Source organism: Cynocephalus volans, chromosome 10 (assembly GCF_027409185.1).
Source record: "Cynocephalus volans isolate mCynVol1 chromosome 10, mCynVol1.pri, whole genome shotgun sequence".
Taxonomy (NCBI): domain Eukaryota; kingdom Metazoa; phylum Chordata; class Mammalia; order Dermoptera; family Cynocephalidae; genus Cynocephalus; species Cynocephalus volans.
Genome location: NC_084469.1, coordinates 8,716,801 through 8,827,431, shown reverse-complemented (window position 1 = coordinate 8,827,431; position 110,631 = coordinate 8,716,801). Strand labels below are relative to the sequence as shown.

The following is a 110,631-nucleotide window of genomic DNA, read 5'->3' as shown; positions in this document are numbered from 1 at the left end:
ACCCTACAAGCCCCAAGAAAGAAAGGATTTTCACCCTTTGTGGTAGGAGTAGGGAGTTCAGGAATTAGACTCTTGAACTGAAGGAGAAGAAATCTGGGCCTTGCTGGGGGACACTTGATATAGCCTGGAGGCCAGGAAATTAAGGAGAGCAACAGTGTGGGTCTGTGAATCCTCACAGGAGGGGCTGCAAAGGAGGAGGTCATCCACATGTTGTATTAAAGTGCTAGAGGTTGGGGGCGTGGAGTTCAGATAAGTCTTGAGCTAATGCCTGGCCGGAAAGGTGGGGGCTATCCCAAAACCCCTGAGGTAGTACTGCCCAAGTAAGTTGTTGGGAATGGTGCATGTCGGGATTAGTCCTGTACTAAATGGTATGAATGATGCGTGTCAGTATTAGTCCTGTGCCAAATGGTATGAGCTGTTAGGCTTTATATCTGGAAGGATGGGTGTATTGAAAGGCGAGTGGGTAGGCTGTGAGAGATGAGAAGGAAGGAGTCTGTGTATGATGGGTTTTAAGCCTATTAGGTGTTTGTTAGCGATGGGGTATTGTGGGGCATTAGGGAACAAAGAGGGGTTCCACAATTTAACAAGGATAGGGGAATGGTGCATAGCAATGGAGGGAGAAGAAGCATCCCATACTAGGGATTAACCTTGTCTGAGGTGAAGGGGAAGGTGGAAGCCTCAGGGGCCAGGTCTGGGGCGGCCTATAACAGGAGTATTGTAGCTGGAGTTAAAGTGTTTAGGGTAAGAGTAGCTTTGAATTTGAAATGAATGTCCCATCCCAGTAAGGGAGCTGGGCATTGAGGCATTATTAAAAATTTGTGTGTGAACTGGGTGTGTTGTAGGGTGTGGGAAAGGGGTTGAGTAATCTGTGGATGGTATTCTGATTCTGTAACCCCTACTATTGTGATAGAGGATGGGGTTGTTGGTCCTGCATATTCAGGAAGGGTGGAGTAAATGGCCCCTGTATTGATGACAAAAGAGATCAGCTTACCTGCCTCAAGGCGAGTTACCCTGGGCTCACATGTGGTGATCTCCGTGGGGGCCTCCTTAATCCTCCTCTTGGGCAAAGCTGGCTGTAGGTTGGGGACTGGGCCACTCCCTCTCTGGTGAGTGGCACAGTCAATCCCCCAGTGACCTGGCCATTTGCAGTGAGGACATGTTATGACAGGCCCATGCCGAGTGGCCTGGTTGACCGCATTTGAAGCAGTTCCCAGGTGGCTTGCCTCTTAAGGCAGCCAGCTTTGGAGTATGTGAGCCATGGATGGCATTAGCCAGGAGCTGGTATTTGGCCCAATCTCTTTTATAGTTTTTGGAATATCAGGGGCTGATTGGGTAATGAAATGAGAGTGTAAGAGAGCCATGCCTGCAGGGGAGTTTGGGTCTATACGTGTGTATTCATGTAAAGCCTCAGAGAGGCGGGTTAGGAACTCATTGGAAATTTCAGTGGATCTCTGTGTGATCTCTCTAAGCTTGTCATAATTGACTGACTTGTGAGTAGCCTTTTGGAGGCCATGAAGTAGGTGTGTGATCATGTTATCCCAGAGATCTCAATCCTTGTGGCCAGCCTGGTAGTTCCAATTTGGGTCTGTGCAAGGAACAGCAACGGCTCCCACAGGCTGCCTATTATTTTGAGCATGTACCAGAGCTGCCATCCAGACCTGCTCCCTGTACATGGACTCAGACAATTCCTTCCTTCCCAGCCACTTGACAGAAGGGTTATAAAAAGCCGGAGCTGAGGCAGGGTTGTTACCTGATGAAGGGGGAGAAGGGGAGGAGTTGGGCTGAGGACGAGCATCTGGAGGCCAGGTGTGGGGAAGAGAGAGAAATGCAGGGTACTGATGGATCAGAAGATTCATCCAAATCTGGAAGGAGAGGTTGAGCATGAGCTAGGGGAATTTGAGACATGGGACAGTTCTGACAGAGAGAATAACATGTTCAGAGATAGGAGAAGGCCTGAACAAGGAATCTCTACAGCTTTTGCTGTTTCGGTCAGTGTCTAAATCGAGTGCCATCTTGTGGCCACTGGGATCCATTGTAATGAGACATTTGAGTTTTAATGTCTCCTGGAGGCCAAGAAATTGGCCAGGAGACAGCCCAGAGGCATAGAGCAGCCCAGAGGCATAGAGTGCAGAGTACAGTAGAAATGAGACGTTTAGGTTCAATGTCTCCCTGGAGGCCAAGAGATTGGCCAGGAGATGGCATAGAGCATAGAGCACGGAGGTTTGAATCATGAGGATCCTGTGTAGAGGGTGAGAAAGGGCAGTCAGTCCTGGTAGAAGAGTGCCAGCAAAGGGCATCCCCTTTGGTGCCCACCTTCTTTTTAAGAGAAAAGCCACTGACAGGCTAGAGGAGCATCCTCCAATAGCTGGGGGGGACACGAGAAGAGTTCTCTCGGCCAGGAGCCTGGGCTTCGAGAACGAGAGCAGAGCGAGTTGGGGGAACCTGAGACAAGACAGGACAGACCCACTGACTCACCCTGAATTGAGGCTGGTGTTGGATGCGCTGGTCTGAAACGGCAAAAGTAGAGAGTCCTGGAGGCATCTGGTTTCAGCAGGTCTGGGAAGGGCGGCCGGGAGCCAATCAACCCAAGAGAGGGGATTGGCCAACGGTCCAGCCAAGACCCTTCCCAGGTTTCGGCACCATAATGAAAGAAAGTGAGCCAAGATGCTGGGTACCATTCAAGCTTTATTAAAGAAAGAAATCTGCTGGGATGTGCTCAAAATGGAGGACAGCCCGGGGCTGCCCTGAAAATGGACAGCACCAGGAGTGGGGGTGGTAGCGCTTATATAGGTATGTTGGTGCCAAGAGCTGGGTGATGTAATTCCCAGGGTGGGGATTGAGTTAGGTGATGAGAATGGAGAGTTCTGCACATATGGAAATGCAGAAAGCTTCATTTTCTCTGAAACCATGAGGCTTCCTGTAAAAGAGAACAGGGGAGGGGAGGAACTGGACAGCCAGCGCCATTTTGTACTTGGGCTTGTCTAAAATGGTGCTGGTTATGTTGCAGATTTATTAGTCACCTGACATAGTTTGAATGTGGTTTTCCCAAGGCCAGGGCTCTTTGGACCCTGTCACCTGAGCCATTTCTGAGCTTTACAACAGTTTGTCTCAGACCAGAGGAGGAGATAGGGAGGATGCCAGCAAAGCTGGTCAATACCTGGCTTCCCTGTGTGTTCCCCACTACTGGTCCCTCCCCAGGGCCATGGTCCCTTCTCTATGCCCCTCCAGACCTCACTCCCCTTGTAACTGAGACATCCTCCAGAGGCAGCCCCTCCTCTCCTGTTCCCTGAGGCCCAGGCACCAGCCTCCGTCTACCCTCTAAGGAGTCCCCAATTCAGTTCACTCCACGAGTGTTGACTGAGTGCTTATGACCCTCCAGGCTAGGTACTGTGTCATCGGGGCCCTCCTGGAAACAGACACTGAGATGGAGATGGGAGTGCAAGAGGTTTATTGTGGGGAGGGGTGGTGGTGGTGGTCAGGGCTATGAAAGATGAAGGGGGAAGAAGCAGAACTGGGCTGGGAGAGTCTCAGACCATGTTGCAGATCTGACAAAGTCTTGGCCAACCCAGTGTCCTCTGGGCAAAGAATGTTCATTAGAGACTGTCAGCTGACTGCACTCCTCACAGGTGAACAGCAAGTTCTTTTTTGAGGGCGCAGGGGGAATCCAGCCAGTATAGGGATTGAACCCTGGACCTTGGTGTTATCAGCACCACACTCCAACCAACAGAGCTAACCTGCAAACCTAAGAGTCTTCTTCCCAGAAATGTGCATCTGATTTTTTTTTTTACTTAGTAGGATGTACATAATATAAAATTCCCCATTTTAACATGTTCAGTTAAGTGGCATTTAGTACATTCACAATCTTGTGCAACCATCACCACTAGCTAGATCCAGAATGTTTTCATCACCCCAAAAGGAAACCCTATATCCTCATCCTTGCTGTAACACATATCAGTACTTCCTTCCTTTTTATGGCTGAATAATATTCCATTGTATGGGTATACCACATTTTGTTGATCCATTCATCTGTAAATTTGATTTTGCATATGATTTTGCATTCAATTCCAGGGATTCCTTGAAGCTCATTCATGTGCCCCTGGGGTGGGGGTGGGACAGGTCAGTGTGCTTTAGATACAGAGTTAGGTCATCTGAAGTAGATTTCCAGCTCTACTGTATGAGCTCAGGGGCTAGTGATTAACTACAAGTTGGGAAACACAGAATGGTTATTAGGAAGACTTCTTAGAGGAGGTAGCATTTGAGGTGGGTCACTAAATAAGATTTCGGCAGGCAGGGCGGGTGGCAGGCATTGCAGGTGAGGACACAGTGGGTACAAAGGCCCGGAGGGGGTAAAGTTCAGGGAGCAGTATTATTTAGCCAACACAGCTCTAGCCGTCTCCTCCCAGCACAGCAACTCTGAGTAACTTCCTCAAGCCCAGGGAGGAGGAGGTGGCTGGGTTGACAGAGGACATGACATAAAGTATTGCTTCATGTCTCTGTTTATTTCCACTCAGCCAGGTGCCAGGCAAGTCATCAGCTACACTTTCCAGAGGCTAAAGAGCCTTCCTAAATAGAAAGCCTGTTTCCTCCACAGACCACATCATCCACTTCACGGGGACAGCCCCCCTCCCAAAGCCTGAGGCTGGGGGTCATCTGTTCTCAAGCCCCTCACATCTGGCTCTCCCTCCCAGTTCATCCGCCACTTCTGTCTCACCTCCATATACACAGTTGGCCCCCTCCCCTATCATCTCCATGGCCCCCCTTACATCCGGCCATCCCCACACGCAGCTGTCTCAGCCCTGCCTTAAACAAAGCATCACACCACTCCCCTCCTTACTACAGCCTTGGTCAGCTTACACTCAGCAGGAATCTCATGTTCCTTTTAGCTCTGAAGACAGGCACAGCTGGACAGTGTTCCAGAATGGACTGACCGCAGACTCAGGGGTGATGCACAGGCTCTGGGCACCATCCCCAGCCCCAAGTAACTCTCACTCCCTTCTTGAAAAGGTTACAAGGGGAGATTTTTCAGAGGCCACACAGAGTAGGGGCAAGGGGGGGCTTTGGAGGAAAATGTTTTTTCGCATCTCAACTTTGTCCCTGCCTGGGCCATCTTTGTTCCCTTTAGAGTGGAGACAATGCCTGTCTCGCAGCATTGCCATCACCCTCTGTTGTCTTATTCTGTTTTGTTATCCTCAGAATCCTTGTCCCACACACTTCTGAAGGATCTGTCTGCCCTGCTAAAGCATAAGCTCCAGGGGAGCAGGGACCTTGCCTGTCAAATTCATAGCTCTGTCCCCAATCCCTGGAATTGAAGTAATGCCCTCTTTCCGAGAGCAGGACAGAGGCCACTTAAGATAGCCCCTCCACTGTGTGAAAGTTAGGCGGGAAATTGGGGATGGGATGGGAGGAGCTCCGCTAACTGCAAATTAGCTGACGTGCTGTTAGCTTGCTTGCACTGGTTACTAACTCCCAGCCGGGGGTCGGGACAGAGTTGCCGCGCTTGCAGCTTTAAAAACCGAGAACAAAGGCGACCCCCCCGCCGCACCCTGAATTGGCTGGTGTGGCCCGGCTGCTGGAAATAAAAATCTTTTTCTCTTTTTTCTGTATCAGTCTCCAAGGGTGATTTTCTTCCGACGTCTATAACAGAATCATGTCTGGTGCATTAGGCCGTCATAATGGCTGAGTGGGGAGAAGCCTGGAGGGCACCAGTGAGCTAACTGTGGCTGCCTTCCAGCATCTGTGAGGCAGGGAGAGAGCCCAGCTCCCCCGCGCAGCAGCCCTAACCATGGGGACACGTTCTTGGGGGGATTGCTATAGGAAGACTTTTCCGAGACTCAGAGCTTCCTCCCAGGCATGCAGGAGTTCCAGCATGGTCCAGTCTGCCTGGGCTGCTGTCGAGGACAGGCTGGTGATGGACAGGGCTCTGTGCTGAGGCTGTCCACCAAAAGGAAGACTCTCTGCCCACAGAGAGTCCTGGTCAGAAAGCTACTTGCTGAGGGCAGAATCAGAGCAGAGGGAGCTGGCTCACCTTGAAGCCTTCCTCCTCGATTGTGGTGCTACCTGAGGAATTGTCCTGTTCTACCAGTGAGGATAGTGTTCTACTGATGCATGGCCAGGAACTGTGGGGGTGGAAGGGAGATGCTGAATTAAAAGCCTTGGGCCTGAGTCTTTCTAGCTGTGTGACGCAGCACGGTGCCTCCCGTCTGAGCATCATCTACCTCCCTTACAGAATGAGCTCAGTACTGCCTGCCTCAGCTTTCCAGGATCAATGCAAGGAGCAAAGAAAAACAAATTGTGTGTTTGTTTTTCAACCACACAATTGTATGGATGAGGGATTATAGTTAAGGCCCAGAACACTCAAATCCACTACACGATTTCTCTCTTAGATGGTGTGGTAGGCAGAATAATGGCTCCCCAGAGATGTCCACATCCAAGTCACCGGAAGCTGTGCATATGTTACCCTACAAGGCAAAAAGGACTTTGCAGATGTGATTAAGGATTCTGAGATTTGGAGATCATCCTGGATTATCTGGTGAGCCCCATGTAATCACAAAGGTCATTAAAAGAGAGAGACAGAAGGATCAGAGTCAGAGAGGGAGATGTGGTGACAGAAGCAGAGATCAGATTGTTGTGGTCATGAGCCAAGAAATGAGGCAGCCTTTAGAAACTGGAAAAGGCAGAAGGATTCTTTCCTAGAGCTGCTCCCAGGAGGAACATAGCTCTGCAGACACCTTGATTCCAGCCATTTCAAACTTCTGACCTGCACAGCTGTGGGATAATAAATTTGTGTTATTTTAAGCCACTAAATTTGTGGTCATTTATTATGACAGCAATAGGAACCGAATATAGACAGGGTCATAGAAATACTGTTTCAAATCTGATTCTCCAACTCTCTTTTTCAATATTTCTTCTCAATGAGGCTTCTATTCTTACCAAGTTCATGAAGTAGGTCACTGTATATTTGTCTTGAATTCCATTCTAGCAGCACATGCTACACTCAATATACCCAAGTTCAAATACCAGCTCAATAATTTCCTAGCTGGATGACCCTGGACCGGGTCACTTAACCTCTCTGCGTCAGTCTCTTCCATGGCAAATTGGGAAGGTTGTGAGAATTACATATGATTCCCTCAAAAATTCCTTTCACAGAAATTAAGAGTTGTGTCTAGGGTTGCCAAATAAAATAGAGATTTCCCAGTTAAATTTTAATTTCAGGTAAAACAAATAATTTTATTTTGAAATCTAAATTTCAGATAAAACTAATTTTTTAGTAAAAACATGTCCCACACAAAATTTGGAATATACACTAAAAGCATAGTCGTTGTTTATCTTAAATTCAAATGTAACTGGGTATCTGTATTCTTATTTGCTACATCTGGCAACCTTAATCTGTCACAGTTCATGTAACTTGTAAGCAACGGAGTAAGCCTCAATCTCGGGCCTTTCAACCCCAAGGTCAATGGACATCCTGCTGTATCACAGGCCTGAACTTGAATAGATTCCCTGAGCCACATGGCAGCCCTGGACGCAATCCAGTTAAGGCTTAAAAACCAAATGTAATTTGAGCCTCAGAAATCCATTTCAGACCTGAAAATATCAAAAGTGATTATGAAAATAAAATTTAAAAACAACACACAAATAAATGCTTGTATATGTATACATATACATACATATAAAGTATGTAAAAATCAAGACTGAGTATGAAAATAGAAGAAGAAAATACATGCAAATAAACGCTTTAACATATGTTAAGTATGTGAATTCAATCCCTAAAGGCAATGTTTCTTTTTTTTTTTTTAAAGATGACCTGCAAGGGGATCTTAACCCTTGACTTGGTGTTGTCAGCGCCACACTCTCCCAAGTGAGCGAACCAGCCATCCCTACATGGGATCCGAACCTGTGGCCTTGGTGTTAGCACCACACTGTCCCAAGTGAGCCACGGGCCGGCCCTTAAAGGTAATGTTTCTTATTTTCTTCTTCTGCCTGATCTGGGCCAACCCACAAATCTAGTGGAGTTTAAATTAACTAACTTTACTGAAGTCTTATCATGGACTGAGTAGCCTTCAAAGCACTTTATGTGTACTGAAGTTTTGGGGTTTTTTGTTTTTTTTTTTTGAGATAATTCATATAACATAAAATTTACCTTTTTAAAATGTACACGTCAGTGTTTTTTAGTATATTCACAAGACTGTGCAACCATCACCACTATCCAATCCCAGAACATTTCCATCACCCCAAAAGAAACGCTGTACACATTAGTCAGTCCCCACTCTCCCTTGCCCCCAGTCCCTGGAAACCACTAATTTACTTTCTGTCTCTGTAGATTTGGACATTTTGTATAAACGAAACCATACAAAATTTGGCCTTTTGTGTCTGGTTTCTTTCACTTAGCATAATGTTTCAAGTTCATCCACAAAGTACGTATCAATTAGTACCTCGTCTTTTCTATTGCTGAATAATACTCTGTTGTATGGAAATACCACATTTTACTTATCCATTCATCATACCTACTTTGTGGCTATTATGAATAATGCTGCTATAAACATTCACGTACAAGGTTTTGTGTAACTATGTATTTTTATTTTGGGAGGCATACACTTAAGAACAAAGTTGCCGGGCCCTATGGTAACTCTAGGTTTAACTTTTGAGGAACCACAAGACCATTTTCCACATCAGCTGCACCATTTTATACTCCCACTAGTAGTGTATGAGGTTTCCAGTTTCTCTGACATACTCACTAACACTTCTTATTTTCCTTTTTTTTTTTTTTTTAAAAGATGACCGGTAAGGGGATCTTAACCCTTGACTTGGTGTTGTCAGCACCACGCTCAGCCAGTGAGCAACCGACCATCCCTATGTGGGATCCGAACCCGTGGCCTTGGTGTTATCAGCACCACACTCTCCCGAGTGAGCCACAGGCTGGCCCCTTATTTTCCTTTTTCAAAACATTGTAACCATACTAGCAGGTGTGTGGTGATATCTCATTGTGGTTTTGATTTCCTTTTCCTCAGTGTCTAATGATGTTGAGTTTATTTCATGTGCTTATTGGCCATTTGTGTTTTTTCTTTGGAGAAATGTCTATCCAAATCTTTTGTCCATTTTTTAACTGGGTTGGTTGAGTTGTAGTTTTTGTTGTTGAGTTGTAGTTTTTAATATATTGTGGGTATTAAACCCTTATCAGATAATATGATTTGCAAATTTTTTTTCCCATTCTGTGAGTTTTCTTTTTAGTTACTTCATGTGTCCTTTGATGCACAGAAGTTTTTAATTTTGATGAAATCCAATTTATCTATTTTTCTCTGATTGTTTTGGTTGTGAGTGCTAACTTCTTGAATGTTTACAACAACTGCATGAGAAAGAGGATACCATTAGCATCCCCATTTTACAGATGAGGACACTGAAGCATAGAAAGGCTAAGTACGTTGCCCAAGATTAAGCAGCTAATGGACACAGAGCTGGGGTCTGAACATAGCACTCACACGCCAGGGCCCCAGGTAGGAACCATTCAGAGCTCCTGTGCTCAAGCTGGGGTGCATGAGTAGGACCCTTAAACTGTCCCAGGACCTTCCTAATCCTCCAGGTTAGGATTTCAAGCTGGATGTTTTTCATAGCTCATTTTTTTTACTGCTTGTGAATTCATCCATAGGGTCTGTGCCGGGAAGGGACTGGGAAGAGGAGCATTTCCATAGCAACTTCCTCAATAATCTAAAGCAGCCTCCCTGAGCTAAGGCCACCTTGCCCCTCATCAGTGCTGCCAAGGCCCTCAGGAAGGGATTCAGGCCTCTCTCCCTGGGGTTTTAATTACAGTAAGAAAGCTCAACAAAGCACTTGACGCCTGTGTAAGTTGGTCAGGTCCTAGCAGGAAGCCCCAGGCTGAGTCAGGCACAGCAGGAAGAGAGGTAACGATGGCCTAGGTCTAGGGAAGGACACTAAGAGAGACCCAATCCAGAGGTGTGGCAATGGAAAGGCACATTCCGGGGTGTCCCAGGTAACAGGGGCTTGAGAGGCAGATGGGGGCAGTCCCTGCCTGCATTGATCAGGCACCTGAGGAATGGGGCCATTCCTGTCTGACCTGTTGGGGGAACGCAAGGAGCACAGGTGTGAGAAGTCACATAATGTCGGTGCCCACTGCCTGGAGGCTGCCAGTTGGCCCTGTGGCATGCACCCTCCCAGCTACCCAGAAAGCAATAAATTTTACACTGAACCAGAGGAAAAATTTTCCAGGAGCCCAGAGCTCCCTACTGACATGTTTTAGCATCACAGGGAAATAGCAGGTCTCTCTGTGACTTGTCAGGCACCAGGAATTCCTGTTCAGAACCTGCATTCCCCAGGGCCAGCATGCCCAGGGCACTGTGAAGGAGTGAAGAACACACCACCCCAAAATATGCTGCTCTAGCATATTGACTGTATTAGTCTGTTCCTTATAACATAAATACCTGGAACTAGGTAATTTATAAGAAAACCAGATTTAGTGCTTATGGTTTCAGAGGCTAGGAAGTCCAAAGTCCAGGGAACACATCTGGTAAGGGTCTTACTTGGTGATGGCTTCAGTGAAACAGTAATCTCATATGGCAGAAAATGGTGGAGGAGACAGAGAGACTCTCAAATCCTTGCCTTTTAAAGCCCTAAGAACCATGCCCATGACCACACTTATTAATCCAGTCATTAGGGCATGGTCTTCAGACTCTAATCACCTTTTCAAGGCCCCACCTTTCAGTGACCATAATGGGATTTCCCACTTTCTTTAACACTGTCACAGTGGGGAAAAAGACTCTAGTACATAAAACTTGGGGGACACAATTCAATCCATATCATTCTGCCCCTGGCCCCCAAAATTTATGTCCTTCTCACAGGTAAATTCATTCTTTCTAGTCCCTAAATCGTAACTTGTTTCCACTCAAAAGTCCAAAGTCCAAAGTCCCATTTGTGAAATCAAAACAAGTTAGCTACTGCCAAGATACAATGGTGGGACAAACACAGGATACATATTCCCATTCCAAAAGGGAGAAATAGGCCAAAAGAAACAGATAACAGGCTCTAAGCAAGTCTGAAACCCAGCAGAGCAGGCACTAAATCTCACAGCTGACAAATAATGTACCTTGACTCCATGTTCAATGTCCTCTGCAACCTGGTGTGGGGGTTGGGTCCCCAAGTCCTTGGACAGCTCTGCTCTTATTGCTTTCCTGGTCTCAGGCCAAACTTCAGCTCTCACGGGCTGGTATTGCACATTGGTAGTTCTACAGTTCTGGTTTCCATGGTGGTCTCACTCTCATGGTTCCATTCCACATGGCCTTGGTGGGGTTTTTCTGCTGCAACTCCAACCCCATGTTTCCTCTTGGTATCACTCTAGCAGACTCTATGTGGTGACTCTGCTCTCGTGACAGATTTCTTCCTAGGCCCCCAGGCTTTTCCATACATCCTTTGACATTGGGGTGGAGGCTTCCAAGTCTTCACAGCTCTGGCATTCTGCAAGCCTGCATACCTAACACCATGTGGATGCTGCCAAGACTTCTGCCTTGTGTTTTCCAAAGCTGTAGGTCCAGCCATACCTGGTGCCAATTTAACAACAGCTGAAGCAGTCAAAGCAGCTGGGTTACTAGTACAGCTTCCTGAAGTGGCCCTGGGCAGTGAGCCCATGAAGGGCACCTCAGTCCTCTTCCCTAAGACCATTCTGTCTCCCTAAGCCTCTGGGCCTGAAATGCCTTCAAGGTCTTTTTTCCCTTCTTTTGATAATCCCTTTCTTCTGTACTCATCTCCTTAGCTAAGGGTCCCTGGGTTACAGCCTTGCTTTTGTGGCCAGCCTGAAAGTTCCAATTTTTGGCCCTCTGCTTTCTTTTGAATTATAAATTCTATCTTTACCTCATGCCTTTTCTGCCATAACTCAATGTAGGGTGTTGCAAGAAGCCATGCAGCTTCCTTAATGCTTTGCTGCTTAGAAATTTCTTCTGCCAAATACCCTGGTTCAGCACCTTGAAGTTCCACATTCCATAAAACTTTTGAGCATGAACAGAATGTGACCAGGTTCCTTGCCCGTTCATAGCAAGGGTGATCTTTGCCCTAGTTTCCAAAAACTCCTTATTTCTATCTGAGATCACCTCAGTATGGCATTTACTGTCCATATTTCTATCAGTATTCTGGTCAACACCATTTAACCAGTCTCTAAGGAGTTCCAAACTTTCCCTGGTTTTCTTGTCTTCTAAACTTCCACAGCAGCTAGGCTTTTTCTAGCTTCCTCCTTCAAAATCTTCCAGCCTTTCCTCAACACCCAGTTCCAAAGCTGCTTTCACATTTTCAAGTATTTGTTATAAGAAACACCCCACTTCTCTGGTACCAATTTTTTGTATTAGTCTGTTTCGGTTGCTTATAACATAAATACCTGAAACTGGATAAGTTTATTTATTTATTATCTATTTTTTTTTAAAGATGACAGGTAAGGGAATCTTAACCTTTGACTTGGTGTTGCCAGCACCACACTCTCGCAAGTGAGCTAACCAGCCATCCCTATATAGGGATCTGAACCCATGGCCTTGGTGTTATCAGCACTACACTCTCCCAAGTGAGCCATGGGCCGGCCCTGAAACTGGATAATTTATAAGAAAAAAAAGTTGTTGCTTACAGTTGCAGAAGCTGGCAAGTCCAAAGTCTAGGGAACACATCTGGTGAGGGTCTTCCTTGAGAATGGCTCAGTGACTCAGGGTCTCACATTGCAGAAAATGGCAGAGCAGAGAGACTCTCCACATGCTCTCCTATTAAAGCTTTCAGAGACATGCCCATGACCACCATTATTAATCCATTCATTAGGGCATGGTCCTCAGAATACAATCACCTTTTCAAGGCCCCACCTTTCAATTACCTTAATAGGATTTCCCACTCTCTTAACACTAGCACAGTGGGGACCAAGCCTCTAATACATAAAACTTGGGGTGCTATGTCCAGACCTCTTTTATGTGATTCATCAATCAATCAATCCTTATCTTGTTTAAGCCTATGTTATTCTGGTGTTGTTAAATGCAATTGAACCTAAACTGAAACACACACCAAATCTCTGTGGAAAGTATAAAGGGGATATTCACACTTTACTTTCTATGCTATGGTGTTGCTTGCATTTATTTATATTGCTTTTTACAATAGGAATGTATTCATGTATTACTTGTATGAGCATGTGTTTTAGAGCCCCAGAGAACTCAGCTTGAGTGCCAGCCCGCCCCTTCTTAGATATGTAACCTTGGGCAATTGATTAATTTTTCTGAGCCTATTTCTTCTATAAAATGGGCATGATAATAATAGAACTTATCTCATTAGACTCTTGTGGAGCCTAAATGAGCTCATGCAGATAAACTTCATGGCACAGCACCTGGCTTTCAGCTATGGCTGTACTACATTATGCTACCACATAGGCATTGGTGGTGGCAAAACCAATTAGAAAAACCCAGGACATATTGTTGAGTAAAAAAACAGGTTGCAAAACTGGCACACAAGTATGATCACTTTTGTGAAAAATTATTTTTATTTCTATATCTATATGTATATCTATGCATCAAGAGATGTCTGGAGGGATGGTTGTCCAAATGTTAGTAATGCATTAGTAGAATTTTTACTATCTTCTATATGGTTGAAAAGGAGCATGTATTATTATTATTATTATTATTATTATTATTATATTATATATATATATATTTTTTGGTGGCTTGCTGGTACAGGGATCTGAACTCTTTGACCTTGGTACTATAACACCATACTCTAACCTATTATTTTTTAAGCAGAAAGAAAAACCTTTGGAAAACAACATAACAATTTATGCCAAGAATCACTAAAGCATTCCTAAACTTTGAAACAACAACCTCACTCTTGGGAATTGACCTCAGGAAATAATTCAAATGAAAGAAGTTATATCCATAAAAACATGCACTGCAGCATTATTTATAATAGGGAAAATCGAGTAACCAAGTAAGTGGCTTACATTAGGGTCATGATTATTAAATTATTCACTCACTGGAATATCGTGCGATGATTAAAATAAGATGACCATGTAGCAGCATGGAAAACTGCTTACCATAGAACGAGAAGTGAAAGGAGCACAATGCAAAATCACATCGGTGCCACGGTCGCAACTGGGCAAAAACAGCACGTGCATTTGGACAAGGATTGGAAGGAAACACAGGCAAATAAAAACAATTTAATTTGTTGGGGTCACTGATGGTGGGTGATTTTTTTTTTTTTTTCTTTTTCATTTAGAATTCCGTCTAATGTTGTTCTCCAGAAGCTTGAGTTTTCCGTGGGGTGTGTGGATTCCCAAAAAGGGAAAAGCAAAAAAAAAAAAAAAAAAAAAAAGAATTCTGTCTAATGTTTCTATTATGTTGTTTGTCTAATAATAATAATAATAAAATTGTTTTTAAAGATACTGTCAAGGAAAAGAAGGGGAAGCAGGGACAGGAAAATAGATGGGAGATCTGAGACTCTCCCAGAAGCAGGTCTGGATAAGAGAAATTCAGAGATAATTTATAAGATATAGGCAGAGTTTCAGCTTAGTCTTCTACCTGGGTGGTCCCAGAAGTTGCACCCCCTTGGCTTTCTGACTTGGCAGTGATCACATGGACCAAAACAGTTGCCACAATTAGGAAGACAGTATATTAGCTGATAATAATGCTACAGTTAAGAATACTCTTCAATACCAAGGTCAAGGGTTCGGATCCCCATACCAGCCAGAGACACCCCCCCCCCCCCCAAAAAAAGCTCAGAAGAAATGAGCACTACACACACACACACACACACACACACACACACACCAACACACACACACACACACACACACCAACACACACACACACACACACTCACACACACACACACACACACACTCACACACACTCTCTTCGGATTGGAATTATTTAGAAAAATTGACTGTGCTTGCTATTAATGAGATTATAGAGAAATGAGCACTACCCAGCTGGCAAGAGTGTGAACTGGACAGGCTTCCTGGAGGGTAGTTTGGCATTGTGTATCCAAATGAAGGTGTGCATAGCCTCAGTCAGCAATTCCACTTCTTGGGATTTATCCTAAACCTAAGGAAATGATAAAACCAGTGCATAAAAATGTTAACATAAGATGTTCACCATGGAGTTTATAATACTCAAAAATTAAGCCTTCAGTTTCATCAAAAAGGCATTGAAAAACTAAATTTTTCGGCATAACCAGGCAGTGGTATACTGTGAAGCCAACCTAAAAAATAGGATATAGGTATAAATTTGATATGGAAAGATGCCCACCACATATTAGATAAAACAAGAAGGCTCCAAAGCAAGATGCATATTACCTCACTTTTATAACATTGTCTAAGTATGTGCATTTGCCTATAAGAATTTCTGCTAAGATACCCACCAGAATCATAACAGTGGTTAATCTTCAGGTGATGTGATTACAAATTCTATCTGTCAGTTTAGTATCAATTATGCTGCAGTAACAAACAATCCAAAACAGGCTAGCAGGTGAGCTTAGTTAGTTAGAACATGCTATTGATAAAACCAAGGTCCAAGTTTCCAACCTTGTACCAGCCAGCTGCTAAGAACCCCCGGAAACATACTGGTTCACAACGGGAAATGTTAATTTCTCTCTCCTGTTCATGTCTATTGTGGTTGGCTAGCTGTTCCTCTGCCCAGCAACATATTTACTCTGGGACCCAGGCTGACAAAACAGTCTCTGTGTGAACACTGCAGGCCACCATGACAGAAGGACGAGACAGCATAGCACCCACTGCTTCTTACCTGTGCTGGGCAAGACTCGTGGTCCTCCCTAGGTTCAATAAGGCAAGGATCTAAAATCCTTCCATAGGCCCTCAGGGAGGGACACTACAAAGAGGAGGAGCAAACATTTTGAATAATACTATAATCTACCACACAAGTTATTTCATCCTATTATTTAAAGTTCTTTTCTTTGCAGAATGGGGTGGGAGGAGAATGCAGTTCTATCCGGGGAAATGGATGGTCTCACAGAGGTGGGGCCTGGGTGACATGGGTTCTCGTCGCTCGAGCCTCTCAGGGAGAGAAAACATGGACACTGAGTCCAAGTTGCCCAGCACCAGGCAGAGAAGGCAGCTTCAAGCCTGAGGCAGAGGCCAGAAAGAGGCCAGGATTTAGCCTAATTTAAGAGGCAGGCCAATTGGCCTGGACCCACAGTAAGTACAAGACAGTGATGGAACAGAAAGTTCGGAATCTAAAAGAAAGTTCTGGATGTCCAGAAGTGTTATGCCAGCTCTGCTACTTACTCCTTAGAGGACTTGAGTCAAGTTAGAGAATCTCTTTGAATGTCCCCATCTGTAAGATGGAAATTAAAGTAGCTGCCCTGCCTGCTTCACACGACTTGGGAGAGGGGAAAGGTGGCTCAATTACAGGGCATTAAAATTATCTGTGCTCTTGTTGCATGCAGAAGGTTTGGGCCTTTAACCTCTAACGACATACTCTCATGTACCACACGTCCCCATCTCATTACCAAAGTGTGTCGTTCAGCCCTTTTACTTACGTCCATGCAGGGCAAGTGAAAAGAGGACAAAGTTCCAGGATGGAGGAGGAGAACCCCTCAGATGGATGAGCCATGGAAGGGCTGGGATGTGGAGGGAAGGACCCCATTCCCACTGGAAGTGTCTGGAAGTAGCCGTATCCCCCTCTTTCCAACCTCTCGGGATGGAAGGCAGATGACAGCAATCAGGGTTTCCCAACCAGGACTGATCATGAGAGCCATTTAGGAAGCATTTAAAAACTAGATTCCTGGGCTCCACCTCTTAGAGATTCTGATTCATCTGGTGAGGGTGGAACCAGGCTGAGTCCTGAAATGTGATCTCTGTTACACCCTCTTGGCCATCCAGCTCCTCTGCACAGGCCTCGTGAGGTGCCCTGCAGGGAGGGCCTGGACATCTCAGGTGGCACGAGCCCTGGCACCTGGGAGAAACCTGAGTGGGCCCAGATTATATGATGGCATACCTGCTTCGGCCCTGTGCTCACTTCTTGAATATCAAGATCAGGGGAAGGCTCAGGAAGAGGCTCCCCTGGGCAGCATAAGTCATCCTGCAAGCTGCCCCAGGGCCAGGCTTTTCAGGGCACCAAGGGCAAAGGGGGGGGGGGGGGGAGAAAAATATATCCCCGCTTTCCTGCTCCCAGCCCCTCTGAATCAAACGCACTCCAGGCTTCCACAGCCTGCATACACACACACACCTTGACTGATGACTCTGGAATTTATCTTTTTACCCATCCATTGACATGGCGGTGAGTTCAAGGGCTGGGACAGGTCTTATTGCTCTCTGCACGCCCGGCGCAGTGCCTGGTACACCATTAGTGCTTGCTAAATATTTCATGAATAAAGGAGAGGTAGTAACTCTTATCACGTTACCACAGGGTCAAGGAAGGACTGATATTCACACCCACTGGGCACATAGGACATGCACGTGCTCACCCCTGAAAGGTGGGGGGAACCCCGTTGTTAGTTACCAAGCAGTAGGGTGAGCTTAGCATGACATGATTTACAGCAGTATTAAATTACTTGTGGCATCATGGTACCCCTTGACATAACAAGGTATGAAAGTTACGAAGCCTCTTCCTAGGGAGATGCTTCCTCTCTCTCTCAAACATCACACACACAATCTCTTTTCATACAATTTCTAGATTAAGAGTATCAGCTCTTCAAGAAGAGGCAAAGCCTTTTTTTTAATGGATAAATGCCAGTTAATGAATACAGAAAGAAAGATAGCCAGAAATTGACATTTTGGGGCTGGCCCTGTGGCTCACTCGGGAGACTGCTGCGCTGGTAGCGCCGTGGCCGTGGGTTCGTATCCTATATAGGGATGGCCGGTGCGCTCACTGGCTGAGCATGGTGCTGACCACACCGTGCCAAGGGTTGCGATCCCCTTACTGGTCAAAAAAAAAAAAAAAAAAGAAAGAAAGAAATTGACATTTTGCAAACCTCAGTTGAAAAATTGATTTGGGCAAAGATCACTGGCGGCTGTGGAAAACATTGGGCAAATGATTGATGGGAAACAGGACATTTTACTTGGTGTCAAGGTATCATGCCACAGGTGACAACCTACTTAATTTCAAGGAAAAAACCTACCTGTACTATGGAGAGATTGAGCATCCATACCCTTAACCAAGTGATCAAAATTAGCACTACTGGGCCGGCCCGTGGCTCACTCGGGAGAGTGTGGTGCTGATAACACCAAGGCCCCGGGTTCGGATCCCATATACGGATGGCCGGTTCGCTCACTGGCTGAGCGTGGTGCTGACAACACCAAGTCAAGGGTTAAGATCCCCTTACCGGTCATCTTTAAAAAAAAAAAAAAAAAAAAAAAAAAAAAAAAAAAAAAATTAGCACTACTGATAATGAGCTGACTGGCATTATGTATGTACCCTGAGGTATACATCTACGTGGTATTGCCAAAAATATTTAACCTGAATCCAATCATTAGGAAACAATCAGATACACACAGAATGTGGAATATTCTACAAGATAAGCGGCCTTGACTCTGAAAAATTCAGTGTCATTATTCCAAAACAAACAAAAAAGAAGAGGTCTGTTTTTAAAAAGACTAGAGAGACATGGTAACCAAAAGTAAAGCATAAAACTTCACTGGAATCTGTGTCCCTTCCAAAAAGCCAAAGGGTTTTAAGATGTTTTGGAGACATTTGGGGAAATCTGAAAATGGCTGGCATATTACTGCATTAATGTTAATTACCTTAGGTTGATAACAGTATTGTGCCTATATAAAAGTATGTTCTTTCTTCTAGGAGATAACAAGCCGAAATGTTTGATGTCTGCAACTTTCAAATGACTCAGCAAACACACACACATTACCTACCTATCTATCTAAAGATGAAGTGTAGCCAAAAATTAACAATTAATGAATTTATAGGGTGACCACAAAGTTTGGAAACACGGCTATTTTTTTTCAATAGGCTGAAGATGGCCTTGATGGCATTATGGATATTTGCCTATTTCCAGACTTTATGGATACACTGCAGATGAAGGATGTAGGAGTATGGTTTACATTCAACTACTCTTCCAACTTTCCCATAGGTTTAAAATCTTTCAAAATAAATGTGGAGAGTGGGGGAAGGAATCTCAGCCCTAGATTAAGCTTCTAGTCCCCAAATCAGGATACTATACTCAAAGAAGGAGCTGGACAAAGGAGAGGGCCACAGTCAAGGAAAGCTCCAAATGGGTTTATTAGGCTATTTAAGTGGGACCATGTGACCATTTCTGCAGATAAAAGGACAAAGGGGAATTACAAATGCTCTGGGTCTTTCCTGAATTCTTCTCCCCTCTCCATTCCCTGGTTAGCTCCACCCACCTCACTCACAGGTAGAAGGAACTCAGGAAAGTCTGTGTGGCTCCTGCCACCCCAAACATATCCTGATTGCCAGAAGAGAAGGGGCGAAGCTTGCTCTGTCTTTCTCACTGTTCTCAGAGTCCAGCAGGCCGCTTGCTGGGTACAAACGTAGCTCTACCAGTGTACATCAGTCCTTCTGTGTTCTCTCCTGTATTGCAGAGGCTGGAAGCCTGAGAACTATATTCCTCAGAATCTCCTGGCAGCTGGGATCTGCGTTAGGGTGCACTAATGAGAGGCACGAGCAGAAACCATCACTCCTCTAGCAGTGGTGCGCAGACTTGTGGACTTTGGCAAAACAGCAAGCAAGGTTTTGCAGTATCTTCTGGGCATTTTCCTGTAAATCATCTGCTTTTGTGCTGCTGGCAGCAGGAGTTTCCTGTGCCTCCTGCAACTTTCTGATTTCCTGAGAGTCGGTGGTGGCTTTCTCCAACTTTCACTGTTACCCCTTTCAATGGCTTTGTAAATATCTCATTCCTATATTAAATCCCTTCCTGCTTAAAACCTAGAGGGGATTTGGTTTTCCTGACTCATACAGCTGTCTCAGGACCTCACTGCAGAGTGAGGAAGGCTTCTCTTGGGGAGGTGATTCCCTTCCAAACACCGTTCATAAATTGGTACCAAAAAAGGCAAACAGTAGCTCATGTGCATGATGAGCAATCCCAGCCACAGAGCACACGCTGGTCTGAATCCTGAGATGCTGGATGGGAGGCCAGTTCCCAGACCAGAAATGTCCTCCCATTCACCTCACTGTCGCCATTCTCCTGGCGATGCCAGGGCTGGGCAATGACCACCTGGAGCAGAGACAGCACCTACCAGCAGAGATGTCTGCAGTACTGGCCCAGCCCTCAAAGCCCACCTGGCATTGCCCTGGGATACAGGAACATCTGATCATCCTCCTGGCACAAGGGAGGGAGTTCCCTGCTGCCAGGCCTCTTGAAGTCGAGGCAGGAGGGTCAGCAACAGAGAGTCCAGCACAGCCAGACCCTCCCAGGAACACCGGAGACCCCTGTAAAACCAAAAGACCTGGATGTGATGACTTTTTTTTTTTCCTCCCTGTGGCTGGTTGGGTAACCCAGAACAGAACCCTTGACCTTAGTGTTACAAGGCCACGCTCTAACCAACTGAGCTAACCAGCCAGCCCTGATGGCTTCATCTTACCAATTTCTCTTTTCTTAAAATCTCTATTTCAAAATATTTATTTTATAATAACTGTTCAAATAAATAACTGCAAGCTCTTGTACAAGAATGCTCTAACATAAATACTCGAATCAGAAAACTCTTCCATCTAATGAGAATTTGTGTCATGAAACCTCTGCCTCCGGGCTTTTAGTGATATCAGGCACAGGTTATTATCTAGCAAATATTTGAGAAATGCAAGCTCTTTGTTTTACAGAATTTACTGGAGTGAGATGTAACCTAAGAAAAAGACAATCTTATTCGAGCCTCTGATCTTAGAGGACAGCAGCAGACTCTGTGAATCCTGCCCTCTGTGGGGCTCTGTAATACAGTGCAGGAAAGTAGAGTCTGTTTCCCATTGGTTCCCCAAAAGCCATCGTTAATCTTACAGCAGCAGGGTCAGCCCTAGGAATAACTAGCCGTATACGTGATGTGACGTAAAGAACACTATACATTCCTTTCCAATCCGTGACCTAAATTACCTCCCCATCCCCAAGGCAGTCAAAATGTCTGCAATTCCTCCAGTTGAAGAATTCTTCTATTTTGTTAAAGCTCTTAGTTTCCTCCAGGTAGCTCCAGTTAAGATTCATCTTACCAATTTCAATCCCACCCCCACCAGTGCCAAGTCCCGGGCACCCACAGACCCCTCCTTGCCAGTCTTTCTCAGTTCTTCCAGGTCTGTGGATCTGTAATCAAGGCTCTACTAGATCCCTAAACCCCATCTGCCCACCAGCCCCAACACACCTGTCATCCAGCAGCAATAGGCCCTGCTCTAGCAGCAACTTCACCTCCTCGCTTGCTCCAAACACATCGTTCAAGGTCAGCTGGGGCTCAAACTGCTGCCAATGCTGGGGAAACCAGAGGGTCAGAGGTGGGGAGCCAGCCGGGGTGCCGTGAGGGGTGAGGGAGCGTCCAGTACAGCATGGGGATCTCAGCAGCTGATGTTCATACACAGCACGACCAGGTCAAAGGGCCAGCAGTGGAGTGGGCACCTTCACTCCTCCTGCACATTCAGGCTGAAACCCAGCTCCCAGCCAAGCCAGGTCTCCCTCTACTCCTCTCCTTTCTCCCCCTGACAGTCAGGGTATGGCCAGCCCCAGCCAGAGCTTGTGGCCCTGACTTCATCCAGGGCAGCTCTGAGTTTGATTGATCGTTATCTACCAGGCTTCCTATCTGAGGTTCCCGTGCTGCTTAAAAATGTTTGTAAACACTTTATCTAGTCTAGTCCCTCATGTAGCTGAGAAAACTGAAGTTCACAGTGGTGAGAGGATTTGTGTCCAAGGTTGCAGCAGAATGGGGACTAGAACCTAGGTCTCTGCAGCCCTAGTCTAGGGCTCTTACCATTGGACCACACTGCCCACTGCTTCTGCCCACCAGGCCTCAGTCGACCGACCGAGGCCCAACCTCCAGCTGTCAACCTCAGAGGAATGAGAGGGGGATATATGTGTGTGTGTTTATAGGTGGTGGTGGCGGTGGGGAGATTGATTCTGCAAGACTTAGGGGGAGGGAATGGTGTACAGAACCCTCTGACCCCTTACCTGGTGAGTGATCCCCACATCGGTACGTAGCCCCATGGCCAAAACTTCCTCTAGCCTGAAAGAAAAATCATTGAGGGGTCTTGGAGAGGAGACCCGTGCCTCTCCCATTCTTCAAACCCCAGGCTAGAATGTGTTTATGGGGGGCTAATGGGGACCATGCAGTATGGGGCAGGGTGGGGGGATGGGAAGGTGGGAAATGAAGATGTACACATGGAGGTGGTTCTGGAGGTGCGGGGGAAGCCCTTGGATGCTCACAGCTCCAGCTTGCCCAGAGGGACGCGCTTCCGGGTGCCGTGACCAGAAAGCATGACCTCCTTCATCCAGTTGTCAGGCTCCAGTGTCTGGATCCGAGCTTCCCGGGTGTGGCTCCCTGTCCCCTGGAGCATAAATCGCCCATGGGCCCCTGACAACATCAACAACCACCCATATTAATTAAGCAGCTAACACTGTGTGCTTACCAGATTTAAATTAGTAGTTCTCAAAGTGTGGTCCTTGGACCAACACCATCTAACATGCTAGAAATACAAATTCTTGGGCCCTACTCCAGCCCTGTCCAATCAGAAATTCTGTAGGTAGGGCCCAGTAGTCTGAGTTTTAACAAGCCTTCTAGAGGATTCTAATACATGCTAAAGACTGAGAACCACAGTGCCAGGCACTATATCAAGCATCTTAAAATACATACTCAACTTCTACAAGGTACAATAGTCCCCCTTTATCTGTGGTTTTGCTTTCTGGGGTTTCAGTTACCTGTGGTCAACTACGGTCCAAAGATAGGAGAGTACAGTACAATAAGATATTCTGAGAGAGAGAGACCACATACATATAACTTTTATTATAGTACAGTATTATAATTGTTCAATTTTATTATGTTATTGTTAACCTCTTACTGTGCCTAATTTCTAAATTAAACTTTGTTATAGGTATGTATGTGTAGGAAAAAACAGTATATTTAGGGTTTGGTACTACCCGAGGTTTCAGGCACCCACTAGGGGTCTTGGAACATATCCCCCGCAGAGGACAGACTTCCACTGCAGGTTTTATTTCTGCTGCACTTTACATATGAAAAAACAAAGCCTTGGTGAGGTTAAATAAGTGGCCCAAGTTCACGCAGCTCTGACTTTCCTCTCCTGACTCATTCATTCCTTCTGTAGTTCACAGGGGACTCACCAGGCCCAACACCAAGGTACTGACCGCACTGCCAATAAGTCCAATTGTGGGTACTCAGTGCCCCCTGTGGGGAGGGAGGGAATAGTCAGTAGAGAGTGAAGAGGGTGAGCCCTGTTTCTGCTCACCTGGTAAGGGGCACCTGGTTCGAACGTCCCACCATCTCAGGCCTGAGAGCACCCAGCAGGGACCCTTCTCAGCAGTGGGCCATGATTCCCTGGTCACACCTCAGTCTGCACATTCCCCACCTCCAGCCATCTGCCCCAGGACTTACATTCCGGGCAAAGTTGGAAACCTCATACTGGCGGAAGCCAGCCTCCCGAAGGACTGCCCGACCCTTTTGGTACATCTCAGCAGCAAGCTCCGGATCAGGGGCAGGAAGAGCACCCTGCTGCACCTGGGCGAAGAGTGCGGTACCCCGTTCCAGGGACAGCTGGTAGAGGGAGAGGTGGTCATCACAGTGGTGCAGCAGTTCCTGCAGCTGCCTGATCCATGGCCCCACCCGCTGTGCCGGCAGTCCCAGCATCAGGTCCACAGACACGCGCCCAGGGAAAAGGTGCCGGGCCTCTGCCAGGGTCCGCAGAGCATCATCAGCCGAGTGTGTCCGTCCCAGCAGCTGGAGCTCACTGTCATCTAGGGACTGCAGAGATAGGGTTGAGCGTAAGCATACAGCTCAGAGGGAGACAGAAATGTTCCACCTTATTGGAGACACAGATACTGGGAAAACACAGCATACGGCAGGGAGCGGGAAGGTGGGAGTGTGACAGTCCAGCAAGTACCAAGAGCTACTATTGACGGAAGGGTCACTATGTGCCACGCATTTTTACACGGTGTTTAATTTAATCCTTGTAACCCTCCAACGTTAGCTCCATTTTACAGATGAGAAAAACAGAGGTTCACAGATGTTAAGTAAGTCACCCACAGTCATACAACTGCAAAGTCAGACCTGGAATTTAGGACTGCCTTCAAAGCCAACAGTCTTTTTTTACTTTACCTTCTATTTTGGAACAACTCAAACCTATAGAAAAGTTGAAAGAAAAGCACAATAAACACCCTCATATAGATCCACCAACAATATTTGGCCACATTGTCTCTCTAAATATACATGTATGTTATTGTTATTTTATTGAATCATTTGAGAGTAAGTTACAGACCAGCACCGTCCAAAATAACTTTCCATGATGATGGAAATGTTCTTTACCTGCACTATCCAATGTGGTAGGTACTAGCCACATGTGGCTATTTAAATTTAAGTTAGTTAACCACATTTGAAGTGCTCACTAGCATGTGGCTAGTGGTTACAGTACTGAACAGCAGTTAACAGATAAGCCCTTAATCCCTACATACTTAAGTGTGTATGTCCTATGAACAGGACATTCTCTTACAACACAACCTAATTATAAGGCTCAGGAAATGTAACACTGATACAACTGATACAATATCATTATCTAATACATAGTTATATTCAAATGTGGCCACTTGTACCAACAACGACTACTGTGGTAATTTCCACCTTAAACCCCAATCAGGGGCCACACTGCATTCAGCTGCCATAGTCTCTCGTCTCCTTCAATCTACTCTAGGTTCTCAGCCTTTCTTTGTCTTTCATGACACTGACATTTTTGAAGAGTACATGCCAGTTTTAAAAATGTCTTTTAATGAATAAGTTCTAGAGATCAGCTGTACCACATTGTGCTTATAGTTAATAATACTGTACTGTACATGTAAAAATTTAAGAGGGTAGATTTCATGCTATTGTTCTTATCACAATAATAATAATAAAGTCTTTTAATTTAGGTTTTCCTGATGTTTCCTCACAGATTCAAGATATGCATCCTGGACAAGAATAACTCAGAAATAATGTGTCCCTTTCAGTATATCCCATCAGGACAAAGCCCATGACCCTAAACCCTATGATAAGTGATACACGTGTATGATAAGTGATACATGTATTGGAAGGCAGGGCAATACTGGATATGGAAATATCAGTTCAGGGTTGGAGCCCTGTACTGGCCAGCCTCCAAAAAAAAAAAAAAAAAAGAAAAAAAAGAAAAAGAAAAATAACAGAGGTCAACCTGAGAGGAACAGGTTTCTCCCTACTTAAAAACCTTCAGTGGCTCCCCTATCAATACTAGAAGAAAACCCAAACTCTTTAGTCGGTGCTGAACAGACATATGGGTCCTTCCTTGCAGCCTTGTCTCCTACCTCTCTAGTCACAAGGAATAACTCAAAGCTCCCGCAAAACATGCAAAGCTCTTCCATATCCTGTGTCTTTTCCTCCCACACCCTGTCACCTGGTGAACTCCTCCTCATCATTAAAACATCATCTCCTCCAGGAAGGCTTTCGTGATTTCATTGGACTGAGTTGCCCTTCAGGACATACTCAGAAAGCCTTTCACAGAGACCCCCTTTATAGGCAGCATTTACCGTGCTGCAATGATCTATGTGTCTGCCACTCCCTGTGTCTCCAGTCATGTAACAAATCTTTTTTGAGCATCTACTGTGTACCAGGCACTATGGTGGGTACTTGGAATACAAAAAGGCATGTCTGGGGCCGGCCCGTGGCTCACTCGGGAGAGTGCGGTGCTGATAACACCAAGGCCCCGGGTTCGGATCCCATATAGGGATGGCCGGTTCGCTCACTGGCTGAGCGTGGTGCTGACAACACCAAGTTAAGGGTTAAGATCCCCTTACTGGTCATCTTTAAAAAAAAAAAAAAAAAAAAGACAAAAAGGCATGTCTGATCCCTGCCTCATGGAGCTTACGGTCTAGTACAGCAGCAGAAAATTAAGTCGTTACAAAAGTGTCACTACAGGGCCTACTGTGTATTGGGCCTTGGCACTAAGAGCTCAATAAATGTTTGCCCAATGAATGAATGTGACCAGAGAAGAGAGGGCACCGAAGGTCTGGGTGCACTGGGATGGGGTGGGTGTGATGGGTTACCTGGAGGCCAATGGACAACCTGTTCACCCCCGCTGCCCCGAATGCTGCGAGCCTGGAGCCTGAGGCTGAAGTGGGATTAGCCTCCAGTGTGACTTCGGAGTCTGCAGGCAGGTGGGCTGTCCGGGCCACCGCCTCCAGGACAGCAGACACTGTGTGGGGACTGGCCAGACTGGGGGTGCCCCCACCAAAGAACACGGACTCCACCCTGAGAGAAGACAATGGAGAGAATGAGACCTGGGAGAGCCCTCTGGGATGCCTGCACCTGTCCTGTCCACTCCCCCAAATAATTCCCAACACCCTGCCTACAGCCCCCAGTACCCACCGCCGCACCCCGCTGAGCTGCAGCAGCGTCTGAGCCTCGGTCACCAGACAGTTCCGCATAGCAGCCTCCTGCACGCCGCGGGGGATGTACTTGTTGAAGTTGCAGTAACTGCAGCGCTTCTCGCAGTACGGCCACTGGGGGCGGGGGTGTATTGCGCGGCGTGAGGGACCTTCACCACTTCCAGGATTCAGCCGCACATATCCCCGTCCCCATTCCGAAGTCCGTCCACCATGGCTACGACATCTGAGCCACGCAACCCCACAAGGCAGGTCGCACTGGGATTATTATGCCTTCTTCAGTACAAGAAAACTGAGGCTCAGACGGGAAATCACTTGGTCAAGGTCACCGAGCTGGTGAGTACGAGATTTCAGGTCTCCGGACCAAGACCTTCCCCTACCAGGGCACCTGGTCCTCATCTAGGGGCGGGGAAAGACAGCAAGCAGCCCCTTGGATTTTGGACCCCCGAAGCCACGGCTGCCCCCCGCGGGCTTCCTCTCCTCCCCCACACTCACGTGCACGTAAAGGGCCGCGCGCCGGCTCGCCATCTCAGGACTCGGGGATGCTCCCGCGTCCTCCACACGGCGGCGCCTCTGGGCCGTCTTGGCCGCTGCCGCCCAGCCGCGGGCCCGGGCCCCAGGGACAGCCATGGCGCCCGACGCGGTGCTAGGTAAGGATCCGAGCCGGAGTCGAGCCCAGGGCGCCGAGTGTGAGCCAAGCCGAGCCGGGCCGGGCCGGGCGGGTCGCCCCGGCGGAAGGAAGAGGAGCTGTGACCGCGCGCCGCGCCGACCTCGCGCCTAGAGGGCCCGCGCCCCGGGTCTGCGGCGCCACCTGCTGGGCATCGAAGCGCTCACCGCAGCTGCCCGTCCGTCCTTTCCCAAAGACGTGGGGCGGCCTGCAGGACGAGGTCCTTGACCCGTCCAGGGGCTCTTAGTCCATGCAATCATTTCCTTCACGTTTATGTGCCTGGCTCCCCCGAGCTGGGCGCTGGAGACATCCAGCTGCACAAGACCAGGTCAGTCTGACAGATTAGAAAACCAACAAGCTATGACAGGCAACACAGTTCAATGCCCGCTGGACAATAGGCCAGTTTGCTCAGTGCTGTGAAGGTGGTCTGAGAGCCATGGGAGCCAGTGGGGCAGGAGAGAGGGCACTTGGGCTGGATCTAGAAGGAACAGAAAATCCCAGAAAGAATCGGCATGGCTGTCATCTCCCGGGTCAGGCCAACCTGGGCACCTGGGGCTGTACTTGCTGTGGGGAGAGTCAGAGACTGTGTATGTGGGAGTGACAGCATTCAGGTAAACAGCTGGAAAAGCAGGCACCTGAACTATCCCATGGAGTGGAAAAATCATGAGCTTTGGAGTCAGAGAGTGAAGGACAGTTCTCCTTGTGGCTTTGGGCCTAGCCGGTTCTCTTTCTAGCTTGTAGTTCTCAAGAATAACTGCAGAATGTGCTGAGAGTGCAGCTGAGCTCTGTTCCAGCCCCTCCTAGAAACAGGATGTCCTACAATGCTTTATCCCTACAGGTCACGTGGCCCCAGGGTATAAAACTCAAGAGCAGTCTGGTTTCCGGTGTCCCTCAGCTACAGTGCAAGTGGGGCATGTGCAGACGAGACTCCATCTGCCCGGGCAGCTTTTCTGAGACTTGGGGAAGCTGCTTGCAATGAATCCTAGGTTTCCTCCTTGCTGCCTAGCTGTTAAACAATAAACCCACTTCACGTAACTTTTTTTGTGTGGGTGTTCTGCCTTAACGGTCTCGGACAAGTTGGTAACCAGTGCACAGTGAATATGCTTCATGGATGGCTGTGTTCTAATCCTAGATATGTGACCTTGGGCAAGACCCTGAACCTCTCCAAGTTTCTGTTTCATCATTTGTGAAGTACAGCCAGTGCCTACTTGATTAGGGTTGTTGGGAAGATTTCAAGAGAAAATGAATGTGAAAGCACCTAAGTATAATGCCTGGCACTTAGAGTATCCTGAACATATGTTCATTTCTTTTTTTTTTTTTGTCTTTTTCATGACCGGCACTCAGCCAGTGAATGCACCGGCCAGTCCTATATAGGATCCGAACCTGCGGCGGGAGCGTCGCTGCACTCCCAGTGCCGCACTCTCCCGAGTGCGCCACTGGGCTCAGCCCCATATGTTCATTTCTTAAAAAGAAAAAAGGGGCAACAAATCAACAGAGTAACCATTACTCTTTCAGAGGGAGAGAAGAAATCTAAGGTTATCAGCGGTGGGAGAGGGTAGGGAGAGGGGGATGGGGAGAGATTGGACAAGGGGCATAAAGAATAAGTACAATTTAGGGGCTGGCCCATGGCTCACTTGGGAGAGTGCGGTGCTGACAACACCAAGTCAAGGGGTAAGATCCTCTTACCGGTCATCTTTAAAAAAAAAAAATAGAATAAGTACAATTTGTAACAACATACATACTAGTAATATTGATTTGATCAACATATGTCAACATTTAATCCCCAAAATATGTATAACCAATTATGATTCAATAAAAAAATAAAAAAAGAAAAGAGGGGCTGCTCCTCCTGGCAGGCATACTGGCAGGTAAGGGTTGCAGGCAGGAGGAAAGTTTCTGTCTCCAAGAACTGGGAACCTGTGTTCCTTTAAGAACCCAGCTGTTTTTTATTTCTTAGGTCAAGCTACAGCCTGCTTTTATCTGGCCCTGCCCATCAGGGAAGCTCCAGGTTCATCCATCAAAAAAATAAAAAATAAAAATTGGGTTGGTTGGGGAGGATGAGGGAATAAAGGAATAGGAGCTGATAAAGGGGAAGGGGTTTCTTTTTTGAGGTGATGAGAGTGTTTAAAATTGGTGATGGTTGCACATCTGTGAATATACCAAAAGCCATTGAATTGTACATTATTTTAAAAAGGCTGGCCAATTAGTTCAGTTGGTTAGAGTGCAGTGTTGATAACACTAAGGTCAAGGGTTTGGATCCCCATACTGGCCAGCCACCTAAAAAAAAAAACAAAATAAATGGGTGAACTGGATGATATGTGAATTATATCTTAATAGAGCTGTTACAAAAAAAAAAAAAAATACTTCTTGCTGGGCTAATCTGGCAACAATGTAAAAAAGAATTATAAGTGAGTATAGCCTAAAAAACCAAATTGGGTTGGTATCGCAAAGAGATGGGGTACGAAGGGCCGGCCCGTGGCTCACTCAGCAGAGTGTGGTGCTGACAACACCAAGGCCACGGGTTCAGATCCCGTATAGGGATGGCCGGTTAGCTCCCTTGGGAGAGCGTGGTGCTGACAACACCAGGTCAAGGGTTAAGATCCCCTTACCAGTCATCTTTTAAAAAAAAAGAGAGAGAGAGAGAGATGGGGTGCGAGTTAAATTTAGACATCAAAGAGCTTAGCACCATCATTGACAAGGACTAGGAGGTCTGAAAGTGCTCATTTCCCTTTAGTCTCTTCCCTTCTCCATCCTTTAATAGCTGCCAAGAAAGCACACCAGCAAGAGACCAGCCAAAGAAAACAGAGAAGCGCTTTATGCCAAATCACAAAGACAGACAAGGGGGGTATGGCGGAGGAGCAGGAGTGGGGCCTGGGCCCCTTTCATTCACAGATTTAGATGTTTTTCCATCTGCTCTCGAAGTTTGAATTTCTGGACCTAGAGGAAAGACAAAGGAGTAAGAGTCAGGCTTGGGGCCTCTGCCAACTAGGTTGACCAACCGTCTTGGTTTGCCTGGGACTGAGGGGTTTGGGTTTCTCAGGCTTCATTGCTGGGGGAGCATAGAAGGGGGACCCCTGGCTTCTGTACCTGGGCCCTCAAACCCTAGGCTGCCCTGCCCTCCTCAGCTTCCTCCACCTTACACACCTTTCCTGAGACGGTGAGAGGGTAGTCTGTGACAAACACGATGTAGCGGGGAATCTTGAAGTGGGAGATCTGCAGACCAGAGGCGGGTAAAACATGAGGCTGGGCAAGGTCACAGGGTTGGGGGTAGGGGACAGAGGGCTTTGCTGGGCAGAGCGGGTGGCCAGGTTCATCAAGGGAAGAGCAACCACCGGCCGTAGCTGAGTTGCAGGGAGAGGGGTGGAGAACCGAGCAACATCAGCTTGGGGTGGGCTGAGACTCCCACCTTCCCTTTGCAGAAAGCTTTGATCTCCTCTGCTGTGGTCTTCTCCCCATCCTTCAGCCGAATGCAGGCACAAATTTCCTCCCCCATCCGGTCATCCTTCACTCCCACCACCTTCCAGGGTCAGAGACAAATATTAGACATCACTGTCTTCATGCATGTTTTCTGCTTCTGGGCTCACCTGGGCTGGGTACCTCACCTGTACTTCCTGCACCTGCGGGTGTTTGTGAAAGAAGTCCTCGAGCTCTGCAGGGTAGATGTTCTCACCACCCCGGATGATCATATCCTTGGAGCGGCCCACGATCTTACAGAAGCCCTGCTTGTCCATTGTGGCAATGTCTCTGTAAGGAAAGCCCAGGAATGGCCTCTCACCTCTGCTTCACCCGGCTGGCTCGTTCACTCACTCATCAAGCATTTATCGAGCACCTATGTGTGTCTTCCACTGCTCTAGGCTTGGGAGACACAGCAGGAACATGACACGCTCCTTAGAACTTATAGTCTAGTGGGGAAGACAAACAAATAAACCAATACCTATGACATATTCTCTCTCTCTCTCTCTCTAAACATATGCTTTTCATGGCTGGCTTCTTTTTCATCATTCAGGTCTTAGCTTAAATAATTCCCAAAGTCTTCTTTAACCACCAATTTATTTTATTTTATTTTATTTTTATCTTTTGGTGGCTGGCCAGTATGGGGATCTGAACTCTTGACCTCGGTGTTATAACATGCACTCTAACCACCTGAGAACTAACTGGCCAGCCTTGACCACCCAATTTAAGGGAAGCTAATCTCCCCACCACACCACTTTCTCTCCTATAACCCTGTTTTATTTTCTTGGTGGTATTTATCGATGTCTGAAATTATCTGTCTTCCTCCACCAGAGGCATGGGAAGTAAAAGCAGAATCCTGATCTTACTCTCCGTTGCTCACCAGCGTCTAGAACAATGCTGGCGCATAGGAGGCGTGTGTTAAGAATTTGCTGGGCTAATGAATGAGTGACTGGATCTGGGCTCAGATCTTGCAGATGCTGGTGTGGTGCACTGAATTAGTAGCTTGCCTCCATGCTACTGATGATTATCCCCATTGTACACATTTTAGAAATTAAGTCTCCAGGATGTGAGGGGCATTTTGGTGCCCATGACCTCCCTGCACTAGTCTAATGTTCCCTGCTCACCCTCAGGACCCCCAGCCTCTCAGCAACCGGAGCCTGTCTTCTCACCCTGTGCGATACCACTTGTCAGGACTGACTGCCTCCTCTGTCTTCTGAGGCTCGTCCCAGTAGCCTAGCATGACGCAGTACCCTCGGATGTACAGCTCTCCGGGAGTGTTCAGCTCCAACAGTGTCCCCGTCTCCGTGTTCACAATCTGGGCCTGGGATAGGACAGCTTTGGGCAGGGGCCTCCTACCCTCTTGCTTCAGGATGTGTGGCCCGGGGGGATGGGGTCAGCTTTGCCCTCCCTCCACCCAATCATCAGGCCCCCTGGCTTTGCCCAGCCCAGTCCAGGGAAGGGACACGAAGGCGACAGTAGACCTATTACTAGTCAGAGACCAGAGCTGGCCATAAAAGAATAGTTGAGGCCCAGGTTGGGGGTGCTGCAGAGAAGGAGGCCTGTGAAGGGCCAGGCCAGCTGAAGAATTATCAACTACAGAAGAGAAGGGAGTCTCTTCTTTCTTGCCCTTAAGCAGCAATAGAGCCAAAGAGGGTGGCATGGCAGTGCCATGTGAACAGGAGAAGCAGAGTCTGAAAGCCTAGTAGAGAAATGAGCCACAACCAAGATGCCAAGGAAAGCTGAACCTCTGTGTGCCCTGGTGTCTGAATCTGTGAAATGGGGAGGATTATGCCTGCCCCTGTCTACCTTCCAGGCCGGCATCCCAGTGAGAGTGGCAGGGAAGCTGTCATCAGACACATGGGAGGGGGCTCACATCCCTGCACGCTCACTCTGTGCAGGACCACTCCAGGGGGGAGGAAAGGGGAATACCACACCAGGACAGCAGTAAGCCCTAGGGGAAGCAGCTGCTTCAGCACACTGGCAGTGACCCCACAGGGCATGAGCTAAGGGGACAGGAGAAACCAGGTGCCATTGGCACAAAACACCACTGTTGGGGCAGGAAAGGAGTCATGGCCGGGAATCTGAGATTGAGTTGTTCTCGGGAGTAGTCTTTGAGATGCAAGGGACCCCCAAAGGGACAGGCTCCATGGGAAATTAAGTGTTTACTCCAAGCAAAAAGAGGAACTCTGCGCAGCAAGAGGCAGGGGGCCTAGGGGGAGAAAGAGCTGTGTAGGAAAAATCTCTGTGTTCTGGCTGCTCTTTGAGGCTGCCCTGGCTGCCCCAAAACAGACAGTGGGCTTGGCAAAAACACACCTCAGACAGGAAGGGAGGCTGCGGAGAAGTTCAGCTGGCGGCTGCTCATGGCCGCAGTTCCAGATCTTCCCCTTTCATGCTCCAGCCCACAGAGAAAGCCCCACGAAGGCCCAGGCCCCTGCTGCTGGGGGTCTCTCGGCATCTTGAATGAGCTGCCTCAATCTCTAAATGAAGGCAATAAGTTTCCCGGGGGGGGGGTGCGCCCCAGTTGAGTGGTGGGAGCTGGGGTCTTGGTCAGGGGCTCACCTCTGTGTGAGGCATGATTCTGCCCACACTTTCTGCCTTCTGCTCCAGAGTGTCCTCAGGGAAGCTCATGAAGGTCACAGGGCTGTTCTCTGTGGTTCCATAAGCAACCTAGAAGGTTCAGAAAGGGTGTTCGGAGGGAGCTCAGCAACTGCAGAGGGATGGGGGGAGCTACTCTGGGGGAATGGGAAGGAATTCTTAAGAGAAAGGGAAAAGTGGAGGGCAGCTCAGTGGTGGCAACAGGGACACCATTGATAGGGGTCAGGGGTCAGGAGGCAGAGGCGCGGGGAGGTTGAGCAGATAGATCTCTGCAGGGGCCCCAGATCTGAAATAAAATCGACAGCAGGGAAGCCATTCTCTTCTAGCCAGGGCTCTCTCAGTCTCCTGTTTCCTAGAGCAGCTGCAAGTCCGTTCCTGTGGCTCCCCACATTACTAACACCCCAGCCTTCCCTCCCTCATCCCAGGCTGCCTTAGCTCCACCTTCCTGATTTTAGGCCACAGTATTCTCTGCCCTTCCCTTCCAAGCCTAAGGCCCAATAAACTTGATGAGAAAGCCAGCCTGCCTTGGCCTAACTGGGAGTGGCACAGACACAACCCCCCAACCCCACCCGAAACCTGGGACAAGTGCCTGGCCTTGGGATGGGTCCCCCCTCCCAAGTCCCCCAAGCTCTGGAGAGTTTCCAGTGAATTTATTTCCATCAAAACAAATATACAGCCAAAACAGAGATTTAAAAAGCCAGTGGCCCTCCCACCCCCCACTTTCAGTGGTTGGAAACATCCTGAGCAACAGACAAACCAGAAGCCAGACTTGGAGGGGCCTAAAAACCATCAGGGAAGGGCCGGCCCGTGGCTCACTCGGGAGAGTGTGGTGCTGATAACACCAAGGCTACGGGTTCAGATCCTATACAGGGATGGCTGGTTCACTCACTGGCTGAGCGTGGTGCTGACAACACCAAGTCAAGGGTTAAGATCCCCTTACCGGTCATCTTTGAGAAAAAACAAAAAACAAAAAACAACCCATCAGGGAAGGTTCTAGACCAAGTATGACCCCCATTCTAGAGTCAAGGGGCAGAAGGACTTGGTGGGCAGGCCCTGGAGAACAGGCCCCCCCACCTGAATACTGGGTGAGGGGAGAGGATCTTTGTCCGCCACCACACACAATTTGTCCTGTGTCAGCTGGTGTGGCTCTGGCACAGCTGAGATTTGGTCTGGTTTCTCTCCCCACCCCTGAACATGAATAATACCCTGTGCCAGGCAGCCGGGAGCTCACCCTGGGGCCAGAGCCGTGACCCTGCCTGCTCACCCTCTCCTTTCCACAGGAATCTGGGCACATTGGCCAGCAAGTGGGCACACAGAGGTTTAGCGGGCTGGGGTGGGGCTGCCCACAGAAAGTAGGATCTGGCAGCTGGAGCCATCTAGGGCTGGTCCCTTGTAGCCAGGACCAGCCCCCCTCACAGTCCTCACAGTCCTGGGGCCACTGCCCTAGTGTGGCCCATGCCGAGGACAATTCGGTGCCACTCGGCCACCACCCTAAGACCCCTCAGGGGCAGGCCCTGACCACGGGGGTGAGGAATTAGGGGATGAGGATATTTTGGGGAAATTAAGGAGGGGGGAGGGTAAGACTGTGTTTGTTCAGTGGCCGACAGTGTTCAGGTGTGTTTGCCAGTCCTGGAGTCACTTCCCCCACAGTTCCCACTGTTCTGCTTCGCCTTCAGCCGTGGAAAAAAGGGATGGGGGTGCAGGGACAGAAACGCAAGCCCAGGGTTGAGAGAAGGACCAAAGCCGAGCCCGAGGGTGCAGGAGCCCGCATCTCCCTAGGGTTGGCGCTGGCGCGTCTCGCCGGAAGGGGAGCCCGACGCCAGAGCGGCTCTCACGCTCGGCCGGCGCCGCACAAGAGCCCCATTAAAGCGCCGCGGGCTGGCCGACCGCGGCGAGACAAGCGTCCGGCTGTCCGGCTCCGCTTCCTCCCTCCGCGGGTCCAGGGCACCCAGCCGAGTGTGTCTGGGGGGAGGCGTGGAGGCTCAAACTTGGGCAAACAAGTAAATTCAGGGCATGTCTCCCTCTCTTAGAGCCGGTGTAAACTCGGGGCTCTAGACACACCCGTCACCCTTCACCCCAAGAAAAGCCCGGGAAAAGGCGGCAGGGAGAGAAGCAGCGTCGGCGAGCAGCCACGGTCCCGGGCCCCCGTGCATGGTCACCAGCTAGGGGAGGGCCCCCCTGCCCGTCGAGGGCGGGGGCGCATCTCTGGGTGCGAGGGAGTTAAGCCTGGTGGCCTCGATGCTCCACGTAGGAGCTGGCTCGGGTCGCCAGCTGCGGTCAGGGCCACTGCATAAATAGGGCGGGAGACCCGAGCGCCGAGGACTTGCCGCCGCCCGCGCCCCGCCGCCGTCGCCGCCGCTGCCCCAGCCGCGGCCCCAGGCGTCCCGGCCATGGCCCGCCCGATGCTCTTGCTCAGCCTCGGCCTCCTGGCCGGTCTGCTGCCGGCGCTGGCCGCCTGCCCCCAGAACTGCCATTGCCACAGCGACCTGCAGCACGTCATCTGCGACAAGGTGGGGCTGCAGAAGATCCCCAAGGTGTCAGAGAAGACCAAGCTGCTCAACCTACAGCGCAACAACTTCCCGGTGCTGGCGGCCAACTCGTTCCGGGCCATGCCCAACCTCGTGTCGCTGCACCTGCAGCACTGCCAGATCCGCGAGGTGGCCGCCGGAGCCTTCCGCGGCCTCAAGCAGCTCATCTACCTGTACCTGTCCCACAACGACATCCGCGTACTGCGCGCTGGCGCCTTCGACGACCTGACCGAGCTCACCTACCTCTACCTAGACCACAACAAGGTGACCGAGCTGCCCCGGGGGCTGCTCTCCCCGCTGGTTAACCTCTTCATCTTGCAGCTCAACAATAACAAGATCCGTGAGCTGCGCGCAGGCGCCTTCCAGGGCGCCAAGGACCTGCGCTGGCTCTACTTGTCCGAAAACACGCTCAGTTCCCTGCAGCCCGGTGCTCTGGACGACGTGGAGAACCTCGCCAAGTTCCACCTGGACAGGAACCAGCTGTCCAGCTACCCCTCCGCTGCTCTGAGCAAGCTGCGGGTGGTGGAGGAACTGAAGTTGTCTCACAACCCTCTGAAAAGCATCCCGGACAATGCCTTCCAGTCCTTCGGAAGATACCTGGAGACCCTCTGGCTGGACAACACCAACCTGGAAAAGGTGAGATCCTGGCTGCAGAGCTCTGCCCTGGCGCCTTCTCCCCTTCCTGGAGGCTCTGGGAGGCAGGACCACAGCTGGGCACCATCCCCTCCCCCCCAATTCCTTGTCCCTCTGGCTGTCTCCAAGGTGGGGAGCTCTGTCACCTCTGTTCATCTTGTCACATCCCTACACCTATCCCTGCCTGGCCGCCTGTCTCAGCCACTGCTCTCATAGGATTACGACTTATAAAAGAAGCAGGGGCTGTCCTGGCCCCACAAATGGCCCCTTAGGAGACATTTCCAGTGCTCCCAAATCCCCCACTGTGACAGCAGCCACCTCTTCATGTTGGGCCTTCTGCCCCTCCTCTGCTGTTTTTTCCGTCTCCAGTAAAACTACCATCCCATAAAGGAAGGTTTGTTTATTGAGGAGCCTTCCAGGAGCTGGGCAAATCAGGCCCACAAAGAGACCCTGTTTCTGGTGGGGGCTGTGCATGTGTGCTAAGGTGGAGTGGGGGGCTGGGAAGTGACAGGGAGCAAATACCTGAGGAACCTCCTCCGCACCCCACAGAGGCCCTGGAAGATGGCCTCACTCGGCCCCCACACACATACTAAGGCATTGCATTCCCAGGTCCACTTCAACTTTGTAGGTAAGTCAAGGCATGGGGACCAAGGGCTCCCCTAGGCTGCAGGCATGGTGCCCAGTGGTTCTGTGAAAAGGCACAGGCAAGAGCATCACTGTTGTCCCTTGGCCTAAGACCCCAGGTGTCTCCCCACAGGGCAGACTGGCTGTGCCTCACTGACTCCCAGGCTGCTGACTGCCCTTTGCACACCCCAGGCACCAGTCTGCATCCTCACTCAGTCCTCCTGGAAGCCAGTGTCTGGCCAGGTGGGGCTACCTTGGGCCTGAATGTGTTCCTTCTCTGGGCCTGGAAAATCACCCTGGTACAGAGGCTTCAGCCAGGAGGTTTGGGTGGGGACCCAGACAAGGTAGAAGACATTATGGTTAGAAGGGATAGTAGGGAACTTCAGACCCCAACCTGGGCCACAGGAGAGGGTGCTGGTATGGAGATGAGGGCAGAATCCTACCTGGGCAGCAGCCAACCTTTGTCTTAATGAATGGAGCCTGCCCTTCTTCAGCCCCAGCCCCTCCCTAGCTGAAGTCGGAGTCCCCTGGTACCCACAAGCACCAGAGTGGTCTTTCAGTGGGCAGCAGAGCAGCGTATCAGGGGCTGCTTTGGGGCAGGAGAGGACAGACAGGAACTGTGGCGCTGGGCCAAGATGTGGGCATCAATAGAACATTTCCTCTGGTGCCATCCAACCTGGCCAGCGTCTCCACCGAGGTGGCTCCACAAATAGGCAGGCAGTGAAGGAACAGTGAGGACAGAGCTGGGGGAAGTCCCAGGACCCTGGGGCTGTGGGGAGCCTGGGCCCACTGCCCACCCCGCTGAACACTGACCAAGCTCACCGTGTGCCAGCTTGGGCTGCTGGGGCCAAACTCTGGCTGCCTCCCCAATCCCAGTGTTTGTGCAGGGAGGGTGGTGCCAGGGGAAGAGGAGCTGGGTGTGGTCCTGCGGCTACTGTTTTACTCACTAGTGTGACCCTGGGCAAAGCACTGAACTTTTTCTATTTTCCCATCTTCATATTGGAAATAACACCACCTATCTCAAAAGATGTTGTGTGGATTAGATCAGGTGAAACAACTTGGTCACATAGCTTTGAAAACTGAAATTTCTCAAGGTGCCATTGCTCATGTCCAGGGAAGGACTCTGCCCTCTGGGGCGACTGAGCTGGGAGAGGCTAGACACTGGGGCTGGGGTGCTCACTCATGCTACTTTGCTCCCCAGTTCTCCGACAATGCCTTCCTGGGTGTGACCATGCTGAAACATGTCCATTTGGAGAACAACCGGCTGAACCAGTTGCCCTCCAACTTCCCCTTTGACAACCTGGAGACCCTCACCCTCACCAACAACTCCTGGAAGTGCACCTGCCAGCTCCGGGGCCTTCGACGGTGAGAACACCCCATGTCACCCCCTGAGTCCCCCTCATGTGATAGAGTGGAGACACACTGGCCCTGCACCAAAACATCCTGGACATACATTCTAGATCTGCTGTTTCACAGGCATAGGATCCTGGGAGCCTCAGTTTTCCCATTTGTAAAATGAAGATGACAGCTCCAGACTATCCTGGGGCCAAGTCAATCTTGGCTCCATAGTTTACTGTCCCTTACCCCAGCAGTCCCACATCTTGTCCCCAACACCAGCAACTCTCTGTCTCTCCAGGTGGCTGGAAGCCAAATCCTCCCGCCCAGATGCCATCTGCACCTCGCCTGCCAAGTTCAGGGGCCAGCACATCCGTGACACAGAAGCCTTCCGCAGCTGCAAGTTCCCCACCAAGAGGTCCAAGAAAGCTGGCCGCCATTAAACAGGTGGGGTCCGGATGGGTAGGTCTCCCATTCCCCTCTCTGGATATTCCAGCAAATGAGCTGGTATCTCCTGGGTTACCACCTCTACCTGGAGGGGCAGGCAGACCCTCCATTTCTGCAGGGAGTTGGAGGGAGAACTGGGTCCCCTGCCAAGGAAGGAAAAGATTCTGCCCAGGATTCCTATCATTGCCTGCAACCATCATCTGGGTCATTGGAGTCCTAACACTGATCCTTGCCTCACTGCAGGTCCTGACCCAGCCGGTCCTGGTGACTGGCCTTTGCCTTCTGCCGGAGAGACTACTGACCTTCCTGCCTCCACCCCCACCTTCTCCCCACAGCCTCTGCTGATGCACAGAGTTGCCCACCCCTAGATACGTCCTGGCAGGGGGCCTCGAGCACTCCACTACCCACCCAGCGCCACCTGATGGTGTTCACGGGAGGACACAGAGCCCAATCCCAGCCAGCGTGCCTGGCTCCCCCACCACAGTTCTCAGAGAAGCTGTTGCTGAGACTCCCAAGTCCATCAGAACCAGACCAGTCCAACAGGATGGCCACCCTTTCAGAACCATCCATCCTCTGCTCCTCTTTCCCTGCCATTTGGAAACAAACATCAGACCCTTGCCCTGCCATTGCTTCCAGAAAGGGTCTTAAGCCCAATCCCCGGTTCTGCCAGCTCCGCACCAGGACGTTCTAGCAGGACACCTGTGCTTTGCTGCACGTCCCCCATACTGCGTTTATCCCAGATTTCTATAAATATAAATTTATGGATGTATAATACTTACTCCCCTGCCACCTATCTCCCTGAGTCACCAGGTGCTGATTAGGTCAGACTGTCTTCTCTTACATTTGCTTTCTGGAAGGAGGGTTGGCCAAGAGGGTCTCCCTTGGAGATCAGACCTGGGCTCATCCCCATGCCCGTCAGTGTGCCCCCACTCACAGCCCTGGCCCCGGCCACCACTTACCACCAGCTCCTTCATATTCATCTTGTTGACAATGGCTCGGATCAGCTCTGGGGGTACAGGGGACCCAGCGATCACACCTGAATCAGAGAAAGGGCTGACATTCCCCCCTTCTCCAGGCCCAGTGGAGCCCTTCACCTATGGCTCATCAATGGGAAGAATGTTCCCTTCTCTCCCCTAACTCTGGGCTTTTCTTACACCTGCAGCTGGCCTCGGGCTGGTGTCCAGGGACACTGGGGACTTGCCTCCCTCCACCCATGTCTCTACAGTGTCCTTCTTGCCCCCTAAATAAAAGACTGGGTGCATATCTAGCTCACCCTGGCCATTCCTGGGAGAAAGCAGCCCCCTCCCCCACACCTATCTGTCCTTGGCCCCACCCCACCTCCACGCATGGTCGAGATGTCGTAACTGGAGAAGTCTGGCTGGTTCAGAATGTCCACGAACATTGTGGGGGTGCCATACAGGAAGGAGCCTCTGTGTAAGGGGGGGGTATCTCAAAATTAGGCTTGGAAGCGGAGGGAACTCCTTCTCACCCACCCTGCCAGAAGCTGCAGCAAGAGTCATGGCTAAAGCTGTGGGTAACAGGCAGGAGAAGATCTTGAGGTCCTCTCCTGGGGGTTCCCACTATCCCCATCCCCAGGTCTCCTGGCTGGGGGGAGGAGACATCTTGGAAAGGGATCAGAGCTCAGGGTCTCACAGCTCTTGGGTAGCCTGTCCCCCAATGCCCACCTCTCTCTGCTGATGGCCTCCAGCGCATTCTTGCCATTGAAGACCGGGGAGGACAGGATGAGGGTGGAACCATACATCACAGACACCATTGTGCCCCCCACGGAACCCAGGCAGTGGTACAGGGGGCAGGGCAGCACCAATCGTGACTCTTCTGGCTTCTGGAGATGGGGACCAGAGGCTGTTTCTGTCATGGAGCCAGAAGCCCCAGAAGCCAGTTCCTCTAGCCAGTAGGGGCAGCCCATCAAACCCTACCTCCACCCCTGCCCAGGGGCCCAGCACCATCTCACCTTCTGATGCAGTCTCAGGCGCTCGCCTATCATGTTGGAGTTGTTGACAATGTTGTAGTGGGAGAGGGTGGCCCCTTTGGGGCTGCCTGTGGTGCCCTGTCAAGACAAGCAGGTAATGGCTGGGCCTCCTTCTCATCTCCTTCCTACCTGGGACCACTGCCTGGAGGAGCACTGGACTGGGAGTCAGGAGGCCAGAACTGTGGCCCCAGATCTTTGTGTTCATTTAGTATATTTACAAAATGGTGCCAGGTGTTAGGATCCAGAAATGCAAAGACAAGGTCTCTGTCCTCATGTCACTCATAATTTGGCTTAGAGAACTCTGCCACCCATGAGCTGCATGGGCTTGGGCAGATTCCCTCTTTGGGCTTCAGACTCCCTGTTGACTAATGAGGGACAGGCTCTACCAGTTCTGACCCTTGGCTCAGTGACTGTGCCACTGCCCAGGGAACAAGGGGGCTGAGGAGGGGGCGCATGACAAGGACACCAGTTGCAGATGTTTTCCAGGGCAGAGAAGACAGCTGGAGGCTGGCCTCAGGGGTGAGTGCTTGCTCTCCTGACCTCCTGTGCTGTCTCCCCATCCCTGGAGAAATGTCACAGGGGCAGGGGGCATGTGTCAGCTAGGCTTGGGGCCTGGAGGTTTCTACCCTACCGAGGTGAACTGGATGTTGATGGGGTCATGGCAGGACAGGAACTGCTGGGTGTGCCGGAGCTGGGCCAGTTGCTGCTCTGTACTGCCGGCTGCCACCACTTCATCCAGGAGCAGGGTCCCCGGCAAAGGGGCATCCACTGAGATGAGTATGGTCAGCTCCGGGAGCCTGGGGGGAAGGAGGATGGTGAGAGGTTGGGCTAGGTTGGGGCTGAGAGAGTCAGGGATGCTACATGATACACCCCCAGCCCAGGACACACCCACCTCTGACTCTTCAAGGCCCCTGGCTGGGCTGTCTCCAGCTCTGGACAGATCTGCTTGAGGATGCTGTAGTATTGCTGGGTCTTGAATTGCTTGGGGAACACCAGGGCTTTGCAGCCCACCTGTGGAAGGATAGCCCCCAACCTGTGATCAGGAGGAAGCCATAGACAGATGGGGGCCCTGGGTGGGTCCTCACTAATCAGTTGCTCTCGCATACACATGTACCACACTCCAAGACAAGTACCCACATGTACCAGCCCAGGACATCCACACACCACACCCTGAGACATACATGCAACACTCTGCATGTTACCCACCCATGCATGCCCTCCCATATCCCCTGTCAACCTCTGTGACGACTGGAAATTCCTATGCCAAGCACCAGCTGGGCCCCTCCCCTAGGAATGGGTCCTACCTTCTTGAGGACATACTCTAGTTCCATAGACTGGTAGGCTGGGTTCACAGACACCTGGTGGATGTGGAGAGGGTACGTCAGTGTCTTGGGCAGACCCTGCCCTTCCTGCTGCCCCACCCCCCTCATGAGGCACCGAGGCAGCACCCTCCCCCCTCCTCCCAGGCCTCCTTGGTGGGCCTAAGGAGAAAGCACTACCTGGCCTGAAACCAGCCAGGCACTGGTTTGGTTCTGGGGCCAAGGGGCTGGGGGGGCTCCCCTTGAATGATGCCCCCTTCACATGCGCAGCTTGCCAGGCAAGCCTCTCCTTACCAGAATGATGCCCGCCTGGGCGGTGGCCAACTGTATGAGCACCCATGCATAGGAGTTGGGTCCCCACATGCCCAGCCGGTCACCCTTGCGGAGGCCAATGCTCAGGAGGCCAGAAGCGGCTTTGTCCACCTGGTGTAAATACATGGGGCACAAAGGGTGAGATGGGCAAGCAGGAAGGGGCCCGAGACTCCCACCCTCAGCCGTCTGCTCAGGGTTCACATTCACATCAGAATCACTGGGAACAAAGGGACGGGCAGATTTCCAGGCCTCAGTGGCTCTACAGGGGAGACTGTGCACAGTTAACAAGGGCCCCAGGAACTAATGATGCAGAAGGAATGTAGGCCACCTCTGCCTCAGTCCCGTCCCCATCTCTGGCCATCCCCTGGGGTTCTCAGGCAGCCCCAACACTCTGCCCCATAGCCAAGTGCCCAAGCTCCTGGATTCACCGAGCCAGGGCAGCCTGGAGGCTAGCACCCTCTCCATGTTGAGGGTTCAAGGTCAGAACTTACCTCCTCCTTGAGCTGAGCAAAGGTCAACCTGACGTTTTCATGGAGGACAATCAAGGCCTCTTGGTCCGGGACCCTCTGTGCTATGGCATCCAGGCATCGGCCCACAGTCTTGCTGACAAGATGCCTTCTGGTGCGGCCCTGAATGTAGCTGAGGCCTCCAATTGGCAGAGGGGCAGTGCGATCCGCCTCTTCTGAACTGTGGGGAGAGGGGCTGTGGGCTCGACTGTACTAGGCTAGGCCTCCTTGGCACCAAGGGCTGGCAGGTACTGCTTACAAAGCGTTGAGGACCACTAGGACCTTCTTGTAAGCCTAGAACACCCCTCCCCTTGACCCTTTTCCTAACTTCAAGTTCCTAACTTCAAGCCTAACCCTAAGGCAACAGTTCAGGGGCAAGGTTACCCCAAGCAAGGGGGGCCCTCCCTCACCTTTCTGGGAAAGACGAAGTGCCCCACAGAAGCCTAGGAGATCCCACCTACACAGACAGACAGATCTTACAAAGCGTGACCATAGCTACACCTCCATCCTCTGCCTCCTGGGTTCCTTCCTGAGGAATCAATGAAGCCCATGCTTGGACTCAGAGCTGAAATCCAAGGCCTTAGGTTTCTGGGCTCCTTGGTGGGCCAGTTTCTCCTCTCTGGGCCAGAATATCAAAGACAGAATAAGAAAGAAGTTTAGAAGGGCAGATGGAGGCCCTAGGAGATGCTGGGCACCTGCAGATGAAGAAGAAAGCCCCTGTGCTCTGAATGACACCAAATGGCTTGGACTCCCACTCTCAGATGATGTTGCAAACAGGCAGGTTCTGTTTCCAGGCATATAAGAGGTTGGTGCATGGCAGCCAGACAGAGAAGGCAGCCCACTTGGTAGCTGGCTCAGGTTCCAGTTTGGGGCCAGGACTTCTCACCTCTCACCTGGGGCTGCCCATCCACCTCAGGATACAGGTGGAAACAGGTCTGGGCAGATGCCTGGACAGAAGCCTCGGCAGTCCTAGGAGCAGCAATCTTCTCTCTAGTTTTCTCCACTGGCCTTCCAGGAACTTCTGATCTCGTCCTAGCCCTACCAGGTGAGAGTGCAACTCCCCAGAGAGGGTGTGTCAAGCTGGAGGAGAACCTGTGGCTTCCATTCCTGCTGCACTGAGCTCCTCCCCACCTCTTGTTAACTGCAGAAGCCTGCGCAAGTTCCCTTTTTACTCGTTGGCTAAATGGGGATGAATACACTGCCTTGCCTATTCCATGGGGGGCATGAGGTTCAAATGTGAACAGGCTTGCAAAGGTGCTTTGGGAACGGTGCAGTGCTCTGTAACCGACAGGCATTTTAGCATCTATTCATGCATTTACTGACCATTCAGTCAACACACACTCACTGAGCATCCATGTGTGCCAAGAACTGTGCTAGGACAAGAGAGAGAACAAGCCAGTCATTCTCTGAAGGGGCTCAGTGTTCCTGGGGGGAATTAGACATATCAGCTCCTTGTGGGTGAGGGCAGCCTGGTAAATCAGGAAATGGTAATGGAGGAGCAGACTGTGGGGTGAACCCTGTGCCCCACCCCACCCCATCTGAGGCAGAAGCTCAGGATCCCAGGCTCTGCCCAAATGAGATAGGATAGAGTAGCTTCTCTTGGACCTGGACCCTGGGCCACACACACTATGGTCTGCTCTGCCCTACAGAATAATTAGCCAACATTTACTTCCCCAGCAAATATTTAGAAAACACCCCCTAAAAAATGAACAAAACCAAATACAGTCCCTGTCCTTGCAGAGCTGAGTTTGGTAGGAAAGAGGGAGAGTTCAATCAAATTTAGTAATGGTGAATGTATATTTATAAAGCTGAGATAGGGGGCTGGCCAGTTAGCTCAGCTGGTTAGAGAGTGGTGTTATAACACAAAGGTCAAGGGTTCAGCCAGCCACCAAAAATAAGTAAAATGAAATAAATAAAAATGTAAAGCTGAGATAAGGAAGGGACCAGGGTCCTATAAGGTCCTATAAGGAGTCTGAGATACCTTGGGATGTTCAAGAAAATCTCCCTTAAGGAAGTTATGCCTAAGCTGAGAGCTGAAAGTTGAGGAAAACACAAAGTCCTGGGGTTAGGGGCTTTCTCTACCCATGGGCCCAAGTGGATCCACATCATTCATGAATGGAAGAGGGATGGATGGATGTTAATACCAGGATCCGTGTTTATGGACTGATCCCTCCCTCCACCCTCCAGGGGCATCAGAGGGAACTTTCTCAATCAGTGTCACTGCCCCCTCCAGGTGACAGTTTTTCAAGATGAAGTCCATGAATAGCTGTATCAAAATCATCTCACGAGCTTACAAAGAATGCATATTCCTGGGTTCCCCCAATGTCTATTCATTCAGAACTTCTGGAGGTTGGATGGGTAAATCTAAATGTTTAACAGACTCCCCATGGGATTCTGATGTGAGAGTGGATGAGAAGGGTTCCGTAGACCACACTTTGACAACCACCCTCCTGGCAATCCAAGCTATTCCAACCTGCCTTTGATCCACTTATTCAAGCAAGCTTTAGTGAGCACTTACTATGTGCCAGCACTGTGCAGGTACTAGGGGTTCAGGGCTGGATAAGGCACCAACCCCTCTAAGTGGTCACAGTGTGGTAGGAAGAGGAAGGTACATAAACAAATCATTACAACTTACTGGGCAAGGAGGAGAACAGAAGGAAGATAATTTACTCCCTCTTAGGGGTATGTGGGACAGATACCAGGTTTCTTTCCCCCACACTTTCCCCTTCAACAACTACTAACCTGAGCCCCACCTGCTTCTCCCCCTGTAGTGTCTCTCAGTTTCACACGCCTCTGAAATCTGTGGACCTTTGGGGCCACCCACTACTGAGATCTGCCAAGGTCTCAAGGAGAAAACTGGTTTTCTTCTCAACCCCCTCCTGCTGAAGGGAGGTCCTGTGTGTCCCTCCAAACACTCACACCCTCCCTCCAGCCAGGGATTGGACACCAAGGGAGTTGTCCTCAACCCAGCTGTTCCCTGGAGCTTCTACCTGGAGTCCAGCCAGGGACTGGCCTAGCACACATCCAGTGATGGCCTGGAAGGCTTCAGCTTGAAGCACACACCTTCTCTGATTGGAGCAGAATTTGAGACATGATCATGTTCCCACCTAGGTCTGGGTAGGAGTTCAGCAACCATCACTTAGGGCAGGCAAGTGAGGACATGCAGTCTGTAGTCCTAAGCAGACCGTGTGTGTGTGTGTGCGTGTGTGTGTGTGTGTGTGTGTGTGTAAGAGACACAGACTTCCCAGGAAAATTGTTTCTGTTTTTTAAAAACAGTAAACTTGGTTTGGCCTGTGGCTCACTCAGGAGAGTGTGGTGCTGATAACACCAGGGCCACGAGTTCGGATCCCATAAAGGGATGGCCAGTTAGCTCACTTGGGAGAGCGTGGTGCTGACAACACCAAGTCAAGGGTTAAGATCCCCCTACCGGTCATCTTTAAAAAAAAAATAATAATAATAAAATTTTAAAAAATAAAAAAATAAAAATAAAAACAATAAACTTTTTTAAAAAGTAGTTTTATTTTTTATTTATTTATTTATTTTTGTCTTTTTTGTGGCCGACCGCACCTCGCTCAGCCAGTGAGTGCACCAGCCATCCCTATATAGGATCCGAACCCGCGGCGGGAGCGCTGCTGCGCTCCCAGCGCCACACTCTCCTGAGTGCGCCACGGGGTCGGCCCAAAAAAGTAGTTTTAGAGTTACTTAATAACTGAGCAGATGGTACATAGAATTCCATGTACCCATCCTAGCCCATCCCAACCCCAAGCAGTTTCCCCTCTCATCAATATCTCACATTAGTATGGTAGTTAGTGAAACAGTACAGATACACTGACTATTGTCCATAGTTTGCATTAAAGTTTACTCCCTGTGTTGTGCTATTCTATGGATTTTGACAAACAGGCAGCCTCTTCATCAGGAGGGAGCAAGGTGACCACTGTTCGTAGGTCACCTCTCTACTTAGTCAAAGCTGTGTGATTTGCTTCCGTTTCCCTTTCCAGTGTTTCTGCACCAGGGCCCTAGGCTGCTGGCACCGAGTGGAAACTGGGGAGTGGACTGGGGAAAAGAGCATTCTCTCTGATTAAGGACAGAGGATCCTTGGGTTTGGATCTCCCAAGGGTGAAGCAACCCCTAAATTAATTGGGCAATGGTTCCTGGGGATGGGGCGGTGTCCGTTTCTAGAGAGGAGAAGTTCAAAGCTGTTCAGGACTCCTGATGATTAGATGGAGTAGGGCACTGACAGCCCACTCTGCAGCTGTTGTGCTGGAATGACCATGTGTTATCTTTTGTTGGTTGACCACGCATGCCTTGGGGACAGTTTCTGGGAAGAACAAGGTGTGCAGGGCAGGGGGAAGCAAAACTGGGTTCCCCTATAATTGGGAGAGGTTTTAGCCAATGAGGTTTAAGGAGAAGTAGAACATGTAACTTTCAAGAAGAATCCTTAAAGGGAAGGGACATCTTCCTTTTTCCCTTCCTCAGGCTGGAATGCTACCTGGGACAGGAAAAAAAAAAAAAAAAGGGTAGCATTTTGGACCACGTGGTAATCTTGGGAACCACAGAGCAATGAGGCAAAGGGAGTCTGGCACCTGGACGGCAGGACATCTCCTTTAAGCCACTCTTACTTTGGGTTTTTTTGATACCCATTAATCTAATTCTAAAAAAACACAGGTGAGAATTATGAACTCCCATTCCACAGGTAAGAAAGCTGAAGTGCAAAGAGGTCAGGTGGCCCGGCTGGCTGGCAAATAGCTGAGCTGGAAGCAGAGGTCCCAGTGCAAGTGCCTCTACGTGATAGTGATGCCTGCCCACGCCCTACTCCTAGCAGAGAAGAGTGGGTGGGTAGTTCCTGTTCTGGCCTTCTACTATCTAACCTCGATTTTATCTCCTACACAATTTCTACTAACTGGTCCCAAGAAACTGGGACTGGGGAAGGGCAAGAGTGAGGTGGAAACAGGAAGCTCTTCCAAAGAGTTAAAAAGAGTTCTAGAAACTCTTATCAATGCAATTTGCTCATAAACTTAGGAACCACCCACCATTTTGAAAGCCCAGCACAAACAGACTGGTTCTTCTTCCCACCCACACCCCAAATGCCTGGGGAAAAAAGGGCGGCCACTTCTTTTTCCATAAAGAAATTTGGTTTTAAGAAAAGTTGTTTTTGTTTTTATGTGGGTGCGGGAAGCTGAAAGAGTTGGAAGAGGAGGGCAAGCAGTCCCAACTGCTCTCAGTAGCTACTTACATGGCGTACTGTAAAACCCAAGGCCCTCAGGGGCCAGCGGGACTGAGGTCAGGTGGGAGATCTGAGAAGAGGAGAGAAAACAGAGACCCACCTAAAGCTGCCCTCAGAGAGTTCGCCTGTGAGAATTCAGGCCCAGATCTGATTTTGTAAGAGAAGTCAGGAACAAGGATTTTTTTTAAAAAAGAATTCTCTTTTCAGGGTTGGCAACTAATGTGCTCACTGCTTTATCCCCAATGCCCAAGTGCCTGGGACACAAGAGGTGGTCAAATGAAGGACCAAATGAATGAATTAAAAAGAATGCACGTCTCAATTTAAAAAAAGGTGAAGTGGGGCCCCACCAGGGCCCTGAGGCATGGAGCTGGGGGAAGCTGAACCCCTTGCAACCGGGTAAAGAGCACACCAAAAACACCATTTCACGTGGGTAGCCCACCATAGCCACTGCAATTGCCGTGGCTGCTGCAAAAGTGTCTAGTCTCTGTAGTAGCAGTCACAGCCACCATACAGATGGCACGCCAGACTCTCAACTGCACTGACCCAAGGAGAGGCACCAGCAAAGACAAAAAAAAAAAAAAAAAATTCTCTCCACAAAGCACACTCCAGAGTCATAGAAGAAGCATCTGATTTACGGTTATAGGGGAGGACTTAATCACACCTGTCTCAGTACTGGACAGATCATCTAGGCAACAAACCAACAGAGGAACAGTTAATCAGATGGAGAGAACAAATCTATGGTTATTAGAGGGGGGAGGGGTGGAGGAAGGGGAAAGATTGGATAAGGAGCATAAAGAATAAGTATGATTTGTAACAAGGAATATACTCATAAAAATTTTTTTAAAAATAAAAAATAAATAAAATAAAAAATAGGCAAAGGCCTTAAGTAGACATTTTCCCAAAGAAGATATATGAATAGCCAACAAGCAGATGAAATGCAAATAAAAACCACAATGAGGGCCGACCCCATGGCGCACTCGGGAGAGTGTGGCGCTGGGAGTGCAGTAGTGCTCCCGCCACGGGTTCGGATCCTATATAGGGATGGCTGGTGCGCTCACTGGCCGAGTGCGGTGCGGCCGGTCACAAAAAGACAAAAAAAAAAACCAAACAAACAAACAAAAAAAAACCACAATGAGGTACCACTTCATATCCACTAGGAAGGCAAAAAAAGCAAGTGCTGGCAATGTTTTTTTTTTTTTTTTTTTTTTTTTTTTTTTAAAGATGACCGGTAAGGGGATCTTAACCCTTGACTTGGTGTTGTCAGCACCACGCTCAGCCAGTGAGCGAACCGGCCATCCGTATATGGGATCCGAACCCGTGGCCTTGGTGTTATCAGCACCGCACTCACCCGAGTGAGCCACGGCCCGGCCCTGGCAATGTTAAAAATACAAATTGTAGACCTCTCTTCGTTCAACTTCCAGTCAAGATGGCGGAAGAGATGGTCCCTAGCATCACTCTCTCCCACAAATCAACCAATTTACAGCTATAAAAAAGCAACGACAGCCAAGCTGGGGCCGCTAGAGCTCAGGGGAAGAGGAGGAGAGACCTATGGAGTGCATGAAGGTGGGAGAAGCCACGATGAGAGAAAAAAAATCCAACCATTACAAGCCCTGGCAGCTTCCAGGCTGGAGCTGTTGAGTGCAAGGAGCAGGAACCGGCAGAAGCCACAGCTGTGCCCTTGGGATGAAGTTGCTTGGAAGTGGCAGGGAAAAGAAGGACTTGGTGGCCCCCAGGACAGCAAGACCACTAATAGAGTTCCCATGGACCCACGTAGGAGCCAGGAACCACAACAACTGAAAGAAAAGAGCCACTTAGAGGCCGGTGAGTCATTGCAAAGGACCAGCAGGCGGCCTGTCCCATGGGAAGTGTTTGGAGCATGGGTGGTGGGGGAGACGGGCCCACTGGGAGAACACTGGAACACAGCAAGGTCAGCTGATCTGCCCCCCAATCAGTGAAGGACCACTCAGAGGAGAGTGGTCAGGAATATAGAATTGCATGGGGTGCAGTTTGATGAAAAGACTCAGGGCCAGACCAGTTTCTACACAACCCAGGTGCACTGGATTTCACTAGACCTGGAAATGCCTATTAAGTCAACCATTAAGCCCTGAGCTGCACAAAAAGCCTTCCCTAGGGAAACAGCAGCAAAGCAGCAGTCTAGCTCAACCACAGAGCTCAAGTGCTGGTTCCCACAGGAAGTTCCCCCATTTTAGAAGTAAGCAAAGGTCAACAAATTAGTTCCAGTGCCGAGTTTAAGTGGTGGGAACAGCAAATAATCCAACACAGAACTTAAAGAAAAAACAAAGTACGTGCAACCAGAGACAAAGTGTCATATTAACTAGTAAAGATCTCATTTCACCAAAGAACACCCATAACACCTAGAAGGTCTGGAAGTCCCCTGGGCTACCTAGCTAGAAAGGGGGGAGGGTTGAGGGCCTCAGCAATGCCCCCAGAAACTGTGGACCTGAACCCCTTCCCCCACCCTTAAATATTAATTGACTAGCTTTTCTGCTTCTGTAATTAGCTTGCACAAGATTTTACAAGCCCCTGCGGGTGGGACTTTCTGGTAAGGGCAGATAAAGGACTTCCCAAACCGCCCAAAGTTCACCCAGTTCTGGGAAGGGCCTAACCACACAAGGGGTGGCCTGTTGGGCAATTCCCCAGTTCCTCGTCTGTATACCACCCCACTGAAAGCCACCAATGAATTTAAAAGTCACCTCAGGTAACCAACAAGCTGTATACAACTCATCCTGTTGCCAAAGTCTGCCTACCAAACTGTATAAAAAGTGCTCGTGTTAAGAGCTCGGGGCTGCTTCTGTCCTGAAGACGGAGCAACTCCAGCATGCTGGAATAACAAAACCTCTTGCTTGATTGCAGCAATCTCTGTCTCCTGGTCTTTGTGAGATGAGCCTTCCCAACAAGTAAGATTCGTGCTTTCAGGCCAGTCTTACAAAACCTGCAACCAGTCCCAAGGGTGGGGGACAAGGGTTTCAGCCACACCTCCCTGACATGCGCAACTGCCACAGTGATGACCACCAAGCCACCACAGGAAGCACCTCGGGCTCTCCCAACTTGGGGTGGTAGGGGGCTTCGGGCCTTGGCCATACCCCCCCACACACCTGCAGCCAGCACAGTGAAGACCACCGAGCTGTCATAGGAAGCACCCTGGGGCTCTGCCAAGCTGGGGCAGTGCAGGGCTGAGGGCCTCAGCCACACACCCCCACATGTGCAACCAGCCCAGTGATGACCACCAAGCCACAGCAAGAAGGGCCCTGGGTTCACAAGCTGGGGTGTTGGGGGGCGAGGGCTTTTGCCACACACCCCTGACATGGGCATCCAGCCCAGCAATGACCAAGCCACCGCTGGAAGCCCCCCAGTCTCCCCTGCGGGAATGAGGGGGTGCCACAGGCCTCAATCCCACCCCTCCTCCTTCTTCCATCCCATTTCCTTCCCATTTCCCCTCTCCTACTCACTCCCAACTGCTCTGTAACAGCATCATAGAATGTAAAAAATAATACTAATAAAATTACTTTAAAATAAATAAATTAAATAAAAAAGTAAAAATTGTAGGAGACTGTTGATTTGGACTAAGTTTCTGCACTAGGCCACAACAGACCAGACTAAGAATCAAAACGGAGTCATCCCAGCTGAAGTTCACATCACCAAACCTAAACTAAACGGTTGTCTGACCACCTGAGAAATCAGGAGAGAGCCAATCTCTCAAACAAGCCAGTTTAAATCTTCAGTAGGAATGATAATGAAGTTCCCTCTGCTTTAATTTTATTTTTATAAATAAGTTTTAGCAGTTTATTTCATAATTGGTCTTAATAGGGAGGTGTTCTATACTGATATTTTATTCTAAATCTTATGCCAAACATATATGACCCAGTACTTGATAGATAGAAAGGATGGGGATGAGGGGCCGGCCCGTGGCTCACTCGGGAGAGTGTGGTGCTGACAACACCAAGGCCACGGGTTCGGATCCCATATAGGGATGGCCGGTTGGCTCACTTGGGAGAGCGTGGTGCTGACAACACCAGGTCAAGGGTTGAGATCCTCTTACCGGTCATCTTTAAAAAAAAAAAAAGAAAGGGTGGGGATGGCAGAGGCAATAAAAAAAAAAAAAAAAATAGAAAGGTTTACTTTAAGTAAAATTGATTTAGAACTGTTCAAGTTTACACAATGTAGAAGTGATAAGGTTATCAGCACCGCACTCTCCCGAGTGAGCCACGGGCTGGCCCTTAGAAGTGATAAGGTTATAATTTGCTAACAAAGGTCATTAAAGCAAATTCCAATAATTCATTTAAGATATTTAGTTTATAAAATTTCAACTTACACTTTTTTTTGTGGCTGGCTGTCAACTTATACTTTTGAGGAACATGTCTATAGTGTAAAATAAGACACAAATATATTAACTATGTTTCCTTTTGTCAAAACTTGAATACATAATAAATAGAAAAGAAGGAAACTAACATTTGCTACACAATTTCTATGTGTTAAATGCACACATGAAAAAGATTCTTAATCCAGTTTTATAAATACATTTTTAGTTCTCATCCACCTTGCCCTGAATTCACACTTGACTTTTTCACTTTTAACCATTTCTTGGTTTTTCTTTCTACCTTTTTAAAAAATATTTATTTTTATGGGGTACACTGTGTTGTTTAACACATGCATGTATATGGTTGTACTAGCCAGTGGAAAAGAAACAAGGGTTCGCCGGTCAGCTCAGTTGGTTAGAGTGGGGTGTTGTAACACCAAGGTCCAAGGTTCAAATCCCTCTGCTTTAATCTTCACATAGAAAGGACAGTCGGAGTAACCTGATGTTAAATAATCAGTTATTTTTCCATTGTTCTGTCTCCCTGTCCCCACCTAACAAAGAAAGTAACTTTGAAATGACTGATCTGACTTCTCTTGTTTTTGTTTTCTTCAGCACTTTTTCTGTCTATAAAGTCAACCTCTTTTGCTCAGCTCATCAGAACACTTATTCCATTTAATGAAATGAAGTATTGCCTGATTCTAGAATCACAATAAAGCCAATTGAGATATTTAAATTTGTTGTAATTGTGTCCTTTCACAGCAAGCATGTGGAGAAATTGGAATCTTAGGCCGGCCTGTGGCTCACTCGGGAGAGTGCGGTGCTGATAACACCAAGGCCACGGGTTCGGATCCCATATAGGGATGGCCGGTTTGCTCACTGGCTGAGCGTGGTGCTGACAACACCAAGTCAAGGGTTAAGATCCCCTTACCGGTCATTTTTAAAAAAAAAAAAAAAAAAAAAAAAGAAATTGGAATCTTAGTATGTTGCTGGTGGGAATGCGAAATGGTTTGGCCACTGTGAAAAACAGCGTGGTGGTTCTTCAAAACGTTAAACACAGAATTACCATGACCCAGCAACTCCACTCCTAGGTATATACCCAAAAGAACGGAAAGATGTTCAAACAAAACCTTGTACATGAATGTTTACAACAGCACTACTTGAAATAGCCAAAAGGTAGAAAAAACCCAAATGTCCAGCAACAGATGAATGGATAAACGAAATGTGGTATATCCATCCATACAATGGAATATGTTGTTTGACCATAAAAAGAAATGACACCAAGTTCAAGAGTTTGTATCCCTGTACTGGCCAGCCACAAAAAAAAAAAAAAAAAAAGAAGAAAAAAAGAAATGAAATACTGATACATATTACAACATTGCTGAATCTTGAAAACATTATGCTAAGTGAGAGAAGCCAGTGACAAAAGACCACCTATTTAAAATGATTCCAAATACTTACACAGTTTGTGTAAAAGTTGTCAGAATCAAAATGGAGTCACTTGTGTCAATCCCTAACAAAATGGAGCTTGGGAAGGCCATGAAGGGAGGGTTCTCATGCATGATTGCCTGATAACAAGAACTATTACAAAAGACTCCCAAAAGCACAAACTTGCACAAAGGCCTCCATGACATTGTACAAAAAAATACTTCTGCAAGAACATCAGCCCAGCAACTCCCTGTCCAAACTTGGACTCACAGCACTCTTATTGATCCTTGTAGGAAAGGATAATTGTTTCAAAACAATTTATGTAATTCTCCTCATTTTACCTCTAAAAACCCTTGTCTTCCTCTGCCACCCTGCATACACCCTTTGTTTCCTATGGCATGCGTATTCCACACTGCAGAGCTCATTCCCCATTAAACTCATTGTTTTTGGAGAGATTTTCACATTTGTTTATATTTTTACATTTTTTATATTTTGCTGTGATAAGAACATGGAATGTACTCCCCTCCCCTCCAGAACATTATGCCACACTTATCAGACCCCATTTGTGAGTTATTGACTTCAACTACTGGACTCCAAAATGCATATAAACCCAGGAGTTTGACAGACACTTTAAGACCTTAGGCCATGGCAGAGCTCCACTGTCGGCTGTTTCTTTGAAGACTGAGAGCTTACGCTGAGACAGGGCCACATCCTGTCAGCCTTTGAGCTAATTTCTGAAACCTCACCCCCCCTAACACCGGTACTGCCCTCTAGCGTCAGGAGATCTTAGAGTCTGTCCTCAGGGATCACTGATGTGCTTGCTGGTCACATATCCACCCCGAGAATCTCTCCTATAAAGGTACACCTCAAACTTCAGTTAGACTTGACTTTTCCACAGAGGACTGCTTGCATCCTAATTGAGCAACTAGACTTTAACAATTAGACTCTGGGCCGGCCCGTGGCTCACTCGGGAGAGTGCGGTGCTAATAACACCAAGGCCCGGGGTTCGGATCCCATATACGGATGGTCGGTTCGCTCACTGGGTGAGCGTGGTGCTGACCACACCAAGTCAAGGGTTAAGATCCCCTTACCGGTCATCTTTAAAAAAAAAAAAAAAAAAAAAACAATTAGACTCTAACAAAATTGGAACCCACTCACTATGTGGCTAAGGTGCCCCCTCTATTGAGTGTACCTGTGAGATTTATTCTCATTTTCTCCCCCTCTTATTTGTTCCTCCTCTTAATCCCCCCACTACTTGTTCTTCATTATTGTCCCCTCTCTTTAAGCACTGTGAACAAAAAAGAAGAAAATCTCTTTGTATGGTAATAAACCATGTGATTTATAAAATCATACTTTGGACATCTCATTTTTTTTTTTTAGAATGGCTATTATCAAAAAAGACAGATCCTTACTTTTATTTGTTTATTTTTTTTGGCATCTGGCTGGTATAGGGATTGAACCCTTGACCTTGGTGTCATCAGCACCATGCTCTAACCAACTGAGCTAACCTGCTAGCTCTGGTCATGTCTTTATTTTAACCATACAAACAGTATGATTCCATTTATACGAAATGTCCAGAATCATCAAATCTATAGAGTCAAAAAAGTAGATTAAGTGGGCCGGCCCGTGGCTCACTCGGGAGAGTGCGGTGCTGATAACACCAAGGCCCCGGGTTCGGATCCCATATATGGATGGCCGGTTCGCTCACTGGCTGAGCGTGGTGCTGACAACACCAAGTTAAGGGTTAAGATCCCCTTACCGGTCATCTTTAAAAAAAAAAAAAAAAAAACAAAAAGTAGATTAAGTGATTGCTTAAGGCTGGAGGTGGTGCGGGGTGGGATGGGAGAATTGAGAGGTGATAGCTAAAGGGTAGGGGGTTTCTCTGTGAGGTGATGAAAATGCTCTAAAATTGACTATGGTGATGGTTGCATATTTCTGTGAATATATAAAAACCAGTGAATGTACACTTTTTAAAAATGTGCATAATTCACGGGCCGGCCCGTGGCTCACTCGGGAGAGTGCGGTGCTGATAACACCAAGGCCACGGGTTCGGATCCTATATAGGGATGGCCGGTTGGCTCACTGGCTGAGCGTGGTGCTGACAACACCAAGCCAAGGGTTGAGATCCCCTTACCGGTCATCTTTTAAAAAAAAATAAATAATAAATAAATAAATAAATAAAATGTGCATAATTCTACTCCTAGGTATTTTACACAATAGAAATCATACATGTGCTCACCAAAAGACAAGTATTAGATATTTGTATCATCTCCAATACACAAAGTACCAAAATGTCCATGAAAGGTCTAATAGCTAAGTAAATGGTGACATTATTTGTAATTTTATACAGGAATGAAAGCAAAGAAACTATGACTACACCCAACAGTATGAATGAATCTCATAAAAATGTTAAATGGAAGAAGACAGAAAAAGATTTATTGTCTGGTTCCATTTATATGTACTGTTAGAAGTCATGAGAGTGTCAGTTGGTGGGGGTTAGTGACCTTAAAGAGATCATGAGGGAGCTCCTGGGGTCTGGTCATGTTCTGTGTCTTGATCCAAGTGCTGGTTACATGGGTGTGTTCAGTTTAACAAAAATTTGTCAAGAAAGCCCTTAAAATATGTGTACTTTTCTGAATCTGTGGTATAATTCAATGCAAAGTTAAAAAAAAAAAAAAACCTAAGGGCTTAAGGTAGTGTTGATATAGTTGTAATTAATAAATGAAATTGAGCAACAAATTATAGTATCTATTTACCATTCTGCCAGAAAAATAAAAGCAGCATATCACTTCTGTGTGAAATACGTACATACATTCATAAATAATGCTGGGCAAGCCAAGAAAACACATCTGTTTGTGATTTCTGTTTTAGAAACGACTCAAGAAAAGTAATAATCTCGATTTTGAACATAGTTAAGATTTTTCCTTCCCAAGAGTTCCAATAAGTGATAAAGTAGTTTGTGTGCTCTCTGTACCGTTCTTGGCACACTGTTAGCCCTACCAACCGGTTTCATACATGCACGTACATGTAAACATGTTCTCCAGGTTCAGGAGCACAGAATAGCCAGCTCCACAGGCTTACCGGATGCGAGGCTTTGGTTCAGAAGGCAGCCCCCCAGTGGAACTCTGCTCCAGCGGGAAACAAGACCCACCTGATAACTAAATACCCGCTTTACAATGTAATTCCCAGGGATATCCTAGAGACTTTTAATGACGAGTCAAGAGTATAATGATTCTGCTTTATGAAAAAAAAAAAAATCGCACTGTCAGCGGGGAGGCAGAGATGGCTAAATCTGCAGGTACACGAACAGAAGAGAGATAGAAACACTAAGCATTCCTCTGTCCTGCTGTCATACAGGTTTTCTAGGCAAATCACCACAGCTCACGGGAGACAAGTGCTTTTATCCCTATTTTACACATGGAGAAAATTGAGACAGAGAAATTAAGCAACTTGTCCAAGAGGCCACAAAACTGTTGATTGAAACAGCCTCATCATCTAATTGCAAACAGCTTTCCACTAAGACAGACCAAGTGACGTTGACACACAGAACATGGTAATCACCAAATCTGCCACAAAGTCACAGAAGATAGAAGACACGTGACCAGTAATAGAAAAAGATGTCCATATCACAAATCAAAGCAAAGCAACCGTGTGGCGTTTGTTTCCCAGAAGATAAGCAAAGATGAAAAATACTGATACTATGATGTCTGCAGTTCATTTTCGAATGGTGGCAAAAGTGTGTGTGTGTGTGTGTGTGTGTGTGTGTGTGTGTGTGTGTGTGTGTGTTTGCAGAGAGAAAGTATGGAGACCAGGGGACCTAGTCTCTGATCCTTTAGTAGCTGATACTTTCAACTCAATCCTTCCGATCATTCATCTGAACTATTTTGCCACTGGCCCAAAAAGCTGCTATTCCCAAACTCTCTCTGCATATATTGAAAGTAATTCAACCTGTCTGATACATACAATAATAAATGAAAAGTTACTAGAGGGGAAAATATAACAAATCAGTAATCCTCTGCCCTTTCTAAAGGAGTCTAAGTTTAATTTCAAAATTCCACGATAGGCATTCTTATCAGACAACTCCAAGGCAGTACTAGAAAGCGGCTTCAGCTAAATGAGAACTCGTCCTCGCAACCCGAGCCAGTCTGTGTCCTAGCTGGCTCATGCAATCAAAAAGAGAGATTGTCCTAGGATAAGCTAGAGCACTGAATTCTAATGCTGCACTCAATATCGCCTAGATAAAGCTCCCCAACTAGAGAAAATTAATAAAATGGTTATTAATTTCAACATAAAAACAAGACTGATTGATAATACATAATGCTGGCAAGGACGTGGAGAAACAGACCAGTGTAAATTGGTACAAGATTTTTAGGGGACAGTAAGTACAGAAGCCATGAAGCCTATGGAGCTCATGCTTCAGCATCTTGCCCACCACCCTAGTGCTGGGAGTTCCTGGGAACTGGAGAGGGGAGGCTGGTTGCAAATCAAGAAGCATTTATTTGTCAGCATTTCCGGCAAATTGCCTAAAGAGATCGTGAAAGAAAAGGACCTTCAAACTCTCAGCAATTTTTAGCAAATTATTTTCTTACTCTAAATTAACATTCAATTTGCGGCAAATTTGGTAGGTGAAAGTTGGTTATACAAATTGGGTCATTCTTGTCATGCCTAAACTAAAATGGGAGTAGAGGAGCCAGGAGGAAAAAACACTTGGGGCACACAGCACCCGGTACGTGAAGAATTTTCGACAAACCCAGCTGCTGAAACAGCTTGCTCTAATCCTACGACGAGTTTTTACCTAGAAGCTGCTGAAACAACCTTCTATGACTCTAAGACTAATTTTATCTATGGTGATCACTCACCAATCAAAGCCTGCCAGCTCCCCGAAACTCCCCTTGTGTCAATGAGCTTTCTTTCAAAAAAATACGTAGCATTTTTCTTTCTAGCAAAACTCTCAACCCTTTCTTTGTGCTTTGAACATACTAAAGACCACCCCCGTCTGTGTGTATGCCATGGATTGTGATCCTGTTTCCCCAAATAAAAGGTTTTTTAATAGAGATTTTTCTCTATTTTTTAACTTTAACAGGTATTTATAGTTTTATTTATTTATTTTTTTAGAAAGAGGGCACCTTAAATTGTGTAAGCTTCAGAACCCAAAAATCTGGATTGGATTTGGTAATACGTATTAACATTTTGTATATGCATCCTCTTTGACCCAGAAATTCTACTTTTAGGAATCTATCCTGAAAAACAGAAAAATTGGGCTGGCCAGTTAACTCACTAGAGTGTAGTGCTGATAACACCAACATCAAAGGTTTGGATCCCCATATCAACCAGCCAAAAAAAACAAAAACAAAAAAAACCAACAAAAAATAAATAAGTAAATTAAAAAACAAAACAAAAAACCCCCTAACAAATGTCTTAAAGGCATGAATAAGGACATTAATTGCTACTTAGCAAAGAATTGGGAAAAATCTTTATTCCTATGTGTAAGGGACTACAGAACTAAATTATACAGCATCTGTACAACAGAACACTATGCTATTAAAAAATGAAGATACTCTATTTTATGATATGGAAAAACGTTTAATATATTTTAGGTGAAAAGCACATTTCAGAGTAAAGTGAGCTTACATTTACCAGAGTGTCCCCATGCCAGCTCTCTTCTAAACATTCCCCATGCACGAGCTCCTGTGATCTTCATAACGACTCCTCGACCAAAATAAATATCCATTTTACAGATGAAGGAATAGACCCAAAGAAATGTAGTGCCTCACCCAAAGCCACAGAGCGAGTAGGCAACCAAGCTGGGATTCAAACCCAGGACTGTCTGGCTTCCAAAGACTTCATACAATACAAAACAAATCTTTGTAGAGTCTTATGGCTTAAAAAGAACTTCCACATGTGTCTCCCATGATCCTCACATTGGTCTCAGACCATTTTGTTTATGGATGAAGAAGCAAGAGGTTCGTTTTTTAAGGCTCTGCCCCTGGTGAGTGGCAAATCTGGACCTCTTTCTGAGTGTACTGTTCTTTATACTTCAGCCCATTCACAGGCTACCCTGGGGGCCCCAATAGCTGATGGGGCCTTCTGAGTGTCATGGGCCCACAGAGAACCCCAACTAGGAAGGTCCCTTCAGCAGCTGCCCCACTAGGCTACCCACTTTGCAGCCCTCAAGCACACACTGGCATTTTTCCATGATTTATTTGTGGTATCTGATTCATCCTCTTTGCTGCCTCTGATCTCTGTTTTGATTCCAGCTCTCCTGTCCCAGCACCAACCTAAATGGCTTTGCACCCCTGGTGCAAGACCAACTTGGAAATCGTTGTGCCCCAGTATTGACTCTGCCCAGCCCAGCTTAGGCTATGGGCAGGAACTGGAAGAAAAACACGGGCTGGCTGGTTCAGGGAACTTCAAATGGAAGCTGTGGCAATTCCAGGTCTGGCAACCGAAGTCCTGGGCTAGAGGTCACTGTGGGCACAAAGGATTCCACAAATCTGATAGGGTCTGGTAGATAGCACAGGGAGAGCCCAGCAGAAGCAGGGATGATTGCAAATAAGCAAACAGGTCGGCAACTTAAGAGGAGAAGCTGTTTGTTTTGCCTGCTATTGCATATTATCTGTTGAGAGAAGGTTCTTGAAATTTGGGCCAGATGTTTGCAGGTGGACCCTGCCCCGGCCAGAGGTTAGAACTGCCTCAGGTGCTGAGCAACACCTCTTAATCCTTTCTGATGGCACCGGGGAGGAAGGATTGGTGGACTCAGCTGTGACTTAGAGGCTGTCCGGTTAGCTCACTTGGGAGAGCATGGTGCTGGTAACACCACGGTTATGTGTTTGTATACCAATCCGGCCAGTCACCAAAAACAAAACAAAACAAACAAACAAAAGAACCATGACTTGTTGTGAGAGGCCCATAGAACTGCAGGGACATTCCACAAGCCGCTTTCCTGGGGTGGCGCCATGCTAGCCACCAGCAAGGCTTTATAAATGAAATTGATCCCCATACTGGCCAGCTGCCAAAAGAAGAAATGAAATTGAAAGCAATATCCTGTTTTGTTCCAGGTCATAGACTGGCCTCTGCCCCTCCCCCCACAGGAACTGGATGCAAGGCCGGTCCCTAGGTCCTAAGAAAAACATACATCATCAAGGCTAAAAGACATACAACTGCCTCGGTTTACAAATTTCATTTTATATATAAGAGAAAAGAATTAATATTTAGCCTGTAAGTAAAAAAGAAAACAACAACAACAAAAAACCCCACAAATCAATAAGAACAAATAATCTAACACAATAAACAGGCAAAGAATATGAACAGGTTTGACAATAAACATTTCAAAAGATACCCCAATCTCACTGCTGATAATCAGTAAAATGTAAATTAAAACCACAATAAGTTACCCTTTTGCCCCCACCAGAGTACCAAACACTTTAAAGTCCTGCAGTACTAAGCGTTTGCAGGCATGTGAGGAAACCGCAACACTTGCTGCAGTGGTGGTCACGGTAGCACAGACTCTTCAGGGCAATGTCTAGTAAAGCTGAGAATGGCAACTCTTCAACAGAGCAATTCCATTGTTAGTCATACAATGGACTACTATAGAGCAGGTAAAACAAACAGCCTAGATCTATAAGTGTCAATGTGAATAGACATCAAAAACACATACTCCTGAGTAAAAAAAGAAGGAAACTATGATACTACTTTTGCTGAAATAACAAAAGCATAATATGTTTTATTTATGGAAACAAAAAATTGCAAAACCTAAGAACACTTATTACTCACATGGCATGATTGTGTTTACATGTTTTAAGAAATGTAAACTTTAAATACAGACCAAATGATACAATATACTTACTGTCCGTGGATTCAGAGACATATTAAAAGTATAAAACATGGGGCCAGCCCGTGGCTCACTCAGGAGAGTGCGGTGCTGATAACACCAAGGCCCCGGGTTCGGATCCCATATAGGGATGGCCGGTTCGCTCACTGGCTGAGCGTGGTGCTGACAACACCAAGCCAAGGGTTGAGATCCCCTCACCGGTCATCTTTAAAAAAAAAAAGTATAAAACATGCTCTGATAATGGTAAATAAATGACAGTATGCATTTTGCAAAACCCACAGAACTGTACAACACAACGAGGGAACCCTAATGCAAAATCGAGTTAATAATAATAGATCAATATTGGTTTATAACTGTAACAAATGTACCATACTAATGGATATGGACACTATCTGTACTTTCTGCTTAATTTCCCTGTAAACCTAAAACTGCTATAAAAATAAAGTCTATTGAGAAAAAGCTCTGATATGACATATATTATACTTATGACAGGAGACATATAAAAGGGACTTCAACTTGATCTGCAATGTTTAAATTATTTTATTTATAATTTTCTGGTTAAATGGTAACTCTATGTGTCAGGTACACAGGTGTGTTATTTTACTGTGCAGTGGTGTTTATAATTTTTTTCCATATGAAAGTTTTAAAAGGAAAAATACAAGGGTACCTAAAATGTTTAAAAGATGGAGCAACTTCCTGGCATAGACAGAAGATCCACAGGATCTGTCATGTGAAGGGCAAAATCCAAGACCCACATTTACGCAACCAGGAAGAGTCCTGATCTGTCTATGTAGTTCATGTGCTGTACTCATAGGAAAGCCTCAGTCCTCATTCAACACATTCACTCTTGTGTTCTAGCTAAATGGTCCAACACACTGAAAGGCAGGATCTCCTGTCCTATCTCCCATGCACACCACCTCAACATTCATGATCCCAATACACCATCCTTCCAGCTCATGTGCAACTCACCATGCCACGTGCCAGGGAGCTGCATCCTCTCGGGTGCTCCTTTTCCTAATTTGCACAGAGACACTAGGCTAGTGGTTGACCTTCCTGTGGTACCTGATACGGAAGTAGAGACGGCCAATGCTTGGGCAGGAAAGGATAACCCTGAACTACTGAGTTTGCACCTGTAATAACTGTTTTATCCTGAAATAAGGTTATAATTTTTTGTAGCTGCATAGATGAGTGATACATTTATACCAGCTACAATGTGCAGCTACTACTGTTCAAGAAAATGGAGGGGCTATTGTGACAAATAAAATCCAAAACAGAGCACTACTAAATGGTAATTTTCTTAATTAATGGCCATTTTAGTGCATGGTGGACATTAAATACACAAGAATAACTATGATGTTTAAAAAAGGTCCTTAGTGGCCGGTTAACTCACTTGGGAGAGCGTGGTGCTGACAAAACCAAGTCAAGGGTTAAGATCCCCTTGCCGGTCATCTTAAAAAATAAATAAATAAAAATTTAAAAAGTCCTCAGTAAAAAATGAACTTTGTTTCACATACTATATTTTAAAAAATAACACCAAAGTCAAGGGTTCAGATCCCCTTATCAGCCAGCTGCCAAAAAAAAAAAAAAATTATATATGTGTGTGTGTGTTTGTGTGTGTGTGTGTGTGTGTGTATAAAAACAAACAAATGAACAAAATCTTGAGGCTGACCAGTTAGCTCAACATGGTGTTGTAACACCAAGGTTGAGGGTTCAGAACCCCATACCAGCCAGCCACCAAAAAAATAATAAAACTCATCAAACTGTACACTTAAGATCTCTGCTGTGTATATAATTATACCATAAAGTCCCATGATCTATCCATCACCCAACATAGCCTCCCTGAAGGAGTCTACAGCTGTTGACGGACACAGGCTACAAAGAACTCCCAAATACTAAGAGCTACAATAAAGATTTTGAACAAGATACTCCATCTTGGTGGAAAGTTCCATTCTCACCATCTATAGAACCACTGGTGTATGTATATTTGTGGGTATGCAGAAAAAGTACATATTATTTGGGCCCAGCGAACTCTTTCAAGAAAACAGGGACGTTTCTGAAAGCCTGAAACACTTGGTGTCAAGAGGCAACCAGGCTGCAGGTGTTCCCTTGGAGCACTTGGACAGAGCCTCTAGGGGAAGAGAGTCCAGGAGTCAGCAGTGGGGTTACTGAGGTACATACAACACCTTGATCTCAGCTTTCTAGTATCAAAATTCTTGATATTTTCTGTTCACTCAGAGGACTACAGAATCACAGAATGTCAGGAGGTTAGAAGGGATTCAAACTCAGAGTCTGTAAGGGGTCAAGCACAAATGAGATTTCATACAAGTATGAGGCTTCTTACTTCTAACCACAGCCCTATCGGTTTCAGGGATCAGGTTCAAACCCCAGCCTCTTTCAGAATCACAGAATATCTACAGAAATGTAGAACGCCTCTTGTCCAAGCAGCCTAATTTACAAAGAAACTAAGATCCAGAGAGGTTACGTTACTTGCCTAAAGCCAGATTAAGTTAGAAGCGGTAGGGCTGGGACTTGCTTTCCTGTCATCTAACTCTCAAATCGAGAAACACATACACGCCACTGGGGTTTACAAAATGTGACTCGTAAGCTAGAAACACAACTTGTTTAGTAATGAAGGGAGAGGCACCTGGCATACTTGTTACCAGTCATTATTAGGGCACTCCCATGTCAAGGCCAACTCAAGAAATGAAATTATAGCCCGTATGTTGCTGTATGATCAGCTTTATTCCAACCGTCTGCATAAGCACAGTCCTGTCAACACATTCTGAGTAGCCCCACCTTTGCTTAGGCAGTTCTCCATGCCGGAACCTCCTCCCTCCTATACTCCATACAGTTACTAAACCATGGGCCACGGAGTCACTGCGAGAACATGCAAGCCATTGTCACACAAGCACCACCTGTAAAACAATTCACAGCTGAAATTGGTTGAACATGTACTTGGTGCCATGCTGTGTTGAACACTTTCTGAGAAAAGTCAAGTTCAGCTTAAGTCAAAAACTACTGAGCGAGAAAGTGATTCATTTGAACGCAGATCTGTCCGGCTCCAAAGTTTCGGTTTGTAGTATGAATAAGTAAAATAATGTGAGAGATTAGGAGGGCTTCATACTCAGGGTTCTTAATGATCCAAGCACAAGTAAGATTTTGTACAAGTATGAAGGCTTCATACTTCAAGCTATAGCCCTATCATTTCAGAAATCAGGCTCAAACCCCATGCTCTTTAGGAAGTCATCCCTCCCATTCCCACCAATCAGATTCTTCCTGCTTTGACTGATATTCTTCCTGGTACTGCACGGTGTCTTTGGTCTTCCCCTGTAGATCTCTTTTAAAAAGGCAAAGAACTCTTCCAGTGAAAACAAGTTCATTCACTTTTGTATCCCCTGCTGCAGCCTCCACAGTAGACTGCAATCTACTGCATGCGAGGTAAGGGAGGGTAACTAAAATAGATGTGAACCGTTCACCGATTACAATGTCGTAGTCTGTTTCCATTGCTTATAACAGAATACCTAAAATGGGATGATTTATAAACAAATGAAATTTATTTTTTTACAGTTTTGGTGACTGGGAAGCCCAGTGTCCGGGGAACAGATCTGGTGAGGGGCTTTTGGTGGCAACTCAGAGAATGACAGGGTGAAGGAATGGCTGAGTAAGAGAGCTAATCCACTCACTGGCTCTCCTCATAAAGCCATCAGAACCACACCCATGACCACCCATTAAACTAATAACCAGTTACTCCATGAATGGATATGGATTGAGCCATTCACTAGCGCACCTCTTAAAAGGCACCACCTGTCAATTACCATAATTGGATTTCCCACCCTCTTAACATTGTTACAATGGAGATTAAGTTTCTAATACATGAACTTCTAGGGGACACAGCTGACCCACAGCAATATCTGAGTTCATAGTTTATTTTCTATTGTTACATTTAGAACGGAGGATCCCCAGTGGAATGCGTAGGGATATCACTACCAAATCATTTGTAAATCATCCTTTGGGTATTATGGGAAGAGCCTTTTTTTGGCAACTATTCATGGTTTCCACCCCAAACACTTCAGGTTTAACACAAGCTCGTTACATAGATCAGCATATTATAGTTCCATTTGCATGTTTAAGTTGTTAGTCCCACATGATGCTAGCTACCCTCCTGGAGGGTGGTCCATGAAGCTCACCTACCCTTCTGTTCCTATCATCAGCACCAAGCCACTGGATCCCCAGCTCTGAGCACCACATCCAATTCTGAGAGGCTTAAGCCACTGCTGCTTCCATCCTTCCCAGTTCCTAGTATTCTCAATACCCTGCATGCAGCTGCCTCACAGTCAGCCCTAGACCCACTTTAGTTAGGGGAGGTCTTGAGGAAGCTTGCTTACCCTAGGTGTGTCCTTGGAGGCTCCCTGAAGCCCCAGATTAGCCCATCCACCTTCCATGGGGAAAGGGGAATGTGGACAAGGGGAGGGATTGGCGGGTGAGGAGCCCTGAAGAGCTTTTTCATTCCTTCCAGGGAAAAAGACTCTGGACAGCCCTGACTTGGATGGAGAGGGGGATGTCCAGCAGATCCAAGGACTTGACTTGCAGCTGGGCAGAAGCCACCATCTTGACAACCGACCAGGGGAAAGAATCAGGTCCAAGGAAGAGGACACAGAGGAGGATCTTCTTATACTTTCAGATCAGTTGGAATTCCCACCCAGACACCATTCAAAGGTTTACAGGGACCAGCCCTGCCTCCAAGGAAAGGCTGAGGAGATGAGGAAGCTTTTGTTCAATGGCCCAACCACCCAGCAAGTAGGTAGTATTAACAACAAACTAACCAGGCTTAGTGGCTAAGTAATAACATGTTCAAGGTTACACAGCCAGTAGGTGGAGGAGCCAGGGATGTCACCCAAGACAGTCTGGTTTCTAAATTCTTGTTCTTTCCTATCAGGCAAAACTGGGGATTTCATAAATAACAGACCTGGGCTATTGTGCAGCAGGAAAGCAAACTGTGCTGACCAGAAAGGGCAGAGGATAGAAGCCCAGGTGCTTTCCACACCATAGCACTTGGAACACTGAAGAGTGATCACTTTGATTTATCTCTTCCTCTCACTAGACTGCATGTTTCTGGAAGACTGAGGACTGAAGTCTATGGCTTCCATACGCATAGTACCCTCGAGGTGCTTGGCACAGCATATGGTCTCAGGAATGTTTGAGATTCCTGAGGCTTCTGAAGAAGAGAGTAGGAGAGAAATCAGGTAAAACCACCAGTCATGGGCCAGCCCGTGGCTCACTTTGGAGAGTGTGGTGCTGATAACACTAAGGCCACGGGTTCGGATCCCTATATAGGGATGGCCAGTTGGCTCACTTGGGAGAGCGTGGTGTTGACAACACCACGTCAGGGGTTAAGATACCCTTACCTGTCATCTTAAAAAACAAACAAACAAACAAAACCCACCAGTCAGCTGATAAGGGTGCACAAAGGAGGGAGTGTGAGGGATGGGAAAGATTTAGGCTAAATGCTCAGGAAATCTGTTCTCTCTGAATAAATGGGTCTCTGACACAGAGACAGAATTTCTCTGAGGCCCGGTGCCTCCACCCTCAGAGATCAAAGGCCCGTAGCAGGTAAGTGACCTACAGAGTAGTTCACTCACAAGGTCAAGAGTCAGGAATCTGATATGACCTCATTTAGCACCATAAAATATGTACATTTTTTGGGACTCACTTTCCTTAGAGTCCTCACAGCCTGAGGGGGCACTTACGAGTCCAGAGGAGAGGCTGGGAGCCTAGGGAGGCACTGGAAAGGAGTGAGTGACAGAGCTACAAGAGGACCCAGCTCTCTTCACCCAAACCTATGAACGAGTCTTGATTCACTGGGTTTTCTCAGGAATGAGGCAGAGTGATGTTAAAGCAGTGCACACTTTCAGGAACCAGCAAGTTCAAAACCTTGTGATCTTGGAGATCTAGCCAAACAGGACTTTACATTGCCATCCAACTCCTCCCACCCATTTTGCTTATTTGTTTGTTTTAAATACCAAATCTAGTTCTCTGAGATGCAGCCCTTTTCAGGCTTCTTCTCCCTTTCCCGTGCCCAGCCCACCTGGTGTCAAAAAATGGCATCCTGACCACAGACTTAGTATCTGGCCGGTTTGGGTGGCAGGGCAGGCTCAGTGGTGGGCAGGCCTCCCCCCTGCTGAGTGTTGGAGACAAGACCACTGATAGCATTGGTCCACTGGGAGCCAGCCTTACGTAACCAAGGCACTTTCACATTTGCAATCTCAAGGGGTCCTCCCAAAGACTGGTGACACCAGGAAGGCAGTTATACTGCTACCCAGGTGGCGAAGCAGCCTGCCAGCCCCATCCGTTGCACAGAGGACAGAAGAAAACAGGCCCGGGAGTATGTAGGAAGGAGCAAAAGCAGTGTTTGATGAGGAGCGGGGAGACTGCTAGATTTAGTGGCCTGGGTGGGGGCAACTAGGGCTGATCCCCAAGGTTATCCCTGAAGGGGTTCCAGCTCAGAGGCAGTGTCCTGGGAGCAGGATACACTGCCAAAGGCCCACACTCCTGGCCTTCTATGTGCCCTATAAAGGAAAGAATCTAGAGTCCTGGACGAGAACTCAGAGTCAGCGAAGGATCACAGCAGCCACCAGCTGCCACCAGCTGCAGCTCCTAATCCAGCGAGCAAGGCCAGCTTTTCCTGTTGTCTAGGTGCCAAGGTTGGGGGAGGGGGAAAGGGGTACCTACTCCCCAGGGCGCGCCATCCAAAGACGGGGCAGCTTGCGGGCCTCCCAGCCCGAGTGGGATCGGTCCCCAGCGAAGCTCTGCAGGACCCCCAAGATCCCGTCCCGGGGGGCGACCCCAGCCCCTCCCTTCCCGGGCCCCGTACCTGAGGGGGCGGACCCCCTGCAACCTCGCTTCCTGCCAACTCCGAGAGAGGACGGCCCGGGCCACCAGCGCCCCCGGGCTCCAGGCGCACAGCCTCCCGAGGCGCAGCATCCCGACGTAGACAGCCATGGCTCTCTTCACCCGCGTCCGGGCTCGAGTAAACTTTTAAAGTGGGCCGAGGCGGGGCGAGCGCCGAGCAGGCGGGGAGGCGGGGAGGGCAACCGCTGCCTATGGGGTGTGGAGGCCTCGGTCCGGGCGGGGAGGGGCGGGGCGACGAGGTGGCGACTCCGCTCGGGGGCCACCTTCCCCTCGGACCCCGAGGCGCGCCCCCTCCCACCGTCGAAGAATTGCCCTGGTTTCCCGCTGGATCCGGAGGCCCCGACTGCAGCCCCAGACGGATCTCCCTTCTAACCACATGGGGGTTTGGGGGGGCGCAAGGGCCTTGCCCTCTGGCCCCGCACCGATGCCCCCCGTTGTAGCACGGGGGTCACGTGCTGGCTCCCCGGTCGCTAGCCAGAGGCCGTACCAGCTGGCACGAAGCACCCCGAGGCGTGCCAGCTGGAGCAGAGGGCCCGCGGGGCTGCGAAGACAGCGGGGACAAAGGGTGCCGCAGGAGAGCCCCCTCCAGGCCCGCTGGCGCAGAGGCGAGTCCCAGCTGAGGCCAGACGTCAGCTTCAGAAGGGATGCCAGTTGGTACCCCCATCTCACGCGAGGCCTCTCCCATCCCTCCCCTGTGCTTCTGCCTTGGGTTCCAGAGCTGTGCCCCTGTAAGGTGGCAGCATCATAGACGGGGACCTGTATGTCCCATCCCCCACCGGCCTGCCCCAGCTTGGTGCCTAAAGCACAAGCCCCTGCGCTGCCCCAGACGTGAATGGAAAGCAACTCTGTGGGAAGTCAGCCCACCTGCCCTTTTCATTCTCTCTACAGCCCCTCCTTACAGCCCCCCGAAGCCCAGGTGGGGTGGGGTACGAAGACCTGGACAGAGCCACAGGCGGGGACAGAGAGAAGGTGATTGTCCATCTGTGATCCTGGTTGGGAAAAGTGGCACTGGGTACCAAAGAGTGGCACAGTTCATACATGTTCCAGGTCGGCTCTGTCTTGGCCTAGCCTTGACCCTTCCTCCAGAGAAGGAGGGGGAGAGGACTGGGAGAAAGGGCCTGGCAGGGTGACCTCCCCTCTCCTGACCTGTAGGAGATGTAAATCCCACCAGGCAGAAAGGGCCACTAAGGGTGGAGTCTGGCCTGAGGAGACCTTTGCCTTTATCTGGGAACTTTGGCTTGATTTTGGTCAGGTCACGAGAAGGAGTCCATGCTGCTCCTTTTTATGATCCCGAGAGGGACTTCAAATCCCCCTAGAACCCTGGCTCCTGGTGGGGGTCTCCACACTTCAAGTTGTGTGGGGTTGGGGCAGGAAGGATACAAAGGAGCAGAGAGATCATGAGGAGCTGGGTTTGCAGGGTGCACCTTCCTAATTAAACTCACTCACTGTCGCTGTTAGCCCTGCCCAGGGACTCTGAGGTGCTGAAAGTATCCCAAGTCCGTGGTCCCAGCCCTGCCTAGCAGGCTCTGCTTCTAGCTTGTTGGGTGACCCCGGGTCAATTGTTGCCCCTCTCTGGGACTGTGAAATGAAGGGTAGATACTGATCTTTTAAGATCTTCCACTCTTCTTGATAATTTGAGGGTCAGTCCTCAGGGCAGAAAGGGACAAGTTTCTCCTTGAACTTTGTTCCAGCCTGGGCTTTTTAAAACATTGGGCTCTCCTGACTCTTTCCAGGCACACATGCCATAGAATCACAGGCACCAGTTTCAGGATATCTCCCTCATGCCAGGCTCTTCAAGGATGTTATCTCTGGGCCTCACAAACACTCTGCAAGGAAGAGGCATGCGTTGGAATGTGTCTCTTTTTTTATGGATGAAGAAACTGAGTCCCACAGAGGTTCATCCACTCAAGCACAGGCCAAGACTCTGCCAATACTCACCTTGTGGTTTTGGGCAAGTCGTGGGGACATGTCCAACTTCAGTCATCATCTGTAAAATGGGGATAATAAATAACAACTTCACACAGAGGGTTGGGATGAGGATTTGAGTAGGTGGCACAAAACTGGGACTTGGCCAGTTTTCAGTGATTGTTAGTTTCTTTCTCCTTCCTCGCCTTCCTCTTCTGTCTTCACTCTGAAACCTACCTCTGTGTTAGAAATTGCAAACCTCTTTTAGGAGGAGGAACTGTTTTTTGTTTTGTTTTGTTTTGTTTAATCTCTGCAAAGCTTTGATAGGCACTGGTTCCGTGGATGGCGAGGAGGCCTGGGAGAAAGAAAAGTCAAGAGGCCTGATGTGGGTGTCCCTGAGTCATGGTAGCAGGATCATGTGACTTAGAATTCTTGGTCAGTATAGGAAAGTGGGAAGCAGAGCACATAGACCATTCAGGATCTCCAACTTCCCTCCCCATCCCTCCAAACTATTAGGTTCTCCATTGCTCCCCAAGGGGCTTTCTGCCTGAGCTAAGTATGTCTGCTGTGTGCTGCACATGACATGCATAGTTTATGGTCCCTGTGGTTTTGCTCATGCCTTTGGCTACCCTGAGAAAGCCCTTATTCCCCTCCCTTTGCCAATATCCTTCCCTTCTGTGCTTCAAAAAGAGGCTCAAAAGGGAAACATCATTTACTGATTTTTAAAAATTTTTAGCATCGACCTATGAATAAAGTCTGAAAGACTTAATCACAGTGAGGGAATAGAATGTAGATATTACTAACCTTCAAAGTTACACTTGACAGTAGTTGAGAGGTAAGGGGCAGGAGGAGGCGGGACGGTACATGAAGTAAAGAAAAATGTTATTGTGTACAAAAGTAATAAAAATACATTAAGAGAACTTAGGGAGGAGAGATGGGGTGCAAATCCTTGTCTATCAAATAAATAATCAAGAAATGGCAGAATAAGTATATTACTTAGAGGTAACTAGCAGAAGAAGATAAAACAGAAATGGTTAAAATTATTCTAATGGTTCCCTTTGGATTTCTCCAAAGAAGACATGCAGATGAACAGTAAGCACATGAAAAGATGTTCAGGCTGGCCAGTTAGCTCACTTGGTTAGAGCATGGTGTTAAATCACCAAGGTCAAGGGTTTGAATCCTCATCCTGGCCATTTGCCAAAAAAAAAAAAAAAAAAAAAAAAAAAAAAAAAAACAACCCCCAGCCAGCCACCAAAAATAAAATAAAATTTTTAAATTATATTTTTAAAAAAATGCTTAACATAACTAGTCACTAGGGAAAATGCAAATCAAAACTATGAGATACCACCTCAAACCCAATGGGATGGCTGTAATAAAAAACAAACAAGCGCTGGTGGGGATGTGGAGAAATTGGAACTCTTGTGAATTGCTGGTGGGAATGTAAAATGGTACAGCCACTTTGGAAAACAGTGTGCTGGTTCCTCAAAAAATTAAAAATAGAATTAACATAAGATTCAGCAATTTCACTTCTGGGTATACAAGGGGTGTTCAAAAAGTTCATGGAAAGATTTGTATTATCTTTTAATTCCATTTTTCCACGAACTTTTTGAAGTAACTTTTCCTATACCCAAAAGAATTACAAGGCCACGTGTTTGGATCCCCATACTGGCCAACTACTGGGAAAAAAAAAAAAAAAAGAATTGTGAGTAGGGACTCAAGCAGACATTTGTACACCAATGTTCATACAGAATTATTCACAATAGTCAATAGGGAGAAACACCCCAAATGTCTATCAGCAGGTGAATGGATAAACTGTGGTATATTCACACAATAGAATATTATTCAGCCTTAAAAAGGAAGAAGGAGCTGACAGGTTTGCTCCATTGGTTAGAACATGGTACTGAGAACACCAAGGTCCAGGGTTCAATCCCTGTATTGGCCAGATGCCAAACCAAAAAAAAAAAAAAGGAAGTAAATTCTAACATGCTGCAATACAGGTGAACCTTGAAGACATTATGCCAAGTAAAATAAGCCAGACATAAAAAGATAAACACTGTATGACTCCACTTACATGAGGTACCTAGAATAGTCAAATTCATGGAGACAAAGTAGAATGATGGTTGCCCGGGGCTGGGGAATAGGGAGAGATGGGTAGCTATAGTTTAATAAATACAGAGTTTCAGTTTGGGAAGATGAGAAGGTTTTGGAGATGGACAGTGGTGATGGTTGCATAACACTGTGAATGTGCTTAAATGCCACTGAAGTGTGCACCTAAAAATGATTAAAAAGGTAAATTTATTCATGCTTATATTACCACAATTTTTAAAAAAACTTTTTTGGGGGGCATTGGACTGGCAAAAGGGGTGGAGTAGAGAACTGCTGCTTTTTGTTAAAAAGCCTGTTTCTGGGTTTCTTTTCTTTCTTTTTTTTTTTTTTTTTTTTGGCAGCTGGCCACTATGGAGTTCCGAACCCTCGACCTTGGTGTCATAACACTGTGCTCTAACCAACTGAGTAACTGGCCAGCCCTGGTTTTATTTTCTAAGATGGTATACATGTTGTATCTTAATAAATTTTTGTTGTTGTTGTTTTGTTTGTTTTGTGAGTGGCCAGTACAAAAATCTGAACCATTGACCTTGGTGTGCTAACCGTCCAGCCCCCGAGTTTTTATTAACAGGACTGAGAAAGGCTTCCTGACTAGTGTCATCTATCAGTTACAGGGACTAGCCTGTTTGATGAGGTTTACACTGCAAAAAAATGAATGCATTACCTAGGTCCAGTGTTCAATTCCTTTTGTCAGCTGCCACCAAAAAAAAGGGGGGGGAGGAGGGGTGCTGGCTGGTTAGCTTAGCTGGTAGAGGCATAGTGCTGAGAACACCAAGGTCCAGGGTTCAATCTCTGTACCAGCCAGCTGCCAAAATAAGTAAATAAAGAATGCAAACTACTCATGCAAAAATGATTACTTAGGCTTAGAGTCAGCTTTGGAATCACCCCTACTGCCTTTTCTAGCAGTGACCTTGAGCAAATTTCTTTTCTCTGGTGTAATTTTCCAAAACTCTCTGTTATAATTGACTGTTTCCAAGGAGTGTGTGAAAAATGGCCCCTTTAAAGATTTTTCTTCACTATATGTTTGAGAAAGGAGCTGTCGAATAAGAAATGCAGTGATCTAGGAGTGGTGGAAAAAAAGGTGAGACCGGGCCGAGCCGGTGGCGCACTCGGGAGAGTGCGGCGCTGGGAGCGCAGCGACGCTCCCGCCGCGGGTTCGGATCCTATATGGGAATGGCCGGGTCACGAAAAAGACAAAAAAAAAAAAGGTGAGAACACCGTCAGCTTCATAAAGAAGGGGGACAGGGCTGGCCAGTTAGCTCAGTTAGTTAGAGCTCAACCTTGTAATGCAAAAGTCAAGGATTCAGTTCCTACACTGGCAAGCCCACTAAAAAAAAAAAAAAAAAAAAGAGGGAGACGGGGTGAGAAAGGGAGTTTCAATTCTCAAAGAAGAGATTAAAATGACTTGGAACACACACAATGTTTATACTCTGCCATCCACATCAATCAGATCCAGTAGTGAATACTAAAAAAAAACAAAAAAAGGCTGATAAAAATTGTTCTAAAAATGGTTGTTTCTGGTTTTCAAATTGAAAGTGAAAATAAGGAAATTGCTCTGAACTGCTGCACAGAGTAAACTTATTTTGATCATACAACTAATAGTTGCTTTAAGACAGAGGCATATATGATCTTAAATGATCAGTGCTTCCTTGCTGACAGGCTAAAATTGAAAACTAAATAAGCCACAATCCCAGCAACTGCCAAAACGTTGTGAAAGCCTTGCTTTTGTAGAGAGGATAAGACAAAAACCTTTCTTTGGATAAAATTTTTTACTTTTCTTGGGTCAAACTCAAGAGCTAAAGTCAACTGTGAAGTCTTAGATAAAGACCCAGTGTAGACTGGCCGGTTAACTCGGTTGGTCAGAGCACAGCCTTATAACCCCAAGATTACGGGTTCAGATCCCCTTACTGGCCAGACGCAAAAAACCATAAATAAATAAAATAAATAAAGACATGATGTAGAGCTGGCTGCTTAGCTCAGTTGGTTAGATCATGTTGCCAATAACACCAATGTGCAGGGTTTGATCCCTGTACCAACCAGACAATAATAATAATAAAAAAAGACCCAACATTAATAGACTAAATCTAATTTGTCTTCTTTCACTCATTCATTGGTTCAGCCTACATTCCTTGAGTGCCTACTTGGTGGCAGGCAGGATGCTTGGTCCCTAGGGTTGGTGGTATGAATGAGACAGGGTGTCTGCCCTTAAGGAGCTCACTATCTCATAGAGAACACCAACCCTGAGGCTGATGATGGCATGAGGTGTGGTCAGTGCTATGTGAGGGGACTTAGGTACTTACCCCAGGCATGATGCAGAAGTATTCTGGAGGTCTCAGCCAAGTCCTAAAGAAATGAGCACTGTGTAATTTTCCTATTGTTGCTGGAACAAATTACACACGTTTAGTGGCTTAGAACAACAGAAATTTATTATCTCACAGCTCCAGAGGCCAGAAGGCAGAAGTGAGTGTTATGGAACTAAAATGAAGGTGTTGGCAGGGCTGGTTCCTTCTAGAGACTCCAGGGGAGAATCTATTCCTTGTCTCTTCCAACTTCTGGTGGCTCAAAGTATTCCTTGGGTTGTGACCATATCACACCATCCCTGCAGCTGTGGTAACATTGCCTTTTCTATGTTATAAGGACACTTGTGATCACATTTAGGGCCCACCCAGATAATCTAGGATAATATCTCCATCTCAAGATCCTTAATTTAATCACATCTGAAAAGTCCCTTTTGCCATATAAGGTAGCATTCACAGGTTCCACAGATTAGGACATGGATACCTTAGGAGCCATCGTGCAGCCCAACACAGACAAGATTTGCAGGGAAACTGTGGACAACCAATGAGATGTTATGAGTATAAGGGGAAAGTATATGGAAAGGCAGAGAGTATATTCTGGAAGTTGCTAGTAGGTTTGTTATGGGAGCAAAGAGTACTTAGTTGGGAGTATGAGGAGTAAGGAGATCATGCTAGACAATGGATGAAATCAGAATAAAACCCATACATCAGATAGTAGTATTGATCAGTGTTAATTCATTGATCTTTAAAATTGCCCTACGGTTATATAAAATACATCCTTGTACTCAGGAAAAACACATTGATATATTTAGGGGTAAAGGGACATCTTGACAGCAACATGTTCTTAAACAATTCAGAAATACGTGTAAGTGTATATGTCTGTCTTTTTATCTATCTATCTAGAAAGAAGCATGAGACAGCAGTAGTAAAATATTAACATCTGTGAAATGTTAACATCTTGGCGAAGAGTAACCAGGAATTCTTCCACTTATTGTACTTTTTCTGTAAATCTGAAATAATGTCAAGATTGAAAGTTTTTAAAAATGAGATCATGCCAGGCATCTTACTCAGTGACTTGCATTTTTTACTTGACCACATACAACAAACAAACATTTTTTTCCAGGTCAATACATATAGTTCCTACTCATTCTCTTCAATGGCTGTGTAATGTTCCACAGTAATGTTCCACTGTATAAATACATTCTAATCTATTCAACCACTCTTTCTTTGATGGACTTGACTTTAAATGCAATCTTAATTATATATTAAGGACTCATATAAATTTATATCTGTTTTCAGCCTCTCTATTTTGTTCCATTGATCTATCTGCCTATGACAACACTATACTGTTTTGATCTTTGTTATAAAGTCTAATATCTGGCTGGGCAGGACATTTGTTGCTATTTCTTTATTTTGTGAAATGTTCATGGAAATTCTTGTATACTTATCATTCCATCTGAACTTAATTTTTTCCTCTATATGCATTTTTTGTTAAAATTATTTATTTAAAAATACAAGTGCTGTCCATAACCCTCTTCATTTTAAGATAATTTTTACTTAGTTCCTTAGTTTTAAAAATATTTTCTCAGCTTTTTAATCTCTGATATATGCAGTTGTATCCCCCCTTCTTTATTTTCTCTCTCTTTTTGGAGGGGGTTGGGCAGCTGGCCAGTACAGAGATCAAACCCTGCACTTTGGCATTATCAGCACCATGCTCTAACCAACTGAGCTAACTGGCCAGCCCTTTACTTAGTTCTAAAAACAAACAAGCAAAAAAAAAAAAAAAAAAAAAAAAAGAAAGAAAGAAAGAAGAAAAGAGAAAAAAAGAAAAAGAAAAAAGATAACACAACAAAAATCTTGTGATTTCTAATTATAGTTGCTTTAAATTTGAAGGTTGCTTTGGGAACGACTGTCTTGCAGGAGCATGGCAGACTGGAGGAGACATGTGGAAGTATTTAAGGCAAACTTATATAAATAAACTATATAAACAGATCATTTGCTTCAGAAAGTACTTTGGGGGCTCCAATCCTCAAGGGCTATGTGCACCTGACTTTTTTTTTTTCCCAATCCACTTACAACTGGGAGGACAAACTGTGAAGGGACCCAGTTGCCATTAGAAAGGCCAACTCATCATCAAGATCAGGGGTTTAGATCTCCATATCGACCAGCTGCCCTTCCCCACCCCCCCCCAAAGAAAGACTGACTCATGCTGCATGGTGCTATTTGGCTCTTTCTCACAGGTCTCTCTCTCTTTCTCTCTTTATTTTTTGGCAGCTGGCAGACACTAGGATCTGAACCTGTGACCTTGGTGTTATAAGGCTACACTCTAACCACCTGAGCTAACTGGCCAGCCTCACATGTCTCTTTGTGGGTCCTTGACACACTTCCCCATATTATTATGCCCATTTTACGGAAGGAGAAACAGAAGCTTAAAGAAGGGCAGTGACTTGCCAAGTTTGCTCTAGAGCTGGCAAAGGCAGCACTGGCTGGATGCCCAAGGGTTTTCAGGAAGCTGCTGCCTCTTGTCCTAGTCCTAATCTTTGGCTCCTCAAGGGCTGCTGGTACTTGTGTTCTCTTTGGCAGCCCGCCAAACCACCTTGGACATTCAGGCACAAGTTGGGACTTGGTTTTGGGGGGATTGCAGTATAGGGCCAGTCTGTTGTTCCCGAGGAAAAGGCTGCCAACGGATGACAGGCATCACTTTCTCAGGAAGCTGCTAGCTTCCAGCCTTAGGGATTTAGAAAAATCTCCCTCAAAGTGAATACTTGCTGTCAGTTCCTCACTCTGCTGCTCCGCTTCCCTGAGCTGCATCTCTGCCTGTCTGAATCTTACCATTCTTCAAAGCCCAACTTAAATGCCACCTCCTCCATGGAGCCTTTTCTGATTTCTTTTTTCTTTCCAGGCTTCTCCTTCCCACCACGCTGAATATGAGCCCACCTTTCTTAGAATGCATTCACTTCCTTGCTGTGATTGTTGTTAAATAGTTGAGCCCTCTGAGACGCAATTACTTCACTTGTAAGACTGAAATAATATCTGCCTTATAAGGCTGTTGTGAGGACTGAGTCAAAAGAAATAATATGGTGGGCTGGCCAGTTAGCTCAGTTGGTTAGAGTGTGGTATAACCAAGGTCCAGGTTTTGGATCCCAGTACCTGCCAGCTGCCAAAAATAAATAATAAATAAATAAATAAAAATATGTGTGCTCTGGATTGAATGTCTCCCCCAAACTCACTGAATCTTAATCTCCATTGTAACAGTATTAAGAAGGTGGGAAATCCTTTTATGGTAATAGAAAAGTGGGGCCTTTAAGGGGTGATTAGATTGTGAGGACTGCACCTTTGAGAATGGATTAATCCATTGATGGTTTAATGGGTGTAATGGGTGTGGTTCTGTTGGCTTTAAAAGGAAAGCAAGTGAGGAGGTTAGCTCTCTCTTGCTCAGCGCATTCTCACCATGTGATACCTTGCCTTGAAGAATGCCCTCACCAGATGTGTTCCCTGGACCTTGGGCTTCTCAGCCTCTGAAACTGCAAGAAATAAATTTCATTTCTTTATAAATTACCTTTTTTCAGATATTCTGTCATAAGCAACAGAAATGAACTAATACAATTTCTAAAGCACAGTCCCAGGCACAAAGAATGCTCTTGCATGTTAGCCTGACATTGTCACAATCAAACATACACACAACCTTGCAATTCACACACAGATTATATCTGTATATGTTAGGACACTTATACTTCTAACTTAAATAATAATCATTTGTGTGGACCGTAGGCTCCTTTGGGGTAGGAGAAATAAGGTGTAGTGAAAAGAAATGGGATTTGGAACCAAAGGATTTGGGTCTGCCCTTTAACGAGCTGTGTGGCTGAGGACACGTTACTTTTCTTCCCTGACCTTTGCTTTCTTCCTCCATAAGAGGGAGATTACAGTACAACGTGCCTCATAGTTTCTGAGGTGCATTATCAACAAAAGATAATGGATATTCAAAGATTTAGAGATTGCGGAGTGCTAATGTATTATTATCCCATTGCCCTTGTCTGTTTTCCAGAAGCCCAGCACAGTACCTTGCTTGGGGCGGAGAGGAGTGTGCACAGTGAATATTTGTTAAATGAGTAGGCCATTGTGCTGACTTCATTTGGTGTTCACAATTCCCCTCTGAGGTAAGCTTTAATATCCTCATTTCAGGATGAACAAACTGAGGTTTGGAGTATACTCATTCATTCATTCATTCATCCATCCAACAGACATCTGAATGAACAACCACCATGCATCGGACGCTAAGACTCTGGGGATACAAAGATAATTAAGAGAAAATCCCTGTCCTCACAGTCCAGAGTGGAAGACAGACTCATAAAGATAAGTACAGCACAAGGTGGATTATAAATTATAGCTAATATTTATTGGGTACTTACTAAGTCACTCTGAAAATTCTTCATGTGTTTTACTCATTCAGTACTCCCCAAACTCTATCAGTTATGTACCATTATTACCCACATTTCTTATAGAAAAAAACCAAGGCATGGTGATTGCCTAAGGTACTAGTAGCAAGTGGCAGAGCCAGGATTAATACCTATTTGCTCTAGTGTGAGAGGTCCTACCTAGCCATGAAGCTCTACCCCCTCTGATAATAAGGTGGCACACAGGGCCTTGCCAGAGCCCCAAGGAGGGACCCCTAACTCAGCCTGGTGTTCATGGTGATCAGGGGAATTTTCCCGAAGGACTAGGAATTAGCTAGGCAGAGAAGGTGGTGGGGAAGGCAGGGCCACTGCAGGGGAGAAAGATGTGGAAGCCACCTACTGGAAGTATGCACAGCATCAAGTCCAGGAAGGGACTGGAGCTTGTGACCAGGCTGCAAAAGCAGGCAGGACTCAGCCTAGAAAGGGGAGTGGTCCATATCTTAGAAGTAGCTGTAGGTTTGAAGGGTTTTAAGCACAGGAGAGATTTGGCCAGATTTTCAAAAAGGTCATCCAGCGAGCTGGGTGGAGGTGGATGGGAGGGAGCTGGTAACAAATGAGTCCCGTGGGATTCCCCTTCACTGGGGCAATCACTGAGGTGTGGGTCCGAGTGCTCGCCACTGTAAGATCACAAATCACACCCACCAGACAGAACTTAAAAGGAAAGGCCTTTTATTTCGGAAGATGTCAACCAGGAGACAGAGGGTAAAGTCCCAACTGCCTCCCCAGTCGACTGGGGGCTGAGATTTATATAGGTAAAGGTATCTGGGACACAGGATGTCTTCGAGTGTGAGGGACAACTGCTTCCTGCGGTGAGAGATGTAGATATATGGGAATGCATCCGCGAGACAGGATGTCTGTTTTCCATACAATCTTAGTCAATCATTAACGGCTAGCTATGAAGAGAAGACAACGTTAGTTCTATAGGGTGTATACGAATATGGGGGCTTTTCTACATTTATAGAGAGAGACAAGGGCTGAGGCAGTGGAGAGGAGAGAAATACAGAAAGGGGTTTTCCGATGATGGTGATTTGAGTGTCGTTAAATAGAGGACAGGGAACAATTTTGGAGGACACCCTGCTTCTGCTCCTAATCCAAGGAGATGGGGGTGATCTGATGAGGTGAGTTTTGGATGCGAACGCAGGTCTTCTGGCGCCCAGTGCCTTGCCCTTTCGCATCGTGGCACTGCCAGCGACGATGCCCGGAGCGTGCACGCCAGGCCACCCGGGAGCGCGGCTGCTCTGCGAAGTCAACGAGCTCGGAGCCTCCGGCGGTGGCGACGACATGCATTGCACTATTCCGGGCGCCAGAGGGCGCTCCCGCACACGCCCGGGCCTCTCTGGCCCAGTCCGTCTCGGTGGCCGCGGAAGGTGACGTGGACGCGGAAGTGGTCGTCGTCGCGGCGGCACCAGTGGGAGCGGGACGTGAGGCTCGGAGTGTGGCCGGCGGGCGGACGGAGGGCGCGGCGTTGTCGGTTGGTTGCGAGTCCGCTGAACCGGCGAGCGGCTTTTCAGTTCCTTTCTCCGCCGCGTCGGAACCCCGCAGCCGGGACCCGCTCAGCTGGCGTCACCATGACCAAGGCCGGTAGCAAGGGTGGGAACCTCCGCGACAAGCTGGACGGCAACGAGCTGGATCTGAGCCTCAGCGACCTGAATGAGGTCCCCGTCAAAGAGCTGGTCAGTACAGTACCGCGAGTCCCAGGCGCCGGCCCCTGCGTGGGCTGCCTTCTTTCTCAAGCCTCAGTTTCCCCGTCTTTAAAACGAAGGGGGGGGGCCGGCCCGTGGCTCACTCGGGAGAGTGCGGTGCTGATGGCATCGGGGCCCCGGGTTCGGATCCCATATACGGATGGCCGGTTCGCTCACTGGCTGAGTGTGGTGCTGACAACAGCAAGTCGAGGGTTAAGATCCCCTTACCGGTCATCTTTAAAAAAAAAAAAAAAAAAAAAAAAAACGAAGGGGGGAGGGGGGGGACTAAGTCCCAGAGGAGGCCACGTCCGACGGCAGTGTTCTTCCTGGGATGTACACGTGTCACTTTGGCGCAGTTCCAGAAGATAAGAAAGATCTGCTTGTCCGGCCCCAGGCTTTTTACGGGCTAAGAGCGAATCTACCTCTGTTTGGGGGGCTTCCACGGAGCCCAGCTTCGTGCCCAACCCAAAGTAGCAGCCCGCGGAGCAGTTGCTGGACGTGTTCGAGAATGAATGAATGATTCGGGCCGGGGAGTAGGCCTCCTGTTAGACCTGGGTGTGGCCCAGAACCAGCCTTTTCTTGGAAGCCCGAATCCCAGCTGGCTTCCCCTGCCTTGAGGCGGCCTTCCCTGAAGAATTGAAATCTTCCAGCTTGACTGCAACGGTCTCATCCCAACTCCGCTGAAACTGGCGGGATCCCACATCGTCACCCCTCCCCCCCCCCCCAGGAAACTGAGGCCCCAGGGAGACTGCACACCTAGTTTGTTGCCAGTGTGGAGCTAGATCCCACATCCCTCCTTTTCCCACCATGATCCCCACCCCCAAGCCAGCCTCACTTTATATGACCTACACTTTTTTTTTACTGCTTTTTTAAGGAATTACATTTGCCTTTGGCACTTGGCCAGGTCTTCCCTTCACCATGGCTGTGTTATGTGGTGGTTAGAACTGGATTCCCAGTTCACATCCTCGTTCCCTTGCTTAATAACTGAGTGCCCTTGGCAAGCCAATTAACCTTTATGCCTAGATTTCCTCATTTATAAAGTGATAATAGTTCCCATCTCATACACCTATGATGAGGATTAAATAAGATTGTAATGTAAAATGCTTGGAAGGTAGTAAATGCTGATACATGTAGCTGTTACAGTGTTCTTCCCACTCTAGTATCCAAAACTTTTTCAGTTGGTCAAACTTCAATGTTAGAACTTTGTAACAGTTGGAATGTGCATGTTGGCCTAGAGTCCTTAACTGAATGTTTGCCTCCTTTCCCAGCCCAGGAAGATGGCCAGCCTTATTTCATACTGACCCTAATACTTCTATCTGAAACCGTTTTCTCCAGGCGTCTGGTCAACGCAGCATTGCCCCTGGGGAGAAAGAAGGGTTGGTTTTGCTGAGCCTCTCCAGCCTTGGACACCATGGGCAAATAGAGATGGCATTCACTCAGTTACTCATTCGTTCAGTCATGATTCAGCCAACATGTGTGAATATTTAGTGCCCACTCTGAGGAAGGACCTAAACCGGGGAGTATGGGAATTGCAACACTTTATTAAACACAGTCCCTTCCCTGAAACTTAATTAGGGGGCGCTAGAGAAAATTTTAAAAGTGCTAAGGAGAATTTCTGCTAAGGAGAATTTCTAAGAATCAGATTTCCCTTTCTTGGATGTTCCACAGCCAAACAGCTGCTCTGTGCATTCTTCCCTAGACTGTGGTTGACTGGCTCATTTTTTCCTTTCTTATCTCCAGGAACATAATACTTTGGTGCCTTTTTTTTTTTGGCAGCTGGCCGGTATGGGCATCCGAACCTGTGACCTTGGTGTTATAAGGCTGTGCTCTAACCAACTTAGCTAACTGGCCAGCCTGTTTAGTACCATTTCTTAAAGGCCTTTTCTTATCATGGGAACTTTCTCTGGAAAATGCTTCATTAGCAGATGTCACTGAGTTGTTCCAGGTGTTGGTTTGACATGTTTTTCTCATTTCCTTTCTTAGGCTGCCCTTCCAAAGGCCACTGTACTGGATCTGTCCTGCAATAAACTGAGTACTCTACCGGTAAGACTGGCAAGCAGCCATAACTCCTGGAGCCCCGGATGCATCCCTTTCTGTTTCCCTGGGGCGGTGTCATAAATCACAATTTCAGCATAGGCCTACAGGCAAGCCACAGCTAAATCTAAGAGAGAGAGAGAGAGAGAGAGAGAGAGAGAGAGTGTGTGTGTGTGTGTGTGTGTGTGGTGGGGGGGGTTGTTTATTCTCAGTGGGAAGGGAATCAAGGTATAGGCCTCATTCTTTAGAACAGTGGAAAAGTCAGGCCACAGAAAACTAAAGTCAACAGGATACTGGCTGAGTCACATACTGGGCTCATCTTTTTTTTGCCTTATTTTATTCCTTTGAAAAACAGTTTACCTCCCTGTTGCTTTGAAGAGGTTAGAGACCATTTCCTTTTTTTTTTTTTTTTTTTTTTTTGGCAGCTGTCCAATATGGGATCTGACCCCTTGACCTTGGTGTTGTAACACCACATTCTGACTAACTGAGCTAACTGGCCAGCCCTATAGACCATTTTGTAAGTTGCTCCACATTATGGGGAAAAAGCTGTCAACAGCTTCCTTGTGCATCTCCTCCCTGCACACCCCACCCCATGCATCTTTTGAAAGGGAACAAGAAAGAATGTGATTCTATGGGACTACCTTATCATTATCCTTCCAAATATGAACCTGAATTACTTGAGATTTGCTACATCCAATCTGTGGTAAAATCCTTTTGATTTTCTTTGCCTAACTTCTCCTAGTTCTTTCTCCTTTCGCTCTATCTGTGTGGGCACTAGATTCATTTAGCCCCTCAGCCTCTCCTGGGTAGTGGCTGGTTTCTCCTCCATAGCATGGCTTCTTCCCGGTCAGGCCTAAGTGTGCTGTCATTGTTGCCTCTGCCATCCATCACTCTGGCCACGTCACTCCTTGCTGTACTCTAGAGCAGCTTCCTGTTGGGCTCTGGCTCAGGGATTGAGTTCAGAAGTTGGCAGTTTTCTTCTTTAGATCATTAGTCTATTCTCCTCTCTGTATTCTCCTAGGCCTCCTTGCTCATTGTGTAAAGCATCTTCCCATATTCAAAAAGCATCTAAGATCCCACTTCTTCGAGGAAGTATTTTCTGTCTAATTAAAGAAGGGTAGCAATTCCTTGCAGCCTCACACCTGCTGTACACTTTGGCATATAGTCATTCAAAACCCTCCAAATGTGCTATTCAATCTGGGATTGTTTGGTTATCTGTACTAACAACTTCCATTTCACTCTGCAGTGCAGATCCACTGGTGTTTACAAGAGCATGAATAGTGCCTCATTAGCTGAGGTTGTACCATCCTTTTCAGATTGGTGCTTAGCAAAGATTTCATGTCAGGGGGATGTTTTGGCCTGTGCTGAAGCAGAGCCAGAATATGGGTAGGACGGGCCCCAGCCTAGTCAGTCAGTTATTCAAAGAACACTCACGGAGTACCTGTGCTAAGTACTGTGCTAGATGCTGCAGGTGACAGAGAATAAGACTAAATACTAAAGGAATGCTTGCTCTTTTTAGCAAAATGGATGGTCACACTGTGTTTTGACAGATTCTGTGAAAGGTGAATTATAGGGTGCTAGGGGAGGACAGAATGGGTTCCTAATTCCAGTAGCAGTGTGGGGATGGGTTGGAGGGAGAACTGAGGAGGAAGGAAGACATGTATTTTGTGCCTACTTTGTGCTAAGCCCTTTTATATACACATTTTGGTAATTACCACCAGGAGTGGCAGGTGTTCTTTTTCATTTGAGGAGGAATAGCTGGTAAAAGAGTCAGAATTTATACATAGGTGCCTCTGACTTGGGGGCTTTCAGAGTGTTACACCAAAGTGTGTGGGCTCAAGGCTTAGGTGTCCTCTCTTTGGGTCCTAGTCGGATTTCTGTGGCCTCACACACCTGGTGAAGCTGGACCTGAGTAAGAACAAGCTGCAGCATCTGCCGGCAGACTTTGGTCGTCTGGTCAACCTCCAACACCTGGATCTCCTCAACAACAGGCTAATCACCCTGCCTGTCAGCTTTGCTCAGCTCAAGGTAACAATTCATGGACCAGGTTTCACGGCCAGGTGTGGCAGGGGGCTCAGGGACTGGTGGAACATGGCTGTGAGAAAGGCCAAGAGAGATACCACCTTCTTGGCCCTGCCTCAGATGGCTTTCCCTGTAGGTGGAACACACAGTGGCTTTCTTCCTGCTCGTTTTGTTACACCTTCTGGGACTGTGTATGAACTCGAACTTAGCCAGCCTCTGTCCATTTCTTTAGAATCTGAAGTGGCTGGACCTGAAGGATAACCCCCTAGATCCTGTCCTGGCCAAAGTGGCAGGCGATTGCTTGGATGAGAAGCAGTGTAAGCAGTGTGCAAACAAGGTAAGCATGAGGCCTCTGGGTGTCTCTTTCACACACTCCCTTGGGACTTGCCTCTCCCGTCTCTTGTTTTTTTCCTCCCAGGGCACCTGTAGCAGTGTGTTGAATAAAGCACCAAGGTCTCAGTGAAATATGTCCACTGTGAGTCTGTCAAGCAGAGACTTTTGTTTTTACATTTACTTTTCAAGTAGTAGAAAAAGACTGTCTTCAGCTCTCTTGCAGTTCTTGCTTTCTTAAGAAGCCAGGACCTTGCATGATCCAACATTGCACTCTGTTGACAGTTGTTTTAATGGAACAAGAGGGTTAGGGGCTGTGGCCTCTTTGAGGCACAATTATTGTAGGAATTTTGGTAATAAAAGTGTTAATATTTATAAATTTATACTGTCAGCAGACACATCCTGGGCAGACCTGGCATTTGACTGTAGTTGAGCCATCTCATAGAGGAGTGGTAAACTAAAGGCAGCATGCAACGCAAACATTGCCAGTGGCAGTAACCTTGAAGATGTCTTACCCTGCTTCTTAAGAACAGCACTATACCCATCTCTCAATAACGCCAACTACAGTCATTTTTTTTCCCTCCAGCTTTGGGACAGATTGCTGCTTCATTAGCTGAGCACCAAATGACTGACTTGGCTGTGTTTAGGGGACATGTCGAACAAAAAACCCCATAACTTTAAATACTACAATTAATGTCAGTTAAATGTGTATATGATATGTCTCTACCGTGAATCTCAAAAGTAATGGCCTTTTCTTTTTCATCATTAGCTCAGAGATAATCTAGTCTGTCATCTTATCATCCACTGTTACAAGAAATCAAATACAAAGTTAACATAACCAAGTGGCCAAAACAACAGTTTTCCCTTAGATAAAGACAGTACAAGTGATCAGTGAACTCTTGTTTTGAAAACTTGGTGCTTAGAAGTGATTTCCATTCTGAAGACACAGTAGCTACCATCGATTACCCTTCCTTTGTCCTAGACACTTTGCAGGTACCATCTCACAGTCTTCATAACCCTGAGAAGTAGGTATTACTTCCATTTCTCTGACATGAGAAACCCTCAGCATCTGCACACCTTCCATTTATTCATTCATTTATTCAACAGGTAATATGTTCAACCATATGAAACTGATGATATTCCACAGTTTTTGACTTACAGAAATCATTTTTGGGGCTGGCCAGTTAGGTTGGCGGGTTGGAGCGCAGTGTTATAACACCAAGGTCAAGAGTTGGATTCCCGCACCAGCCAGCCACGACAAAAAAACCCAAAAACATTTTTATTGAGTGCAAAGGCTTTTTGTACTTGCATATATCTTCCAGACAAAGCTCCAGGTAATGCAGTGCATTGTGGATGTGGTAACTAAAGCCTTTGTCCCTGGCATTGCTGCCCCAGAGCTGCAGCACCTTTAGGAATTGTAGGGGAGTGGCTTGGGCCAGTCAGAAGGAAGTCACTTGTCTCCAGGAGTTAGCTTAGGTCTCACCAGCTCTGGACTTTGTGGGTGAATGAATTAGTTGTAGTAACTGATCAGCTTGCTGCATATTTAAAGCACCTTTCACAAATAATTCGTTCAACAGTATTCATAAAATGCTTACTATATGCTGAGAACTAGGATAGGTAGATAACATCTACCCTCCAGGAGCTCCCATTCTACACTAGGGGAGTCTCTCCCATTTCTGAACTGCCTGTGTTTCCAGATAATTAAATCGTGACAGTAGCACTTGTAGCCAGGGTAAAAAGGGACATCTCTTACCCAGTAGTACACTCCCTAAAACCACCTGAATAATTGGTACTTATTTAATATTGAGTTCAGAGTGAGACAGGGGCTTTGAACTTGGGCTGCCTCTCACTATCATGCTTGACCTTTCTTTAGATCCTGCAACTCCTTGTTGAGCAGCCATTTTTGTAAGCTTGACTCCCTTGAGAGAGGTGCCGGCAGGTTCAAGTCCTGGGTTACTCAGGACAAGGGTCCCTGTGGCTTCAAACCAGGCTCTTTTTTTTTTTTTTTTTTTTTGACGGCTGGCCAGAAACCGTGCTCTTGAAGGGAGATACTTTTGCAGGCCTGCTTCTAAGCCTGTCATGATCAGTGCATGTGTGTCTGAAGTTTCCAAGAAAGGAAAAGAATTATGTTTGAACACACTTGTCTGTCCTGCAGGTTGTTTAGTGCAGTAGTGAAACAAGACCCTTTTGCTGTCTTAATTAGAATCGTTCAGGTTTTTCTTTTTTATTATTATTCATGTGATACAGAAAATAAAATGATAAAGCAGCAGTATTTACTGAACACATGTAATGCCAGGGATTGTGCTAGGCAGACAGTACAAGTTGTGTTATTTAATCTTCATAACAGTCTGAGAAGCATATCTTATCTCTGTTTTCCAGATGAGAAAATCAGCTCAAAAAGGTTAAGTCGCTTGCTAAGGTCACATAGTAAGTGAAAGAGTCAGGATTGCATTGAGCTCCAAGCTTATGTTCTGTCCCCTATATTCAAGGAATACTAGCTTCTAAACAATCACAAAGGTCATGGGCCGAGCCTGTGGCGCACTTGGTAGAGTGCTGCGCTGGCAGCGCGGCGACGCTCCCGCCGCGGGTTCGGATCCTATATAGGACTGACCGGTGCACTCACTGGCTGAGTGCCGGTCACAAAAAAAAAAAAAAAAAAAAAAAAAAAAAAAAAACGACAATCACAAAGGTCTTTTAACCACCTCCTCCAACCATGCACATAGTGAGAATCTTTGCAGCTCTTTTAGTCAGAAGTCATCCATGAGTGAGTTGATGAGGATTTGGGGGAGTTGGGGTGCCAAGTACAAGCATGAAGTGTTTGGACTTTCTCTTAGAGCTCTCCTCCTTGGTGCATGTGGTAGTCTTATGACTAAGGCAGACAGGTAGGAAGTAATTACAGTTTCCTGTGTTGAATTCCACAGAGAAGGAGGAGGGGAGGGCAGGAAAGTGAGTTGGAGGAAATGCTGTTTCTGCCAATCACAAGGAATTACTGGGAGAATTATGTGAAATCATGCACGTGAGTGATTGTAAAGAACGGAACTTTTTACGGATTCGAGGTGGCATTGTGTCTTACAAACTTTTTTTTTTTTTTTTTATTGGCTGGTTGGTATGGGGATCCAAACCCTTGACCCTGTTGTTTTAACACTGTGCTCTGGGCCAGCCCGTGGCTCACTTGGAAGAGTGTGGTGTTGCTAACAAGAAGGCCACGGGTTCAGATCCCTATATAGGGATGGCTGGTTAGCTCACTTGGGAGAGTGTGGTGCTGATAACACCAAGTCAAAGGTTAAGATCCCCTTACCAGTCATCTGTTAAAACAAACAAACAAAAACACTTTGTTCTAAACAACTGAGCTAATCAGCCAGCCCTAAACTTTGTTCTGACAGCTTTAATGAACTGGGATCATATAACTCTTTTCTAACTAAGGCTGGCGCAGTAACTTAGGATACAAAAAGATAGGATTAACTCTGTTAGTTCTGCATTGCCACAGGGGCCCATGGTGATCTGGGATCCCGAAAATAGTTTATTTTTTGAGACTTCTCTCAGCAGCTGTAAGCAGTGAAAACTACAACTTTGAGTAGTTCACAGCCTTCCTCTCCTTTGCAGGTGTTACAGCACATGAAGGCTGTGCAGGCAGATCAGGAGCGCGAGAGGCAGCGGCGGCTGGAAGCAGAACGAGGTAGGTAGCCATCCCTATTCTAGTCATCTTCTAGGTTCTTATCCCAGCCAGCTGCTGCTTTTGCTTCAGGAGCTGGAACTCAGGAGAGAAGAGCCATGAAGAACAGTAGGGGGAGAGGGGAATATTGTGGTGGCAGGTGGTATCATTTTTATATGATGAATCTCTCTCCACTCCTGGCTTCTCCACTGAGCTCCAGAATCACATTCAACTGCTTGTCTTTTGTCTCTGCTTGGAGGGTTAATAGGCATCTCAAGTTAAACGTGGCTAAAACATCCCTAATCCCTTTCAGCCCCTCCTAGTGTTCTCCCATAATAGGAAATCACTGTCCCTGTAGTTATTCCAGCCCGAAATAGGAGAGATGTCCTTTCTTCTGTCAGCAAGTTCTATATGTGACTGTTTCTTCACCTCCAGTGCCTCCAGCGTGTACATTACCACAGTACCTCCTAACATTTCTCTGCAATTGTGCCATCTTCATAAGCCCATTCTCTACACAGCAGCCTGGGAGATCTTTTTAAAACAAGTCAGTTATGCTGCTATTTGTTTAAAACCCTCTAATGGCATCTCATTGAACTTAGAATGAGATCCAAACTCAGTGACATGGTGAACAAAGCCACACTGGCCCAAGCCTGCTTGCCTGCCTCTGGCCTTGTTCCACACACAAGGGAAAACATGCCATTAACTTTAGCCACACAAGCCTCTGCTGTTGCTTGAACATACCAACTACAGTCTCATATTTGAGGCTGTACTTGGTTTCCTTTTCCCTCAATGTGTACATGGCTGGCTTCATATAATCCCTCCTGTCTCTGCTCAAATTTTATCTTAGGTTAGCCTTAGCCCTTTCAGAACCACCCAAACTAGAAACCTAACTGTCATTCTCCATCACATCTTGTTATTTTTCTTTTTTTTTAATTACTGTATTTATCATTACACAATGTCATCTTTTTTCGTGACCCTTTACCAGTTTCTCACTAACGTTTGTTATTTTCTTTATGTACATAACACTGTCTTTTTTTTTTTTTTTTTATAAAAGATGACTGGTAAGGGGATCTTAACCCTTGACTTGGTGTTGTCAGCACCACGCTCAGCCAGTGAGCAACCGGCCATCCCTATATGGGATCCGAACCCGTGGCCTTGGTGTTATCAGCACCACACTCGCCCGAGTGAGCCACGGGCCGGCCCCAACACTGTCTAATTTACTTTGTGTTCACTTGCTTATTGTCTGTTTCCCTCTCTAGAAAGTAAATGACTTAGGCACTAGAATCTGACCTGTCTTCTCCACTGCTGCATCTTGAGCACTTAGAGCAATACCTGGCACGTAGTAGGTGCTCTCTTGACTGGCTGGCTAACTGATTTCCAAGTCCCTTTACTGGAAGACTACTCTGGTTGGAGAAGGGATGTGTACAGTACTGATTATAGGCAGTCCCTGAGATCAGAATGCCTGAGTTACAATTGTCCCTTATACAGGCATGGCCACTGTGGCAAGACATGCCTGTGTTTACTTTGACCCCTGCTACTTTCACTTCTTGACAGTACATGTTCTCTAGAGGCTGGGTGTTGTGCACTTTTGGCGTTCTCAGCGTCCAGCTGGAACTTGGAACTTGCTTGTACATAGAAAAGTAGTGGAAAGCTACAGTAATTATAGTACTACTATTCAGCTACATTATGGCTGAAATAGGCTTTAAGCCCTAAAAGGACATTTAACCACCATGTGTGGCATTCTGGCTTTAGGAAAATGTATTTCAGACTTCCAAATAACTAATTTGGAAATGCATTTTTAGAACCCAATAATTTGGAAATTGCATACTGCATGTAAACGTACTTTAGCTGTTAAGTACATAGATTCCTGAGCTGAAGTCTAGAGATAACTGACAAACTATTAGTCTCATCTTTTAAGAAAAACATTGTCATTGTCTCTAACCCTAAACTTGAGTGCTCCTTTTCTCACCTGCCTTCCGTATGCCACGTGCGTTTCTGAAGCTTGGGAAGATAGGAGTCCTGTAGAATCAACATGCCCATTGTTTCTCCTCTTCATATCTGTGTTCTAGAAGGCTTCCAATTGCTATGCCTTCTGAGTTTAGTACCTAATCTAGAGAAGTACCAGATTTATCATCCATGCCTTTCTTCAGTCTCTTGTTATTTTGCCCTAATCTCTTTGCTGCTTGTAGCTAGGAACCCCTTAATAAAAATTCACTCAGGAAACCCTGAGAGCTTATTGTGTTTTAGGGAGGGCTTACTTCCTGGAGAGCAGAAAGGTGCTGTTTCCTTTTAATATTTATGTGGTTCGGGGCTGGCCCGTGGCTCATTTGGGAGAGTGTGGTGCTGATAACACCAAGGCCACGGGTTCGGATCCCTATATAGGGATGGCTGGTTCACTCACTTGGGAGAGCGTGGTGCTGACAACACCAAATCAAGGGTTAAGATCCACTTACCAGTCATCTTTAAAAAAAAAAAAAAAAAAAAAAAGTGGCTCACCTGTGGCACAAGAGAAAAGGCAGCTGAATCCATATTTTTTTTTTTTTTTTTTTAAAGATGACCGGTAAGGGGATCTTAACCCTTGACTTGGTGTTGTCAGCACCACGCTCAGCCAGTGAGCAAACCGGCCATCCCTATATGGGATCCGAACCCGGGGCCTTGGTGTTATCAGCACCGCACTCTCCCGAGTGAGCCACGGGCGGGCCCTGAATCCATATTTTTAATCACTTGGAAAGCAAACTGCTGGAGAGTTTGTGGGAGAGCAGTCCTGTTTGATATATTTTGTTGTAGAGGCAGAGAAGAAGCGGGAGGCTAAGCAGCGAGCTAAGGAAGCTCAGGAGCGGGAAGTGCGGAAGCGGGAAAAAGCGGAAGAGAAGGAACGTCGCAGAAAGGAGTATGATGCCGTCAAAGCATCCAAGCGGGAACAAGAGAAGAAACCTAAGAAGGAAACAAATCAGGCCCCGAGTAAGTTTTCTCTCTGTTGCAAAGTTCCAGCTGAGGTGCAGAGGAGAGACTCAGTTATGTTTTCAGGCATAGATTCATGAGTGAGTGAGCTTGTGAACCTTAAACTGTAATCTGAGGACAGGGAGAGTAGCATGAGAGAGTTTGAAGGAGACTAGGCCCTGAGAGTTTGGTTATAGAGAGTGGGGGACATTCCTAGGGAGCTAGTGCCCACATCCTTCTGTGCAGATGTTTTGGTCAGATGTGTCTTACAGGATTCCCAGAACAGGGAGTCTCACTTTTTGTAGGGGCGAAGTTCTAAAATCACTGAGAAAGGTAAAGATTGCACACGGTCAAGTTACTCTTAAAAGTACTCACATCATCCATGCAGTGTACTTGGTGTGTTCTGAGTACATGGTGCAATCTTTCTATAAAGCCAGCACTGCTTGTGGTTTTCTCCTGAGTCAAAACAGATCACTTTGATTGAACACCAGAAGTATCTTTTGGCCTGCATGCAGGGAGCCACGTTGCTTAGAAAACATATTTTAGTATTTTGTCTTAATATATCCAGTTGAATTTATGTAGTTTTGTGGCTCCATATACTAGGGAGGATCATATATCTTCTGGGTCAGAAGGGATCCCTGAAGGAGAGGTATCTTAGAGAGGAAGGAGCTATGTACAGAGGGTAGAGGCCTGTGTCCCTGTCTCTGCTCACTCTTGCCTTGATAAGTCACCTGATCTCACCACCTTTTTTATTTTCTTGTTGAAAATAAAGATCATACCTACTTACAGGGTAGTGATAAGGATTAAATGAGAAAACAGGACATGTAGTTCTTGGCATGGTGGGTGCTCAGTCAAGTTTTAAAAAATTTTGCCTAAAAAATCTCAAAACCAATTTTTTCTTTTTTCTCACTGCTGGCCAGTATAGGGATCCGAACTCTTTTTTTTTTTTTTTTTTTTTTTTAAAAAAGATGACCGGTAAGGGGATCTCAATCCTTGACTTGGTGTTGTCAGCACCACGCTCACCCAGTGAGCTAACCGGCCATCCTACATGGGATCCGAACCCGTGGCCCTGGTACTATCAGCACCGCACTCTCCCGAGTGAGCCACGGGCCGGCCCAGGATCCGAACTCTTGACCTTGGTTTTATAACACCACGTTCTAACCAACTAAGCTAACCGGCCAGCCCCCAATTTTTTCTATATTTATAAATGTAATATATGTTCACTGCTGAGAATTTAGAAAAGATACATATATAATTATCAGAAAATGGCAATCACCTGTAATCCCCTATTCCCAGCAATAATCACTGTTTACTTGAGCACTTAGAGCAATACCTGTACTGCAGTGTAGTGCTAGTTGGTTAGCTCAGTTAGTTAGAGCGTGATGCTGATAACACTAAGGTCCAGGATTCCATCCCTGTACAGCCAGCCACCAAAAAAAAACCCAACAACAATATGGTGTATTACCTTCCAGGCTTTCTTTTTATATACATATTGTATAATAATACTGACATAAATGATATTAATAGATGTTGACCCTCTTTCCCCAGATGGGCAGCATTCTGTCCATGCTTGATGTCTCCTGATAAGCCCTGCCATGTTGAAGGACCTGGGTCCTCACCATGTTACCGAGGAGAACTTAGGACCCTGGGGACTGTGAGCTACTTGAGGCATGCAGAATGAGTTCCAGTTCTGAAAGTATTCCTTTGAGATCCAAGGGAGAAGTCATTTTTGTTTTAGTCTCTGGATAGCAAGCAAGTTTTTAAGAACTCAGATATTCTTAAAACATTTTTCTCTTCAAGTCCTGGGAGCTTTTGCTTGAGGAGGAGATGGAAGTGGATCTGCGTGAAAGAGACTAGCACACATTGGTAGAAAGTGGGTCTCCTCAACCTGACTAAACTTGTTTTGTCTACTGTGATTTTGTCCCTCCAGAATCTAAGTCTGGCTCCCGGCCCCGCAAGCCTCCACCCCGGAAACATCCCCGGTCCTGGGCTGTGCTGAAGCTGCTGCTGCTTCTGCTGTTGCTGTGTGTGGCAGGTGGGCTGGTTGCTTGTCGGGTGACAGAGCTGCAGCAGCAGCCCTTCTGCACCAGCCTGAACACCATCTATGACAATGCAGTCCAGAGTCTGCGGCGCCATGAGATCCTCCAGTGGGTTCTCCAGACCGACTCTCAGCAGTGAGCTTGTCCTCAGCACCTGCTGCCTCCCAGCCTTGGAGCTTGGATTCCTATGGAATTGGGTTCTGCTGGACACAACCTCTTTTTAGCATCAGGCCTACGTGCCATCATCAAATGGCTGCCAATTGGTACTTGAGACCTCCTCTTTGTAGGACTTCTTTGTTCCTTAGTCAGGGTTCCCTGGTGGAATGAAGAGAAATGGGAGGTGGGGGACATATACCTGCATGCCTAATGGAATAGGCTTGGGGTTGGGGAGAGAGAAAACATAGCCTTTTCTAGTTATTATACAAAGCTGTGTAAAGGCAAGGCTTGTGTCTACTAAATGGTCAGCTGTCACTACATTTATACTTTTGTATGTCACAAACCCTTTCTTTCATTCCTCCCTGGGTAACCAGGGCAGATCAGGAGGCAGTATGTTTTGGGGATTAGGGGAACACCATATTCAGCAAATTCAGCCTAAATTGTGGGGAGGAGTGTACCTATTTTCTTAAGGACCTCAGACATTCAAGTATTTTAGTGACCATAACAAAATCTCCAGCTGTGAAAGGGACTTCGACCAAACAGTCCAATATAACACTTGCAGACAGAGAAACCGGGGTCTTCTGTGACTTGCCTATGGTCTCCCAGCTATTTTGAGGCAGAACTGGACTCCTATTCTGGTATTTTCTTTCCTTTACATCATTTTGCCTACTTTATAATGTCCTGAGAGAACAGATCCCACACTAGAATATGTTTTAGCCAAAGTATAGGATCTTTCACGGTAGACAGATTCATACCCACAAACAGAAATCTCATGCTATCAGGGTCTTGGACAGCTCCTGTAGAGTTCTGCCCCAGCTTATGTGGCTTCCATAAAATGGCAACAGTCCAGGCTCCTTGCCTCAATTTTAGAGCATTAACTTGCTGATTGCTACTAAGCAAGGAGGTGGATCTCTGCAAAGCTACATTGTCTGTGACAGCTCTGTTAGCACTTGGTGTGATTAAATACCTCAAAGGCAACCTGAAGACTCAGCTTCATAGACACAGGTTTAGAATTGATTCTAGACCTATAATGAAGGGAATGAATGAGTGGAAATGAGTAGGAAGTGAAGGGAAGCAAGTTGCACCAGGGAGCTGAAAAGTGGCACATTAACTGATGACTAGCACAAAGAAGGGCAGCACTGTCATTCTTTTGTCTGCTAGATTGAGCATGTTCTTGCCTCCTTTGCCTCTTCTTTTCCCAACAGCTGGATGAAGGAATCAGGAATGACTGTTATGGTGCTCGTTCAAGCTCCTTGCCTCCCTGCAAGGAGCAAGCATCTGTCATAGTTCAGAGACAAGGAGGGCAAAGTCCAGCTTTTCGGCCCTGGTGGCCCATTTGGATAGGACTGCCACTCATGACTGTCCTGATACTGGAAGAAAGGACTTTCTCTCCCCACCCCAAGGATAGCTCTACTGCGTAGGTCCACATCTTACTCAAAATCACTACACATTCCTTTAGGCTTCCTCAAGCTCCAGAGCTGTTGGTACAAATGCTTTATTGAAACTAAACACATATTACATAAGATGAGAATAAGATAACACAGAAGTCAGCATAGTCATCACACCCTATTCCTTGGCTGGTCGAGGCAGTTCAGTGGCTGAGCCTAGTCAAGCCAACCCACAGGCAACAGTTCACTCATGTCTTTGAAATTTGATGCTAATTCTTTTGGATTTCTACAATTATTAAATACGTGTCTGAGTGGTTTGTCTTTGTTCCTTTGTGTTTAGACGGCTGGCTGGGACAGGGGTAGGGGTGGTTTGACCATGTCAGCTGATTTTTGCTAGGAGAGAAACCAATGTTGGTGAAGGTAGATGCAGGTATCTCACCTTTCTGCCCCAAGCTGACAGGGAGGGAGACTGTCACAGTGAAACCCAGGTAAGACTGGGCCTCACCCAGGCTTGTGCTCCAGGAGGCACTTCCAGTCTTTATTGCAGTCAGGCTCCAAGGTTGAGGAGGTGGAAATCTCCAGCTTTTCATCCTTGTCGCTGAGGGCTAGCATCAGTCAGTACTGTCTAAAGAGAGATGTGGCTGCAAAGTGGTCATCTGAAGATAGATACGCCTGGACAGCTCTGGTCCAATACGGCGGGAGGTGGATGTGACACCTTCCCCACGGCGCACCCGGATGTCTGTGAGCAAATTCTGGCGTTCTTGCTCCGAAAAACACTGCCGATAAGCCTGAAAGTGGTAAATGACCTCATTGTACTGTACCATCCACATTCATCCCTCTTCCATGAGCAAGGAGGGTGGTAAGATTGAGTTGGGGGATGAGAACCTGTCCTTCCTCCCTGGGTCAGTGTTGACTCTGATCTTAGCAGACCCACACTGCTGACCTACCAGGCTTTCTTGGGCCCTCAACAATGCTGTCCATGGAAATCGTCTGGGGGACCCACTGAGGCCACAGGGTGCTGGGCAGCAACCCCTAGAGCAGCTTACCTGTACCAGGAGCTGTGGGGAGGGATAGGCATCCACAACAGCACTGGCCATTTCCAGGCTGACTCGGTTCAGCTGCTGAATCTGTCTCCTCCAGACCAATGCGAGTCCCCTGCCAGAGCGGTCCACCTTCACTCCTCCAGCCCAGTCACTCTCCAGACAGAAAGAAAAGCTAGTTTGATCTCGGAGGTTCCTGCAAACAGCACAGTTGGAGAACTGCTCATTACTCTCCCACAATTGTCTCCTCAACTGGGAGCTGAAAAACCCTCCTTCCACTGACCTCAGAAGAGGTGGGCACAACATTATGTCTGGCCCAATCTGAGTACCCACACTGATCCCAAACAATGCCAATTGCTGATTCTTTTAAAAACTACATGTTGTCCTTTTTATTAGAAGAGAAGGTATCAGATTCTTTTTTGTTTATGTTGAGATGGGTTGTGTTGCCCAGGGAAGCAGTGTGCACATGGGTAAGCACAAGGGACTGGATTATCAGGAAATCTGGAGTCTATTTCTGGTTCTTCTAACTTGCTAGGAGCTTAGACAAGTAGTTCCCTCAAATATAAAATAAGAGACTTAGGCTGAATTGTCTCTGAGGTCCTATATTAATTTTAAATTCTATGAATACTCTTTGAACTAAGGTTAAAAATTTGCTGTAATAGGGCTTATGTTGTGATCTGAACTGTAATGAATCCTGGTAACTTGGCCTACAGGTAACCTAGTATCAATCTGCAGAACACATACTTACACATAAGCTAAAGGAAAATATTTTAAAAGGGACTGGGCTTGAGAGCTCTCCCCCAAGAACCCCCAGCATAAGGTCAGCTCCTTTGCCTCAAGCTTGAGAGACAAAGGACTGACTACAGAGTTTAGGGGAAAAGGACATTTTCCTTGGCTGCAGGAACTATTGTAAAGGACAAGGCCCAGCACAGAGGCTGAACTTGCTGGGTGCACTCACTTGAAGGGTGCCTCGGCCACAGCCTTTGTGAATGTGCACGCAAAGTCGGCCAGCTCTTTCCAGCTATGCACAATTCGAACCTGGGCTTCTGTGTGTAGCTGCAGGTCCACCAATGCCTAGAAACCCAAAAGCAACAATGGACTGGAAGGGTGGAGAGACAGTCTAGTTGAAAGTCGTTCTCTGGTGTTCACTGAAGCCGCATCCCAGCCCTTTGGCTCCCTTGTTTGGCCTCTTCTCTTCTACTCAGTACCAAGGCAGGAAACTGTCCTGCAGGCATTATTCTCTATCAGCAGCAAATCTGAGGGCCGGCCCATGGCTCACTCGGTAGAGTGCGGTGCTGATAACACCAAGGCCACGGGTTCGGATCCTATATAGGGATGGCCGGTTTGCTCACTGGCTGAGCGTGGTGCTGACAACACCAAGCCAAGGGTTGAGATCCCCTTACCGGTCATCTTTTAAAAAAAAAAAACAAAAAAACCAAAAAAACAGCAAATCTGGTTAGATGACCAGTAAGCACCCAGCCTGACTCAGGCAACAAGAAGTTCTTACCTCTTCCATGTCTACCCTGGACACCATGGGTCCTGTGTTGGCTTCTGGTTGTCTCTGCTGCTGCTTCTCCTTGGCATGTTTATTTGCCGCTCCATGCTTCCTTCTCCTTGGAAGATTCTGAGCACTAAAGCAGGGAAGGAAATCAAAGGACAGCAAATCCACGCTGAACTCAGGCAGAAGAGGTACGAGAAAACTGGACATGACTACCCCCACAGGGCTTGTCAGGGATGCTATCTTGCAGTGTAACCCATATCTGGCCCAAGACCTGCCCCTTTTAACAATAAGTCGCCAGGACAAATCCAAACCTGAAGCATTTCTCCTGATCCACAATCACCAGCGACAGAGCTTTCCCTGCTGTCCTTGCTGTGATGTCAGTTACAAAGCCCTGAAGTGTTTCCTTCCCTTTCTCAGTGCTGCCCAGACTTCCCTGCATGAAGGGGTAGAAAGTGCATTAATACTTGCTCCCTAATAAGAACTGGCTCTGTTCCATGCCTCGGCTCTAGCCCTCTCGCTCTGCTCACCTGCTTTATGCTGCAGACCATGGACACGAATGCCTCTACCAGGAGCAGCACCAGGACTGTCGGCTCCTCCACCCAGTCCTCTCCATCCTGCTAAGGGACCCAGAACACAGCACCAGGAGGGAGGTCAGCTGGTATAGAGCACCTGTGAGAGTGGCCCAGGTCTCCTGGGTGAATGAACGCACCCCCACTCCTTGTGCATTATCCTTTTTCTTCTTGAATGAAGGTGTGGCAAGAAACAACCACCTATGATCCTGTCCCTCCCCAACCCTCAATTGATCAACCTTGGTGCACTGCATCTCCAAGACGGTGAATAAGGAACACTAGCAAGCTGAAAGGGGCTGAGAAGTAGTGCCAATTTTTTTCTATGCATTTTGGATGAGAGAATGGAGGGAAAGGAGACTCTTCCAAAGAATTTACTACAAATAAATTACTGGCTTTGACAGTAGACACTATGAACTGAGTGGCCCTTACAAACACATAGGTTTTGTGTGACAAAGATAAGAATCAGAAGGGAAACTTCAGTCTGTGAGAGCACCTCTTCTTTATCATAGCCAGGGCGTAAATCAAACAGAGCAAAGGCTACAATCTTACAGCAGTACAGTACTATGGAGTAATCAAGGAGCAAGACTCCTGCAGAAAGATTTCTGATTTGGTCCCTATAAGAAAAAGCAATACCCATAATACAGAAAAGTATACATGGGAGGTGCTCTGGGTTCTAGTTCCCAGCTGTGATTCTTAACAAGGCTTTTAACTTCTCTGGGCCCATTTCCCCACCTGTGATGTGGGCAGAATTCTTACCTTATACCATAACTGTGACTGAAACATAAGAGAAGGTGAAAGTGCCTTGAAAAGAGGAACTGCTGTATGAATATAAAGGTTTGCTCATACCCCCAGGATAAGGAGTGTGGGTAATTGTTCTAAATTACTGAAAAAGTTATGAGATACAGAAAAGAGAGGAAAAAAGTCTTAATCTATAAGATTTTATAAGTTTCATCTATAAAATCTTGAAAAGGATGCATGGAGTATTTTGGATTACCAGATAAGAGGGGTAATAGGGGGCTGGCTGGTTAGCTCACTTGGGAGAATGTGGTGCTGGTAACACCAAGGTCACGGGTTCATGTCCCCTTACCAGCCAGCTGCCAAAAGAAACCCCCCAAAACAGAGGAGTGATAGGTACAGGAACTGTAGTAACCTGGGGAGCCTGGGAAGGGGAAGAGACATTTACTGTGTGCCTACTATGTGCTGATGCTGGGTTATCTCATTTAATTCCCACAACAGTGGGCACTGAAGGGACGTAACAGTATCCTTATTTTATACATGCGGCAACTGAGGCACAAAGATATGTAGTAACTAGCCAGGGTCATAGCAATAAAGCCATGAAGCTGGGATTCAGACACAAGCCCCCACATTCCCAAAGCCCAGTTAGAGAACTAGACATCCTGTGCTGATGATCTTCTCTTCCTGAGGAGGTACTCTCTACAGACATCACAAAGTCTGCATGCCCCCTGGCTCTGGCTGGGTGTGATCAGTGGGAAACCCCAGTAAGGGACTGGAGAGAAGGAGGAGCACAAACTTGGGGTATTTCTTTCCCTGGCTCCCTCCCGGTGGGTCATTTAGGGTTTGCTACACCCAACCTATTGGAGGTCAGAGCTTTTCTCAAGGTGGCCCTCTATACATTTCTCTCTCCTTTTGGATTCTGATAACCACTCTCTCCCCTCATCCCTTCAGGCTTAGGAATAACAGCTATGCTAGTGGTTCATAACCAGGGGCAATTTTTCTCCACAAAGGACATCTGGCAATATTTGGAGACATTTTTGATTGTTATGACTGGGAGGGGTGCTACTGGCATCTAGTGGGTAGAGGCTGGGGTTGCTGTTAAACACTCTACAAGGTATAGGACAGCCCTGCACAACAAAAAATGATCTGCTAAATGTGAACAGTACCGAGGCTGAAAAACCTTGAGTTATGTTGTTATTCCTCTGAGGTACTGTGCTGTCCCTTATAGTTTCCTCATACCCTGCCCATGCCTTGGAAAACAGTCCTTTTATTAAATCCTTCTCAAATTATCTTGAGTTTGCCATCTGTTTTCCTGTTGGGGCCTTGATTGGTATATTTCCTTAAAAATAAGGAAAACTAAAAAAGAAAAAGTTTTTAAAAAAAACATAAAAATAAAGAAAAAATAAAATAAAAGCATATTTATCCTGTAACTCTAAAGGGGAGGAGAGACATCAGCCCTACCTCAGATGGCTCAGCCCTTCTCCTCCAAGTGATACTGCAAGGTACGGCCTGTGCCTCAATCACACAGCGGCACTCCATGGACTGCAATGCTCCGAGGAGCTGGCCCCCACCTTCCATCTGTAAAAGCACTGCAACAGATGGGAAAGGGAATGTCAGTGGGTGCTCCAGAAGGCAGATAACTTTGCATAGGGTGAAGACAGATGCTAGGAGGACCTGGATCCAGCACCACGACAATGTGCTTTAAGCATTCCTCTGGCCTCTGGCATTTCGGCTTGTTACCCAGTGCTGCTGCCTTCTTTCTCTCCTGTTGTCTCAGGGTGTTTCCCTTCTGCCATGCTTGTCCCTGCTGCTGGCATCCCTGTGAGCCTCTTCCCTGGATCTTCTGACTATGCTTAGTTCTCTTCTGAGGTGGGTGGATGTCAGAATTTGTTTTGGTTACTGTCAAGCTGTTGCTCTGGACAGGGCAGATAGAATGGTAAGCTGGAAGCTGATGGCATGGATTGTCTAAGATAGAGTCCTTGTTATTTGATGCATTCCTCTGTAAGGTATCATGGAGGGGAACATCATGGATCTTTGAAAAGGGCTGTTTTTTCCAGTCAAATGATGCTTCTTTGTTATTTTGTTGATCCAAGACACTTTTAATTGGGGAGCTAGAGTCCCTAGGGCTCAGCTGCTTATGGGTCAGAAACTTACATGTAAGCCTTTCAGCCAGGGGAATAAATTCCTCTTCATCCTCACTTCCACTGCTTAGCACCCTGACTGGCTCTGTTTGTGTGACAGTTTCAGCGGTGTGTGGGACAGGAGGTGCATCTTTCAACCCTGGTGATGGAGGACAGGAGGCCTCAGAATATGAGGTGTCAACCACTACAATCTTCTCCTCCCGCTGAGGCTGGCTCCTCTTTGTTGAAGATGGTTCCTTCTTCAGAAAGGTAAATGTTGGCAACTCTTCAGAGTCACTCTCACTGGAATCCAGTGACAGCGATGAGCTCTTTAGAGCCATCAATACATGCTATCAAATTAATTCCCTAAAAGGAAAAGAGCAATGAGACACAGACTATAGCATTCAATTCAGTCCACTAAATGTGTTTTATAACCAAGCTTTATGAAGGTAAATATGACATACAGAGAAACAAAGAAACAGGACATGGACGCAACACATTCAATCTGGAATTCAGAACAGTTACATTGGTGGTTTAACAGGAACCCTTCTCAAATCCTTTCTAGGTCAAGGTGAGGTATACACAAAGTAGAATTACTATTATACAATTTTAATGAGGGTAGTAACAAGACTCAACACTGCTTCCTTGTTGATCTCTGAATTTGAAATAGAGATGCCAAAAATCATCCTTTTTTAAAAATCAAGATATAATTCACATACTATAATATTCATCCTATAACGTATGCAGTTCAGCGGTAAACAGTTTATTCACAATTTTGTGTAACCATCACCACTAGCTAATTCCAGAGCATTTTCATCACCTCAAACAGAAATCCCATAACCATTAAGCAGTCATTGCCCATTTCCCCGCCTACCTCCAGCCCCTAGCAACCACGAATCTACTCTGTCTCTATGGATTTACCTATTCTTGATATTTCATATAAATGAAATCATACAACATGTGGCCTTTTGTGACTTGCTTCTTTCACTTAGCATAATGTTTTCAAGGTTCATCCCTATTGCAGCATGTATCAGTACTTCATTCCTTTTTACGGTAGAATAATATTCCATTGTACGGATATGCTATTTTGTTTACCCATTCATCGCTTCATGGACCTTTGGTTTGCTTCCACTTTTTGGCTATTATGCATAACGCTGCTATGAACATTCATATATAAGTTTTTGTGTGGGCATGTTTTTAATTCTCTTCAGTATATACCTAGATGTGGCATGGCTGAGTCGTGCGCAAGACTCATTCTTTAAACAACTAACACTGTGGGTGTGACCCTGGATTAACCATGTAAACTTCCTGGACCTCAGTTTCTTTTATAGTAAAACAGGGATAACGATACCAACTTTATACGACTGTAAGAATTAAATTAAAAGAAATAATGCATATACCGCACTTAGTACAGTATCTGGCACACCGTCGTCTGTCTGAGTAAAGTATGCTAAATGACTGGGGAGGAGGCCTCATCCCTGTCCCCTCGCTGGGCCTCGGTTGATTCCTGCAAAATGAGGGAGCATGACAAACGGGCCCCTGCCGGGCACGCTCCACGTCTCTCAGGCCGGCGGCCCACTGCAGAGACCCGGGATGCCCTGCCACCACGCCCCTGCGGAGCGCTGTCTACGAGGGAAGCCGTGACCAGCCGGCCGGGCGGTGACCCAGAACGCTCACCTGCACCTTCTCGCGTCACCCTTTGAACCGCCGCACGGGACCTGGAAGTAGATCTCCCGGTAGCGGAAGCGGAAGGTTCCGAGACCGGAAGCGGGCGTGAGGCGAACATGGCGTTTGCAGTAGTGCTGGCCTTGAGGACGCGGGCAGTCGGTAACGGGACGCCGTAGCCTTTGTAGGGCGAGGGGTGGAGGCAGAGTGGAGAACAAGCAGGGAGGCCGGGAGGTGGAAACCGGCCCCCGAGGCGGACCCTGGTTGCGGGGGCAAGTGTGTGGGGCACGCTAAGTTTGAGGGGGGAGGGGGAAATGCTGCTGCTGGTCACGTGACATCCTGGGCGGAGCCGGGGTGGGGGGGCGGGTGTTTAAGTAGCACGCGTCCTTCCATTGCCTCAGGAGCACAGCAGGCTTCCTTGGGGGTTGGGGACGTGGGTACATCGCTTCCCCTTTTTGGATTTGTGTGGATCCCTTTCATCTGTGAAAAGGGTTAGTAACATTGGCACATTGGAGCTCAGAAAGTTAATCTACTCATTCAACAGATTGAGATCTTGCTTTGTGCCACACACTGTCACAGGTGTTCGGAATGTCAGCAGAAAACTTGAAGACGTGGTCTCTCACTCCTGGATGGTTCTTCCTAGTGGATAAGCTAATAAATAAACACACATAAGTAAAGTGGTTTTAAATTGTGCAAGTGCTGTGAAGAAATAAAAAATGAGTGTGTGTATGGATTGTATGGTCAGGGAAATCCTCTGAGGAGAAATGTCATGAGCCCACGGAGGTGGCAAGGAACCAAGGCCAACATGTTTGTGTCTTTCCACAATGTCAGACTTTTACTAATGCAAGGATCATTAATATCAGTCATGGGCTACTACGGAGTTCTTGTAGGGAGCAATTCTCTAGGTACTAACCAGTCACTCGATAGAACCACAAGCACATAGGCTCAAGCTATACACCACTGCATTCACTTATTATTCAAAATACCAATAACGATACAATTAAGTGAGGGTATATAGAGGGAGATAGAAATCAAGAGTCTGGGTTAACGAACTGGCTGATGTGCAGAGACCAGTCAGTGTTGGATGTCCAGTCTCGCCAGGAGGGTCAGCTTCTTGCAAGGAAGTCTCAGTTTGAGGGGCATTCTGGCAGTCTTCGGCAGCAGATGCCAATTTGAGAGGTCGGGAACAAGACTAACTCTCAGCCAGACGGTCCACATTCAATTGAGCAAGGCTTGAGGCTTTTTGTTTGTTTTGTTTGTTTATTTTGTTTTTATTTTATCAATGTACAGTGTAGTTGATTTTCCGTGTCCCTTTACCAATTCCTCCCTTCCCCCCTCCCCCTTCCCCTCCCACCCATCAACATCATAGCTGTTCACTTGTCCTAACAAGTTCAAGGAATTGTGATTGTTATGTCTTCTTCCCCGGCCCCCCCCCATTTGTTTGTGTATTTATTATTATTTATTTATTTATTTCTAGCTCCCACAAATGAGAACAGGCTTGGGGTTTTTTTGTTTTCGTTTTTGTTTTGACCGGTAAGGGGATGATAACCCTTGGCTTGGTGTCGTCTGCAACACACTCAGCCAGTGAGCGCACTGGCCATCCCTATATAGGATCCAAACCCACAGCCTCAGCGCTATCAGTGCCGCACTCTCCCAAGTGAGCCACGGGGCTGGCCCCAGGCTTGGGTTTTATACCCTTTTTACACCTCCTATCTGTACCACCTGTCTGGTTTATCATTGGCATGTGTCTATTGGCTGACATCTTACCAAGTTTATCAGTGCCATGTGTCTGGTTATCAGCTTGGTTCAAAACAAGTTGTTTATACTAGTTTCAGTTTCCTTAGCATGAATGACTCCATTTTGTTTTTTAGCTCAAGTGCTTCTATTTTGTATGCTCTATACAAGAAAATAATCTAAGTTAAGACCAAAGGATGACAGGAGTCCTATCCCTGTATGTAGTGAGGGACAGGAGAGTGACTTGATTCAATTTTACATGTTGAGAAGCAAACTGTTCTTATGTAAATTTTTTTTTTCTTTAAAGGTGACCGGTAAGGGGATCTTAACCCTTGACTTGGCGTTGTCAGCACCATGCTCACCCAGTGAGCTAACTGGCCATCCCTACATAGGATCCAAATCCGTGGCCTTGGTGTTATTAGCACCACACTCTCCCAAGTGAGCCACAGGCTGGCCTCATGTTCTTATGTAAATTTAAAGGGGGTAGGTAGGAATGGAAATGAAACCAGATGGGAAGCTGTAATGGTAGCCCTGACAAGAGATGATTTAGCCAAGATGTTAGTGGTGGCAGTGAACTTGGAGGGAAATTAATGGATTTGAGATCTGTTTTGGAGATAGAATCCACAGAGCTTGCTGGTGAACTGGGTATGTAAGGTGAGCAAAGAGAATTTGGAATGACTCTTTGGTTTCTGCTTGAGCAACTGGATAGATGGTAGAACCATTTTACTTCAAGGAGGAGGATGGGGAGTAGGGTGAAGGGCAAAGATTTGTGAATGAGATGATGTAGGCAAAGCAAAAGCCCCGTTCCTGAACTTAATGAGTGAGTGAATGAGTAAATGGATGAACAGATGTTTAAAGGTAGGTAGATCCTGGTGGTGGGCATTTAACATATTGTCTCTCTAAGTCCTTATCTCTGGTCCTTTGCCCCAGCAAAGTCTCTGTTCTCATGAAAGTGTCAGAAACTTAGGCTTTGGGAACTCTGAACTTATAGGCTCCAGAGATGCTCAAGGCTTCTCTAAAGACTCTGGTGTGGTCCTTAAACCATGCTGTGTCTGGAGACCTGAAAGCAAGGACTGCCAGCCCTAGGCTGTCATATATCAAGGGGCTTCCATCCTAGTTAGTATGAATTTTAGCTAACTTTCCTTTTTAAAATAAACACTGTCGTGGGAACTGGCTGATTAGCATAGTTGGTTAGAGCACAGTGTTGATAACACCAACGTCAAGGGTTTGGATCCTCATATAGACCAGCCTCCAAAAAAAAAAAAAAAAAAGTCATTGAGCACTTAGGGATGAGTATGGAGATATCAGATTAACAAGGGCATCGTGTCAGTCTTGGTTGAACCTCTTCCTTGATGTTCTGGGAAGAAAGCATCCAGCCTTCTGAGATGGCTAGGATCCTGTGGGAGCCACCCTAAGACCAGCTGCCCTTTTTATTTACAAGTATCCGGTGTGTGGTGGATGAGTGAACAGCTAAGAAAGTGGTGGGCAAGGCTGAAGCAGAACTTTCTCTGAGTGTTCTGTAGCTGGGCTCTCTGTCTGTGGCTTGGTCCTTCCATGGAGCGTGAGGGTGAGTGAGGCTCTGAAGCAGGCAGCTCATGGTGTGCTTTTGCTGGCTTCTTCTGTTTCTGTGGTGTGTTTCTCCTCAGCAGAATCCAGTGTGTCAGGACCCAGAGCACATGATGTTGATTTTTTTTCCCATTTATATTTCACTGCTCAACTCCCCTTCTGACCCTCCCCCGCACCCTCCATGCAGTGCTTACACACTGGACAATACAAAGAATGAATTGTCCCTTGGCATGGGAGACAACCAAGGACTTCCAGGTATTCCCTGAAAATCAACATGCCCAGGTGGCATTTCTGCTCCCCTCACACATCTTTCTTGTCTCCCCTGCTACCTCAGCTTAGCCAATGGGCCACTGAGGCAGAGAAAGAGAGTCTGATTGGGAGCCTCTCTGTCTGAACGTGTTTGTTTTCTCTGTAGTTACAGCCCTGCTGAGCCCCCCTCAGGGTACCGTTCTTGCCCTCAGATATGCATCCAAGAAGTCAGGTGGCAGCTCCAAAAACCTCGGTGGCAGGTCACCAGGCAAACACTATGGCATCAAGAAAATGGAAGGTGAGGACAGGCCTTGGCTTCCATTTCCCAGGTGCACCCTACCCTGCTGCCCCTGGTGTTCCTTAGGAGAGCTGGAAAACCATGCAAGTGTCTGGCCCTGCACTCTGCTTAGCTCACCATAACATTTGGCTCCAGATTAAAGGGGCAGATAAGACCCGAGGAGGGGTGTTTGTTCCTAAGGAGGAGTGGGGAGGTGTGAACCTGAGCCATGCAACTAGAGAAAAGAGGCTGCTGCATGGGGGACCAGGTTGGGAGTTGGTTTTGGCCAGGGGCAGGCTTAGAAGTTGGTGTGCAGCATTTGGGCTGTCATGTTTTCTTAGCCATTTGCTGTGTTGCCCCGATGACTGGGGCCAGAGTCAGCACACTTGTGGACTTCTCTTCTAGGTCACTATGTTCATGCTGGCAATATCCTTGGGACTCAGCGCCATTTCCGCTGGCACCCAGGTGCACATGTGAGTTGCTCTGTGTTCCCCCTTTTTTCTTTTTTAGGACTGCCTCTCTATGTCTCTAAGCACAGTAATTACAGTTGTGTTTATTGGGTGCTTACCAAGCATGGTGCTGATTCCTATGCCTACATTATCTCATTTCATCCTTACCACATCCCCGTGAGGTGGGTGTCATCTCCATTTTACAGGTGAAGTGCCAGAGACTCAAGAGAGTGGTGGGGCCCAAGGGACAGCTGGGATTTAAACCAGGTCTGCCTAACTCCCAGATTGCTGTTTGGCTGTGGTATAGCTTTAGCATGATATTCTTAGTTTTCCTTTCTAACTATCCGTTCTTGAAGGATGAGATACCTAGTGATTTTAGAAATTTTTTGACTCTTGGGAATCTAATTTCAGTTTATATATTTTTCATTCTTCCTAAGAATTCTTTCTTTGCATAAACTTATTATTAGATGGTTGAAAGACAGCTTGAATTTAATAAAATAGAATTCAGTGTGTGTGTGCTAGAAATTAGGTCCACACCAGGCAGGGATTTTTGTTTCAGCAAGTTGGGATTACTTTATGAGGTAGGACAGTTCTTTGTTAAGACAGAACTATACTATACTTTTCACATTATTTTAAATGTTAGTTTCCTTTGTAATCAATACCCCCCCATTTTTTGTAATTTTAGTAGACACAGAAATGCTGAAAATAACCTATATTTATTTCAAAGATGTTAATTTGTATATGAATTGATTATATATGTAGTAGTTTTATCTTTTAGAACTTAAGACATTGGTTGTGTGGCTGTGTTAACTCTTGGGACTTGCAAAAGTAACAACAATAGAAGGTAACATGTCAAGCTAGTCTATATTCTGAGCTCTTTATGATTGTTAACTCATTTAATCCTCAAGTTGACCCTATGAAGTACTTAATATTATCCCCGTTTTGCAGGTGAAAAAACTGAGACACAGTTAAGTAATTTGCCCAAGATCACACAGTAGTGAGTAGTAGTGGTGGGATTTGAACCAGGCATCCTTCCTCCAGAGCTCATTTTTTAATCAGAGACACATAGAATAGTGCTGGGCTGCCTGGGTAAAAATCACCACACATCCAATCTGAAGTTCTAAAAGAAATAAACTAACATATATACAGTTTAAAAACTGTATATATAACACACAGTTTATTTAACCTCTCTGCTTCATATTTCTCATCTGAAAAATGGGGTGGGAATTCATACCTATTTCACAAGGTGAGGATTAAATGAGTTAATGTATATGAAAGGGCTTGCATAGTAAGCACTATATAATAAGTATTAGCTGATGTCATTATTATTATTGTTTTATTAGCATATGCATTCATATAGCTTTGGTCTATACTTTCCATGGCGCCTAAACTCTATAGGTTACTATATAAATGAAAATGTGCATCACACTAGTATTTAATATGGTAACTCTGTTTTTTAAGTCTAAGTGAAGCAAGCTCCCAGGGGCAATGATTTGGGGTATCTTCCTGGGCCTGGTTTTGGGATCTGTCCACCTTCTGACCAGCTGCATAGACATGACTCCAGCTATCAGCTCTCTGGGACTGAGCAGTGACCAGAATTGGCTGTTGGAGTTTTCTTTTCCCTCCTCTGTTACAGAGTTAGTTAGGAAGCAGAAGGCAAGGAATGGCCAAGCAGTGGGAAAGGGAACCTGAGATGGAGCTCTCCGAACCCTCTCCTTCAGCCCTAGGGCCTGAATCCATGTGAGAAGTCTGTCCTGAAGCCATGGGACGGACTACCTGGCTTTCCATGCAGCTGACCAGGTCTATGTGTTGCAGGTGGGGCTGGGGAAGCGGAAGTGCCTGTACGCCCTGGAGGAGGGGACAGTCCACTACACTAAGGAGGTCTATGTGCCCAATCCCAAAGACCCGGAGGCTGTGGATCTGGTCACCAGGCTGCCCAGGGGTGCTGTGCTCTACAAGACTTTTGTCCACGTGGTTCCTGCCAAGCCTGTGGGCACCTTTAAACTGGTAGCTATGCTTTGAAGTCCTGCCTGAGGCACCTTTAAACTGGTAGCTATGCTTTGAAGTCCTGCCTGAGGCCATTGGACAGAGACTGGAGCCCAGGTGACAGGAGTGGGTGATAGCAGAAGTCAAGGGTTGGAGTGATGACAAGGCCTCCCAAGGAAGAGGTCTGCTTGATGGTGACTCTGCAGGAGATTCTGTGAAGTGACTGCTGGGAAACCCTTAGGGATACCTGACCTGGGACCAAAAATAAAGTTTGCTGGAATCATGAGTCTCTGCTGTTTGGGAACAAACCTGGATGGAGCTGTCTCCTGATTTGTTGGCCCTTACTCATGTTCTCTAGTGCACACCAAAGGTGAACATCAAAGCAGGAAAGAGGCCTACCAGAGTGAGGAAATGAGAAGAGGGGACTTTGTTTCGAGGGGATTGCTTTGGCACCATCCCCCAGAGGGAAGGGAAGAGGAGAGCTTGTACCTGAGGGTGTGACTGCTGTTTCCTCTCTTGGATCCCATAAAAGTCTAGGGGCTGGGTCCTGGGAAGAGGGGTGGGGGAGCCAGTAGGTGAAGAACATGGTCATGCTCCTCTCCTGGAGCCATGTGCTAAGACAGCTGGGGCTGCAGCCCGACAGGTGGCCACACAGACCCCTCTCTGCCTCCACCGGTCCAGGGCCGAGAGGAAGCTTGTGGGATGGCAGGAGATCCTCCTGAGAGGGTTGGTCAGGCCTGTCGGCCCTGGAATACCTAGATCCTTCCAATGGCTAGACAGAGCAGGTGACAAATGGCTTCTTCCCGCCTACCCAAAGAGCTAGACACACCAAGCCCACTTTCTTTCCTGGTTCTTGATTTATCTCAAACCATAAACAGGAGCAAATAACCTGGCTTCAGGAACACTCAGGGCCTAGGGTGGGCTGGGGGCAGGCCTTCATTGTCATCCCAGACAAGACCTTCAGAGGCTTGCCTTTGAGAGGGGAGGCCAGGAAGGGCATCTCAGGTGAGGACGATGGTCGTTCCTGGCTGTTGGAGGTAGGTGGTGTTGGCTACAGCCCCAGAGAGGGGCTTGTAGAGTTCGGTGGCTTCCT

The 110,631-nt window shown here is 46.9% G+C and overlaps 6 protein-coding genes across 12 annotated transcripts; 3 read left to right on the top strand and 3 right to left on the bottom strand.

Annotated features, from left to right (window-relative positions):
- Nucleotides 1–19,186: 19,186 nt before the first annotated feature.
- On the bottom strand, nucleotides 19,187–27,292 carry RSAD1 (radical S-adenosyl methionine domain containing 1). 2 transcript variants are annotated; one of them, XM_063110150.1, is made up of 9 exons: nucleotides 27,025–27,292; nucleotides 26,513–26,646; nucleotides 26,191–26,395; nucleotides 23,522–23,887; nucleotides 23,251–23,314; nucleotides 22,339–22,486; nucleotides 22,084–22,138; nucleotides 21,290–21,393; nucleotides 19,187–20,375 (listed from the first exon to the last, which is right to left on the bottom strand). In XM_063110150.1, exons 1-9 carry the CDS (start codon nucleotides 27,157–27,159, stop codon nucleotides 20,258–20,260), a joined length of 1,329 nt encoding a protein of 442 aa, XP_062966220.1. In that variant the 5' UTR covers nucleotides 27,160–27,292; the 3' UTR covers nucleotides 19,187–20,257. The 2 variants fall into 2 exon arrangements, with proteins under 2 accessions (XP_062966220.1, XP_062966221.1); XM_063110151.1 differs by having other exon boundaries at nucleotides 23,522–23,680.
- Nucleotides 27,293–30,062: 2,770 nt separating this feature from the next.
- On the bottom strand, nucleotides 30,063–68,735 carry ACSF2 (acyl-CoA synthetase family member 2). Of its 3 annotated transcripts, none has more exons than XM_063110147.1 (16): nucleotides 68,608–68,735; nucleotides 42,924–43,119; nucleotides 42,415–42,543; nucleotides 42,106–42,159; nucleotides 41,694–41,812; nucleotides 41,433–41,598; nucleotides 40,784–40,879; nucleotides 40,497–40,654; nucleotides 40,150–40,241; nucleotides 39,771–39,847; nucleotides 33,209–33,316; nucleotides 31,819–31,970; nucleotides 30,799–30,940; nucleotides 30,603–30,713; nucleotides 30,341–30,409; nucleotides 30,063–30,133 (listed from the first exon to the last, which is right to left on the bottom strand). In XM_063110147.1, the coding sequence occupies exons 1-16, from the start codon at nucleotides 68,733–68,735 to the stop codon at nucleotides 30,083–30,085; spliced, it is 1,848 nt and encodes a 615-aa protein (XP_062966217.1). In that variant the 3' UTR covers nucleotides 30,063–30,082. The 3 variants fall into 3 exon arrangements, with proteins under 3 accessions (XP_062966217.1, XP_062966218.1, XP_062966219.1); XM_063110148.1 differs by having other exon boundaries at nucleotides 42,106–42,135; nucleotides 42,430–42,543; XM_063110149.1 differs by lacking the exon at nucleotides 42,415–42,543.
- CHAD (chondroadherin) lies at nucleotides 35,635–39,088 on the top strand. The gene is made up of 4 exons (XM_063108932.1): nucleotides 35,635–36,408; nucleotides 38,231–38,394; nucleotides 38,666–38,811; nucleotides 39,055–39,088. Exons 1-3 carry the CDS (start codon nucleotides 35,635–35,637, stop codon nucleotides 38,805–38,807), a joined length of 1,080 nt encoding a protein of 359 aa, XP_062965002.1. The 3' UTR covers nucleotides 38,808–38,811; nucleotides 39,055–39,088.
- A 12,047-nt stretch (nucleotides 68,736–80,782) lies between the features above and the next one.
- Nucleotides 80,783–95,964, top strand: LRRC59 (leucine rich repeat containing 59). The gene is made up of 7 exons (XM_063111261.1): nucleotides 80,783–81,077; nucleotides 83,070–83,129; nucleotides 84,990–85,148; nucleotides 85,375–85,479; nucleotides 89,076–89,148; nucleotides 91,912–92,085; nucleotides 93,995–95,964. Exons 1-7 carry the CDS (start codon nucleotides 80,973–80,975, stop codon nucleotides 94,240–94,242), a joined length of 924 nt encoding a protein of 307 aa, XP_062967331.1. The 5' UTR covers nucleotides 80,783–80,972; the 3' UTR covers nucleotides 94,243–95,964.
- EME1 (essential meiotic structure-specific endonuclease 1) lies at nucleotides 95,165–103,334 on the bottom strand. Of its 4 annotated transcripts, none has more exons than XM_063111257.1 (9): nucleotides 103,290–103,334; nucleotides 101,167–101,978; nucleotides 100,954–101,081; nucleotides 98,716–98,805; nucleotides 98,500–98,621; nucleotides 98,195–98,318; nucleotides 97,646–97,761; nucleotides 96,694–96,883; nucleotides 95,165–96,435 (listed from the first exon to the last, which is right to left on the bottom strand). In XM_063111257.1, exons 2-9 carry the CDS (start codon nucleotides 101,951–101,953, stop codon nucleotides 96,259–96,261), a joined length of 1,734 nt encoding a protein of 577 aa, XP_062967327.1. In that variant the 5' UTR covers nucleotides 101,954–101,978; nucleotides 103,290–103,334; the 3' UTR covers nucleotides 95,165–96,258. The 4 variants fall into 4 exon arrangements, with proteins under 4 accessions (XP_062967327.1, XP_062967328.1, XP_062967329.1 ...); XM_063111258.1 differs by having other exon boundaries at nucleotides 98,716–98,802; XM_063111259.1 differs by having other exon boundaries at nucleotides 101,647–101,978.
- A 41-nt stretch (nucleotides 103,335–103,375) lies between these two features.
- MRPL27 (mitochondrial ribosomal protein L27) lies at nucleotides 103,376–109,824 on the top strand. Its single transcript, XM_063112851.1, has 4 exons — nucleotides 103,376–103,439; nucleotides 106,993–107,124; nucleotides 107,509–107,576; nucleotides 109,368–109,824. Exons 1-4 carry the CDS (start codon nucleotides 103,397–103,399, stop codon nucleotides 109,572–109,574), a joined length of 450 nt encoding a protein of 149 aa, XP_062968921.1. The 5' UTR covers nucleotides 103,376–103,396; the 3' UTR covers nucleotides 109,575–109,824.
- Nucleotides 109,825–110,631: the final 807 nt, after the last annotated feature.

Bases quoted from the DNA above. Each gene is read 5' to 3' on its own strand.
- RSAD1 (XM_063110150.1), bottom strand. From the start codon at position 27,159: ATGGCTGTCCCTGGGGCCCGGGCCCGCGGCTGGGCGGCAGCGGCCAAG. The intron at 23,888-26,190 runs GTAACCCATCAC...CTATCTCTGCAG, and splicing joins GGTTGTCCATTGGCCTCCAG to TCCCTAGATGACAGTGAGCT. The intron at 23,315-23,521 runs GTAAGTCCTGGG...CCCTCCCCACAG, and splicing joins TTTCCAACTTTGCCCGGAAT to GGGGCACTGAGTACCCACAA.
- CHAD (XM_063108932.1), top strand. From the start codon at position 35,635: ATGGCCCGCCCGATGCTCTTGCTCAGCCTCGGCCTCCTGGCCGGTCTG. The intron at 36,409-38,230 runs GTGAGATCCTGG...TTTGCTCCCCAG, and splicing joins ACAACACCAACCTGGAAAAG to TTCTCCGACAATGCCTTCCT. The intron at 38,395-38,665 runs GTGAGAACACCC...CTGTCTCTCCAG, and splicing joins CAGCTCCGGGGCCTTCGACG to GTGGCTGGAAGCCAAATCCT.
- ACSF2 (XM_063110147.1), bottom strand. From the start codon at position 68,735: ATGGCTGTCTACGTCGGGATGCTGCGCCTCGGGAGGCTGTGCGCCTGG. The intron at 40,880-41,432 runs GTAGGGTAGAAA...TTGTCTTGACAG, and splicing joins TCAACATCCAGTTCACCTCG to GGCACCACAGGCAGCCCCAA. The intron at 40,242-40,496 runs GTGGGCATTGGG...CCCCTTACACAG, and splicing joins GAGGCCATCAGCAGAGAGAG to AGGCTCCTTCCTGTATGGCA.
- LRRC59 (XM_063111261.1), top strand. From the start codon at position 80,973: ATGACCAAGGCCGGTAGCAAGGGTGGGAACCTCCGCGACAAGCTGGAC. The intron at 83,130-84,989 runs GTAAGACTGGCA...TTTGGGTCCTAG, and splicing joins ATAAACTGAGTACTCTACCG to TCGGATTTCTGTGGCCTCAC. The intron at 89,149-91,911 runs GTAGGTAGCCAT...ATTTTGTTGTAG, and splicing joins GCGGCTGGAAGCAGAACGAG to AGGCAGAGAAGAAGCGGGAG.
- EME1 (XM_063111257.1), bottom strand. From the start codon at position 101,953: ATGGCTCTAAAGAGCTCATCGCTGTCACTGGATTCCAGTGAGAGTGAC. The intron at 98,806-100,953 runs GTAGGGCTGATG...TGGGTCCCTTAG, and splicing joins GAAGGGCTGAGCCATCTGAG to CAGGATGGAGAGGACTGGGT. The intron at 96,884-97,645 runs GTGAGTGCACCC...TGCTGTTTGCAG, and splicing joins GTGGCCGAGGCACCCTTCAA to GAACCTCCGAGATCAAACTA.
- MRPL27 (XM_063112851.1), top strand. From the start codon at position 103,397: ATGGCGTTTGCAGTAGTGCTGGCCTTGAGGACGCGGGCAGTCG. The intron at 107,125-107,508 runs GTGAGGACAGGC...CTTCTCTTCTAG, and splicing joins TGGCATCAAGAAAATGGAAG to GTCACTATGTTCATGCTGGC. The intron at 107,577-109,367 runs GTGAGTTGCTCT...TATGTGTTGCAG, and splicing joins GCTGGCACCCAGGTGCACAT to GTGGGGCTGGGGAAGCGGAA.